The 144,179-nt window shown below is 46.2% G+C and overlaps 3 protein-coding genes across 3 annotated transcripts; 2 read left to right on the top strand and 1 right to left on the bottom strand.

Annotated features, from left to right (window-relative positions):
* The first annotated feature begins 12,626 nt into the window (after nucleotides 1-12,626).
* Nucleotides 12,627-51,966, top strand: LOC120986781 (ly6/PLAUR domain-containing protein 3-like). Its single transcript, XM_040415487.1, has 5 exons — nucleotides 12,627-12,799; nucleotides 46,453-46,590; nucleotides 46,816-46,986; nucleotides 51,149-51,286; nucleotides 51,487-51,966. Exons 1-5 carry the CDS (start codon nucleotides 12,721-12,723, stop codon nucleotides 51,888-51,890), a joined length of 930 nt encoding a protein of 309 aa, XP_040271421.1. The 5' UTR covers nucleotides 12,627-12,720; the 3' UTR covers nucleotides 51,891-51,966.
* Nucleotides 51,967-77,940: 25,974 nt separating this feature from the next.
* On the top strand, nucleotides 77,941-142,342 carry LOC120987313. The gene is made up of 9 exons (XM_040415883.1): nucleotides 77,941-78,022; nucleotides 79,484-79,606; nucleotides 86,005-86,157; nucleotides 86,607-86,732; nucleotides 93,991-94,149; nucleotides 117,855-117,971; nucleotides 125,049-125,195; nucleotides 136,515-136,658; nucleotides 141,710-142,342. The coding sequence occupies exons 1-9, from the start codon at nucleotides 77,974-77,976 to the stop codon at nucleotides 141,910-141,912; spliced, it is 1,221 nt and encodes a 406-aa protein (XP_040271817.1). The 5' UTR covers nucleotides 77,941-77,973; the 3' UTR covers nucleotides 141,913-142,342.
* Nucleotides 95,618-100,887, bottom strand: LOC120991412. Its single transcript, XM_040420233.1, has 2 exons — nucleotides 99,069-100,887; nucleotides 95,618-95,938 (listed from the first exon to the last, which is right to left on the bottom strand). Exons 1-2 carry the CDS (start codon nucleotides 100,453-100,455, stop codon nucleotides 95,934-95,936), a joined length of 1,392 nt encoding a protein of 463 aa, XP_040276167.1. The 5' UTR covers nucleotides 100,456-100,887; the 3' UTR covers nucleotides 95,618-95,933.
* Nucleotides 142,343-144,179: the final 1,837 nt, after the last annotated feature.

Below are 144,179 nucleotides of genomic sequence, written 5' to 3'. Positions count from 1 at the left end.
GTGCTACTACTGCCAGAGCGGGATGCCTTAACCCAGAAGTCCCATGGGAGAGCACTACTCATGCCCAGACGGCCTGGGAATACAAATCAGCCGTGGAAGAATGGGTTAAACAAGTGATAAATGATCCCCAACCAGGAGACCCTAAGTTAACCAGACATACTGGGACTGTGCTCTGGTTCTCAGTTGAGAGAGGAGTGGGATTCCTTCAGGACAGTCATTCTGGTTCAGAAATATTTGTGGGCCACCGCTCTGTAAAGCGTTGTTACTTGCCAGAGGCCCGTCATAATCTACACCCCCATGCGCTCAATCCAAGGCCCATTTGCTGCCGGTGTGACCCTGCTGGCTAAACCTTTAACCCCTGCAGTTACCCCAGAGACCTGGCAGGAAGACCTAGGTTCTGCAGGGAAAGTGAGATGCCTTCAAGAGACTCAGGATGGCAGATTGCGCTTTAAGGAACAACCCCAGCCGGAACCTGAGCCACTCATCCCTGACCTGGCCGCACCACCAACACTACGGGTGGGCCAAATCAATAACTCACATTTAACCCCAAGGTGCAGCCATATGTGTTACCATGAAAGCAGCCCCGGGCACCCTCTGTTTGCCTTCCAGAACCCCCTCAGCACCGGCTAGAGAATTTAAATACCTCCCCTTCTGAGCTTTTGCCTATGGTATGGTACCTCAAGCCTTAGAGCCACATTTAGCTACCCATAGTCACCATAGCGATTGTGCTATAAGCCATATTTTTCAGACTTTGGTGCAGGAAAGGGAATACAGGATAAAGCCACCCTTTCATTTGCGGGCATTCCATTACATAATGGCGGGACTACAGAGTAAAGACACCCCCATGCTTTCTTTGGTGTTTACAGAGCTCAGAACACTACAAAGTTAGTCAGTAATGTTTGCTTAGTGCAGTACTTGGTTCACTGGTTATACCTAGAGAGGGAAACTGTTAATTAAGGACACCCTACTCATGCGGGCAGGAACCTCGGGTAGCCATTATATCTTTGTCTATGTATGTTTTTATATGTAATACATGCAGCACTTCGTACTTATTTGGGTACCCCAGAGCTGGTTCTTCCTCTCCCTCCTAAGCATAAGCCGAGAGAGGCTTAACTCGAAGTAAGGGGGAATGTAACACCCCAGAGTTGTGTTACAAAACTCTTTTACCCCGCTACAACCTGTTAAGGGCATTAACTTTGTCATCTAATGTAATTTCACATAATATTCTCACATATGTGCATTAAAACCCTTGTTACATGCAAATTGCTGTAATTTTCATGTTCACCAGCAGGTGGCAGCAATGTGTTCAGCAAGGACTTAGCCAGTTTAGTGTTTCTGAACTGGAATAGTACATTCCAGTTCAGCTCCCCCTCTATGAGCAGAAGTGGGCTGGCCCATATCCTGCCTCATGGGAGGGAAAGGAAGTTGAGTTAGTGTGCCAGCCAACCCGGCTAGGGGAAGGCTGTGCGAGTAGGAGCTCCCAGATATAGGGATCCAAGCCAGGATCTTGTCTCGGCTGAGACAATTGATCATCATCCCCAGCCTGAGCCTTGCAGCCTCAGCGGGTAGAAGCAAGCAGCCATCTCCAGTATTCCAGGAAGAAGCATACCCTGTGAGCACAACTGTGAGTACCGTCCAGAGACCAGGGGAAGCCAAATTCCTCCTCAGCAAGTCAGTTCCGTAGACAGCAGATGATAAATAATGCAGAAGACAAATTCCTGCCATATTACAGAGCTACTAAGCATACGTCCTTTTCCTGCAAAAGCTCCAGGCACATGATAGAGCAGAAGATATATATTCCTGCCACACATTGCCAATACCTTCATGGGACCAAAGACTAATGTTATATCTAACTTGGATGAAAGCTGCATCTAGTAAGGACAAGTTTGAACTTTATTCTAAGTCTGGATCTCAATTATTGCTGCAAATCCCTCAATTACTCCTACTATCAACACACTCATTTTATTGCAAGTGAGCCAGGATCCAGGAGTCCAGCCGTACCCAGGTAGGAGACACCGTTGACACTATTGCCATTACCACACAGAGACATTACACCACTCTGGCATTCCTAACCTGGTACGTGAATTACAACACCTTAAAGGGCCCTGTGTTAGTACCCTGCGCACGCTGCAATTGGCGTCACGAACAAAACTATTAACTATCACTTACACCTGACCCAGCCATTGCTTATTATTGGCGTCAGAGTGCATACCCCAATCCGGCTCACCGCACATGTCATACGGACTCACAGTATCATTTCACTACCACAGACTCCCTATGTGTGTTAATGCAAGGCACAGTGTTCTACACCGCTATACAGGCACAGTGTTCTACACCGCTATACAGGCACAGTGTTCTACACCGCTATACAGGCACAGTGTTCTACACCCCTATACAGGCACAGTGTTCTACACCACTATACAGGCACAGTGTTCTACACCGCTATACAGGCACAGTGTTCTACACCGCTATACAGGCACAGTGTTCTACACCGCTATACAGGCACAGTGTTCTACACCGCTATACAGGCATAGTGTTCTACACCGCTATACAGGCACAGTGTTCTACACCGCTATACAGGCACAGTGTTCTACACCGCTATACAGGCACAGTGTTCTACACCGCTATACAGGCACAGTGTTCTACACCGCTATACAGGCACAGTGTTCTACACCGCTATACAGGCACAGTGTTCTACACCGCTATACAGGCACAGTGTTCTACACCGCTATACAGGCACAGTGTTCTACACCGCTATACAGGCACAGTGTTCTACACCGCTATACAGGCACAGTCTTCTACACCACTATACAGGCACAGTGTTCTACACCGCTATACAGGCACAGTGTTCTACACCGCTATACAGGCACAGTGTTCTACACCGCTATACAGGCACAGTGTTCTACACCGCTATACAGGCACAGTGTTCTACACCGCTATACAGGCACAGTGTTCTACACCACTATACAGGAACAGTGTTCTACACCACTATACAGGCACAGTGTTCTACACCGCTATACAGGCACAGTGTTCTACACCACTATACAGGCACAGTGTTCTACACCGCTATACAGGCACAGTGTTCTACACCACTATACAGGAACAGTGTTCTACACCACTATACAGGCACAGTGTTCTACACCGCTATACAGGCACAGTGTTCTACACCGCTATACAGGCACAGTGTTCTACACCACTATACAGGCACAGTGTTCTACACCGCTATACAGGCACAGTGTTCTACACCGCTATACAGGCACAGTGTTCTACACCGCTATACAGGCACAGTGTTCTACACCACTATACAGGCACAGTGTTCTACACCCCTATACAGGCACAGTGTTCTACACCACTATACAGGCACAGTGTTCTACACCGCTATACAGGCACAGCGTTCTACACCGCTATACAGGCACAGTGTTCTACACCGCTATACAGGCACAGTGTTCTACACCACTATACAGGCACAGTGTTCTACACCACTATACAGGCACAGTGTTCTACACCACTATACAGGCACAGTGTTCTACACCACTATACAGGCACAGTGTTCTACACCACTATACAGGCACATTGTTCTACACCGCTATACAGGCACAGTGTTCTACACCGCTATACAGGCACAGTGTTCTACACCTCTATACAGGCACAGTGTTCTACACCACTATACAGGCACAGTGTTCTACACCGCTATACAGGCACAGTGTTCTACACCACTATACAGGCACAGTGTTCTACACCACTATACAGGCACAGTGTTCTACACCACTATACAGGCACAGTGTTCTACACCACTATACAGGCTCTCTGCAGCCAGGAAATAGCCATTTTTTTTAACGCAATTCACTGCGAATTTAATCGGATCGAACCAAATTTTTCACGAAAATTTCGGCGAAGCGGCGAATCCAATTTTTTTTACATTCGCTCATTTCTACCTATAACAATATTGCCCCACAGAAGATTGCAAACACATTCCAAACCTTCCTGTGTGCACTGTGCCTTTATTCCATGTCCAGAAAAGGTTCTTTTATTCTGCTGGAAAACAGCTCCTAAGTGCCCAAAGCAAACCAGGGGTCGTGTCACTTCAGGGATGCAGTTAATACAAGGCACTTACTGATGGATTGTGATTCTCCATATTGTCTCCTTTTCTGTCTGGACTCATTTTTCCATTGCTCTTTTCCATGGTTACGACCACCCTGCAATCCATCCGCGGTGGTCGTGCTTGCACACAATAAGAAAAAATGCCAGCCTCTCTGGTGGCCGAGACCGTGGGAGCCTCACATAGGCTGGTGCTTTCTTCTATAGTGTGCAAGCACCACTACCGCTGATGGATTGCAGCAGTGGCATACGTAGAGAAGTCAGGGCCCCATAGCAAGGATCAAACCAGGGCCCCCACACAGGACAGAAGGGTTTCTGCCTAAACTCTTTTCAATGACCCTTGAGACACTTTTTGCACTGCCTCATCTGCTAAAAGTTGTTCCTTTAGAGCAGGCATGCTCAACCTGCGGCCCTCCAGCTGTTGCAAAACTACAACTCCCAGCATTCCTGAACAGTCTACAGCTATCAGCCTACAGCAGGGCATTGTGGGAGTTGTAGTTTTACAACAGCTGGAGGGCCGCAGGTTGAGCATGCCTGCTTTAGAGGGTAGAGTCCTGACCAAGTTTTCACCTCCAGTAGAAGAGGAATTGATCCCAACTAAGACTGGACCCCCTCGTGCCCTGGGCCCCATAGCAGTGGCATGGTCTGCCACTATGGTAGTTAAGCCCCTGGACTGCAGGGTGGTAGTTACCAAGGAAATTTTCTCTACATAATAAATGCCATTTGCTGAAGTGGCAAAACCCCTTAAAGTCGGGCGCTGGTGCAGACTTCAGCTATAGTTTACACCTCAGCCGTCCCACAAAGCCCACGTGCTTCATAATGGGCAACTTTTTTTATGCCACAATAGAGGCGTAAGGTGCTTAGTAAAAGTCCCTCAGAGTCTGTTCAACCCTCTGTGAGAGACGCTAACCATAAGGTGGTTGCCTCTTGTGAAACTGGTGTAACCACCAAGCAGAAACAGTAAGAGCCATTGTTCTTCTTCCTTTCGTGTCTGTGTGTGTTGCTTCCATCATATTTGAGTGGATGATCAAATCAATTCTTGCCAAACGATTTGTTCATCATAAATTATTTACCTGCAAGGGGCTGTCCCTGCTGCCGATGAAGTTGCCCCCTGACACTTAAGGGTAGGACATTTTGCCTGCCCCTGACAATCTCAGGCCTCTGAGTTACGGCGCAGGCGCAGAGGCCCAGAGCAGCAACTGTGCATGTACCGCTACACTTCAGCAGCACATTAAGAGTTGCTGCTCCGGAAGTGGAGATTTGTCAAGACCAGACGGGATGTCCAATTAAGCGGCAGAGGGGAGCTTTCAGCAGCGAGGCCTGCCCCTTGCAGGTGAGGAATTCGTACAAATCGATTCGCTCATCTCTAGTGGGGAGCTAGGTCGACCACTCATTGGAGAAAAATAAATCTTTAGCGTGTGACCCCCTTAAATGCTAATGGGGGAGAGATGGCAGTAGGTATGGGCGGTATATAGGGTACGCCAATATCATTGACAAGCCTATAATTGTGGGATATGCTAATGGTTTAGATGCTGCCTTGGGCTGTTTTTAAAGAGGGTTCTTGAGAAAGTGAACTCATAGCAGAAGTGATGCTTCCCTCTCCTCTTCTCCCACGTGTCTCAGGCAGATTACCCCCCCCCCCGCCTCCATAGTATATATTCTCCTACCCTCCCCATCATCGCCCCTTGGCCACCCAGCGGTTATTGAAGACACTCACCTGGCGTGCCAACATGTTCACAGATGACCCCATTATGGTGGCTCTCCTGGCGAGAATCCAGTCGGAGGGGGGTGGCTGGCTGTGCTCGCTTATGAAGGTGCCTGCCGTCCCTCCTCCACAATCAGCTCTATTTCCTCTCCCTCCTCCTGCACCGCATGGCCGTACGGTCCAGCTTCCTGCAGTGGGGGGCTGGCCTTCTCGGTTGTCTCAACCCACACGGCAAGATCCGGTTCCAGCTGCAGGAAAAATGTCAGCCTGCTTCTTCTCAGCCTCCCCCTCCTCCGTCTACTAAGAATCTGCCCCCGGTTCAGGCGAGCATTCGTAAGGATCCTTTCTTTTGTGGTGTCAGCCCGCTGGGGGTCCATTTGGAGGAGGAGGTTAAGGAAAAAATATGGACGAACCAATATGTAGATATTTGGTTTTTAGTTACCGTTGACCAGCATACAGTAGATAAAGATGCCCGTCTGGCAGATAAGCCATATGAACGACGTCCTTGAGTCGCTAAGACAATGAATAATTGGCTCCAAGCTTTTACTGCATTGGGAGGCGTTATGGGCCAGCATCATCCAGAACGCTGTTCAGAGCTCTTTGTATACCAAGACACTATATACAGTTGTAACACCCCAGAGTGGTGTTACCACTTCTGCACTCGGCTGCTGTCCTTAATGGTCTAACCTCATGTCATCTTGTGTATTTATTCCAGGTCCACCACAATGTGCATTCCTATTTTGTTCTGCAACTGTTATGTTCAAATATAATGTGCCTGGTTCACCAGCAGGTGGCAGCAAACACGGCAGGGCTATAATTAGATAGAATGAAACTTACCATTCCATTCTAACCCCTCCTCTGTGGAGAAGTGGGCGAGTCCCACTTCCTGCAGGAAGGGTGGGGACCAGTTCTAGTTAGTCTAGCTTATCCCCTGCTGGGGGACAGGTGTGCAGGGGGCAGGTCTCTGCTGGATGTGCCCAAGCCAGCCAGGGCACCCTCAGCTCTGCAGGCCATGGAGGGCCAACTCAGGAGCCAGGAGGAAAGTTCCCTGGCCTAATCTAGAGACAGACAATACAAAGAGAAGTCCAGCATACAAGAAGAGCAAAGTCATACAGTCAGTCTGTCAGTACAGCAGAGCCAGAGAGAAACAGATGTAGCAGAGTCAACTTTGCCTGCAAGTTTTAATGCTAAAGCCTGCTGGGACCAAGACAAAGCCTGTAAACCGTTTTGGAGAACGTTTATCCAAAGTAAAGCTGCTATTCAACTTCATACAAGGTCTGCACTTTTTCTTCAAATCCCTTAAAATTTCCCCCTATTTAGTGCTTCGGAGCCAAAGCCTGGGGTCCAGCCGTATCCAGGTAGGAGCACCGTGACACATATAAAGGGACATTTGAGGCCGCACTATACCACTCGGCATTCCTACACCTGGAAAGCTTTTTATCTATATAGAGGGCCCCAGGGGGAGGCGCCCATTGCACAGTGCCTACAAAGCCCATGGTGGCTCCGCTTGGTGGAAATATGATGAGGAAATTCCGTTGGCGGCTGTCCCTCTATCCAGATATTGGATAGGGGGTTAAGGCTACCGACGTGTGGTTGCAGATGATGGCGTCACAAATACCTCCCTTTCCAAGTGCGCCCACTGGTTCCGGTGTCTTTTCACCCCAGGGACCGGTGGGCATGCGATGCCCCGGGTGCATGTCCTGCGGATTCACTGGACTGTGCAAGTGCAAACTACTACTTGCAGAGGACCACACGCTGCCACTCGGTGTTTACGTCCCCAAGGCAAAACCCCTAAGTCCCCTCCCATGGTGACCCTAAGGACGCCTGTGACCGTAGCTGGGATGGCGCCTTTGGCTAGATCTGTACTCCAATAAACCCGCTTCTGCCCAATTGCGGTTTGGTTTTACGTTTGGTTTCTTTATTCCTTTTATCCTGAGTAGAGATCCCGTTAAGGATCACCCGGAGGTCCTCAGGGAGAAGCTGTTTAAAGAAGTGTTCATGGGTAGGATGGAGGGCCCCTTTGTTTCCCAGCCATTCTGCAATGGACTACTGTTAAGGGGCGTCTGGGGTATCCCTTTCCCCTTAGGAGGTTTCTATGAAATGTGTCCCTCCTATAGAGCAAGTAATCGTGACACCAGTTGCAGTTAAGCAATGAGGACATGGAGTACCCTTTGTAGATGGTAGTGTTGGTACCCAGGGTAGGATTGCCAGAGTTGTGTAGAGTGGCCTATAGTCTCTGTAGATGTTGTATACACGTGTCACGGTATTTATACCTGGATATCTTTGGATCCCAGACGTGGTGTAGTCTGGAGCATGCAAAAAGGGTAGTTGAACTTGGATGATAAATAAGTAGAATAAATAGAGTCCAGACTTGTAGTAACATTGAACACAGCTTTACTTGACATAAACGGTAATCCCAACAGTTTTCAAATGGTATCTTGGTCATCAGCAGGTATTGGCTTAATCTGGCAGGCAAACAGTTCTGCAACAATCTCAGTTCTGCTATGCAGTAGCTCTCTCAGCTCTGCTATGCTTGGCTGGCTTAAATAGGAAACTCTTCCTCTTCTGCTGGAACTTAGCTTAGCTGTCTGTAGTCTGTCTCTTACTTTAATCCTAGGAACTTCTTGTCCAGGCGTTGGAGTACATCAAACTCTAGCTTCAGCTTGGATAAAGTAAATGCATACCCAGGAGGGGACAAGCAACCATGTAGACTTCAGAGGCAGGGCCTCTGGGCCTAGCATTGCAGGCAGTGCTCTGCTAGCCAGCACACAACCTCTCCCTGAGGAGGGTGGACTAGACTGACCCCTTGCAGGCTCGTCCAGGAGGGACGAGAGTCTGCTGCTTCCCCATACAGGGGCTACTCTGAACTGACTAACTAAACTCCTCCTCCTCTAAAGAGGGCTGGGAGGAACTAGAAGGTTCATCTCCGGGGAAACTATCTCTGCTCAGATTTGCTGCCACCTGCTGGCGTACCAGGCACATTACATATTAACATAACATTTGCAAGGAAACGAATACACACATTGCAGGAAATTACATTAAATATGAATATATATAGTACAGACCAAAAGTTTGAAACAACTTGAAATATGTCATATTCTAGGTTCTTCAAAGTAGCCACCTTTTGCTTTGATTACTGCTTTGCACACTCTTGGCATTCTCTTGGCAGTTTTACTTTCTGTATCATCTGAGAAAAATTAAAGCTGTGACCGATCACCACCCAAACAAAGGTAGTCGTGTGTTGATTTCTCTATGAGTTCAGGGAAACCTTTTTTTTTGGGGGGGGGGGCATAGCTGGCTTCTGGGCTCGGGTTGGGTTTCCCAGCAGTCCTGTGTAATTAGGTCAGGGAGGGTGAGAGGTTTCACATTGGCTTTGTCACATTGTGAGAGCCCAGCTTGTCAGATCTTGTCAGGTTCTATGTAAATTAGAGCAGCCCGGAAAAACAAGAAAAACAGAGGAACTGTACGGGACAAATACATGTTCCACCTCCAAATACAGCAAGCGGGAAGTTACGAAAGAATGGGTATTTTTGCAGTTTATTAGTAATAACTAGTTAAAGCCAGACAAGATATTTTTATATTTCATGTCTTTCTGGAAATAGTTTACCAATCTACAGTCGTGGCCAAAAGTTTTGAGAATGACACAAATATTAGTTTTCACAAAGTTTGCTGCTAAACTGCTTTTAGATCTTTGTTTCAGTTGTTTCTGTGATGTAGTGAAATAGAATTACACGCACTTCATATGTTTCAAAGGCTTTTATCGACAATTACATGACATTTATGCAAAGAGTCAGTATTTGCAGTGTTGGCCCTTCTTTTTCAGGACCTCTGCAATCCGACTGGGCATGCTCTCAATCAACTTCTGGGCCAATTCCTGACTGATAGCAACCCATTCTTTCATCATCACTTCTTGGAGTTTGTCAGATTTAGTGGGGTTTTGTTTGTCCACCCGCCTCTTGAGGAATGACCACAGGTTCTCAATGGGATTAAGATCTGGGGAGTTTCCAGGCCATGGACCCAAAATGTCAACGTTTTGGTCCCCGAGCCACTTAGTTATCACTTTTGCCTTATGGCACGGTGCTCCATCGTGCTGGAAAATGCATTGTTCTTCACCAAACTGTTGTTGGATTGTTGGAAGAAGTTGCTGTTGGAGGGTGTTTTGGTGCCATTCTTTATTCATGGCTGTGTTTTTGGGCAAAATTGTGAGTGAGCCCACTCCCTTGGATGAGAAGCAACCCCACACATGAATGGTCTCAGGATGCTTTACTGTTGGCATGACACAGGACTGATGGTAGCGCTCACCTTTTCTTCTCCGGACAAGCCTTTTTCCAGATGCCCCAAACAATCGGAAAGAGGCTTCATCGGAGAATATGACTTTGCCCCAGTCCTCAGCAGTCCATTCACCATACTTTCTGCAGAAGATCAATCTGTCCCTGATGCTTTTTTTGGAGAGAAGTGGCTTCTTTGCTGCCCTTCTTGACACCAGGCCATCTTCCAAAAGTCTTCGTCTCACTGTGCGTGCAGATGCGTTCACACCTGCCTGCTGACATTCCTGAGCAAGCTCTGCACTGGTGGCACTCCGATCCCGCAGCTGAATCCTCTTTAGGAGATGATCCTGGCGCTTGCTGGACTTTCTTGGACGCCCTGAGCCTTCGTAACAAGAATTGAACCTCTTTCCTTGAAGTTCTTGATGATCCTATAAATTGTTGATTGAGGTGCAATCTTAGTAGCCACAATATCCTTGCCTGTGAAGCCATTTTTATGCAATGCAATGATGGCTGCACGTGTTTCTTTGCAGGTCACCATGGTTAACAATGGAAGAACAATGATTTCAAGCATCACCCTCCTTTTAACTTGTCAAGTCTGCCATTTTAACCTAATCAGCCTGACATAATGATCTCCAGCCTTGTGCTCATCAACATTCTCACCTGAGTTAACAAGACGATTACTGAAATGATCTCAGCAGGTCCTTTAATGACTGCAATGAAATGCAGTGGAAAGGTTTTTTTGGAATTAAGTTAATTTTCATGGCAAAGAAGGACTATGCTATTCATCTGATCACTCTTCATAACATTCTGGAGTATATGCAAATTGCTATTATAAAAACTTAAGCAGCAAGTTTTCCAATTTCCAATATTTATGTAATTCTCAAAACTTTTGGCCACGAATGTATAAGTAAAGAAGCCCTTTAAATAGGCAGCCTGGTGGTCATCTATGGTTTTATTTGTGAGCGATACCCGATACATATTTAGGGTCACTTGTCAATTTCAGCAGGATCAACTCTCTCGCAACAATAAATGTCAGGGAAAGCAAGGACTGGGCACATTGGATTTTAACACACCCAAACTTCTACTATGGAAGATCAGAGGGGGTTGGCAGCCGCTTATGCCCCACGCTTATGCCCCATGGCCCACGCATGAACAGTTTCTTAATGTCAGACACCTTAAGTTCATCTATGAAAATCATTTAAGGCTGAGAACAGATGCCAATGAGATCTGTAATCCCGAGGCATTATAGATTGGCATATGGCCCCACCATAATTAGATCACACACCAACATGACAATGTCTTCAGTACAGGGGAATTCTTGACTCCCTAATTCCCAAAATTCATCTCACCAATCAACATAGCTGTAATTTCTGACACTGAAATTTATTCAATGGAGGATATTGACACTTTGGCCAATTTTTCAGGTGAAATGTTTTGATTTATTTTTCTGGCACACAGGTGGTGGATACTTCAGGAAACTGGTTGACCATGACTGCTGATTATTGGCTGTTCTTGGGTTTACTGATGTGGAATGAATGATCATTAATTAAATTATCCTAATTGTAAGACGTTCCTCATTGAAATGATGAAGACCGATGCAGTTCAACAAAGATTCGTTGATGTTCTTCAGAACAATGGCATGAAAAACTCAGAGTGATCCTTTCATCAGGAACCTCATAGTAACCGCGGTTCGATCAGAGTTGGGTGTAGTCCATCATGCTGTGGTGTTGCTGGCCTCTAGGAGACTAGTCCCTGCCACAGTGTGCTCAGCCAATACGCCATGTGTTGGGTCCACCCGTCATTTAATATGGAAGTTGCTCTGCTCTCTGTGGATGTTCATGGTCTTTCATGGATGCTACAGTATATCACCCACAACCTCTAGTGTTTGATGTGCACAGTCTTTCAATCTCTTTAACAGATAATCTCCTTCTATCCACAGTTGGGCGTTCCTCTCTGCAACCCTCAGCACCACAAAGCTTGCTAGCTCAACATTCCTGGGCCCTGCGTTTGCCTGTAATGATGCATGCACCTCCTTTTTTTGCAGGTGGCAGCTGGGAAACCATGCTTTCTGGTGGCCAGCGTTACTGACAGAGCTCAGTGGCATCACCACGCACAGTGACCCACCAGCATTTTATAACATAAGGGCCAAAAAACATGGGACAACTTTTGAATTTAAGAAGAGAATATGAGCATTATCTCCTTAAATGTGCACATTGGGGGACGCTATTCTTACCTGACAGCATAAGCCTCAAGACTGTTGGTCACTTTTGCAATGGCAGACTCTATGGCCAGTCCACCTCTAGAAGTCTATATTTCTAATGAAAAAGATTAATTGTTACATAATTAACACTGTACAAAGCTCATAGACAGGCTTTACAGCCTCTGCTGTACGGCAGGATCAAGTAAAGTGACTGAGCGTGTAATCCTATTGACTGGAATAGCAATAGATGCTCCGGGAACGTTTGGCTTGTAACGTAGAGCAGATGATTACGTGTGGATGGGAGGATCACACCTATGACTTATGGAACGGATCCAAACACGGCTAATAAACAACAAGACACAACTGAAAGGCGGACAACATTTATTATAGCTGGCTGGCTGGAACCAGAATAACTTTCTCAATAACCACGAGGAGCAGAATCACAGAAGATGGAGAGGATATCTGCTCTGTCATGGAGAGAGTCAGCTCTCATGGTCCTCTGCTTGGTCTCCACACTTGGTCTGAAAGGTAAGTTGTCTCCCGATAACACAAGCTGGACACACTGTATCCATTACTGAAATTATGTCTCTAGAGGGAAAATCAAGTCAACTGGGTCTTCTGATAGGTCGTAGAAACATGAGAAACAATCTCCTTGGACCACCAAGGTTCAAATCTATATCACAAGACAATATATTGATTATACTATGATCAACGCAGGCGCCGTTAGTGTCATATGATGGATCCGGCAGTTCTGTCATTTTTGTTGTTCTTCTCCTATGACGGAAAAGAGCAGTACAGATGTGAACAAGCCTTTATGTGTTTTCCAAGTTCTTCCACCTGATAAGTTTTATATTGAAATATTCCCTTGTCACTCCCTCGAAACATGAGGATTCTTGACGGTAATAATTCTCTGGATTACGAAATTATCTTGTCAAGTAGCAAAATGAATACTTCTGCACACAGTAATGCGCATAATTTGCTGTGTGTAGAAAGTTGTGGGCTCCATCAGTATCTTGATGAAGTTTATGAGTGGCAAACTGGCCACTGAGTGGGTGACACCCAACACCCCCACCCACCTATGATGTCCATATGCCCGAATAGTCTTCATAGAAATCCCCTTTAACATACAGGCAAACTAGGGAGTTACCCAGGATGGCAGCATTACTAATGAGCATATTGTGTCATGCTGGTTCAAAATAGCACATGTTTATAGAAACCAGTTACCTGTGATGGTGAGAAGCTGTCTGATAACCTGTCACTTTCCATACAGGGCTTGCTGGGAAATTAAGTTTCAGGGCATGCTGGGTGTTATAGCTACGGGAATTGTTGGGAATTGCCATTTCAGGCCATGCTGGTGCAGTGACCCACTGGTTCACCGCTCTAAGATAATCCTTTAATAGTCCCACCAGGTGGAAATTCAAAGCATTACAGCAGCACAGAAAGTACAATATCTCCAACATAAGGGCATTACAGTGACAGTAGATGAAAGATTTTAAAAAATGTAAAAAACCAAGTGATATAGATATCGCAGCTCATAGAATTCAGTCTCTGGTTCTAATGATCTCCGCGGGAACCCGTGGGCGATGAGTGCAGTAATTAAAAGGATTAATGTCATGTTACACTATGATTACATAGTTACATAGTTACATAGTTACGTAGTTACGTAGTTAATACGGTTGAAAAAAGACAAATGTCCATCAAGTTCAACCAAGGGATCGGTGGGGACGCGAATCCCAGAATCTACACATTTTCAAAAGCATTAATGTTGTTTACTTTTAAGAATTCATCTAAACCCTTTTTAAACCTGTCCACTGTTCCTGCTGTGACCACGTCCTCAGGAGTCTATTCCACAGATTCACGGTTCTTACAGTAAAGAAGCTTTGACGCTTCTGGAGACTGAACGTTTTCTTCCCCAGTCGGAGGCAGCGCCCCCTTGTCTTTTGAGGGTATTTTACATGGAACAGTTTTTCACAGTATTTTTTTGTATGGTCCATTTATATATTTGTATAGGTTAATCATGTCCCCCCCCGCCCCCCTTAGACGTCTCTTCTCAAGACTAAATAAATTCAATTCTTTCTTCATAACTAAGACCCTCCATGCCCCTTATAAGTTTAGTCACTCTCCTCTGTACTCTCTCCAGCTCCAGGGCATCCTTTCTATGGACTGGTGCCCAGAACTGAACTGCAGATTTCAGATGAGGCCGCACCAGCACTTTGTAAAGTGGTAAAATTACATCCCTGCCCCGCGAGTCCATGCCTCGTTTAATGCATGACAATATCCTGGTGGCCTTAGAAGCAGCTGATTGACATTGTGTTGTTATTCAATCTATGTTTTACAAGACACCCAGATCCTTCTCTACAAGTGACCCCCCCAGTGTTACATCCCCAAGTGTTACATGCCAAGTTGATGCCCAATCACTCAGAGTGTTCAAGTCAGCTTGAAGTTTATGGACGTCTTCCATAGACTGTACAGTACTACACAGCTTAGTGTCTTCATTACGAAAGTTGGTAAAATGTTTACTGTGATGTTAACTATGTACCTTCAGTAGTACAAATGGTTAAAGTGGCTTATCTGTTGAATATGTATCTCAAAAGGCTGTATATGGGAAGGAAATAGTTAACTGTTAGTCCTCAGTAATAGTCGCCGGGTGTGAGCTGGCCCCACTTCTGCTGCCTAGAGAGATGTTAGCAAGAAGGCTGAGAGAAAAGACATGTTGGAGGGTTCCTGGTAAGCAGACCAAGAGAGAGGGCCTGTTTAGTGTGTGCTGCTGAAAAGTAGGCCAAGACAGAAGCTTGAGAGTAGCTGAAGAAGAATTTGTCCAGGGAGACACCATCCCTGTGTGATTTCATACATCCAGAAAAGCAACTATGCTAAAAAAACAAGCTTCTTAGCGAGAGAGGCAAACAGACTTTTTACAGAAGGTTGAGGACCAATTAAAAAGGACAGTGTTTGGACAAAGACAGTAAGGCCTGGTTCACACGAACGTATGGCTTTTTCAGTGTTTTGCGGTCCGTTTTTCACGGATCCGTTGTTCTGTTTTTGAGTTCTGTTGTGTTTCCGCTTCCTTTCCGTTTTTCCGTTCTGTTTTTCCGTATGGCATATACAGTATACAGTAATTACATAGAAAAAATTGGGCTGGGCATAACATTTTCAATAGATGGTTCAGCAAAAGCGGAACAGATACGGAAGACATACAGATGCATTTCCGTATGTGTTCCGTTTTTTTGCGGACCCATTGACTTTAATGGAGCCACGGAACGTTATTTGCGGCCAAATATAGGACATGTTCTATCTTTCAACGGAACGGAAAAACGGAAATATGGAAACGGAAGGCATACGAAGCACCTTCCGTTTTTTTTTTGCGGATTCATTGAAATGAATGGTTCCGTATACGGACTGTATACGGAACACAAAAAAACGGCTTTTACACTCGTGTGAACTAGGCCTAAGGATAACGCACGCATCTGGGTGTAGACTTTAGTTAAATTGTCATCTGATCTAGGACTGCAGCCTGTAGTTGGACATGCCTTTGGTCATATGGGAAGTTTATTTGCATCTATAGAGACTCAGGAAGGACCATCCACACAGCCATCCCCTATACATAGCCTTTGGGAAAAAAGCCTACTCTTTGATAGGCAAAATAAAGTGAAAAAGACGATTCCGGCACTTATTGCTCTTCCCATAAGATCGTCCTCTTTATTGTATCAGTATCACAAACAAGCAGTTGTTTATGCGTTTCGGAGACCTTCTACTTAGTCGTAACAATGTGGTCTGAGAGTTTAGAGAAATCTAAAGACCCATTTACCCTCCCCCAACTAGTGGGTGGTGGTAACATGACGTCATGAATCAATCAACCCACAGACTCACACCCGGAGTATCATTCTCAGTAAACATTAGTTAAAATGGCCCCACACGATGCTCTTCTCGCATCCCTGCGCTTGGACTATGCACGCCACGGCTGGAGGCTTTCGCATATCAAGAACAAACACAAGCGCAGCGTGTGAGGAGACGCATCGTGTGAACAGGGCCGTACAAAATATCAAATACAAATAAAATGTAAACCTCTAGAAAACTCTACATAAAGATGGATTACATATGGCCGCAATCTTCACATTGTTGTGATATAATATAATATAATATAAATAGACGTGTTGGAATAAACCATGATAGACGTACATAGTATGGCATATAGTATGATAAGTGTAGGCAACGCAGTTGCCGTATTTGTGGGAGGGGAGGCTCCCGCACATTCTATTTAAAGCACTCCCCCCTGTCAGCTACCTCCGATTCTCGTCCACAGCAGCGGTGTGTGCAGGCGATGCTTCACTTCCGGGTCACGAGTAGGGTCAGCGTCCTCTGCGCTCCAGCATTCGGCCGGCGTAGTTCCCACATCGTCGCTCGGTGCGGGTCTCCGGTTCGGGTAAGGGTAAGTCTGGCACTCGCGTGCTCCTCTTCAACTCGTCATGCCCACGTCTGGGCAGCGCTTGATTTTCCGGCATTCAGCTCGGCATGTTCAGCGGCATTCCGACGGCGGACTCAGCTGTTCCTCACTATTTAAGCATCGCCATTTACTGACCATACATGCATGTCCCTACATATTATGTACACATATCTGTGCCCATAGGTTAGAACTACCACACTTGGCGTTCACCATAGCCGCACGTCAGTGGCCTCACACAGCGAGTCAATAGCCACATAGTTTGTCACTACAGTCCCGCATACACCGTGCACAGATAGGTGGCTTGTTCTAGTTGGTGAAATTCTTGTATATAAATTCTCTGCATCAAAACCTGTTCTCTCTCCATGACGTACAGTTTAACCTGTGTACCGTGTTATATGGCTCATGTGTTTTACATCTTCTCCCTCCTCTCTCAAGGTTCACATATTTAAGTTCCAATCAGTTGTTGTAACTACAGGTGATGGCAAACGTGGATCAATGGTCCAAAAAAATAAAATAAAAAATAAGCTGAGATTCACGGTAGGATCGGACTTGGTTACACGGTCCGTGACTTGTAGCGCTCTGGGGCGAAGGGGGTTGGGCGCTAATGGTCAGATGATCGTGGTTAGGATTGTTACCTTGAAAGCTAGGTCCGTGTCTGCATTTACAGTTTGTCCTATACGCCATTCACTACTAAGAGCTGCGTTCATACGTCCGCTGTTGCATTACATTTATACTCTGCTCACTTTTAGATTGCATTCATACGGCTGCTTTATACCATGCTCCCCATACTCAGAGCTGTGCCCATACCATGTTTTTAGACACCACTCACATCCAGAGCTGCATTCACCCACTTGTTCTTACATCATGTGTTATACTCTGCTTCCACTTAAAGCTGCATTTCTTTTCATTGCTACATTGTGGTTACTCAGTATTCTTACTAGGGCCATCAGCACACCGCTCTGATACTGCTCTTCCGATAAATATAGCGGCTTTCTTTTTCAGGCTACTTTCTTCAGTGGTTTGGCACATTCGTTAGGCCTACCTTTTTCTCTTCACGGGGGGGGAGGGGAAAACTAAAACAAAATAAAATTAAAATGGTGTTCTTTAGTCCAGGTTTGCATTCACTCAGACTGGTCCCCTTTACTTCTGGTTCGCATTCACCCAGATTGGTCTCCCACCCACTTAACCAAATAGCTCCCTACCGATAAGTGGGCCAATAGGAGTAAGTTCCTACTATGTTTTCACAGTTGTTCTTTCGTTTGTCACGTCAAGGGTCTTCTCTTAGCGAACTGCAATGCCTCTGGCTCTTGTTTTTCTCCCATCTGTTTCAAATTTCACGGTTGGTTTAATGTTTTGTTTATGCACGTGGTTCGGATCACTAATGTCTATGCATTTCCATTAGGTCTGGCTCACGTTTTAATTGCTTATCGTCACTGTAAGGTCATCCAGGTCAGTCTCTTGATTTCGGGGGGCCTCATGGCTTCGGGGGCCCGATGACCGTTCTTCACGTTGTTCGTTAGGGGTACAATATGCTTGTGGGCTGGTCAGCGTCCCATGGTTTATTGTCGGAGAGGGTCATGGTATGCGAGTCCCCAAGTCATACTGGTGCTGCAAAAAAATTAAAAATAATGAGAGAACTCTGCGCATGGCTTCTCTGGTTTAGTGTTACACATATGACTCCGCCATTAGAGTCTCTCACGCATGGCTCCGCCATTAGAGTCTCTCACACATGACTTCTCCGTTTAGATTTACACATATGACTCCGCCATTAGAGTCTCTCACGCATGACTTCTCCGTTTTTAGTTTTACACATATGTATCCGCCATTAGTCTCTCTCGCATAGCTCCGCCATCAGAGTCTCTCTCGCATGGCTTCTCTGTTTTTAGGTTTACTCATATGACTCCGCCATTAGTCTCTCACGCATGGCTTCTCCCCTTTCAGTGTTACACACATGGCTCCGCTGATAGTCTCTCACGCATGGCTTCTCCCCTTTCAGTGTTACACACATGGCTCCGCTGATAGTCTCTCTCGCATGGCTTCTCTGGTTAGTGTTACACATATGACTCCGCCATTAGAGTCCCTCACATATGGTTTCTCCGTTTTAGTGTTACACATATGACCCAGCATTTAGTCTCTCATGCATGGATTCGTTTTAGTTTTACACACATGACTCCGCCATTAGTCTCTCACGCATGGCTGCTCTGGTTTAGTGTTACACACATGACTCCGCTATTAGAGTCTCTCTCTCGCATGGCTTATCCGTTTTTAGGTTACACATATGACTCCATCATTAGTCTCTCACGCATGGCTTCTCTGGTTAGTGTTACACATATGACTCCGCCATTAGTCTCTCATGCATGGCTTCTCCGTTTTAGTGTTACACACATGACTCCGCTATTAGAGTCTCTCTCTCGCATGGCTTATCCGTTTTTAGGTTACACATATGACTCCATCATTAGTCTCTCACGCATGGCTTCTCTGGTTAGTGTTACACATATGACTCCGCCATTAGTCTCTCATGCATGGCTTCTCCGTTTTAGTGTTACACTCGTGACTCCGCCATTAGTCTCTCATGCATGGCTTTGTTTTAGTTTTACACACATGACTCCGCCAGTAGTCTCTCACCCATGGCTTCTCCGTTTTAGTGTTACACTCGTGACTCCGCCATTAGTCTCTCACGCTTGGCTTCTCCGTTTAAATTTTACACACATAACTCCGCCATTCGAGGCCAGCTGCGTGGTCCCAGCACAAGTAGGTTTCATGTATTTTTCTGCCTTCAGACCTGCTCCCATGGCTCGGTCATCTGTGACTCGCAATTCAATTTTCTTATGGTGGCTCGCACGGGTGGCTTGCGCCATTAGAGTCTCACTCACGTTATTGTTTTCCCTGACTTTTATTTTAGGTCGTTGGGTCTTCATAAGCAGTCATCCCAAGCCTGCCTTTGCGGACCTCATCTTCTCCCAGGCATGCTTACTTCATATACAAACTTGGGCCGAGGGTGTTGGGGTCCGGCCTAAGTCCTGGGCATCGGTCCATCTTCCAGTAAGAGGTACAGTAATAAGGTGCACCCGGATACAGCCAGGGTTCTCATGCAGAAGTTATTATCCAAGAACACGGCGAGGACGTACTAGACGGCTTGGTCTCATTTTACTAGGTTTCAGCGGTCTTGCCCGCAACAGGGTGTGGATTACATCACATACCTACTCGCGTTCATAGCTTTTTGCCACTCAGACCTTAAAACTTTCTCACGGTACTAATAAATTATATTTAGCCGGTATACGACACTATTGGCACATTCCCTATCCAGACAGGTCTTCTTTATTTTCAGCGCACCCAATTAAGGCGATCCTTAGAGGTATACACAATTCTTCAGCCGTCAGTAAAATTTCCAGGAGACCCTTCTCAGGTGAAATGTTCAAATCTGTTTTGATGTTCTTAAGTACAAGCCCCTGTGCTTTGAAGACAAGTGCCTTGTTCAAAACAGCGCTGTATTTGTGTTTTACGGTTTCCTATGACCCGGGGAATTCACGTGCCCTGTGTCTAACAGCACCTTCGTACAGGAACAACATTTACTATGCTTAGGTTCCCACTACGTCCTCACTCTTGTTCATACTTAAACTACCGGACCTAGCGAAGCCACGAAGGTCAGATATTTCCCTACGGGTAACGAGTGGTGTCCAGTGGCAGTCTTTGACGAATGGGCGGCTCTTAGTAAACGCACTCCTTCTAACTCCCCTCTTTTAGTTCACGACTCCGGCCCGCTTAGCATACAAACATTGCTGAAATACATACGCTTTGCTGCCGAAACAAGATGTTGAACCATCAAGCATTACCGGCCATTCATGTAGAATAGGAGTAGCCTCATCCGCCTCTAAGAATAATGTACTGGTTCACATCATAAAGAAACTAGGTCATTGGAAGTCGCTGTGTTACACTCGTTACATTCCCAACCCTAAACGAGAGATGTCATTTGCTTTCGGTATTTGCTGTTATAATGTGTTTTCAATACAGTCCATTGGTTTCCTTCAGTTTAGATGTTCAATTTTCTATTTTTGAACTTACGTACGGTGCTGCCGACATACCTCAGATCACACTCCACACACTCTATGACATAGATCACCCCGTGCTGTTGCAGTTGATGTATGTTTTTATAGGGAAAGTTGTTGAGTGATCAGCATTATGGAAACTTTTTTGAACTGATACATATTTGCATGTTTTACAAGGATGGCTACCGCACTTTGTGAAGCCTTTGTAATTAATCCACGTATTCTGTGTTTTTTATTTTTTATTGGCCACGAACAGGGAAGGGGAAAGGGGACCTGCCATGGTTCATGCTTTTCTAGGTACTACTGTATCTTGCAGCCATTTTTCAAAGCATTGTACAGAATGTTATCATCAAACAGACTAGGCAGACACTTCTGCACAATGCTTCGTATTTTGTTGAACTGCCGGCTGTATGTCAGAACCAGGGTGGGTCTTTTTCTGCTGTCTCCCGTTTATTTTTATCTTTAATTTGTGTATGATCAATATTCATAACTTCCTTATTGGTTTCATTTACTGCACTGACCTTTTGATCTACAATTTTTTTAATTTTTTTACGGGTATTTTTAGTTCCAAATAATAAATCATATCTGGATTTATTTGACACTATATTAAGCCCTCTTTCTAACATCCATGTTGGATATCCTCTCATTTTTAATCTCGTTTTGATGCATTCACATTCTTTATGAAAAGCCACTTCTGTATTGCAATTTCTGCGTCTGCGCATAAGTTCCCCCACAAGTATGGCCCTTATGACATTCACATGCAGTATGGAATTGCCTGCTGTAGTTTTCCTATGGGTCTCTGTATAAATTACTGCATCTGGGACACCTGTTCGTCTCAAGTCTAGAAAAACGATGGACTCAACCTCCACAGCACACGTGAAATGCAAATTATACGTGTTGTCATTCAGATAGTGCTTGAAATCCGATACGGCAGACACATCGCCGTCCCACACAATGAGCAGGTCGTCAATGTATCTGCCGTACCACGCCAAGCACTGTCTGAAAGGGCAATCAACATTGTATATATACATCTCTCCTCCCAGTATGCCATAATGAGGTTTGCCAAGGAGGGCGAGAATTTCGCCCCCATTGACACCCCTCGTATCTGCAGATAATACGTGTTATTGAACATGCAGTAGTTATGCGTGAGTAGAAAAGATGTGACCTTACAGACGTAGTCGATGAAAACATTCGAATGACCAGTATACCTGTGGAGGTGGAATTCTAGAGCCATAAGAGCCACTCCGTGGGGGATCGATGGAGACAAAGTTCCACATCGGCAGTGACCCACTGAATTGCGGGTGCCAGACAAAATCATACATAGCACGCAACACGTCTCCTGTATCCATGAGATACCCCGGTATTCGCCTTACCAAAGGCTGTAATATATTGTCTAGACAGTTTCCCATGTGTTCTATTAGGGACCCAATGCCCGAAATAATGGGACGCAATGGAGGGGGAACCAGCCCTTTGTGTACCCTTGGTAAGGCGTGCATGATGGGGGTTATGGGTGCGTTCACACAGAGAAAGCGGTATTGTGAGTCATTGAAAAAACCTAAGGTTAATCCTTTCTGAATAAGTGAGTTATACTCACATGTATATTCCACAAGTGGGTTTTTGTCAAGCTTTCTATATGTGGACGCATCACATAAAATTTCTTCTACCTGTTTTTCATAGCTGTTTTTATCAAGAACCACGATGGATTCACCTTTGTCGGCCATCTTGATGACCACTTCTGTCATGGATTCCAGTTCTACCAGGGCCTGTTTTAAAGAGCTGGAGAGATTATTGGGTCGTACCTCTAACATGGTATTGTTGTATAGCCCTGGTAACTCTTTTTCAAGTAGGTCCTGAAAGGTGTCCATACCATTGGTTCTGGAAATTAAAGGGACTCTGTCACCACTTTCTAACCCCCCCTTTTCAAAGTATTGTTATCTGCATGGCGCCCCTGTGATTATAAATGTGTTGTTAGAAGTTAAATTCGCCGTCTCCTTTTGATAAAAAGAGCTTTTATCTAACCTGTCAATCTTCTTGATAAGGTGCCCAGGGCGTTTCTTTTCGTCTCAATCTGCCGCCCGCCGCCGCCACCGTTGGTGCCCAGCTCCTCCCCTCATGCTTTCAGCGCCGCCTGAATGTAATCAAATACGCCTCCGGCTCTCTCTCAGTGCCCCCTCCTCCTTTTCAAAGATCCCGCGCGTGCGCACAGGGCTGTGCCTGATGCGCCCGTGCGGACATTTACAATCAGCCTCATTGAGCGAAGTGCGCATGCGCGCACTTCGCTCAACCTCCTCATCAGACGAGCACTGCAGCCAGCCGGAGGCGTATTTCATTACATTCAGGCGGCGCTGAAAGCATCAGGGGAGGAGCTGGGCACCAACGGCCAACAGAACGCCCTGGGCACCTTATCAAGAAGATTGACAGGTTAGATAAAAGCTCTTTTTATCAAAAGGAGACGGCGAATTTAACTTCTAACAACACATTTATAATCACAGGGGCGCCATGCAGATAACAATACTTTGAAAAGGGGGGGTTAGAAAGTGGTGACAGAGTCCCTTTAAGGGGTAGAAATGTGGATTATGTGTGTTGAATCCCTTTCCTAGCTCTATTGGTTCCACCCCACCTGATTCTGCATGGAGGTCTGAGGGACAGCTGTTCATTATATGAAAGACCTGTATATATATTATCATTTACTTTACTTTCCATATTAAATGTATCAACTGTTACATCAGGTATATCATAGAAGTGTCTCACTACTGGGAGGTTTCTGATAAACTTATTAACGTCCAAGATGGTGCTGAATAAATCAAAGTCAGCTGACGGTGCGTAATTCAGGCCTAGGGATAGCACTTGTGTTTGTTTTTCTGTCAGATTGACTTCAGACAGATTCAGAACATCCAAGTCCTTATTATACGGCTCACTACTTTTTATTTTTTTCTGTGTACGGGTTGGCATTGCATATATTTTTCTTGTGCTTTCGTCCTGCACGTTTTCTTCGTTTTTTGATGACTTGCCGTCAATTGATTTCTCATTATTTTTGTCTCTCTTATAGTAAGACGGCTTGACTATGACGTTGTCACCGGCAGGGAAGCTGGTGTCATGCTGAGAGGCTTGCGAGACATCCGTATATTCTGTAGAGTCCAATTCAGACCAGAAGCTGACTCTGGCGGTTCTCTGCGTCTTTCGTTGATATTTGTTATGGTGCTTTAATATGGACTTAGGGGTGGAGCAGAGGTTCTCCCTCCTGCCCCAGTCATACACCTGGTTCTGTGCATAGTCGTGGAGATCTCGCTGGAGTTTTGAGTGTTTGGTGCTCATGATTTTATCTTCCAGTTGTCTAACTGAGGTGATAATTTTTTGTTCTATCTCGATATAGTCAGCTTCTCCCACATATGGGTTCGACCATCTTTGCATTCCTGAATTTCAGATTGTAATGATTGTAGCTTTTCATTTTCACAATCAGTGATAAGCGCCATTAATTCTAATGAGCAATGTGACAGAACGCTATTCCACTTGGTGACAAAAGTATCGGAGAATATAGTACCAGGTATTTTTTGATTCTTAATCCCCGTGGGATCATATGTTTCTCCGTATATTTAACAAGTGTCGTATAGTCCCACCATACACGGGTTTCTTGTGACATTAGTCTCTCTAGATCAGTCATTTTGGTTTTCAAATTCCAGTCACGTCTTGCGGATAAGTCTTCCGTGGAAAAAACAGTGTCCGCCTTTAATCGGTGGTCATATGCGGCCATAAAAGCCATTTTGCAACAGGTATGCGAGTAATGCGAACAGTCCGCAATATTCAAAGTAATGATTGAGGAGTTTTCAGGGTATATTGCAGCGGGAAACCGACAGTATAGCAAAGGAACAGTCTTGAAACGGCATATAGGAAACGTTTGTCCTTGTCGGCATGTGGTATCCCGTGTGCCCGGAGTCAAGCCGGCAAGTTCCTGGACGTATAGGCAAAATAAAGTGAAAGAGACGATTCCGGCACTTATTGTTCTTCCCATAAGATCTTCCTCTTTATTGTATCACATCATATGCGGGACAGTCTGCAATTGAGAAAGTAACGGTACCCGCCAGGGGAGGGGATCACCAGAAGAAAATACTTTTGAGAGAGGCCTTTTGGATTTTCCTGTTAAACACAAGGTGCCAACAGGTCTCAACCAGAAGAAAGAACTGATGTACATTTACCAATAACCTTCTATACTGGCAGCTAGTATTCAACCTTCTTCCAGTTGCCTTCAGATGTCATCTGTTATTTGTTATGTATCATATCATATGTTATTTATCATACTATATGCCATACTATGTACGTCTATCATGGTTTATTCCAACACGTCTATTTATATTATATTATATTATATTATATTAGATCACAACAATGTGAAGATTGCGGCCATATGTAATCCATCTTTATCCATCTTTATGTAGAGTTTTCTAGAGGTTTACATTTTATTTGTATTTGATATTTTGTACGGCCCTGTTCACACGATGCGTCTCCTCACACGCTGCGCTTGTGTTTGTTCTTGATATGCGAAAGCCTCCAGCCGTGGCGTGCATAGTCCAAGCACAGGGATGCGAGAAGAGCATCGTGTGGGGCCATTTTAACTAATGTTTACTGAGAATGATACTCCGGGTGTGAGTCTGTGGGTTGATTGATTCATGACGTCATGTTACCACCACCCACTAGTTGGGGGAGGGTAAATGGGTCTTTAAATTTCTCAAAACTCTCAGACCACATTGTTACGACTAAGTAGAAGGTCTCCGAAATGCATAAACAACTGCTTGTTTGTGATACTGTTCCGCATATGATGTGATACAATAAAGAGGGCGATCTTATGGGAAGAACAATAAGTGCCGGAATCGTCTTTTTCACTTTATTTTGCCTATACGTCCAGGAACTTGCCGGCTTGAATCCGGGCACACGGGATACAATATGCCGACTAGGTGAGCTGGACAAACGTTTCCTATATACCAGGCCAGGTGTAGGTGAGGTGCCCTGGGTGCTGGAAGTTTAATGTGCCGGTGGAAAGATCCCTTATAGTTCGTGACGCCAGTGCCGGTAACGGTGGCACACCGATTTGTTGTAGGAATAATTGAGGTACACAAAGTTGCAGTGAACCAGAACTTCTTTTTACTGAAAAGTTCAACTATTTACAGGTTTCAGTTAGTTTCACATGTACAATGTTGGTCACAGGCAGGCTTAACATAAGTGGCAGGCAAAGTCTTTGCAAGATACTCAGAGGGAATAACACTTACAGATCAGGCTGTATTTTCCTCACATCCTGTCTGGCTTTCTCCAACGCCCGTATGCCCTATAGCTGGCTTTATCCTTGGGTAGGGAAACCTTCCTCTGGTGTAAATCCTCTTGCTGTAAATATCCTTCTGCCCTTCAGCTTTCTACTTAGCTGGATAAAAGTGGCTCTGCTCTGTACTTTTCAAGGTGCTAGATATCTTCAGGAGGCAACTTCTTCTCCTGGAAGCAAGCTAGGAGCCTGGGCTATCTAGCTGCATGTCAGAAGCTGCTCATCAGCTAACCTCTGGCTAAAGTGCGCACTGGCTTCTGACCACACTCCCTCTCTCTGGACTGGACCTGACTATATATACTGGGGGTTCCCTAGCTCCCTCTACTGCCTAGGAGGAGGAACTACACCCCTAATAGGCCTGGTACACAGGAGATAACATAAAATTATACATTACAATGCAATATAAAATACCATAACCATGTTCCACAGGAGGTGGCGAACAACGTGACCCAATTGACCCTTGAGTAGTGCCCACCCTTACGTAGTGGGACACTACACTGAGAACTGTGGCTACTACCTGTTTGCACTGTGACTCCTAGACCCAAGCCTAACCACTTCACTGAAGTCCCCAGGGGATAGGCACAGTCGGAGGGGAGTCACTAGGCAAATTATCATGCGTTTTCTGGATTATAATAATAAGCAAGATATCCTTTGCATCTTCCGGGGTTGAAAAATCCCTCTCGAGTTCAGAGGAGCAAAGGTACTCTTGTTTGACGACTTTTCAGTGGATGTGGCGCAAAAAAGGCCCAAGTTTAGCTTGTGTACTACTTTAAGCCGAAATAAGATCCGGTTCCAGCTGGTCTACCCGGCGAAACTTAGGATGTTTCCTCCAGATGGCAGTGTCCAAACCTTCACCTCGCCGGAGGCGGTTGTGCAGACTCTCCAACGCTACTTACCCGATCCTATTCTCCGGCACCAGGGGCCTCTGCAATCTCCCCAATCAAGCCTGGCAGTCCAAGAGGGCCTCAGACATCATCAGCAGGCACCTTACCAAAGGCTCAAAGACCAGCTGAGAAGAGTCACCTCAACTCTGAACTGACAGTATAGTAATTGCTGACTCTAACCTTCATAAGAGCTTTGGAGGTGGGGGAGTCACTCTACTCTTTTCCTCAGAAAAAAGAGAAGTCATATTGCCAGCTTGGTTAGGCAATTGGTATAATTTATCCATACGCCACACCATGGTATTGAGGTTCATGTTCCACAACCCTGGGGTAGGAGAGTGTATTGGCTTTTGTTGATTGTTTTTTGGTTTGTTTTTTACCTGACATGTGTGGAGCTTCCTATCAGCGGTGCCAGAGAGTTTCCTGGAATGTCAAAGGTCTGGGATCGTCTGACAAAAGATCTATGGTACTTAGACACCTCAGGAGGCTTCGCCCAAACGTGGCACTTCTACAGGAGACTCATCTGTCCGAAGAGGACTTCCCCCGCCTGGGCAGGCAATGGGTTGGACGTGTATTTGGGGCATCTTCTCTAAACCATAAAGGAGGAACTATTATAAAAACATCTCCCCTGACCCTGAGGAGGGATGGTGAACACGTATACGGTTTCAGCATAAAGGAGAAAAGTGGAGCATCTATAATATATACGGCCCTAATGGAGAAAACGCTGCCTTTTTTCGCTCCTTGGAAGCTTGACTCCTTAGAGATGATGTGCAGCACAAGATAGTGGGGGGGGGGGGGCCCGATATGAACTTAATTATGTCCCCGGCGGAAGACAGGAATAACCCATCTAATGCACACATGCCAGTCAGATCCAGGGATAAATGCTTACCCTCATTTATCGACTCCTCTCAACTGCAGGACGCTTGGCGCATGTCTCACCTGAGTGACAGGGAAGACACGCACTTCTCACACACGCACTGTAGCTGGTCACGCATCAATTATCTCCTCATACATGCTACACTAGCCAATAGGGTTCTAGAAATGTCTATACACGACCTGGCTGTATCGGACCATGCCCCAATCTCCATTAACATACTGGATTCTACCTCCAAGGGCACAGATATTCGATGGCGCTTCCCAGCATACTTGGAAGAGGACAAGACATTCCGGGATCTCCTGAGAGGGTGGTGGCAGGAGTTTGAAGCAGACAACGCACTTCACAAGGAAGACCTATCCCTTTTTAGGGCTACGGCCAAGGTGGTAATATGGGGGAAATTGATTTCTTACATTTCCTCTATAAAACACACAGCTCACCAAAAATATGAGGCAGCAAATGGTGAATTGCGACAGGCTTACCTCTGCTTCCTCCAAGACCCTACACCAGAGAAAAAGGATAGATGGGTGGCAGCCAAGCATATTTTCGATCTTTGGTTGGAAAGGAGAGAGCGTGTCCATCAGTCCCCCATGAAGGAGAAAATGCTCTGCTTTGGCAATGTCAGGTAAACTGGTATAAAATATATGATGGTTGTGCACACCTCATTAGGAAGACTTCAACACTTACGAGCGTAGGTTCCTGTAGTCTTAGGAAATGTATTCACGTAGGTATGAATGTTTGGGGTAGAAGTACATGAGGTGGATAAATAGTTCTCCAGAAAGTATCAGATTTCAACGACAGGGACCAGAAAATATGATTGGATCCCTATAGTGGATATCCCAGATATTCTTTGTGGAACACTTGATCAGTACCGTTTGGGGTATATGTATCAATCTGTATATGATACAATTCATCAAACAGTTATTACAGGATTACATAAAAACTCTAAAATTACTCCTATATATATATTATTAATACTTGACATTGACGTCCATAAACACTAAACATTGTGCAAAAATGTGCAGAAGATTTATGCAAAAAAAATAATTAATTAAAGTTCATCCCACAGATAGTGCAGCAACTACGGACCACAATAGGTGTAAAAATAAAATAAAATATGGGAAAAAGACTAGTGAAAAAAATATATAAACTATAATCCATCCAATAAACAATTCATCCGTATTAGAACATCCACGGTAAAAGTCGTATCTAATAATAACTGTAATAAATTGTAAGGATAAAAAGAAAAATTGGGATACATCCAACGGAATAGTCTATCCACAGCAGGACCGTGACATCTATTGGTAGAGATAGCTGCAATATATCTCCAATTGTGCAACAATGTATCACTTTCAGGTGGAGTACCAATTGTGCAACAATGTATCACTTTCAGGTGGAGTAATATGTTGCAATAGTAAGTGGCAGTAATGAACAATATATAGAGCGGTCCTTTAGTTGGCTTGTTTAATATAATGTAGTAGATCCAGATTACTCACAAGTTTATACAAGAATTGGGATGTATCCAGTAAATGGTTAATCCACAGTAAGACTACTGCAACTCTTCATAGAAATAGCTGTATATGTTTCCAATGTTGCAACAACGTAACAGCATGTCGCTTTCCAGATGAAATAATATGTTGCAGTAGTAGCAGTATGTAGGACAATATATAGAAGAAGGCTTATGGCCGACTAGATCAATGTAGTGGCCGATCTAGGTTACTCACGATTAGATGTTTCAGATTAGTGGGGAAGTTTATCTTATAAAGTCACAGGAGGTATTTTTCTCTCTTTACAATGGATGTATGCCTCAGGTTCACAATATGGGCATCGCTATGCTTGAGGCGACCTGCTGATAAACTTCACTCTGTTATGTATAACAGGCTGATCATGTCGGTGTCTGTAGCCGCGGCGTCCCACGTGCTTGCAGAGGTCACGGACAAAGCGCTTTGTCCGTGAGTAACCGAGATCGACCACTACATTGATCTAGTCTGCCATAAGCCTTCTTCTATATATTGTCCTACATACTGCTACTACTGCAACATATTATTTCATCTGGAAAGCGACATGCTGTTACGTTGTTGCAACATTGGAAACATATATAGCTATTTCTATGAAGAGTTGCAATAGTCTTACTGTGGATTAACCATTTACTGGATACATTCCAATTCTTGTATAAACTTGTGAGTAATCTGGATCTACTACATTATATTAAACAAGCCAACTAAAGGACCGCTCTATATATTATTCATTACTGCCACTTACTATTGCAACATATTACTCCACCTGAAAGTGATACATTGTTGCACAATTGGTACTCCACCTGAAAGTGATACATTGTTGCACAATTGGAGATATATTGCAGCTATCTCTACCAATAGATGTCACGGTCCTGCTGTGGATAGACTATTCCGTTGGATGTATCCCAATTTTTCCTTTTATCCTTACAGTTTATTACAGTTTTTATTGGATACGACTTTTACCGTGGATGTTCTAATACGGATGAATTGTTTATTGGATGGATTATAGTTTATTTATATTTTTTCACTAGTCTTTTTCCCATATTTTTTTTTTATTTTTACACCTATTGTGGTCCGTAATTGCTGCACTATCTGTGGGATGAGCTTTAATTAATTATATTTTTGCATAAATCTTCTGCACATTTTTTCACAATATTTAGTGTTTATGGACGTCAATGTCAAGTATTAATAATATATAGGAGTCATTTTAGAGTTTTTATGTAATCCTGTAATAACTGTTGGATGAATTGTATCATATACAGATTGATACATATACCCCAAACGGTACTGATCAAGTGTTCCACAAAGAATATCTGGGATATCCACTATAGGGATCCAATCATATTTTCTGGTCCCTGTCGTTGAAATCTGATACTTTCTGGACAACTATTTATCCACCTCATGTACTTCTACCCCATACATTCATACCTACGTGAATACATTTCCTAAGACTACAGGAACCTACGCTCGTAAGTGTTGAATTCTTCCTAATGAGGTGTGCACAACCATCATATATTTTATCTTATAGACTGGGTGAGTCTATATTGGTTGGGGCACCCACTCCATATACAACTACCAGGTGAGCCATCACAAACCATAACAGTTTTTTCTAGCGAGACTGGCCAAGGGAAGGGGCCCCCTTACACATATCCAAACACTTCGATCAACTGAAGGTACCCTGACATCTGACCCTCGTGAGATTAATGATATTTTCCAGAGGTTCTATGCCACTTTGTATTCAACCAACACGTCCTCGCAGGGTGGCACAGCTCTTCTCAATGAAATACCCTTGCCATCAGTCTCTCAGGAAGATTTACTGAGCTGAATAAGCCAATTACCGAAGCAGAAATCAACAGCCGTACGTAATCTACACAACTCAAAGGCTCCTGGCCCTGATGGCTACTCTGGGGAATTCTACAAGATTCTGGTGGACTCCATCACGCCAACACTGGGAGAATATTTTAAGGCTGTTTTGACCACTGGGAAAATATCGGATGCCTCAAAAATAGCTTACATCAAACTGCTCCCTAAGCCGGGCAAAGATGCACTTGATCCCCAGTCTTATAGATCCATCTCCCTGATAGATCAAGATGTAAAGCTGATCTCTAATATAATGGTGGATCGCCTAGCAATGTTTATTCCCACTTTAATAGGCTTAGCTCAGGTGGGGTTAGTTAAAAAGCGAGCGGCTGTCACTTATAACAGAAAGGTACTTCCACTCCTGGTCAGAACCCATCTAGCCCCTCAACCAGGAGAGCACCCCACAATAGTGGCCCTGGACGCCAAAAAGGCATTTGACAACATCAAATAGCCCTAGTTGGGGGAGGTGATGGACAGGATGGGAATCGTGGGAACTTTTAGATCATTCTTGACAGCTCTATATACTTCCCTGATGGCTCGTGTTCACACACCGGATTTTAACCCGTTTCCCACTAACCAAAGGCACCCAACAGGGTTGCCCCGTTTCACCCCTATTATTTAGAATACCCATAGAGCCCCTAGCCCACTATCTAGAGGCCTCGTCTCTATATAAGGGAATAAAGGTGGGTTCCTAGGAAGTCAAGGCCACCTTATTTGCAGATGATGTCCTATTATCTTTTGGTGACCCTCAAAGAGATCTTCTGAGGACTTTACAGTTCATCTCTGAATTTGAACTTCCCTCAGGGTACCGCATTAACCCTGGAAAAAAGTGACATTTTAGAACTAGGGAAGCAGATACGGCCTGGTTTTTGGGAAATTCTGGGTACCGGTTTGAAACATGCAAAATCCCATATTACATATTTAGGTATAAAGATAGGAAAAACTCCCACTAGTATCTATGCTAGAGATAAGTGAATTTCTAAAAAATTGGATTCGGCCGGTTCGCCGAATTTTCCGAAAAGGTTCAATTTGAATCGAGAGCCTTTATAGTGGTGTAGAACACTGTGCCTGTATAGCGGTGTAGAACACTGTGCTTGTATAGCGGTGTAGAACCCTGTGCCTGTATAGCGGTGTAGAACACTGTGCCTGTATAGCGGTGTAGAACACTGTGCCTGTATAGCGGTGTAGAACACTGTGCCTGTATAGTGGTGTAGAACACTGTGCCTGTATACTGGTGTAGGACACTGTGCCTGTATAGCGGTGTAGAACACTGTGCCTTTATAGCGGTGTAGAACACTGTGCCTGTATAGTGGTGTAGAACACTGTGCCTGTATAGGGGTGTAGAACACTGGGCCTGTATAGCGGTGTAGAACACTGTGCCTGTATAGCGGTGTAGAACACTGTGCCTGTATAGCGGTGTAGAACACTGTGCCTGTATAGCGGTGTAGAACACTGTGCCTGTATAGTGGTGTAGAACACTGTGCCTGTATACTGGTGTAGGACACTGTGCCTGTATAGCGGTGTAGAACACTGTGCCTGTATAGTGCTGTAGAACACTGTGCCTGTATAGCGGTGTAGAACACTGTGCCTGTATAGCGGTGTAGAACACTGTGCCTGTATAGTGGTGTAGAACACTGTGCTTGTATAGCGGTGTAGAACACTGTGCCTGTATAGCGGTGTAGAACACTGTGCCTGTATAGCGGTGTAGAACACTGTGCCTGTATAGTGCTGTAGAACACTGTGCCTGTATGGCGGTGTAGAACACTGTGCCTGTATAGCGGTGTAGAACACTGTGCCTGTATAGTGGTGTAGAACACTGTGCCTGTATAGCGGTGTAGAACACTGTGCCTGTATAGTGCTGTAGAACACTGTGCCTGTATGGCGGTGTAGAACACTGTGCCTGTATAGCGGTGTAGAACACTGTGCCTGTATATCGGTGTAGAACACTGTGCCTGTATAGCGGTGTAGAACACTGTGCCTGTATAGCGGTGTAGAACACTGTGCCTGTATAGCGGTGTAGAACACTGTGCTTGTATAGTGGTGTAGAACACTGTGCCTGTATAGCGGTGTAGAACACTGTGCTTGTATAGCTGTGTAGAACACTGTGCCTGTATAGCGGTGTAGAACACTGTGCCTCTATAGCGGTGTAGAACACTGTGCCTGTATAGTGGTGTAGAACACTGTGCCTGTATAGTGGTGTAGAGCACTGTGCCTGTATAGTGGTGTAGAGCACTGTGCCTGTATAGCGGTGTAGAACACTGTGCCTGTATAGCGGTGTAGAACACTGTGCCTGTATAGCGGTGTAGAACACTGTGCCTGTATAGTGGTGTAGAACACTGTGCCTGTATAGCGGTGTAGAACACTGTGCCTGTATAGCGGTGTAGAACACTGTGCCTGTATAGCTGTGTAGAACACTGTGCCTGTATAGCGGTGTAGAACACTGTGCCTGTATAGCGGTGTAGAACACTGTGCCTGTATAGTGGTGTAGAGCACTGTGCCTGTATAGCGGTGTAGAACACTGTGCCTGTATAGTGGTGTAGAACACTGTGCCTGTATACTGGTGTAGAACACTGTGCCTGTATAGTGGTGTAGAACACTGTGCCTGTATAGTGGTGTAGAACACTGTGCCTGAATAGCGGTGTAGAACACTGTGCCTGTATAGTGGTGTAGAGCACTGTGCCTGAATAGCGGTGTAGAACACTGTGCCTGTATAGCGGTGTAGAACACTGTGCCTGTATAGCGGTGTAGAACACTGTGCCTGAATAGCGGTGTAGAACACTGTGCCTGTATAGCGGTGTAGAACACTGTGCCTGTATAGCGGTGTAGAACACTGTGCCTGTATAGCGGTGTAGAACACTGTGCCTGTATAGCGGTGTAGAACACTGTGCCTGTATAGTGGTGTAGAATACTGTGCCTGTATAGTGGTGTAGAGCACTGTGCCTGTATAGTGGTGTAGAACACTGTGCCTGTATAGCGGTGTAGAACACTGTGCCTGTATAGCGGTGTAGAACACTGTGCCTGTATAGTGGTGTAGAACACTGTGCCTGTATAGTGGTGTAGAACACTGTGCCTGTATAGCGGTGTAGAACACTGTGCCTGTATAGCGGTGTAGAACACTGTGCCTGTATAGCGGTGTAGAACACTGTGCCTGTATAGCGGTGTAGAACACTGTGCCTGTATAGTGGTGTAGAACACTGTGCCTGTATAGTGGTGTAGAACACTGTGCCTGTATAGCGGTGTAGAACACTGTGCCTGTATAGCGGTGTAGAACACTGTGCCTGTATAGTGGTGTAGAACACTGTGCCTGTATAGCGGTGTAGAACACTGTGCCTGTATAGCGGTGTAGAACACTGTGCCTGTATAGCGGTGTAGAACACTGTGCCTTTATAGTGGTGTAGAACACTGTGCCTGTATACTGGTGTAGAACACTGTGCCTGTATAGTGGTGTAGAATACTGTGCCTTTATAGTGGTGTAGAACACTGTGCCTATATAGCGGTGTAGAACACTGTGCCTGTATAGCGGTGTAGAACACTGTGCCTGTATAGTGGTGTAGAATACTGTGCCTTTATAGTGGTGTAGAACACTGTGCCTGTATACTGGTGTAGAACACTGTGCCTGTATAGCGGTGTAGAACACTGTGCCTGTATAGCGGTGTAGAACACTGTGCCTGTATAGTGGTGTAGAACACTGTGCCTATATAGTGGTGTAGAACACTGTGCCTGTATAGTGGTGTAGAACATTGTGCCTGTATAGTGGTGTAGAACACTGTGCCTGTATAGTGGTGTAGAACACTGTGCCTGTATAGTGGTGTAGAGCACTGTGCCTGTATATCGGTGTAGAACACTGTGCCTGTATAGTGGTGTAGAACACTGTGCCTGTATAGTGGTGTAGAATACTGTGCCTGTATAGTGGTGTAGAATACTGTGCCTGTATAGTGGTGTAGAACACTGTGCCTGTATACTGGTGTAGAACACTGTGCCTGTATAGTGGTGTAGAATACTGTGCCTTTATAGTGGTGTAGAACACTGTGCCTGTATAGTGGTGTAGAACACTGTGCCTATATAGTGGTGTAGAACACTGTGCCTGTATAGTGGTGTAGAACACTATGCCTGTATAGTGGTGTAGAACACTGTGCCTGTATAGTGGTGTAGAACACTATGCCTGTATAGTGGTGTAGAACACTGTGCCTGTATAGCGGTGTAGAAAACTGTGCCTGTATACTGGTGTAGAACATTGTGCCTGTATAGTGGTGTAGAATACTGTGCCTTTATAGTGGTGTAGAACACTGTGCCTGTATAGCGGTGTAGAACACTGTGCCTGTATAGTGGTGTAGAACACTGTGCCTGTATAGCGGTGTAGAACACTGTGCCTGTATAGTGGTGTAGAACACTGTGCCTGTATAGTGGTGTAGAACACTGTGCCTGTATAGTGGTGTAGAACACCGAGCCTGTATAGTGGTGTAGAACACCGTGCCTGTATAGTGGTGTAGAACACTGTGCCTGTATAGTGGTGTAGAGCACTGTGCCTGTATAGCGGTGTAGAACACTGTGCCTGTATAGCGGTGTAGAACACTGTGCCTGTATAGCGGTGTAGAACACTGTGCCTGTATAGTGGTGTAGAACACTGTGCCTGTATAGTGGTGTAGAACACCGAGCCTGTATAGTGGTGTAGAACACTGTGCCCGTATAGCGGTGTAGAACACTGAGCCTGTATAGTGGTGTAGAACACCGTGCCTGTATAGTGGTGTAGAACACTGTGCCTGTATAGTGGTGTAGAGCACTGTGCCTGTATAGCGGTGTAGAACACTGTGCCTGTATAGCGGTGTAGAACACTGTGCCTGTATAGCGGTGTAGAACACTGTGCCTGTATAGCGGTGTAGAACACTGTGCCTGTATAGTGGTGTAGAACACTGTGCCTGTATAGTGGTGTAGAACACTGTGCCTGTATAGTGGTGTAGAACACTGTGCCTGTATAGCGGTGTAGAACACTGTGCCTGTATATCGGTGTAGAACACTGTGCCTGTATAGCGGTGTAGAATACTGTGCCTTTATAGTGGTGTAGAACACTGTGCCTGTATATCGGTGTAGAACACTGTGCCTGTATAGCGGTGTAGAACACTGTGCCTGTATAGTGGTGTAGAACACTGTGCCTGTATAGCGGTGTAGAACACTGTGCCTGTATAGCGGTGTAGAACACTGTGCCTGTATAGCGGTGTAGAACACTGTGCCTGTATAGCGGTGTAGAACACTGTGCCTGTATAGCGGTGTAGAACACTGTGCCTGTATAGTGGTGTAGAACACTGTGCCTGTATAGTGGTGTAGAACACTGTGCCTGTATAGCGGTGTAGAACACTGTGCCTGTATAGCGGTGTAGAACACTGTGCCTGTATAGTGGTGTAGAACACTGTGCCTGTATAGTGTTGTAGAACACTGTGCCTGTATAGCGGTGTAGAACACTGTGCCTTGCAGTAACACACATAGGGAGTCTGCTGTGGTAGTGACATAATACTGTGAGTCCGTATGACATGCAGATGACAGGCGTCGCTCTTAGAATCACCGCACACTTCATTAGGGCAGTCACGGGGCCAAAACTGACCAAATAACTCCAGTGTGAACTCAGCCTTACAGGTCGGTGTTAGCGCCAAGAAGAAGCGCGCTCCTGTTACACCGTCGTCAGCTGATTCCACATAGATGCCTACAGAACCTGTTCTATTAACCCCTTATACAAGTAGAGCCCCCGACAGAGTGGAGAGGGGGTCAGCAGTAAGTTTGTGTTGACGTCACTGATTATTTGCTTTTCCTCTGATCCGTCAGAACAATAACCCCCAAAAAACGGATCCTGTCTGTGGAGCGTCCGCCGTCACTCGGTCAGCATTTGGTCAGTAATCCATCAGTATTGGTGAAAAAAAAAACAGGAGTGGATCCAAAACAGAGATGACACGTGAATGGAATATGTCCATGTCTTCTGTGTTTTGTACCCACTCCTGCTTTTTGGCTACGAAATTACAAGCCAATTCTGATGGGACCATACAGGCCTTACAGCTGCTACACAGACAGGATCCGTTGTGCGTCTCATTTTTCCTTCCTTCTGACAGATCAGATGAAAGGTAAAATAAATTATGTCAACCAGGCCAAAAAAGGCAAAATAATGGCCAAGCTATGGAGTGGGGAGGGTGGGAGAACAGCTTGAGAAGTCCACAGAGTGGCCCTGTGACATAGTGTTGATTTAGCAGCAGCATGAGGAGGCCACAGAGTGACCCGGTGACAGAGTGGGGCAGTGGGTGGCAATACCAGTACCAGCTGAAGATGGTGGGTGAAAGAAGGAGCACTTGGCATCAGCTGTGTGGCATCAGGTGGGTGGCAGCATCAGAATAGTAGCTGAGGCAGGTAGCCGGAAGAAACCGGTCTTTTTTGTCAAAGTGTTGGTGTGGCACCATGGATGATCTAGTCTGATGCATCAGGCATTTGTTGGTGGAAATCCTGGCTGATCCACGCCTGATTCATCTTGACAAAGGTAAGTCTCTCCACATTTTGGGTGGACAGGCAAGTTCTCCTTGGGGTAACTATGGCCCCCGCAGCACTAAACACCCGCTCTGATGCCACACTACTGGCCGGGCAGGACAGCTTTTTCAGGGCAAACTCGGCCAGTTGCAGCCACAAATCCAGTTTGAATGCCCAGTAGTCCAGTGGATCTTCAATGTGTGGTGGCACTGTGGCAGGGTGCTGTCTGATTATGCCACCACCTGCTGGTCCAGGTCAGGCCAGATTCCCTCTCATGTATTGATGCAGTTCCCAAGACTTCTCAATAATCCCGGTAGTTTCTCCTTTTGGTACAGAACCTGTTGGTGCACATAAACATGAGCTTAATCCCAGCAAATACTACTATTATAATCAACAGTACTTGCATCATTGAACAAAATGAAGGCCAGACGAAGCGCAAATTTGCGCAAAACAGCCGTCGCCGCTCTCATGTCCGTGTACTTGCAGATTCGCTCCTGCCTAACGCTTTTATATGAAGGATAAAGGATTTCACTTCCGCAGTGGTGAGTGCCGTCCTTATTTTTGTTTTTCTTCTTCATTTTGTTCATACCATGGGAGTCATATTTTAGGGCAGAGCACCACGTTCACTGGCTGTATATATTGACAGAGTCGCCGTGGACCCTGAGCACACCCACGCTACATACAGCAGTGCCGCCCCGCTCTCACCTATCTTTTTTGCACACTACTTTCATCATTGTTTGTCTTGCCACCAGGGAGTCTCCTAGGGTTGCCACCCGTACGGGAATGACCCGGACAGTCCGGGTTTGCAATCCTGTGTCCGGGTACAAGCCTTTCTCAGACCCGGGCACAGGATCAGCTGTGAACGATGGAGGCAGCGGCTGGGCACAGGGAGATGAGCGCTTCCATTGTGGAAGCGCTCATCTCCATAGTCATCTGTATCGCCGTCCTCAGGACAGCGATACAGATGGCTGTGCTGCGGCGGGGGAGGGAGAGGCGTCTCGCTCCCCTGTTCCTCTGATAGGCTGCGGCCTTGTGCCTGCAGCCTATCAGAGGCCGGAGCAGGCGGCGCGATGACGTCATCACGCCGCCTGATCCGTACAGCGCAGGACACAGGCCGGAAGAGGCCTGCATCGCATCGTTGGAGGTAAGTAAAAAATTTTTTGTTTTTTGTTTTTAGAGAAGAGAGGCAACTAAAATTGGCACATATGGGGGGAGGGGTGGAAAGAGGCACCTTATACTGGCACATATTGGGGGGGAGAAATGAGGCACTTGATACTGGCACATATAAGGAAAGGGGGGGGGAAGAGGCACCTTATACTGGCACATATTGGGGGGGAGAGAAATGAGGCACTTGATACTGGCACATATAAGGGAAGGGGGGGAGAGGCACCTTATACTGGCACATATAAGGGAAGGGGGGAGGGAGGCACCTTGTACTGGCACATATTGGGGGGGGAGAAAAGAGGCACTTCTTACTGACACATGGGGGGGCATCTATGGGGGGCACTTCTTACTGGCACATTATTTGGGGGCTTCTACGGAGGCCACAAAGAAGGGGTATTTTATATGGGGGGCTCTGTGTGGTACTAGTATTATCAGGGGATTTATCTGTTTCTGCAGTATAGTATTGAGGAGCGGCACAGTATTGGGGGTAGTAGGATGATTTGTCCAGAAGATGGGAGGATGATGGAAAAGTAGTAAACTAAGATTTTTTTTTTTGTTGTTGTCAAACTGCAGAGACGAAAAATGGCGACAAAATGGCGTCTGGTCTGAAGGTCTGAAAGGAGAAGATGAGGACAGAGAACATCTACATCAAAGGAGACGTCACTGGATGTAATAGGTATGAGGCGCTGTATTTCTGTAGTGACGGGATCAGGGGCGTAACGATCGTGGTGCGACAGCGACCAGGGGTGGAGGCGGGACATGGGCGTGGCTGGAGGTGGGACATGGGTGGGGCCTGGAAGGGGGCCCTCCCTCCCTTCTGTTCGGGTTTGGCTTGAAGAACAGGTGGCAACCCTAGAGTCTATGGGGAGAGGGACTGCAGTGGGTTATACTTTTGATCATCAGGCCCTGGTCTTATACTGTCAGTGTCAATTATCCTTCAGCTGTTGGTACAGTGCTGTTGTTCCCAGGATTAGGGCGGCCATCAGCAGGAGGATTCTTGCAGTGAGAAGCCTGTATCCAGTTAGGCTTTCCTTCAGCCTTTACTGCTGTATGAGTAGTCAACAGGACTTGGAAAGGACCATCAAATCTGGGATCCAGGCCTTTCCTCACATGTCTCCTGGTTGCAGACTGTGTGTTCCTTCTACTAAATCTGGAAGGGAAGCAAACACTTGTTTATGGCTGTGCTCAAGCCTCTCTGTGAGGTCTGCATGTAGCTTGTTAGGCGATCATAGTTTATTTGCAATTGTTGTGGAAAATACAATCCTAATCTGGGGGCGCTTCCAAACAGTATCTCAAATGGGGATAATCCTGTCTTTCTGTTTGGACTGAGTTTCCTGCATGGCTTTCTGAATTGTCAATTTGAGCGTGCCATTTAGGTGCTCGACGCAGCCGCTGTTTAGGGGATGGTACGCTGTATGGAAATCTTGTGTGACCCTTAAAGCCTGCATCACTTCGCTCATTACTTCTCTTGTGAAATGGGAACCATGTTTGATTCAATAACTTCAGGGACACCATACCTGCACACCAGCTCACTGACCAGCTTCTTTGCTGTGTTCTTTGCATTTGCCTTTGCTACTGGGAAGGCTTCCGGCCACCCTGAAAGGAGATCAACACACACAAGGACAAATTCCTATACTCCTACCTTAGGCAGTTGTATATAGTCTATCTGCAGTCTCTGGAACGGGTAAAGTGGTCCGGGGGTGTGCTTGCTTGGAGTCTTCACTACTTGACCGGGATTGTTCAATGCACAGACCATACATCCTTGTGCAAACCTAGCGGCTACTGTAGTAAATCCTGGAGCAATCCACCCTGCATTAACCACACTTACCATGGCACCTTTTGACAGGTGAGTGGGCCCGTGGGCCTCCTGAGCCATATCTGGGTATAGAGGGCACGGTAGACAAATTTTGTCCTTGTTTCTCCAAATTCCATGTTCATCAGGTTTAGCCCCTTGTTTTTGCGCAAAGTTGTTTTTCCTCAGGAGAGGCTTGTTCGAGGATTCTTTGAAATGTTCTTACAGAAATGCCCTCAGGTCTCGAGGCTCTCACCGGGGTGGCGTCAGCAATTAATGGCTGGAGTGCAGCTTGTTTGGCTGCCTTGTCTGCTCGATCATTGATTTTGCTTCCACCGTGGTACATCTTGTATGAGCCTTTACCTTAATGATAGCAACCTCCTCTGGTAATAACAGAGAGTCCATAAGTTCAATTACAGAGTCTTTATCTTTAATTGCCCGGCGCACTGATGTTAGAAAGTCTCTAGCCCGCCATATGGGTCCATAGTCAAGTGCAATATGCAATACCAAAAGCATACCTTGAGCGTGTATAGATGTTCACCTTCTTCCCCTTGGCCAATTTCCACGCCTCAGTGAGTGCCTTCAACTGCGCCTCTTGCGCTGACATGTGAGGTGGCCGTGGTTCAGCTATCCCTACCTCATGCTGTGTGACCACTGCATATCCAGTGTGGAACCGGCCGTCCTCTCTCATCAACCTGCTTCCATCTACAAATTACTCAAAATCAAGGTTATCAAGGGGGTTTTCATGGACATGATTAAATCCTGACGTTTCTTGTTCCATTAATTGTACACAGTCATGGGGGCCATATTCCATCATGTCATTTAGGAGGCTGCCTGTACCTCTTATGCCTCCTTCCTCCATTTCTGAATCTGTGATTTGTAACAAAGTAGCAGGATTCAGAGTAGTACACGTTGTGAAAAAAATGTTAGCGGCATGAGGAGTGCACATTGGAGTCTGAGTTGCCTGGCCATAGAAATATTACTGAGGTAGAACCTGTGTTAATATGCCCTGTATGTCATGAGATGTTTGTACAGTCACCGGGTAGTCTAAAACAATTTCAGAGGCTTTTTCTATCATTGCCTGCCCTTCCGCTACCGCCCTGACACCAGAGGGGGCGCCTCTGACGACAGGATCTAATCTGGCTGAAAAGTACGCCACTAGCCGCTGGTGGTCACCATGTTTCTGAGTCAGCACAGCCGTGCTGTGACCCTGCATTTGTGAGCAGAACAACTCAGGGCTGAGGCTGAGGTTATGCACAGCTTCAATGAATGGAAATTATTCACTGCCTCTTCTGTCAGGTGAAATGGGTCAGATGACAGACAATCATACAGAGGCTGCATTAACATGGAGGCATGTCTAATCCAGGGGTGACAGTATGACACCGGCCCCAAAAACACCCTTAGGTTTTGTGCTCCTTTGGGCATGATCCATGATCCTTTATCCAACCACAATGTGTCCTACTGAATCTTTCCCAGGCTAGCTTCCTCGGAGCTTACTCCATAAATCAGGGTGCCACCATACTAGTACTCCTAGGGTTAAGATTCCCATACTTCATCCCTGCCTTCTCCAACACTCTGTCCACATTCTTCAGACCCTCTTTACCTCCTCTTTCCTTCACCAATGTTTTGGCTGTCTTATAACCTTCAGGTATACTAAAATTATTCCCCATTGCTCTTCAACTGTAGTAGAACAACTGTAGAAAGTAACAAAATTCAGATGTCTGTTTCCCCTCAGTTTCCTCAGAGCTTCCCCACTATATCACCTAGTGTACTCTGTTACTGAGATTTCCCTTTCTATAATGTTCTGCAATTTTCCAAACACAGTAAAGAACAAACAAGACGTATACTGTGACTCCTAAAGCTAGACCAAAAACATCCCACTCAAAGTTACTCATGATCAGAAACTAAACCCAACAATCATAGGTATTTTCAACTTTCAACGTTCTTTATCAATATGGACTCGACTGTAAAAGGACTTTATACGTACGTTCCTTCAACAATCCCTCAAACCAGACAACCGGTCAGGGAGGCACAGATACAATGTAAGATAAAGTCTCTTACCTTGCAGCGCTGTCTTTTATATCTGTCCGTCCAGGTCCAGATTAGCCAAGTTGTCTGGAGATCAATGAAGTGTTTTTTAGTCGAGCCCCGCGTGAGGCGCCACCTCTATGATTGTCGGGGTCCTAATTGAAGTTTTCTTTATGAGCGCTCGGAGATCTGACACAGACACACTTGCTGAATCAAATTCTCTCTAATTTATTCCACATAAGCATACATTTTTAAAACACTGCAGATAATCACAGACAAATCTAGCACACCACCAAAGGGGTGGAAAGCAAAACTAATGATTTGATTGGTTATTCATAAAATTCACAAAGTCATCCCTCTGCCAAATGTTGACTACCCAAGCAAGTGAGCATGCATCAGGCCATTTGCGCAAGTGATTTGGAGGGACTTCCTGCCTCCATCTCCACTGCATACTGCCACGGTGTGTCTGGGTCCTCTGCCTCGTCTTCCTCATCGCCCTCTTGTTCCTCCGGCTGCTCCTGCTCCTCCTGCTCCTCCTCTCCTGTGTAGAAAAACCACCCATTTCTCTACACATTGCTTGTGCTCCAATGTCCTCCTCTTCCTCCAGTTCAGCCCCCACAGGGCTCATGTGGCCGTGAGATCTAGACCCCACGTCTTCAGTCCCCTTACAGCCAGCTATACCAGCATCTGTTCCAGGACGTGAAGCAGTGGAATGACGTTGTTCATTCCGTAGTCCTGGCGACTGACAAATAACGCGGCCTCCTCAAAGGGCCTGAGCACGCGGCACGTGTCACGCATGAGCTGCCACTGGCTGACATCGAAGTTACACAGAGGAGTACTCCTGTCTGCTTGGATCATCAAGAAATCGTTTATGGCCTTTCTCTGTTCGTATAGTCGGTCCAACATATGGAGGGTAGAATTCCAATGGGAGGAAACATCGCATATCAGCCTATGTTAGGGGATGCCGTTCTGCCGCTACAGATCAAGGAGGGTATGCTTTGTGGTGTACGAGTGGCTGAAGTGCATGCAAAATTTCCTGGCCATTTTTAGGATGTCTTGGAGATGGGTGGGAGACTTCAAAAACCGCTTGACAACCATATTGAACACGTGCGCCCTGCAGGGCGCATTGCTCAGCCCTCCTTGATGCAGCGCCGACACAATGTTCTTCCCGTTGTCGGTCACCATGGTTCCAATTTTGAGTTGTCGCGGAGTTTCTCCCGTGTGTGACTCAGTTCGCCCAGGAAAATGAGGTGCAGAACAGCGTGACACCGCCGTGCCCTGCACATGTGGTATGCTGGAGGGGCACTGGGCATTATACCTGCAGTGGAGGCTGAGGACACGGTGGAGGATGAGGCGGCATAGACGGACATTGTCACAGGACCAGCGGCGTGAGAACGTGGAGGCGGAAGTGGCGTCACCTGGCCAAGTTGCTGGTGTGGCTGTGCAGGAACCAAATTCACCCAGTGGGCCGTAAAGGACATGTATGGTCCCTGCCCGTAGTTTCATCTCGACAGGTCGGCGCTGCCGTGGCAGACACTGACAGACTCAAGGACTGGCCCACCTTCTGTTCTACATGTGTGTGCAGGGCTGGTACTGCCTTTTTGGCAAAGAAATGATGGCTTGGGACTCTCCATCTCGGCTCGGAACAAGCCATCAGTTCTCTAAAAGGTGCAGAGTCCACCACTTGGAAAGGGAGGGAGTGCAGCACCAGCAACTTGGACAGGAGCATGTTCAGCATCTGCGCCGTTGGATGAATGCACCCATACTGTTGTCTCTTGGCAATCGCTTCAGTGATCGATTGCTGACGGAATGACTGATGAGGAGTAAGAGGAGGAGCAGGAGCATCGGGACCAGCAGATGATTGGAAGGACAGACAGCTGATGTGGTGGAGCCTTGACTGCCTGAAATAGGGTGCGTGCCACTGGGTGATGCAGTGGTTGCTGCGGCAGGCTGGACCACCACATCGGAGCCACGGTTCTCCCAGGCGGCTTTATGGAGACGCTGCATAAGTTGACGCAGGGCCGTGGTGCCAATATTGGCACCCTGGCCACGCTTCACCTTCTGCCCACAGATTCGGCAAATGGCTGTGTTCACCTCCTCTGGCGGCTTAACAAAAAACTGCCACACCGCCGAGTAGGTGATTTTACCCCCAACAATACGCACTGACTGACTGCTACCGGCGCTGCCTCCGTGAACCCGTGCACCGCTACTTTCCGGGCAGGGAGGCTCCTGCGAAGAGGAGGGTTTACCCCAGGCACGTTTAGCTCCCGACCTCCCACTGCTGCCACCCTGCTGACTCCCGGCCACGCTAGCGACTTGATGGCTTTGCCGCTGCCTCCCTCTTCTCCCGATGATGATGAAGCCCCTTCATCATCTTTGGGAGAAGAGGATGGAAGCTTGCGTGTGAGGCAGCGGTGGATCCATCAAGTTGGTAGCGTGGCCGGGAGTCAGCAGGGTGGTATCTTTACTTCACACTAAGAGATCTTGCTTGCTCAGGTCGGTGAAACTCTTAGTGATATTGCGGGAAACTATTGCTACCTGGAAGGAAATTAGAAAGCGTTTCCAACTTTTTTGATCTCCAAGTACATGCCCTTCTGAGGTCATCCATTCCCCCCCCCCCCCCCACACACACACTCTCCGCTCATACCGCCCAACCCCCCAGCCCCCCACTTCACTTTTCCAGCAATGCCTTCATGTCAAGATCGCCTGACAGCCTGCCCCAAATGTCAGACACCATCTACAGACATGCAGCATGGCTTCTGGACCTGTCCGCATATAGGCCTGTTCTGGAAACAGATATTGTTTGTAAAAACCCTTTGGGGGGTTACACAGGAACAAGACCCTTTAATATTATTATTTCCAATCTATAACCACAAATAACTTAAAACCCCCAGGGTTGTGTCGAAAGATACCCAGATGTATCCTGAAGGAAAGGCTCTCCCCTGCGACTCCCTCCGCGGCTTCTTTATTTGCTCAGCTACATCATTCGCTAAGCCTTGACCGCCTAACCACCATACGGTCCAAGGAAGTTCTTCATAGCCCTTCATAGTAGAGGTATTAACAGCGGGGGGGATCCAGTCCCTGATGGAACCCTTTCCATGTACTGAATGGTACCTGACAGAGCACCTGAAGGGGAATCTGCTCCCCTTAGCCCACCAGGTAGGACACCCCACAACTGAAGGATAGATGTGATTCTCTATGAGATGGACCTCCTCCACACATGTCGAGATTGGAGATTTGGGATTTGTATTTTGTATCAATACTTTTTTTTATCCTTACTGTCATTAATTTGACACTTAATTGCTTTTGGGTACAAATGTCTTTCTGTGAGAAAAAAATATAAAACTTGACAAAAAGTAAAACAGTCCCTCATATGGGTATGTGAATAAAAAAGTTTAAAAAAAAATAGGCTCTTGGAAATCAGGAAGAAAAAAAAAAGTTAAAACTTTGCCATGAAAGGGTTAATGCTATGTGAAAGCTTCCTACAGAACGCATGTTATATTGAGTTACCTCTAAATAGGCGTCCTCTAGTGGGCCTTTGTGGTACTGCAGTGTTTAGCATTTAACCCTTTCTATCTGCAGTGTTTATGGCTGCTGAATTTTTGGTGATTTTATTTGTAGATACTCAGTGACGATCAATGAGGTCCGACTCTCATCTTGCATTGTGCCTGTGACAATCTGCTCTACTGTATGATGTGTCCAGTATGTCTACCGATGTCCGAATATGTCCACCCACTCATCATTCCCTCCTCTTCCATTTACTCTACAGATGTGACGTCTCAATCCCTTGAGTGTTACTCTTGCACGGACCGGGGTGACGGGGGCTGCCTCCCCGAAAATGCTGTCAGCGTCACCTGCTCCTCGGGTTATAATGTTTGCCTTGAGGCCATCAGCGCCATAAGAACAAGTAGGTATAATCCCCGATTCAGCACCAGAGGGTGAAGGACCTAACATCAAAGACAAAAATGTGGCTCCTTTCAGAGGCTGCTTGACACCAATTCGCTCCTGTCCCACTTTCCTCCGCCTGAAAGGGCTAAGAAGCCCAATTTTTCTAGCCCCCAGTTCCAGTGGGACCTTTGACCCCTCTCTTTTTAACCCCCGTATTCATAGTTATTTTTGTCTTGTTCCATAGGCCATGATGACCACATTGTTCTGAAGAAAGGCTGCAGTTATGGCGACACCGAGACACTGGACAAAACCATCTCCTTCTACGGGATCACCATAGTTATTCATTTGAATCAGTGCAACAGCAGCTTGTGCAACAGTGAGGTGGACCTGAAAGACTATCAGCTGGCCACAGACGGTAAGTACCATGATCATCAGGTATGTGTGGTTCTAGAGCCATGTCAGACCTGCATGAGAGCCCTGCCTCCATCATGTCTCTAGAATGTCACAACTCCTTGGTGCTGTGGATGGACAAAAAGAAACGTAGGGCCTTATGCCCTATATTTTATTCCATTTTGCGTATATAATACCGTCATACAGTGCCCAAATAATATGTTATATTAAAATTATAGTCCCATAAGCGCCGGCATCATACAGCCATATAGTGTCAAATTATACTACCAGACAGTGCTACCATCATATAGCGCCAATAATATGCAGCATACAAAGTATAGTCCCATAAGTGTCCGCAGAGAACCAATGGGCTGCTATCATATGGTGTCCAAATTATAGCGCCATGAGCACCCACATTTTAAAGCCATATAGTGCTAAAATACTACTGTCATACAGTGCTCAAATACACAATCCTGTCCCAGATACATGTCTCAGGACAATATGTGATCATCACAGGTGAGGTCTAGTTAGATACCTGGTCTTGCCACAAGAGGGCGTAAAAGTGCTTCCCTATTAAAAATGCTCTCAGAGGCTACTTTTGGGTAGTGTACCTCTTGGTGAGAGATTGCAGACCGATAGACATGCCTCTATAATGCACTCGAAGATATTTTGCCCAGTTGACAGACCTCGAGAGAAGGTGCATCATTGGAGAGAAGCAGGATGGTCGTTTCGATGAATTGCCCGCCATCTAGGCCATTCTGATCTCACTGTTGGAAGATGTTGGGAGCAGTAGTTACGTGAGGACACACAGTGAATAGTCTACAGACAGACACCAGTAGAGAGGATCGTTTGATCTTCCGACAAGCACGAGCCGCTCCCACAGTTTCGTTGTCCACCATCCAGACACAGATGACCCCTTCATTATACCCCTGTCTCTCCCCGAAACACTTCCAGGAGCTTAGCAGAAGGAAATTTGGTCATGGCGCCCATTCCGTGCGCTGCTATTAATAGAGAAGCCTGGAATTTTGTATTGGTGCCCCCCACCTCCAGACTCTCCCAGGGGTTGAACACTGAGATGATAAGGTCAAGATGGTCTCCACATCACCATTTACTTGCAGTGGATGTAACCTAAGTATCCATCTCATAACCATGACTGGAAATGCACAATGAAGGTTACTAATGATTGACAGGAAGCAGAGGTCTTGAAACTTGAAAATGTAAGACCTGTGCCATTTTTCATTTGCCAAAACCAGAAAGCTGGAGATCTTCTACATGGATTTTTAAGGTGGAAAATCAGTAGTGTATGAATGTACCAGCAAGTCACCTTTTACCAAACCTTCTGCAAATACTGCATAAAAAAAATAAAAGGCTGCGGCACGGAATCCATGCAGAGATTGACCTAAAGTGTGGATTCTTAATCTGCAGCAGGCAAGTTTCGCATTTTACCATGGATTTCACCCCTAGCAGTACATAGGGTATCCTCAATTAAATCTGAATTAAACACACAGATTTTGCAGAGACTTCACCACAAATTGTATAGTCTCCTCCAGTTTCCAATACTTCCTTGGCTGCTCAGTCACCAGATTTACCACCAGTCCACCATTTATGGAACCAGCTGGGACGCCGGCTTCAGCAACCTACGAGTGTGCAGGATCTTCAGGCCCAGCTGTAATATCTGTGGGCAAATGTGTCACAGGATACCATACAGAACCTGTATGCCTCCATGCCCAACCGTCTCTCATCTTGTATCCAAGCTAGAGGCCATATCTCATCTTGTCTCCAGGCTGGAGGCCGTATTTCATGTTTTCTCCCAGCTGGAGGCTGTATCTCATCTGGTATCCAAGCTAGAGTCCGTATCTAATCTTGTATCCATGCTTGAGGCCATATCTCATCTTATATCCAAGCTGGAGGCCGTATCTCACCTTGCATCCAGGCTAGAGGCCGTATCTCATCTTGTATCTAGGCTAGAGGCTGTATCTCATCTTGGATTCAGACTAGAGGCCGTATGTAATCTTATATCTAGGCTAGAGTCTGTATCTCATCTTGTATCCAGGCTAGAGGCCATTTCTCACCTTGTATCCAGGCTGGAGGCAGTAGCCCATCTTGTATCCAAGCTAGAGTCTGTATCTCATCTTGTATTCAAGCTAGAGGATGTATCTCATCTTGTATTCAAGCTAGAGGATGTATCTAATCTTGTATCCAGGCTAGAGGCCATATCTCACCTTGTATCCAGGCTGGAGGCCGTGGCCCATCTAGTATCCAGGCTAGAGTCTGTATCTCATCTTGTATCCAAGCTAGAGGCTATATCTCATCTTGTATCCAGGCTAGAGGCCGTATCTCATCTTGTAATCAGACTAGGGGCTGTATCTAATCTTGTATCCAGGCTAGAGGCCATATCTCATCTTGTATCCAGGCTGGAGGCCGTAGCCCATCTTGTATCCAGGCTAGAGTCTGTATCTCATCTTGTATCCAAGCTAGAGGCTGTATCTCATCTTGTATGCAGGCTAGAGGCCATATCTCACCTTGTATCCAGGCTAGAGGCTGTATCTCATCTTGTATGCAGGCTAGAGGCCGTATCTCATCTGGTATCCAGGCTAGAGTCTGTATATCATTTTATATCCAAGCTAGAGTCCGTATCTCATCTTTTATCCAGGTTAGAGGCCATATCTTATCTTATATCCAGGCTAGAGGCCGTATCCAATCTTGTAACCAGGTTAGAGGCCATATCTTATCTTATATCCAGGCTACAGGCTGTGTCTCATCTTGTATCCAGGCTAGAAGCCGTATCTCATCTCCTATACAGGCTAGAAGCTGTATCTCATCTAGTATCCAGGCTAGAGGTTGTATCTCATCTAGTATCGCATCTTGTATCCAAGATAGAGGCCATATGCCATCTTGTATACAGGCTAGAGGCTGTATCTCATCTTGTATGCAGGCTAGAGGCCGTATCTCATCTGGTATCCAGGCTAGAGGCCGTATATCACCTTGTATCCAAGCTAGAGTCCGTATCTCATCTTGTATCCAAGCTAGAGGTGCCCAACAGGGTCCTATTGTAACACCCCAGAGTTGCGTTACTACACGCCTCTACCCCGCTACTATCTTCTAAGAGCCTTTATATTGTCATCTGATATAATTTTGCTCATGTCTTCACAAATGTGCATCTAGAACCATGTTAAACACAACTGTTCATGTAATTTACCTGGTTACCAGTAGGTGGCAGCAACACGTTGGCAAGGTACAAGTCCCAGTTTAGTGTATCTGAGCTGGAATGGTTTATTCCAGCTTGGCTCCCCCTCTGTGGAGAGATTGGGCTGTTCCCACTTCCTGCAGCATGGGTGGAGAAGGAAGTTAGATTTAGTGTAGCCCAACCCCTGCTAGGGGTAGGGTGTGTGTGTGTGAGGAGTTCCCCTGAATAGGGAAGACGGCAAGGACCTTGTCTCGGCTGGACTTGGTTATATTCCCAGTCTGAGCACCTTTAGCCTCAGCTGGATGAAGAAAGCAGAAACTACGACCTCCGGAGTTCCAGGAAGAAAGCCTCCCCTGAGAAACCATCTGAGAGATAAGTCCAGAGACCTAGGAGAAGCCATTCCTCCTCAGCTAGTCTGTCCCCATACAGCAGAAGTTACAGAAAAGTGCAGAAGATTCATTCCTGCCACAATTACAGAGCTACCAAGCAGACGACTCATCCTGCAAGCTCCCCACATTTAAAGCAGAAGTATTTATTCCTGCCAACCATTGCCAAAACCTGCTGGGACCAGAGACCAAAGCTGTATACTGCTTGGATACAAGTTATCTTCAGTAAAGAAACCTTCACCTAAAGGTCTGGACATCATTCCTTATGCAAAATTCCTCTATTACTCCTACTATCACTACCCTCAAACTCATTGCAAGTGAGCCAGGAGTCCAGCCGTACCCAGGTAGGAGACACCGTTGACACAATTATCACCACCCTATACTGTAGAGACATTATAGGCCATTACACCACTCTGGCATTCCTAATCTGGGACGTGCGTTATAACACCTTGGAAGGGCCCTGGGGGTAGTACCCTGCGCACGCTGCAATTGGCGTAACGACAAATACAGAATATTATCCACCCGTACCTGGCCGCTGCACTACGGCCTCCTTCCATTTGTACAGTTTTGGCCCATCGTGCATTATACTGATATTATGTGTTTGTCCTCTACAGGTAACGTAACTCATGTTCCTAATGAAGAGCAATGCTACAGCTGTATCGGAAAGGATGAATGCTCCCTAAATGCTCCTGTCATCTCCTGCTACGACACCTACAGTCACTGCTTCGATGGGAATGTCACAATATCCATCGGTAAATACCTGTGCACCATGTAATAAGTATAACCGTATCATCTGGGACACTGTAGTTCTATAGAGAGAGAGATCCCCGGTGGGGGGGGGGGGGGGGGGGGGCTGACAACTTGTTGCCAATGTTTTTGAAGTCAGTTTCACAGGTTAGGTTGACCTTACATGTATTACCTAACAAAAAATTCTGGCTCTCATCTCATCCAGATAATGACACAACCCTCATTCCAGTCAAGAGCTGCACCCTGAGATACCGTTGTGCGGTGCAAACGCTGACCCACGGCAGTGCATCATTTGAGATAAAAGGAGCCTGCTGCTCAGGACAGCTCTGCAACCGAGACCTCTCTAACAAAACCCAGCTTGGAGACATACCTTTTCTAATATTCCTTAATGAAAATAATGAAGAACCAACCATCACTGATCTACCTAATCCATGGTTAAACCCTATAGATATGCTGCCAACCACACAGGGTACCATCCCGAGAGATGCTCCAAACAGCACTGCCGCTGCTCGTTCCAGTAATCATCCACAAGAGAGCCAAACGAACAACACGGCCTATGGACTGGTCTTCTCGCCTTGGCTTATTTTTATCCTAAGTTGTCTTTCGTGATCATTTGGTTCCATCTTCTATTTTGGACTTTTGTACATTCTGCACTTTTACTTATTGGACAATGCACTGGAAAATTAAAAATGTAGCCTTCTTGTCTTAACTTCTAAGATCTCTTGACACTTTGATGTCCCTTGTACCATCACCCTCTGATCCTTCTGTTATCAGTACTCAGGGGAATGTACTGGTGCCCATCAAGGAGACTGACTTTCAGGCAATGCACAATGGGAAAAAAGTGCACAAAATGAGCTCATCAGCCAAAACAGAGACTCCATAAGACTCCCATAGGGAGAAGTTACAGATGTTTCTGGATCCTTGCCTTTTGTCAGTGCAGAGAAGTGTACTTGGTGGCTTGAGATGCCTTAGAACCACTATTCCCTCATCCCCCATAAGCTGCGCCTACGACACCTCATCCAGAGCGAATAACGGCAAAACAGATGTCTACAGATCGCTCTGGTTTGGTTGACACACGCTTAGGCCTCTTTCACACTTGCGTTGTTGGGATCCGGCATGCACTTCCGTTGCCGGAGGTGCCTGCCGGATCCGGAAAAACGCAAGTGAACTGAAAGCATTTGAAGACGGAACCGTCTTCCAAATGCTTTCAGTGTTACTATGGCACCCAGGACGCTATTAAAGTCCTGGTTGCCATAGTAGTAGTGGGGAGCGGGGGAGCGGTATACTTACAGTCCGTGCGGCTCCCGGGGCGCTCCAGAATGACGTCAGAGCGCCCCATGCGCATGGATGACGTGATCCATGCGATCACGTGATCCATGCGCTTGGGGCGCCCTGACGTCACTCTGGAGCGCCCCGGGAGCCGCACGGACGGTAAGTACACTGCTCCCCCGCTCCCCGCTACACTTACCATGGCTGTCAGGACTTTAGCGTCCCGGCAGCCATGGTAACCACTCTGAAAAAGCTAAATGTCGGCTCCGGCAATGCGCCGAAACAACGTTTAGCTTAAGGCCGGATCCGGATCAATGCCTTTCAATGGGCATTAATTCCGGATCCGGCCTTGCGGCAAGTGTTCCGGATTTTTGGCCGGAGCAAAAAGCGCAGCATGCTGCGGTATTTTCTCCGGCCAACAAACGTTCCGTACCGGAACTGAAGACATCCTGATGCATCCTGAACGGATTACTCTCCATTCAGAATGCATTAGGATAATCCTGATCAGGATTCTTCCGGCATAGAGCCCCGACGACGGAACTCTATGCCGGAAGACAATAACGCAGGTGTGAAAGAGCCCTAATTTACATACTTATTGTACTAAAATACATGTAATATTCTAATGACTGTCTATGAGCAAATGGCCCTTAAGTCATCATAGATAGTCCTCATAGATAGTCCTCATAGATAGTCATCATAGATAGTCATCATAGATAGTCATCATAGATAGTCCTCATAGATAGTCATCATAGATAGTCCTCATAGATAGTCCTCATAGATAGTCCTCATAGATAGTCCTCAGAGATAGAAAAATAACAACCAATCCACCTTGAGATTTACCAGTTTGTATGAGTCTTGCCTATAAGGTAACACCGCTGGTTCCATCAACCTAAAGTGATACCAAATTGCCCAAAAAGTGGGCCAGACAGTTGAATTTTAGACATTTTTCTTTCTGAACCTATAGTTTCTTCAAAAATATGAAGTGCTCGTATTCAGCCCTGACATGGGCACAGCGCAGCTCCTCCCACAGCCTTCTCGTGGTCTTACTCGCCGTGGTCTTAACGGAGGTGGCTGAAGACACAGGAGCCATAGGTGGTAATTGACTCCCTGGGCCTCTGCAGTCCCCAGCCTTCCTCACTGAGGTCGTCCTCACCCCCGTGCACACTTAGCTTTTCTTCGGTGGTCCCGGAAGGACCACTGGCACTCACGGCACCTTGCTTGGTATCCACAGTCGAAGTTTTGCAGCTTCTCCGTGTCTCCACAGACCGGGGGGAGTAGGAGCCGCATTGCTGTGACTCCTGGTGTTATGTCTCACCCCAAGGTCCTCCAGCGTACAGGTCGGTTGCTGGCTTCTTCTGTCCCCCGCCAGCCTGGTCCGAGAACAGGGGCGGACTGAGAACCCTCAGGGCCCCCAGGCAAAATAAATCAAGGGCCCCCTTACAGGCCCCACCCATGTTCTGCTGCAAGCCCCACCCTTGTCCCGCCTCCATGCCCCGCCTCCAGACACACCCTACACAATCTTTAATAAGATTTCAAAGTTAAAGTGACACAAAAGGCACCCAGACAACGTCAGCTCATTGATGTGGTCTGGGTACAGTGTCCCTTTTGCAAATCGAGCTGCAATGTTCTAGAGAAGCTGCATTGTTTACGTCCCAGCAATAAGTCGGCCTCTAGTCGCTGGCAGCCACCTGAGGGCTTCCTGGAGTAAAACAGACCTGTGGTCCGGTATCTGACGCTGGACGTCCTCACACCCTGCATGATGACCTCCAGGGTCAGATTTTTCCCCATAGGAAAGCATTGATTCAATGCTTTCATATGGGGTGATCTAATCTCAGCGTCCATTAGTGAGCCTCTGTTAGAAGCAGTGTGGGCATAACTACTGTGAAGGGGGCACATATCTGGGCATAACTACTGTTAAGGGGGCACATATCTGGGCATAACTACTGTGAAAGGGGGGGAGGCCCTTCACAGTAGTTATAAATCCCTTTCAGCAGTCCCCCCTTCAGTGAATGGGGGACTGCTGAAAGGGGTTAATAACTACTGTGAAGGGCCTAGCCGTCTGGGCAACCCCACAGATCATCCCCCCACCCACCTTGTACTTGTTCCACTGATCCGCTACTTGCGGGCTACATGGGCATGAGTTCAGTCACTTCGGTGGGCAATCCCATCCTGTGGCGCGTGATCCCGCGAGACCTGTGACCTACAGCGGCAGGTCTTGCGGGATCACGCGCTGCAGGACGGGATTGCCCACCGAAGTGACTCAACTCATTCCCGCGCAGCCCACAAGTAGCGGAACAATTACAAGAGGGGTGGGGAATAGCCAAATAAAAAAATATTTTGAACCAAAAGGTGTTATGGGGGCTCTGTGGATGACACTGTTATGGGGGCTCTGTAGATGACACACTGTTATGGGGGATCTGTGGATGACACACTGTTATGGGGGCTCTGTGGATGACACACTGTTATGGGGGCTCTGTGGATGACACACTGTTATGGGGGCTCTGTGGATGACACACTGTTATGGGGGCTCTGTGGATGACACACTGTTATGGGGGCTCTGTGGATGACACACTGTTATGGGGGCTCTGTGGATGGCACACTGTTATGGGGGCTCTGTGGATGACACACTGTTATGGGGGCTCTGTGGATGACACACTGTTATGGGGGCTCTGTGGATGACACACTGTTATGGGGGCTCTGTGGATGACACACTGTTATGGGGGCTCTGTGGATGACACACTGTTATGGGGGCTCTGTGGATGACACACTGTTATGGGGGCTCTGTGGATGACACACTGTTATGGGGGCTCTGTGGATGACACACTGTTATGGGGGCTCTGTGGATGGCACACTGTTATGGGGGCTCTGTAGATGGCACACTGTTATGGGGGCTCTGTGGATGACACACTGTTATGGGGGCTCTGTGGATGACACACTGTTATGGGGGCTCTGTGGATGACACACTGTTATGGGGGCTCTGTGGATGACACACTGTTATGGGGGCTCTGTGGATGACACACTGTTATGGGGGCTCTGTGGATGACACACTGTTATGGGGGCTCTGTGGATGACACACTGTTATGGGGGCTCTGTGGATGGCACACTGTTATGGGGGCTCTGTGGATGGCACACTGTTATGGGGGCTCTGTGGATGACACACTGTTATGGGGGATCTGTGGATGACACACTGTTATGGGGGCTCTGTGGGTGACACACTGTTATGGGGGCTCTGTGGATGACACACTGTTATGGGGGATCTGTGGATGACACACTGTTATGGGGGCTCTGTGGATGACACACTGTTATGGGGGCTCTGTGGATGACACACTGTTATGGGGGGCTCTGTGGATGACACACTGTTATGGGGGATCTGTGGATGACACACTGTTATGGGGGCTCTGTGGGTGACACACTGTTATGGGGGATCTGTGGATGACACACTGTTATGGGGCTCTGTGGGTGACACACTGTTATGGGGGCTCTGTGGATGACACACTGTTATGGGGGATCTGTGGATGACACACTGTTATGGGGGCTCTGTGGATGACACACTGTTATGGGGGCTCTGTGGATGACACACTGTTATGGGGGCTCTGTGGATGACACACTGTTATGGGGGCTCTGTGAATGACACACTGTTATGGGGGATCTGTGGATGACACACTGTTATGGGGGCTCTGTGGATGACACACTGTTATGGGGGCTCTGTGGATGACACACTGTTATGGGGGCTCTGTGAATGACACACTGTTATGGGGCTCTGTGGATGACACACTGTTATGGGGGGCTCTGTGGATGACACACTGTTATGGGGGCTCTGTGGATGACACACTGTTGTGGGGGGATCTGTGGATGACACATATATAGCAGCATATACAGTGTCATCCACAGATCCCCCCATAACAGTGTGCCTGTGAGTGAATGATCCCCAATACACTGCACATGCGCGAAAAAGACGACTTGGCGCAGGCGCAGTAGAGGTTAACAAAATGCAAACAAAAATAAAGGTTAACAAAATGCAAATATCTCGACCTCTTCAGCACCTCTGTGACGTTTAATTGACAGTATTATGTCTATATCGTGGAAAATAGTTTTAAGGAAATGAAATAAAGATTTAAAATGTTATATTAGTCAGCAGTTAAGCTAGACGTAATGCAAAACTATCTCCCACGATATAGACATAGTACTGTCAAGTAAACGGAACACCGGCATCTGGTGTTGTAATGGCAGCGGGGCCCGGTGCACTCACTGTATTCTATTACACCGGGCCCCGCTCACTGTAATACTAATATTCATATGTGAACAAGAGAAATCCTCTGCGATCCTCTCCCTCTCTGTACTCACAACCTCAGCAGCAGCCGGGCGGCAGCGCAACTCACTGACGTCACGCGCCTGCTCCTCCCACTGTATGAATGAAGCAGGCGGAGCAGGCACGTGACGTCAGTGAGTTGCGCTGCCGCCCGGCCTGCTACTGAGTTTTAGAGATGGGAAGTTCGGATCTTTTTCATGAATCGGATCTTCGGTTCACTTTCTGAGCCGGCAGAAGCAAGTGAACTGAAGATCAATGCGCATGCTCAGCTCATCGGATCTTCGGTTCACTTGCTGAGTCGGCTCTCAAGTAAACCGAAGGTCTGGAGGGACTCGCTCCTGGCAAACACAGCTCTGCTGCAGTGGAGCAGACTGATGTAATTATACTGTATAGTTATTGCAGGGATTTAGATAATTGTCTAAGAGTTTATTAGTTAAAAGAATCAAATGAGTCAGAGACGTGTCGCCGAGTCCCTGCCAGGCTTCCTGCTCTGCTACATTGCTGCAAGCACCCTGTACACACACAGCTCTGCTACATTGCTGCAAGCACCCTGTACACAAACAGCTCTGCTACATTGCTGCAAGCACCCTGTACACACACAGCTCTGCTACATTGCTGCAAGCACCCTATACACACACAGCTCTGCTACATTGCTGCAAGCACCCTGTACACACACAGCTCTGCTACATGCAACACTTCCCCCCTAGAGAGGAGAGAGCAGTCCCTGGGTGGAGAGATAGTTTCCTCCAAACGATCAGAAGCCCTTCCACACACAGCCACAGTCGACCACACCCAGAAGTAACTGCAGCTCAGGAACAGCTAGTCCAGAGCTGCACTCACTATTCTGCTGGTGCAGTCACTGTGTACATACATTACTTATCCTGTACTGATCCTGAGTTACATCCTGTATTATACTCCAGAGCTGCACTCACTATTCTGCTGGTGCAGTCACTGTGTACATACATTACTTATCCTGTACTGATCCTGAGTTACATCCTGTATTATACTCCAGAGCTGCACTCACTATTCTGCTGGTGCAGTCACTGTGTACATACATTACTTATCCTGTACTGATCCTGAGTTACATCCTGTATTATACTCCAGAGCTGCACTCACTATTCTGCTGGTGCAGTCACTGTGTACATACATTACTTATCCTGTACTGATCCTGAGTTACATCCTGTATTATACTCCAGAGCTGCACTCACTATTCTGCTGGTGCAGTCACTGTGTACATACATTACTTATCCTGTACTGATCCTGAGTTACATCCTGTATTATACTCCAGAGCGGCACTCACTATTCTGCTGGTGCAGTCACTGTGTACATACATTACTTATCCTGTACTGATCCTGAGTTACATCCTGTATTATACTCCAGAGCTGCACTCACTATTCTGCTGGTGGAGTCACTGTGTACATACATACATTACTTATCCTGTACTGATCCTGAGTTATATCCTGTATTATACTCCAGAGCTGCACTCACTATTCTGCTGGTGCAGTCACTGTGTACATACATTACTTATCCTATACTGTTCCTGAGTTACATCCTGTATTATACTCCAGAGCTGCATTCACTATTCTACTGGTGCAGTCACTGTGTACATACATTACTTATCCTGTACTGATCCTGAGTTACATCCTGTATTAGACTCCAGAGCTGCACTCACTATTCTGCTGGTGCAGTCACTGTGTACATACATTACTTATCCTGTACTGATCCTGATTTACATCCTGTATTATACTCCAGAGCTGCACTCACTATTCTGCTGGTGCAGTCACTGTGTACATACATTACTTATCCTGTACTGATCCTGAGTTACATCCTGTATTATACTCCAGAGCTGTACTCACTATTCTGCTGGTGCATACATTACTTATCCTGTATTGATCCTGAGTTACATCCTGTATTATACTCCAGAGCTGCACTCACTATTCTGCTGGTGGAGTCACTGTGTACATACATACATTACTTATCCTGTACTGATCCTGAGTTATATTCTGTATTATACTCCAGAGCTGCACTCACTATTCTGCTGGTGCAGTCACTGTGTACATACATTACTTATCCTGTACTGATCCTGAGTTACATCCTGTATTATACTCCACAGCTGCACTCACTATTCTGCTGGTGCAGTCACTGTGTACATGCATTACTTATCCTGTACTGATCCTGAGTTATATCCTGTATTATACTCCAGAGCTGCACTCACTATTCTGCTGGTGCAGTCACTGTGTGCATACATTACTTATCCTGTATTGATCCTGAGTTACATCCTGTATTATACTCCAGAGCTGCACTCACTATTCTGCTGGTGGAGTCACTGTGTACATACATACATTACTTATCCTGTACTGATCCTGAGTTATATCCTGTATTATACTCCAGAGCTGCACTCACTATTCTGCTGGTGTAGTCACTGTGTACATACATTACTTATCCTGTACTGATCCTGAGTTACATCCTGTATTATACTCCAGAGCTGTACTCACTATTCTGCTGGTGCAGTCACTGTGTACATACATTACTTATCCTGTATTGATCCTGAGTTACATCCTGTATTATACTCCAGAGCTGCACTTACTATTCTGCTGGTGCAGTCACTGTGTACATACATTACTTATCCTGTACTGATCCTGAGTTACATCCTGTATTATACTCCAGAGCTGCACTCACTATTCTGCTGGTGCAGTCACTGTGTACATACATTACTTATCCTGTACTGATCCTGAGTTACATCCTGTATTATACTCTAGAGCTGCACTCACTATTCTGCTGGTGCAGTCACTGTCTACATACATTACTTATCCTGTACTGATCCTGAGTTACATCCTGTATTATACTCCCGAGCTGCACTCACTATTCTGCTGGTGCATTCACTGCATACATTACATTACTTATCCTGTACTGATCCTGAGTTACATCATGTATTATACTCCAGAGCTGCACTCACTATTCTGCTGGTGCAGTCACTGTGTACATACATTACTTATCCTGTACTGATCCTGAGTTACATCCTGTATTATACTCCAGAGCTGCACTCACTATTCTGCTCATTGTCTCTATATCTGGAAAAAATGTCAAAACCAGAGACTGACAGTTCCTCTTCCGGTGCAAACAGAACTGCAAGCCCAGGGAGAGCAGACTGGGTCCGCTGTGTGACCAGGACACCAGGGAGGATAAGGCCCACCTCCTGCTATGATCCTCAGTGGTTAGGGCTCTGACTTCAGGAGACTGTCTGGATTCTCTCTGGCTTCTGGTTCATGGAGGAGGAAGAGAAACTCTGCACACGCTTATGTAACAAGCAGCAGAATTATGAATGCAGCCGTGGATGATATTGTGTCCAATGGCTCAGGAAACGTGGCAAATTATAATATCTCCCATGTAGGATCACACAGAAGATGATGCACAGGGCAGATACTAAAAATTATGTAGGAACGTTTCTTTAAAAACAATCCCCATCCCCCTCCACCGAGCACAGCGCCAGTAATGTACCGCATGTCACGAGCAGGTGCTGCTGGAAAGTGTGATGCAACCCAGTGTAAGAATTTACTGGGAATCTGACCTTCGTTTTGATTCCTCATTTTTAACCCCTTTAGGACTGGGCCAATTTGTGCTTTTGCATTTTTGTTTTAAATGTGTTTTAACCTGATGAATTTGGTATATATAAGGTATATGTGTTTGTCACGTGCTGATTACTGTTTATACGTCCATTTGACCTTCAGTAATGACGGGATTTTAACTCTGAAACGTTTTGTTCATTGAACCCTTAGCAAATGGTTCGCTGTATTGAATAAAGATGGATGTCCCTTTACCCTCATTGGAACGCATGGTGTGTTGTTTGGGAAGCTCACCATCCTTGGACCACAATTATTTTCTTTAGTTTTTCTTCGTGTCTCAAAGGAGAGAAATGGAGAACCTATAGAGTCTGCATGGCCGAGCACTGGAGTCATTAGGGTAACCTGCTACCAAAAGATGCTAAGACTTTACTGCAGTGAGGGGAGTACTGTTAAGACACCTTTCACACCTGGACTTGACCTAGCCAGTCGTATCTCTAAAACCCTGTGTCCCTCAGTAAACATTAAAGTGCTCACTGAAAGAATATGACTGCCCGCCAAATGAGACAGATAGAGAGCGAAGTGGGCCATAACTCCCATCCTTGCCTGAATCCATACACTGTGTACAGGTTGAACAGTGTTTTGGTATCATTGGATGTACTGCAACTCCTATTTTGCACTACAGTAGAGAGAGACATTTATTCTGTTAAATCTGGCTTTGTTACTGACTCCTGCCCCATATGCCAGCCATTGCAGTCTAAATGCCCTGCCTTGCGCCCATACAAACACTTATCATCACGGGCACCCCACCTACCATCAGGCAGAAGCCCCAGAATGGTGTGCCTTGAGGGAAGAAAGGCCAGAGCCCTAGGAAGCAACATTCTAAGGGAAGCCACTGTGATTGACTGTGACAGCCAGAGCCACTACTACTGCCATCATCCTCTCCAGATCGTCCTGGGCTCGCTGCACAGACAGCGTCCAAATGGAACCCTACAGTATTCAGATAGAGCCATACAGTGCCCAGATAGTGCCATACAGTGCCCAGATAGTGCCATACAGTGCTCAGATAGACCCATACATTGCCCATATAGAGCCACACAGTGCCCGTATAGAGCCATACAGTGCTCAGATAGAGCCATACATTGCCCAGATAGAGCCATACAGTGCCCGTATAGAGCCATACAGTGCCCATATAGAGCCATACATTGCCCAGACAGAGCCATACAGTGCCCATATAGAGCCATACATTGCCCAGATAGAGCATTACATTGCCCATATAGAGTCAAAAAGTGCCCAGATAGAGCCACACAGTGCTCAGATAGAGCCATACAGTGCCCAGATAGAGCCACACAGTGCTCAGATAGAGCCATACAGTGCCCAGATAGAGCCATAAAGTGCCCAGATAGAGCCATACATTGATCATATAGAGCCAAAAAGTGTCCAGATAGAGCCATACATTGCCCATATAGAGCCATACATTGCCCAGATAGAGCCATACAGTGCCCAGATAAAGCCATAAAGTGCCCAGATAGAGCCATACATTGACCATATAGAGTCAAAAAGTGCCCAGATAGAGCCACACAGTGCTCATATAGAGCCATACATTGCCCAGATAGAGCCATACAGTGCCCAGATAGAGCCATAAAGTGCCCAGATAGAGCCATACAGTGCCCAGATAGAGCCGAAAAGTGCCCAGATAGAGCCAAAAAGTGCCCATATAGAGCCATAAAGTGCCCAGATAGAGCCACACATTGCCCATATAGAGCCATAAAGTGCCCAGATAGAGCCATACATTGCCCATATAGAGCCAAAAAGTGCCCATATAGAGCCATACATTGCCCAGATAGTCATACATTGCCCAGATAGAGCCATAAAGTGCCCAGATAGAGCCACACATTGCCCATATAGAGCCATAAAGTGCCCAGATAGAGCCATACATTGCCCATATAGAGCCATACATTGCCCAGATAGAGCCACACAGTGCCCAGATAGAGCCATAAAGTGCCCAGATAGAGCCATACAGTGCCCAGATAGAGCCGAAAAGTGCCCAGAGAGAGCCAAAAAGTGCCCATATAGAGCCATAAAGTTCCCAGATAGAGCCATACATTGCCCATATAGAGCCAAAAAGTGCCCAAAGAGAGCCATACATTGCCCAGATAGAGTCATACATTGCCCATATAGAGCCATAAAGTGCCCAGACAGAGCCATACAGTGCCCAGATAGAGCCATACATTGCCCAGATAGAGCCACACATTGCCCATATAGAGCCATAAAATGCCCAGATAGAGCCATACAGTGCCCAGATAGAGCCATACATTGCCCAGATAGAGCCACACAGTGCCCCTACAGAGCCATACATTGCCCAGATAGTCATACATTGCCCAGATAGAGCCATAAAGTGCCCAGATAGAGCTATACATTGCCCAGATAGAGCCATACATTGCCCATATAGAGCGATACACTGCCCAGATAGAGCCATAAAGTGCCCAGATAGAGCCATAAAGTGCCGAGATAGAGCCACACAGTGCCCAGATAGAGCCAAAAAGTGCTCATATAGAGGCATAAAGTGCCCAGATAGAGCCACACATTGCCCATATAGAGCCATAAAGTGCCCAGATAGAGCCATACATTGCCCATATTGAGCCATACATTGCCCAGATAGAGCCACACATTGCCCATATAGAGCCATAAAGTGCCCAGATAGAGCCATACAGTGCCCAGATAGAGCCATACATTGCCCAGATAGAGCCACACAGTGCCCCTACAGAGCCATACATTGCCCAAATAGTCATACATTGCCCAGATAGAGCCATACAGTGCCCAGATAGAGCTATAAATTGCCAAGATAGAGCCATACATTGCCCATATAGAGCCATACAGTGCCCAGATAGAGCCATACAGTGCCCAGATAGAGCCATAAAGTGCCCAGATAGAGCCATAAAGGGCCGAGATAGAGCCACACAGTGCCCAGATAGAGCCAAAAAGTGCTCATATAGAGCCATAAAGTGCCCAGATAGACCCACACATTGCCCATATAGAGCCATAAAGTGCCCAGATAGAGCCATACAGTGCCCAGATAGAGCCATGAAGTGCCCAGATAGAGCCATGAAGTGCCCAGATAGAGCCATACAGTGCCCAGATAGAGCCGAAAAGTGCCCAGAGAGAGCCAAAAAGTGCCCATATAGAGCCATAAAGTGCCCAGATAGAGCCACACATTGCCCATATAGAGCCATAAAGTGCCCAGATAGAGCCATACATTGCCCATATAGAGCCAAAAAGTGCCCAGAGAGAGCCATACATTGCCCAGATAGAGCCATACATTGCCCAGATAGAGCCATGAAGTGCCCAGATAGAGCTATACATTACCCAGATAGAGCCATACATTGCCCATATAGAGCCATAAAGTGCCCAGACAGAGCCATACAGTGCCCAGATAGAGCCATACATTGCCCAGATAGAGCCACACATTGCCCATATAGAGCCATAAAATGCCCAGATAGAGCCATACAGTGCCCAGATAGAGCCATACATTGCCCATATAGAGCGATACACTGCCCAGATAGAGCCATAAAGTGCCCAGATAGAGCCATAAAGTGCCGAGATAGAGCCACACAGTGCCCAGATAGAGCCAAAAAGTGCTCATATAGAGGCATAAAGTGCCCAGATAGAGCCACACATTGCCCATATAGAGCCATAAAGTGCCCAGATAGAGCCATACATTGCCCATATTGAGCCATACATTGCCCAGATAGAGCCACACATTGCCCATATAGAGCCATAAAGTGCCCAGATAGAGCCATACAGTGCCCAGATAGAGCCATACATTGCCCAGATAGAGCCACACAGTGCCCCTACAGAGCCATACATTGCCCAAATAGTCATACATTGCCCAGATAGAGCCATAAAGTGCCCAGATAGAGCTATAAATTGCCAAGATAGAGCCATACATTGCCCATATAGAGCCATACAGTGCCCAGATAGAGCCATACAGTGCCCAGATAGAGCCATAAAGTGCCCAGATAGAGCCATAAAGTGCCGAGATAGAGCCACACAGTGCCCAGATAGAGCCAAAAAGTGCTCATATAGAGCCATAAAGTGCCCAGATAGAGCCACACATTGCCCATATAGAGCCATAAAGTGCCCAGATAGAGCCATACAGTGCCCAGATAGAGCCATGAAGTGCCCAGATAGAGCCATGAAGTGCCCAGATAGAGCCATACAGTGCCCAGATAGAGCCGAAAAGTGCCCAGAGAGAGCCAAAAAGTGCCCATATAGAGCCATAAAGTGCCCAGATAGAGCCACACATTGCCCATATAGAGCCATAAAGTGTCCAGATAGAGCCATACATTGCCCATATAGAGCCAAAAAGTGCCCAGAGAGAGCCATACATTGCCCAGATAGAGTCATACATTGCCCAGATAGAGCCATGAAGTGCCCAGATAGAGCTATACATTACCCAGATAGAGCCATACATTGCCCATATAGAGCCATAAAGTGCCCAGACAGAGCCATACAGTGCCCAGATAGAGCCATACATTGCCCAGATAGAGCCACACATTGCCCATATAGAGCCATAAAATGCCCAGAAAGAGCCATACAGTGCCCAGATAGAGCCATACATTGCCCAGATAGAGCCACACAGTGCCCCTACAGAGCCATACATTGCCCAGATAGTCATACATTGCCCAGATAGAGCCATAAAGTGCCCAGATAGAGCTATACATTGCCCAGATAGAGCCATACATTGCCCATATAGAGCCATACAGTGTCCAGATAGAGCCATACAGTGCCCAGATAGAGCCATAAAGTGCCCAGATAGAGCCATAAAGTGCCGAGATAGAGCCACACAGTGCCCAGATAGAGCCAAAAAGTGCTCATATAGAGCCATAAAGTGCCCAGATAGAGCCACACATTGCCCATATAGAGCCACACAGTGCCCAGATAGAGCCAAAAAGTGCTCATATAGAGCCATAAAGTGCCCAGATAGAGCCACACATTGCCCATATAGAGCCATAAAGTGCCCAGATAGAGCCATACATTGCCCATATTGAGCCATACATTGCCCAGATAGAGCCAGACATTGCCCATATAGAGCCATAAAGTGCCCAGATAGAGCCATACAGTGCCCAGATAGAGCCATACATTGCCCAGATAGAGCCACACAGTGCCCCTACAGAACCATACATTGCCCAGATAGTCATACATTGCCCAGATAGAGCCATAAAGTGCCCAGATAGAGCTATACATTGCCCAGATAGAGCCATACATTGCCCATATAGAGCCATACAGTGCCCAGATAGAGCCATACAGTGCCCAGATAGAGCCATAAAGTGCCCAGATAGAGCCATAAAGTGCCGAGATAGAGCCACACAGTGCCCAGATAGAGCCAAAAAGTGCTCATATAGAGCCATAAAGTGCCCAGATAGAGCCACACATTGCCCATATAGAACCATAAAGTGCCCAGATAGAGCCATACATTGCCCATATTGAGCCAAAAAGTGCCCGTACAGAGCCATACATTGCCCAGATAGTCATACATTGCCCAGATAGAGCCATAAAGTGCCCAGATAGAGCTATACATTGCCCAGATAGAGCCATACATTGCCCATATAGAGCCATACAGTGCCCAGATAGAGCCATACAGTGCCCAGATAGAGCCATAAAGTGCCCAGATAGAGCCATAAAGTGCAGAGATAAAGCCACACAGTGCCCAGATAGAGCCAAAAAGTGCTCATATAGAGCCATAAAGTGCCAAGATAGAGCCATACAGTGCCCAGATAGAGCCATGAAGTGCCCAGATAGAGCCGAAAAGTGCCCAGAGAGAGCCAAAAAGTGCCCATATAGAGCCATAAAGTGCCCAGATAGAGCCACACATTGCCCATTTAGAGCCATAAAGTGCCCAGATAGAGCCATACATTGCCCATATAGAGCCAAAAAGTGCCCAGAGAGAGCCATACATTGCCCAGATAGAGTCAAACATTGCCCAGATAGAGCCATGAAGTGCCCAGATAGAGCTATACATTACCCAGATAGAGCCATACATTGCCCATATAGAGCCATAAAGTGCCCAGACAGAGCCATACAGTGCCCAGATAGAGCCATACATTGCCCAGATAGAGCCACACATTGCCCATATAGAGCCATAAAATGCCAAGATAGAGCCATACAGTGCCCAGATAGAGCCATACATTGCCCAGATAGAGCCACACAGTGCCCCTACAGAGCCATACATTGCCCAGATAGTCATACATTGCCCAGATAGAGCCATAAAGTGCCCAGATAGAGCTATACATTGCCCAGATAGAGCCATACATTGCCCATATAGAGCCATACATTGCCCATATAGAGCCATACAGTGCCCAGATAGAGCCATAAAGTGCCCAGATAGAGCCATAAAGTGCCGAGATAGAGCCACACAGTGCCCAGATAGAGCCAAAAAGTGCTCATATAGAGCCATAAAGTGCCCAGATAGAGCCATAAAGTGCCCAGATAGAGCCACACAGTGCCCAGATAGAGCCAAAAAGTGCTCATATACAGCCATAAAGTGCCCAGATAGAGCCACACATTGCCCATATAGAGCCATAAAGTGCCCAGATAGAGCCATACATTGCCCATATTGAGCCAAAAAGTGCCCATATAGAGCCATACATTGCCCAGATAGTCATACATTGCCCAGATAGAGCCATGAAGTGCCCAGATAGAGCTATACATTACCCAGATAGAGCCATACATTGCCCATATAGAGCCATAAAGTGCCCAGACAGAGCCATACAGTGCCCAGATAGAGCCATACATTGCCCAGATAGAGCCACACAGTGCCCGTACAGAGCCATACATTGCCCAGATAGTCATACATTGCCCAGATAGAGCCATACAGTGCCCAGATAGAGCCATAAAGTGCCCAGATAGAGCCATAAAGTGCCCAGATAGAGCCACACAGTGCCCAGATAGAGCCAAAAAGTGCTCATATAGAGCCATAAAGTGCCCAGATAGAGCCATACATTGCCCATATTGAGCCAAAAAGTGCCCATATAGAGCCATACATTGCCCAGATAGTCATACATTGCCCAGATAGAGCCATGAAGTGCCCAGATAGAGCTATACATTACCCAGATAGAGCCATAAATTGCCCATATAGAGCCATAAAGTGCCCAGACAGAGCCATACAGTGCCCAGATAGAGCCATACATTGCCCAGATAGAGCCACACATTGCCCATATAGAGCCATAAAGTGCCCAGATAGAGCCATACAGTGCCCAGATAGAACAATACATTGCCCAGATAGAGCCACACAGTGCCCGTACAGAGCCATAAATTGCCCAGATAGTCATATATTGCCCAGATAGAGCCATAAAGTGCCCAGATAGAGCTATACATTGCCAAGATAGAGCCATACATTGCCCATATAGAGCCATACAGTGCCCAGATAGAGCCATACAGTGCCCAGATAGAGCCATACATTGCCCAGATAGAGCCACACAGTGCCCGTACAGATCCATACATTGCCCATATAGAGCCAAAATGTGCCCGTATAGAGCCATGCAGTGCCCAGATAGAGCCATACAGTGCTCAGATAGAGCCATACAGTGCCAAGATAGAGATATACATTGCCCATATAGAGCCAAAATGTGCCCAGATAGAGCCATACATTGCCCAGATAGAGCCTTACAGTGCCCAGATAGAGCCATACATTGCCCAGATAGAGCCATACAGTGCCCAGATAGAGCCATACATTGCCCAGATAGATCCACACAGTGCCCAGATAGAGCCATACATTGCCCATTTAGAGCCATACAGTGCCAAGATAGAGCCATACATTGCCCAGATAGAGCCATACAGTGCCCAGATAGAGCCATACATTGACCATATAGAGCCACACAGTGCCCAGATAGAGCCATACAGTGCTCAGATAGAGCCATACAGTGCCCAGATAGAGCCATACATTGCCCAGATAGAGCCATACAGTGCTCAGATAGAGCCATACAGTGCACAGATAGAGCCATACATTGCCCATATAGAGCCAAAAAGTGCCGAGATAGAGCCACACTGTGCTCAGATAGAGCCATACATTGCCCATATAGAGCTATAAAGTGCTCAGATAGAGTCATACATTGCCCAGATAGAGCCATAACGTGCCCAGATAGTCATACAGTGCCCAGATAGAGAAATACATTGCCCAGATAGAGCCATACAGTGCTCAGATAGAGACATACAGTGCCCAGATAGAGCCATACATTGCCCATATAGAGCCATAAAGTGCCCAGATAGAGATATACATTGCTCAGATAAATCCACACAGTGCTCAGATAGAGCCACACAGAGCTCAGATAGAGCCACACATTGACCATATAGAGCCATACATTGCCCAGATAGTGCCATACATTGCCCAGATAGATCCACACAGTGCCCAGATAGAGCCATACATTGCCCAGATAGAGCCATACAGTGCCCAGATAGAGCCATACATTGACCATATAGAGCCACACAGTGCCCAGATAGAGCCACACAGTGCCCAGATAGAGCCATACAGTGCCCAGATAGAACCAGCCATTGGCCAGATAGAGCCATACAGTGCCCAGATAGAACCAGACAGTGCTCAGATAGAGCCATACATTGCTCAGATAGAGCCATACATTGCTCAGATAGAGCCATCCAGTGCCCAGATAGAGCCACACAGTGCCCAGATAGAGCCATCCAGTGTCCAGATAGAGCCACCCAGTGCCCAGATAGAGCCACACAGTGCCCAGATAGAGCCATCCAGTGCCCAGATAGAGCCACACAGTGCCCAGATAGAGCCATACATTGCCCAGATAAAGCCATACATTGCCCAGATAGAGCCATACATTGCCCAGATAGAGCCATACAGTGCCCAGATAGAGCCATACATTGCCCAGATAGAGCCATACAGTGCCCAGATAGAGCCATACATTGACCATATAGAGCCACACAGTGCCCAGATAGAGCCATACATTGACCATATAGAGCCACACAGTGCCCAGATAGAGCCATACATTGCCCAGATAGAGCCATACAGTGCCCAGATAGAGCCATACATTGCCCATATAGAGCCATACAGTGCCCAGATAGAGCCATACATTGCCCAGATAGAGCCATAAAGTGCCCAGATAGAGCCATACATTGACCATATAGAGCCACACAGTGCCCAGATAGAGCCATACAGTGCTCAGATAGAGCCATACAGTGCCCAGATAGAGCCATACATTGCCCAGATAGAGCCATACAGTGCTCAGATAGAGCCATACAGTGCACAGATAGAGCCATACATTGCCCATATAGAGCCAAAAAGTGCCCAGATAGAGCCACACTGTGCTCAGATAGAGCCATACATTGCCCATATAGAGCCATAAAGTGCTCAGATAGAGTCATACATTGCCCAGATAGAGCCATAACGTGCCCAGATAGAGTCATACAGTGCCCAGATAGAGAAATACATTGCCCAGATAGAGCCATACAGTGCTCAGATAGAGACATACAGTGCCCAGATAGAGCCATACATTGCCCATATAGAGCCATAAAGTGCCCAGATAGAGATATACATTGCTCAGATAAATCCACACAGTGCTCAGATAGAGCCACACAGAGCTCAGATAGAGCCACACATTGACCATATAGAGCCATACATTGCCCAGATAGAGCCATACATTGCCCAGATAGATCCACACAGTGCCCAGATAGAGCCATACATTGCCCAGATAGAGCCATACAGTGCCCAGATAGAGCCATACATTGACCATATAGAGCCACACAGTGCCCAGATAGAGCCACACTGTGCCCAGATAGAGCCATACAGTGCCCAGATAGAACCAGACATTGGCCAGATAGAGCCATACAGGGCCCAGATAGAACCAGACAGTGCTCAGATAGAGCCATACATTGCTCAGATAGAGCCATACATTGCTCAGATAGAGCCATCCAGTGCCCAGATAGAGCCACACAGTGCCCAGATAGAGCCATCCAGTGCCCAGATAGAGCCACACAGTGCCCAGATAGAGCCATACATTGCCCAGATAAAGCCATACATTGCCCAGATAGAGCCATACATTGCCCAGATAGAGCCATACATTGCCCAGATAGATCCACACAGTGCCCAGATAGAGCCATACATTGCCCAGATAGAGCCATACAGTGCCCAGATAGAGCCATACATTGACCATATAGAGCCACACAGTGCCCAGATAGAGCCATACATTGACCATATAGAGCCACACAGTGCCCAGATAGAGCCATACATTGCCCAGATAGAGCCATACAGTGCCCAGATAGAGCCATACATTGACCAATATAGAGCCACACAGTGCCCAGATAGAGCCACACAGTACCCAGATAGAGCCATACAGTGCCCAGATAGAGCCATACAGTGCCCAGATAGAGCCATATATTGCCCAAATAGATCCACACAGTGCCCAGATAGAGCCATACATTGCCCATATAGAGGCATACAGTGCCCAGATAGAGCCATACATTGACCATATAGAGCCACACAGTGCCCAGATAGAGCCATACATTGCCCAGATAGAGCCATACAGTGCCCAGATAGAGCCATACATTGACCATATAGAGCCACACAGTGCCCAGATAGAGCCATACAGTGCTCAGATAGAGCCATACAGTGCCCAGATAGAGCCATACATTGCCCAGAAAGAGCCATACAGTGCTCAGATAGAGCCATACAGTGCCCATATAGAGCAATACATTGCCCATATAGAGCCAAAAAGTGCCCAGATAGAGCCACACTGTGCTCAGATAGAGCCATACATTGCCCATATAAAGCCATAAAGTGCTCAGATAGTCAGACATTGCCCAGATAGAGCCAAAACGTGCCCAGATAGTCATACATTGCCCAGATAGAGCCATAAAGTGCCCAGATAGAGATATACATTGCTCAGATAAATCCACACAGTGCTCAGATAGAGCCACACAGAGCTCAGATAGAGCCACACATTGACCATATAGAGCCATACATTGCCCAGATAGAGCTATACATTGCCCAGATAGATCCACACAGTGCCCAGATAGCCATACATTGCCCAGATAGAGCCATACAGTGCCCAGATAGAGCCATACATTGACCATATAGAGCCACACAGTGCCCAGATAGAGCCATACATTGCCCAGATAGAGCCATACAGTGCCCAGATATAGCCATACATTGACCATATAGAGCCACAAAGTGCCCAGATAGAGCCACACAGTGCCCAGATAGAGCCATACAGTGCCCAGATAGAACCATACATTGGCCAGATAGAGCCATACAGTGCCCAGATAGAACCAGACAGTGCTCAGTTAGAGCCATACATTGCTCAGATAGAGCCATACATTGCTCAAATAGAGACATCCAGTGCCCAGATAGAGCCACACAGTGCCCAGATAGAGCCATCCAGTGCCCAGATAGAGCCATCCATTGCCCAGATAGAGCCACACAGTGCCCAGATAGAGCCATCCAGTGCCCAGATAGAGCCGCACAGTGCCCAGATAGAGCCATACATTGCCCAGATAAAGCCATACATTGCCCAGATAGATCCACACAGTGCCCAGATAGAGCCATACATTGCCCAGATAGAGCCATACAGTGCCCAGATAGAGCCATACATTGACCATATAGAGCCACACAGTGCCCAGATAGAGCCATACATTGACCATATAGAGCCACACAGTGCCCAGATAGAGCCATACATTGCCCAGATAGAGCCATACAGTGCCCAGATAGAGCCATACATTGACCATATAGAGCCTTACAGTGCCAAGATAGAGCCATACATTTCCCAGATAGAGCCATACAGTGCCCAGATAGAGCCATACATTGACCATATAGAGCCACACAGTGCCCAGATAGAGCCACACAGTGCCCAGATAGAGCCATACAGTGCCCAGATAGATCCACACAGTGCCCAGATAGAGCCATACATTGCCCAGATACAGCCATACAGTGCCCAGATAGAGCCATACATTGACCATATAGAGCCACACAGTGCCCAGATAGAACCAGACAGTGCCCAGATAGAGCCATACATTGCTCAGATAGAGCCATACATTGCTCAGATAGAGCCATCCAGTGCCCAGATAGAGCCACACAGTGCCCAGATAGAGCCATACAGTGCCCAGATAGATCCACACAGTGCCCAGATAGAGCCATACATTGCCCAGATAGAGCCATACAGTGCCCAGATATTACCAGACATTGGCCAGATAGAGCCATACAGTGCCCAGATAGAACCAGACAGTGCCCAGATAGAGCCATACATTGCTCAGATAGAGCCATACATTGCTCAGATAGAGCCATCCAGTGCCCAGATAGAGCCACACAGTGCCCAGATAGAGCCATCCAGTGCCCAGATAGAGCCATCCAGTGCCCAGATAGAGCTCACAGTGCCCAGATAGAGCCATCCAGTGCCCAGATAGAGCCACACAGTGCCCAGATAGAGCTATACATTGCGCAGATAAAGCCATACATTGCCCAGATAGAGCCATACAGTGCCCAGATAGATCCTCACAGTGCCCAGATAGAGCCATCCAGTGCCCAGACAGAGCCACACAGTGCCCAGATAGAGCCATACATTGCCCAGATAAAGCCATACATTGCCTAGATAGAGCCATACATTGCCCAGATAGAGCCATACATTGCCCAGATAGATCCACACAGTGCCCAGATAGAGCCATACATTGCCCAGATAGAGCCACACAGTGCCCAGATAGAGCCATACAGTGCCCAGATAGAACCAGACATTGGCCAGATAGAGCCATACAGTGCCCAGATAGAGCCATACATTGCTCAGATAGAGCCATACATTGCTCAGATAGAGCCATCCAGTGCCCAGATAGAGCCACACAGTGCCCAGATAGAGCCACCCAGTGCCCAGATAGAGCCATACAGTGCCCAGATAGAGCCATCCAGTGCCCAGATAGAGCCACACAGTGCCCAGATAGAGCCATCCAGTGCCCAGATAGAGCCACACAGTGCCCAGATAGAGCCATACATTGCCCAGATAAAGCCATACATTGCCCAGATAGAGCCATACATTGCCCAGATAGAGCCATACATTGCCCAGATAGATCCACACAGTGCCCAGATAGAGCCATACATTGCCCAGATAGAGCCATACAGTGCCCAGATAGAGCCATACATTGACCATATAGAGCCACACAGTGCCCAGATAGAGCCATACATTGACCATATAGAGCCACACAGTGCCCAGACAGAGCCATACATTGCCCAGATAGAGCCATACAGTGCCCAGATAGAGCCATACATTGACCATATAGAGCCACACAGTGCCCAGATAGAGCCACACAGTGCCCAGATAGAGCCACACAGTGCCCAGATAGAGCCATACAGTGCCCAGATAGAACCAGACATTGCCCAGATAGAGCCATCCAGTGCCCAGATAGAACCAGACAGTGCCCAGATAGAGCCATCCAGTGCCCAGATAGAGCCACACAGTGCCCAGATAGAGCCATACATTACCCAGATAGAGCCATACTGTGCCCAGATAGAGCCATACATTGACCATATAGAGCCACACAGTACCCAGATAGAGCCACACAGTGCCCAGATAGAGCCATACAGTGCCCATATAGAACCAGACTTTGCCCAGATAGAGCCATACAGTGCCCAGATAGAGCCACACAGTGCCCAGATAGAGCCACACAGTGCCCAGATAGAGCCATAGAGTGCCCAGATAGAGCCATACAGTGCCCAGATAGAACCATACATTGCCCAGATAGAGCCATACAGTGCCCAGATAGAGCCATACATTGCCTAGATAGATCAGCACAGTGCCCAGATAGAACCATACATTGCCCAAATAGAGCTATACAGTGCCCAGATAGAGCCATACAGTGCCCATATAGAGCCACACAGTGCCCATATAGAGCCATACAGTGCCCAGATAGAGCCACACAGTGCCCAGATAGAGCCATACATTGACCATATAGAGCCACACAGTGCCTAGATAGAACCAGACATTGCCCATATAGAGCCATACAGTGCCCAGATAGAGCCATACAGTGCCCGGATAGAGCCACACAGTGCCCAGATAGAGCCATACAGTGCCCAGATAGAACCAGACATTACCCATATAGAGCCATACAGTGTCCAGATAGAGCCACACAGTGCCCAGATAGCGCCACACAGTGCCCAGATAGAGCCACACAGTGCCCAGATAGAGCCACACAGTGCCCAGATAGAGCCATAGAGTGCCCAGATAGAGCCATACAGTGCCCAGATAGAACCATACATTGCCCAGATAGAGCCATACAGTGCCCAGATAGAGCCATACATTGCCTAGATAGATCAGCACAGTGCCCAGATAGAACCATACATTGCCCAGATAGAGCTATACAGTGCCCAGATAGAGCCATACAGTGCCCATATAGAGCCACACAGTGCCCATATAGAGCCATACAGTGCCCAGATAGAGCCACACAGTGCCCAGATAGAGCCATACATTGACCATATAGAGCCACACAGTGCCCAGATAGAACCACACAGTGCCCAGATAGAGCCATCCAGTGCCCAGACAGAGCCACACAGTGCCCAGATAGAGCCATACATTGCCCAGATAAAGCCATACATTGCCTAGATAGAGCCATACATTGCCCAGATAGAGCCATACATTGCCCAGATAGATCCACACAGTGCCCAGATAGAGCCATACATTGCCCAGATAGAGCCACACAGTGCCCAGATAGAGCCATACAGTGCCCAGATAGAACCAGACATTGGCCAGATAGAGCCATACAGTGCCCAGATAGAGCCATACATTGCTCAGATAGAGCCATACATTGCTCAGATAGAGCCATCCAGTGCCCAGATAGAGCCACACAGTGCCCAGATAGAGCCACCCAGTGCCCAGATAGAGCCATACAGTGCCCAGATAGAGCCATCCAGTGCCCAGATAGAGCCACACAGTGCCCAGATAGAGCCATCCAGTGCCCAGATAGAGCCACACAGTGCCCAGATAGAGCCATACATTGCCCAGATAGAGCCATACATTGCCCAGATAGAGCCATACATTGCCCAGATAGAGCCATACATTGCCCAGATAGATCCACACAGTGCCCAGATAGAGCCATACATTGCCCAGATAGAGCCATACAGTGCCCAGATAGAGCCATACATTGACCATATAGAGCCACACAGTGCCCAGATAGAGCCATACATTGACCATATAGAGCCACACAGTGCCCAGACAGAGCCATACATTGCCCAGATAGAGCCATACAGTGCCCAGATAGAGCCATACATTGACCATATAGAGCCACACAGTGCCCAGATAGAGCCACACAGTGCCCAGATAGAGCCACACAGTGCCCAGATAGAGCCATACAGTGCCCAGATAGAACCAGACATTGCCCAGATAGAGCCATCCAGTGCCCAGATAGAACCAGACAGTGCCCAGATAGAGCCATCCAGTGCCCAGATAGAGCCACACAGTGCCCAGATAGAGCCATACATTACCCAGATAGAGCCATACTGTGCCCAGATAGAGCCATACATTGACCATATAGAGCCACACAGTACCCAGATAGAGCCACACAGTGCCCAGATAGAGCCATACAGTGCCCATATAGAACCAGACTTTGCCCAGATAGAGCCATACAGTGCCCAGATAGAGCCACACAGTGCCCAGATAGAGCCACACAGTGCCCAGATAGAGCCATACAGTGCCCAGATAGAGCCATACAGTGCCCAGATAGAACCATACATTGCCCAGATAGAGCCATACAGTGCCCAGATAGAGCCATACATTGCCTAGATAGATCAGCACAGTGCCCAGATAGAACCATACATTGCCCAGATAGAGCTATACAGTGCCCAGATAGAGCCATACAGTGCCCATATAGAGCCACACAGTGCCCATATAGAGCCATACAGTGCCCAGATAGAGCCACACAGTGCCCAGATAGAGCCATACATTGACCATATAGAGCCACACAGTGCCTAGATAGAACCAGACATTGCCCATATAGAGCCATACAGTGCCCAGATAGAGCCATACAGTGCCCGGATAGAGCCACACAGTGCCCAGATAGAGCCATACAGTGCCCAGATAGAACCAGACATTACCCATATAGAGCCATACAGTGTCCAGATAGAGCCACACAGTGCCCAGATAGCGCCACACAGTGCCCAGATAGAGCCACACAGTGCCCAGATAGAGCCACACAGTGCCCAGATAGAGCCATAGAGTGCCCAGATAGAGCCATACAGTGCCCAGATAGAACCATACATTGCCCAGATAGAGCCATACAGTGCCCAGATAGAGCCATACATTGCCTAGATAGATCAGCACAGTGCCCAGATAGAACCATACATTGCCCAGATAGAGCTATACAGTGCCCAGATAGAGCCATACAGTGCCCATATAGAGCCACACAGTGCCCATATAGAGCCATACAGTGCCCAGATAGAGCCACACAGTGCCCAGATAGAGCCATACATTGACCATATAGAGCCACACAGTGCCCAGATAGAACCAGACATTGCCCATATAGAGCCATACAGTGCCCAGATAGAGCCATACAGTGCCCGGATAGAGCCACACAGTGCCCAGATAGAGCCATACAGTGCCCAGATAGAACCAGACATTACCCATATAGAGCCATACAGTGTCCAGATAGAGCCACACAGTGCCCAGATAGCGCCACACAGTGCCCAGATAGAGCCATACATTGCCCGGATAGAGCCATACAGTGCCCAGATAGATCCACACAGTGCCCAGATAGAGTCATACAATGCCCAGATAGAGCCACACAGTGCCCAGATAGAGCCATACAGTGCCCAGATAGAGTCATACAGTGCCCAGATAGAGCCACACTGTGCCCAGATCGAGCCATGGAGTGCCCAGATAGAGCCATACAGTGCCCAGATAGAACCATACATTGCCCAGATAGAGCCATACAGTGCCCAGATAGAGCCATACATTGCCCAGATAGAGCCATAAAGTGCCTAGATAGAACCATACAGTGCCCAGATAGAGCCACACAGTGCCCAGATAGTTCAACACAGTGCCCAGATAGAACCATACATTGCCCAGATAGAGCCATACAGTGCCCAGATAGAGCCATACAGTGCCCAGATAGAGCCATACAGTGCCCGGATAGAGCCACACAGTGCACAGATAGAGCCATACAGTGCCCAGATAGAGCCATACAGTACCCGGATAGAGCCACACAGTGCACAGATAGAGCCATACAGTGCCCAGATAGAGCCATACAGTGCCCGGATAGAGCCACACAGTGCCCAGATAGAGCCACACAGTACCCAGATAGAGCCACACAGTGCCCAGATAGAATCCTACACTTTGGCTCGTTGTGAGCAGTATATGGCGCAATCCTTGTAAACAGTATCCACCTTCACTGTACATGACGAGCCCTGCCTACTGAGATTTCACGGATTTTCCTCCTCAGACCTGACCCTTGTCTGTCTCCTTCTGACACCTGTGTCCCGGCGCTGCCTCCCCAAGGTTTTCCGCCTGGAGTTTGTAACTGCGGAGCACAGGTGAGAAGGTGACACTCCTCCTAGCCGGCCACCATGAGACGGACGCTGCTCCTCTGCATTCAGGCCGCCCTCCTGGCTTCAGGTAAATTGTCATTTTCCTTATTCTTCAGGGGTAGAGGCAGGCGGAGCGTTATATGTGTATGTATATATATATCAGAGCAGCCGAGCTGAGCTCATCGCTCGCTACATTTCATGGTGATTCATAGAATGTGTTTTCTTCAGTTCTCCTACCCCAAGAAGCTATTGCATGGAGCAAACTCAGCACTGCTACATCTATATACATTACCTTTATGATGTAGCGGTGGTACTGTAGTACTTTGATGCTTCATCTTGACGTTCATGTCAGTGAGGCGGACATTATACCACACACTGCGCATCATCTGTAGGAAATATTTATTAAATATAAACTATTAATTGATCTTCTCGGAGGGATTTCCTCCTGTTGTCATTGTCACCATCTGCTGATTAATGATGGCTATGAGCCGCCAAGATGAGTGGCAGAAGGGACGTGACACCCAGTAGACGCACATTTATGTCTCTGACATCCCCTGATTCACATGACAGTATTTTGCGTTCAGTATACTGTCCGTTTTTTTAGTTCAGTATGCGGTCCGTATACGGAACCATTAATTTCAATGGTTCAGCAAAAAAAACTGAAGTGTCTCCGTGGGCATTCCGTCTCAGTATTTCAGTATTTCCATACCGTGAAAAGATAGAACATGTCCTATTCTTGTTCGCAAATCACGGTGCTTGGCTCCATTGAAGTCAATGGGTCCGCCAAAAAAACGGAAATGCATCCGTATGTCTTCCGTATCCGTTCCGTTTTTGATGAACCATCTATTGAAAATGTTATGCCCAGCCCAATTTTTTCTATGTAATTACTGTATACTGTACATGGCATACGGAAAAACGGAACAACGGATCCGTAAAAAATACTGAAAAAGCCATACGGTCGTTTGCATGAGCCCTTATAAAGGGGTTTTCCAGGAGGGGGTATAATTAATAAGCGTTGACTACACCCATAGACAATAATCAACCGGCAGCTTGAAATATTCGGCAGTGCTCCCTGAGCTTAAAGGTCATGTGTGAAATATACGGACACGTCAGGTCCAGTAGAACAAAGCCTCGAGTGAAAGACTGAGGTCCAGAAGGGGGTGACCTTCTCTATTATATTCATGTACCCTAATAGGGCATTATAGGAAAGGACAACCGTTTTAGGCGTTTACATAGGTCTGCCGGCACAGAGTACTGTTAACTCAACTGATGAATGACAAACTTAACTCTGCTACCAGTATAGCTGAGCTGTTTCATGTAGCTCACTGAGCCGCTTTATTTATGCACTATAAGGTTTTCTGGCAGCCCTATGTAAAAGCACTAATGCATTGTGACTTCTCCTTGTGCCCAGTGACAAAGTCAACATTGCTACAACGCTACATTGTTTAAGAGCCTAATTTCATAGGGCTGATAAGTATAGATCTGTATAAAGACCTGAAATCACCTTTCATGTGACTTTTAACAACGAATCTGACTCTGCTACATCAAGGTTCTTGTCTTCAATGTGAGACATGTCACACGACTTCTGAAGTATCAGACGATTGCTTTGGAGACAAGATGCAGTGCAATGTGAACGAAATGTGCCTCGTCCTGCATCTCAGCATACAACACCGTAAGTATTATGAAAGCAATCCTGTAGATTTTCTGGGTACGGCCGCCTTCTTCACTATTCTCTTATTTGCTTCAATGTATCAAAGCTATAAAATGAAACAATGTGTATATGCAGGTAGTCTGATAGAGAACCTCCGGTCCTTTTGTGTATTCAGCCCCCATGCAGTCCTATGTACATCAGGTTTATCGTCTATTATATGTGTGGGGTCATTGGTGGTCCTGCAGGGACACTGCAGTTATACCGTATATTATACCGTAGACATGAGTCTAAGAGGGGAATGAAGAGAGAGGGTAGTAAGCTGCGCAGGGAAAGCTCCACATGCTTCCAGAGCACATCCATGAGGCTCCTGTCTGAGAAGAGACCCATAGCAGTAAATATGCCGTGTGCTGGAGGGGAGAGTGATGACATCAGCAGCACACAGCGCATATAATCCTATAGGTCCATTGTAAGTCCTAGGCCTGTCGCTCAAATGCTATAGTGATCTCAGCTAAGCATGTGAAATAAAAATCACTTGTAGGTGCAACGGGCGCCTCTCTATAACGCACCCCAGGTGTAGGAATGCCGAGTGGTATGTTTCGGCCTAAATGTCTCAATGTGTGTCACGGTGCTCCTACTTGGATACCGCTGGACCCCAGGCTTTGGCTCCAAAGCAATAAGTAGGGAGAATAATTGAGGGATTGGAAAGAATAACTTGAGTCCAGACCTTGAGATCAAGTTCAATGGCAGCTTTACTTTGAATATGCATTTCTTCAAACAGTTTACAGGCTTTGTCTTGGTTCCAGCAGGCTATAGCATTAAACTGGCAGGCAAACTCAACTCTGCTGTATCTTTCTCTCACTCTGCTGTACTGACAAGCTGACTGGATAACTTGGCTTCTTTTTTATGCTGCACTTCACTTTTTAGTCAGACTTATCTTTAGCCGAGGAATAGGTTAGAATCACGGCAGCTCCAACATGGAGTCTCTATCAGCACAAACGAGAACTGCCCCACCTCCTTCCGGTAGCAAGCAGGACTGGCTCACTTCTGACCAAAGGGGGGGAGAATGGAATGATGAGTTCCATTCTATCTAACTATAGCTCTGCCGTGTTTGCTGCCACCTGCCGGTGAACCAGGCAAATTAGATGAACAGTTACACAACATTATTAGGAATGCTGTTTTGAGAGACCTGAAAATAAATATGCAAGATGACATGATATTAGACCATTAAAGACAGTAGCAGGGTGCCGGAATGGTAACTCCACTCTGGGGTGTTACATAGGCACTATACGGAGGAAGTACAGAACTACCTGTGCCTACATCACTTATAGGAAGAAACAGAGACTGTGCTATCTCTATCTGTAAAATGTATAGGCATAGAGAGGTAGACTGCACTATCTGTGCCATCAGCCTGTAGAGAAATAGAAAGGAAGAGGGCATTATCTGTACCTATGTAATTTACAATCAGAGGCAGGGAGGAAGTACAGTACCACTTGTGCCTACATCATTTATAGGAAGAAACAGAGACTGCGCTATCTCTATCTGTAAAATGTATAGGCATAGAGAGGTAGACTGCACTATCTGTGCCTTCAGCCTATAGAGAAAGAGAGAGAAAGTTGGCATTATCCGTGCCTGTGTTTTTAAAATCAGAGGCAGGGAGAAAGTACAGCACTACCTATGCCTACATCATTTATAGCAAAAGGCAGAAAGACAGCACTATGAGCACCTATATCATTTACAGGAAGAGTACACTGTCTGTACCTACATCATGTAGAACAAGAGAAAGTAGGATTTCATTATTTGTAGCTATGTTATTTACAGTGAGAGGCAGGGAGGAAGTACAGTGCTACCTGTGCCTTAATGTAGCGAAACAGAAAGGAAGAAAAGGGCATTATCTGTACTTTTGTTATTTAGGTACAGATGTTATTTAATCAGGACAGGAAGGAAGTACATTACTATCATTTACAGGAAGAGAGGAAGGGTACGCTATCTGTACCTACATCATGTAAAGGAAGAGAAAAGAAGACTACATTATTCGTAGCTACGTTATTTACAGTTCGAGGCAGGGAGGAAGTACAGTACTACCGGTGCCTGTATAATTTATAGTAAGAGGTGAAAGGCTGCAACTATCTGAGCCATATAATGTGTTACATATAATACACAAGTATTCTGTGCACTGAAGAGCTCAGTTATTTGGAGAGGAGAAACAATGGGTGCAGGGGGTGACACAGTGGGTGCAGAGATTGGAGGTAACCACAGCTCTGGGTCCGGAAGAGGGATACCATGTACACGCAGGACATGCAGCTGAAATCCGGGAATAAAACAGGAAATCCAGATTTGCCAATATCTCCAGACTAGGTTGGCATGGGTACACAGGACACCTAACCTGGCGTGGGGCTGTATAGTGTAGCTAAAGAAATGCAGGATCCTGATGATGGGAGTCACTGCACACTGGTTAAGTTAGAATTCTCTCAAGAGAAAAGTTGCCATAAGTGCACTGGGTGCCTGATTCGGTGCAACTGTTCCAGACAGTATGGAGATGCTAAAGTCAGGCATCACTGCAAACTGACTAGGTTCACACTGACTCAAAGGGCAGAAATGCTCTGCGGGAATTATGCAGTATCAGTGACAGTGAGGATGAGGCGAGTATAAGGCATAAGGACGCTGCAGGTAACCGGGCAATGGCCAATTAGAAAATCTGAACCATGGTCAGGTGCGGATAATCGCTTTGGCTTATTGCTGGGTGTACAGATCCCCCAGAGGGCACAGAACTGTTTGGAGACACTAAAAAGGAGGGAAATCTACTGAAATCCAAACACAATAAGGGAGATCTACTAAAACTGGTGTAAAGGAAAGCCGGCTTAGATGCCCACACAGCAACCAATCAGATTCCACCTTTCTTTTTTAAAAACACCAGTTTTTATAAATCTCCTGAATGTCACCATCATGCCCCAGTGTGGCACTGGAAAATGTGTTTGACTGATCCAGAACTGGTGCAGAGAGAGGAGTAATCATTTCATTCCTCTGCGCACAGCTCTCCGTTTGTCCTTCACTGTTTCCATGTCTGCTGTTTGTTTATACAATACACTGCAACATTGTTACTGTATGTGACATCTCTATCTCTTTACACGGGGACTGGCCATAGACCCAAAAGGGACATTTCCCAGTAGGCCGATTGCTGCCCGAGCCCTCGTCACAGCCGCTCGATGGATACATAAGGATCTGGTGCTCTCAGCATTAATACACTGCTCAAAAAAATAAAGGGAACACAAAAATAACACATCCTAGATCTGAATTAATTAAATATTTTGAAATACTTTGTTCTTTACATAGTTGAATGTGCTGACAACAAAATCACACAAAAATAAAGAAATTTTTCAACCCACGGAGGTCTGGATTTGGAGTCACACTCAAAATTAAAGTGGAAAAACACACTACAGGCTGATCCAACTTTGATGTAATGTCCTTAAAACAAGTCAAAATGAGGCTCAGTAGTGTGTGTGGCCTCCACGTGACTTTATGACCTCCCTACAACGCCTGTGCATGCTCCTGATGAGGTGGCGGACGGTCTCCTGAGGGATCTCCTCCCAGACCTGGACTAAAGCATCTGCCAACTCCTGGACAGTCTGTGGTGCAACGTGACGGTGGATAGAGCGAGACATGATGTCCCAGATGTGCTCAATTGGATTCAGGTCTGGGGAACGGGCGGGCCAGTCCATAGCATCAATGCCTTCGTCTTGCAGGAACTGCTGACACACTCCAGCCACATGAGGTCTAGCATTGTCTTGCATTAGGAGGAACCCAGGGCCAACCGCACCAGCATATGGTCTCACAAGGGGTCTGAGGATCTCATCTCGGTACCTAATGGCAGTCAGGCTACCTCTGGCGAGCACATGGAGGGCTGTGCGGCCCTCCAAAGAAATGCCACCCCACACCATTACTGACCCAATGCCAAACCGGTCATGCTGGAGGATGTTGCAGGCAGCAGAACGTTCTCCACGGCGTCTCCAGACTCTGTCACATCTGTCACGTGCTCAGTGTGAACCTGCTTTCATCTGTGAAGAGCACAGGGCACCAATGGCGAATTTGCCAATCTTGTTGTTCTCTGGCAAATGCCAAACGTCCTGCACGGTGTTGGGCTGTAAGCACAACCCCCACCTGTGGACGTCGGGCCCTCATATCACCCTCATGGAGTCTGTTTCTGACCGTTTGAGCAGACACATGCACATTTGTGGCCTGCTGGAGGTCATTTTGCAGGGCTCTGGCAGTGCTCCTCCTGTTCCTCCTTGCACAAAGGCGGAGGTAGCGGTCCTGCTGCTGGGTTGTTGCCCTCCTACGGCCTCCTCCACGTCTCCTGATGTACTGGCCTGTCTCCTGGTAGCGCCTCCATGCTCTGGACACTACGCTGACAGACACAGCAAACCTTCTTGCCACAGCTCGCATTGATGTGCCATCCTGGATAAGCTGCACTACCTGAGCCACTTGTGTGGGTTGTAGACTCAGTCTCATGCTACCACTAGAGTGAAAGCACCGGCAGCATTCAAAAGTGACCAAAACATCAGCCAGGAAGCATAGGAACTGAGAAGTGGTCTGTGGTCACCACCTGCAGAACCACTCCTTTATTGGGGGTGTCTTGCTAATTGCCTATAATTTCCACCTGTTGTCTATCCCATTTGCACAACAGCATGTGAGATTGATTGTCACTCAGTGTTGCTTCCTAAGTGGACAGTTTGATTTCACAGAAGTGTGATTGACTTGGAGTTACATTGTGTTGTTTAAGTGTTTCCTTTATTTTTTTGAGCAGTGTACAATTAATACAATACACTGCAGCATTGTTACTCCTGTATGTGACATCTTTAACCCTTTATCCGCTCGATTTTGCAGTCAGCTTCTGTCCCTTTGCACGTTCTGTGTATCGATTGCTTGTGTGATGATGCAGTCATATTGTATCCCTCTTTCTCTGTCCGTAGATTCCGGTCCCATACGTTAACCTTTGACGTCTCATTTGTACCATCTGTCCTCTTATCATTATAGCGTCCACCATATTAATTCCACCCAGCCTCGCACATCCAGCACTATGCCACCGCCCTGGGCAGAGACACATTATTACAGTGACTCAGTCCGATGCTACTCTCTAACTAGCGATTCTCTGGAATTAGCGCAGGTGGTCTTAGCTGAGTGCCCCCCACCAGTCTGATTCTTCTCTCTAACTAGCGATTCTCTGGAATTAGCACAGGCGGTCTCGGTCTCAGCTGAGCGCCCCCCCAGTCTGATTCTTCTCTCTAACTAGCAATTCTCTGGCATTAGGAGGCGGTCTCAGCTGAGCGCCCCTCGTGCCCACAACAAATCAGCTCTTAGTCGCCTTTTTAGCCCCGATTTAATCACATCTTCACATGAAATAAGTACTCCTTGGTTCTCCCGCTGTATATCCAGCAATAAGCCAACCCATCCACAGCTAACCATGGCTCAGATATGCCACTCTGCCACCATCGTTGTCGCTGTCCGGTTACCTGGAGCGTCCTTGTGCCTTGGACTTGACATTGCTTAAAGGGGTTATCCCATGATGACTAATGTAAAATGTGAAAATCAGCCATCATATAGTACACGACAACCTCCTTCTAACAAATCTAGAACCAGCCCTGTACCTCACATGGATCCAGAGATCTCCACGTTCATTACTCTGCTACATTTATATCAAGGTGGCAGCTCAGGGGCAGTGTCTCCTCTGCTGCAGCTCAGGGGCGTGTCCTTTCTCCTGCAGCTCGGGGGCGTGTCTCAGCTCCTCATATCACAACCCAGGAGGCAGAAGGATTAAACTGAGCATGTGCGGCCTTCTCAGCCAGCAGGACAAAGAATTAGGGGAAAAAACAAACAGCAGGTGGCGCTATACAGAGACATTTTATTGTATAACTCAGTGGCTAGTGCTACATTTTTAAATTACCTGCAATTATAAAAGTATTCAGATCCAGGGGCTGATTTGAAAACTGTAGAATTTTTTTTTTTTCGTGGGAGAAACCCTTTAATACCCAGACTGAATTCCTATCCATCAAGTCAGTTCTGGCCTGATCAGTTTGCAGTGATGCCCGACTATATCGTCTCACATCCCTCTAGCAATGTAATACAGCTTTACTAACTGCCACTGTCCCGGGAGTAAATCCACTGAAGGGGGTGGACCCGAGTGGTGGGGAGCTGGTAAGTATGCTTCCCCCACTGGTCTGGAAAGGACGGGGAGAGACTGCCCCAAAAGGGTTTGGAAGCTGGATGTGCAGCTGGTGCTAGAGTATATTATATAGGGCAACTCTTACCCGTGCACCATGTGAGTGATACCCTGGACTGTCATTGCCATCAGCTGATGTGTCTATGAAATATTGTAGGAGAGATACTGACTGTCCACGTGCTTTCCTTCTCTTCCTATGTCTCAGCTGAGCAGTACCTTGCCACACGGGCCGTCAAGAGGCAATGCTGGAATTATAATTATTGCTACCAGAGTGGGGTAATATCAACGGGAAGGGGAAGAATACAGTTCACAACAGCTTGTTGTTCTATAGACAACTGCAGAATGCCCCTCCCGGACTGTAAGTATCACGGGGGTCTAGTCTGGTAAGGGTAAACCTCAGCTGAAACTCCAGATTGATAGTGTATTCGGGTATGGCTTTCTTGGTCTCTTATGAAGTGGGGGAGAGCTCCTGCTTCATCCAGTTGCCTCACAGCCAGACAGAGGTTCATGTGAATTAGGGAAATGGTTCAATTTCTGGAATGAAATATATATATTATGCCTAATATATATGGGGGGACCCCGAATCTTACCCAATAGCAAATGTTGGCATGCAGGTTTGCTGTTGCTGTCATGGAAATAAGGCGCCACCAGAGGTATCCAACATTTGGCTGCGGTATGGCGGGGGTGGGGGCAAATAGCTATTGGTCATCAGCCATCGAAATAGACAATGCGGGAGGGGGGGGGGGGTGCTACTAAGTGATAGTGATGTCACCTCCTTTAACTAAACCTCTAAACTTGTTATTTTAGTGCCACCAGAAAAGAATACGCACAATGGACTCGTCTGCCCGTTCTGTTCTTCCAGTTTAAATACATGTGTTCCAGAAACCGCCATGAAATGCACTGGAGAAGAGAATTATTGTTTTACATTCACAGGTAAACCATATTCCTGACAATCTGTTTCCTGATCACTTAAAGGGGCGCACTAGAGATGACCGAATCTGTTGAAATTTGGTTCAGTTCATGTTCGCAGAATTTTTTTAAAAGTTTGGTTCTAATTGGCCTGGAAATTGGTATATAACACCCTCCAGCTTCCTAGTGCTGCCCGTACGACACGCACAAGTGTTAATTGTCCGAAGAAAAAGTCAGAAGTAGCAGCAGTGCAGTGTGGATGTGGAAAGAGAAGGTGGGAGTAGTAGTAGTGGGAGGAGTAGTAGTGGTAGTAGTGGTGAAATCCTCTCCGATATCACACTGGAGGCTGGACAAAAAAGAAGAGAGTGTCCGTGGAGGAGGAAGATAAGTGCCTGTTGTGGGAGCCATCCCTATTAAATTGTGGGTAAGAGAGTGTATTGTAATGGAATTTTACATACTAAAGTACTGACTGGTTCTGCCCCCTTTAATTATTATATCACCCTCTATATTCCTTGTAATGTAGTGAGTTAGGGATAGTTGGAGAACATACACAAACCCCCCATTATGCTGAGAAGGCCACATTCCTGAGTGATTATCTCAGAGACCTGGACCTCCTTAGGAGGAAAGGCTGAAAGGTATAAACCTGGTGCACACAGACAGTTGATGGGAACTTGTCGCGCCCATGTGCATGGTCGTGACTCCTTGGGAGCCGCATGCAGTTGCCCGCGGTCTGGGTATTTTGTCAACCGCAGCTGGGGGCTGTTAGTAGTTTGCCTCAACTGCGGTTGCCACGGACAACAGGTGTTTGTTGGCAATGTAGCAGCCTGAGCTGGTTGCTAGGCGTCTCACTGTTGATGCGTGCGGTTGCCTATGGCTATGTGTGTGTGTGTGTATGTGTGCACTTTCTCTGTCTGGTGTGCACGAGGTTTATGTATGTGTGCACTGTGACACTTCCCTTCACTTGTGGCTGCCCGTGGCAACGTGTGGTGTTGTGTACATGTGGTGGCAGTGTCTCGGCCTTCTGGCTATTTCCCAGGACATGGTTGCCACGCATGTCGTTGCCTGCGGTAACAGCTGCAGTGTGATAGTTGATTGTACACTTCCCCTTTAAGTGGCCTTCTTCCCTTGCCTGGTGTAGGAAGGGTTAACTCCCTTCTTAGTGTGTGAACACTAGGTGTGTCTGTGTGTGGGTGTGTCTGTGTGTGGGTGTGGCCACTTGGGGCTATTTAGCTTCCGCTGGATGCCAGACTCTGAGGGTACTTCAGCCATGGTTAGCTGGAGTCATCCTCCTGGTTACATACCATCTGCCAGTGAGGGCCACCCTTGTGGTCATAAGTTTGTTACATGATGTTATTTTATGTTTATGTGGTGTTTGTTATTATTGCACCTATGGATCTGGGTTCCTGTGTGTTTATGTGTGTGTGCTGTGTCCATTTGTGTTGGGTGTGGACATCAGCAGTTGAGGACGGGATCCAGTCAGTGTGTCTGTGGCAGGTAGGGGTGGAAGTCTTTCGCTCTCCTGCCATATCCATAGGCTGTTGATGTTTCTCTTCCTTTGCAGCTTGGCCAGTTTAGACTCCTGTCCGTCCGTATCCAGGAGGAACAGGTTGTCTTACCCAGCTCCTAGCTCAGAGATCTGTCCAGGGCTAGTAGGGAAGCGAGGTTCCTGAGTATGAGCCCTCCCACCATCAAGGTCGGCTCATACAGCTAGGAGTCAGGGTCAGATTAGGGATGCGCTAGGAGGTGACCTACTCCCTAATTCTGTTGTCCTGGTCAAGCAGCTTCCACTTATGTTAACATCACACGGATTAGAGTTACCCCCACTCTAATCCGTGACAGAACTCCACTGAACATCATCCAGGTAGGATGCTGTCTGTCATGTATCACCATGGGACATGGCGACAGAAGTCCCCCACATATTTTATTGAGCAGGACATGTGACTTATAATTATTTATTCTGTATGTGATTTGTCTGTTTAGTGCCCACTGCCCCAAGTGTGGGACGTTGCTTCATCAGTTTAGCGTTCCTCCCAACCCTAAAGGGGGTATTGTGTATTACCCCACCATTTGATATCATTATGTTTACTTTTATTTTCCCCTGATGAGCATTCTTTATTGCGAAACATGTGTGTAGGGAACTCATAATAGGGCAATCTAGGGCTTTCTAGTGAAGGGGCAGGTTCTGGATGGGGCCGTCCTTATCAGGGCGGGTGCTCCATATTTAGGCCAATTTAGCGCCAGCATAGCACTCCCTGTATAGGGCATAATAGGGTCAGGATAGTTTCCCTAATCTGCCCACCATCTTTGACACCTGTTATGGATGTCCCTTCATCATCTTGGAGAGGGATCAGATTAACCGATGGACTATCACCAATCCTAACGACCTGGAAGTGGTAGGACAAGCGGGTTACATTTATTTGGTCCCTAATAGGTGCCGCCGAGCACCATTGTACTGCTGTGTGTATTATCTTATATTACTGTTTTTCAAACGGGAGTCTCTATTTTTGTTTGTTTCTATATTTCTTTTTTTCAGATATTTACAATAAACGTTATGTTTTAATTGATCCACTATACATATTGGCTGTTACCTTTTGAGATTTTTGCTTGAGATTTGTCTGTTTTACCTAATCTTTAATCACACCTAGTAAATGTTTTTATCACTTAGCCAGCTCACACACAAGTCGTTATCAGTAATCATAGTATTGGTAGTAGTGGTAAAATCCTCTCCAAGATCACACTGGAGGCTGGGCAAGAAAGAAGAGAGTGCTGGTGTTACGATCAGTGTGGGGGGGAAACTCCACACTGAACACAGGAGGGAAGAAGAACAGTAACTGGGCTTGGAAACTAGGGAATAAACAGGTCACCTCCTAGACAATCCTAATCCGGGCCCTGACTACCTATCAATATGAATAGAACTTGAAGGTAGGAATATTCATAAGCAGGATACCTAGGCCCTGATTTCCCTATAAGGCCCTGGAATAAGTATAGGACCAGAGACAACCCATTCCTCCCCAGATGGCCGAATGGAAGTCTCTGTCGCAGGCCCAGATACAACAACAGGGAATATAACAAATACAAACAAATGCGACACTTAACTTCTGTAGAGATGGAAGAACAGGAACACCAGAGAGGATCTCACATCAGCTCAGCCAAACACAAATGAAGCTATCAACTGCATAGTCGGAAGGGTGGGGTGAGACTATAAAGGGTAGAAGTGATGACCACTGAGCTACAGCTGAGGAAAGGGAAGTGGTCATTAACCCTATCAACACTGAATCAAGAGAAATTAAGGAGGCTGTTAGATTCCTCCACGCTCAGCCAATCTACTTGATTTCCTAACATCAGTCACCTGAGGGACCGTGACAGTTAGTGAAGGAGGCAGATAAGTCCCAGCTGTAATAGCCATCCTGATGAAATTGTAGATAAGAGAATGTATTGAGTTTTAAAATATGCAGATTTAGAAAAAAAAATCATTCACGGATGTTATCCTCCATTACCCTTCATATTGTAAGACTTAGGCTACTTTCACACCAGCGTTTGTGCTGAATCCGGCAGCTGCAGGGCTCAGCAAAGACGCTTCCGTTACTGATAATACAACCATCTGCATCCGTCATGAATGGATCCGGTTGTATTATCTTTAACATTGCCAAGACGGATCCGTCATGAACTCCATTGAAAGTTTTCTATTGTGTCCAAGTTAAACGGATCTGTCCCCATTGATATACACTGCTCAAAAAAATAAAGGGAACACAAAAATAACACATCCTAGATCTGAGTTAATTAAATATTCTTCTGAAATACTTTGTTCTTTACATAGTTGAATGTGCTGACAACAAAATCAGACAAAAATGTAAAAATGGAAATCAAATTTTTCAACCCATGGAGGTTTTTTATTTGGAGTCACACTCAAAATTAAAGTGGAAAAACACACTACAGGCTGATCCAACTTTGATGTAATGTCCTTAAAACAAGTCAAAATGAGGCTCAGTAGTGTGTGTGGCCTCCACGTGCCTGTATGACCTCCCTACAACGCCTGTGCATGCTCCTGATGAGGTGGCGGACGGTCTCCTGAGGGATCTCCTCCCAGACCTGGACTAAAGCATCTGCCAACTCCTGGACAGTCTGTGGTGCAACGTGACGTTGGTGGATAGAGCGAGACATGATGTCCCAGATGTGCTCAATTGGATTCAGGTCTGGGGAACGGGCGGGCCAGTCCATAGCATCAATGCCTTCGTCTTGCAGGAACTGCTGACACACTCCAGCCACATGAGGTCTAGCATTGTCTTGCATTAGGAGGAACCCAGGGCCAACCGCACCAGCCTATGGTCTCACAAGGGGTCTGAGGATCTCATCTCGGTACCTAATAGCAGTCAGGCTACCTCTGGCGAGCACATGGAGGGCTGTGCGGCCCTCCAAAGAAATGCCACCCCACACCATTACTGACCCAATGCCAAACCGGTCATGCTGGAGGATGTTGCAGGCAGCAGAACGTTCTCCACGGCGTCTCCAGACTCTGTCACGTCTGTCACATGTGCTCAGTGTGAACCAGCTTTCATCTCTGAAGAGCACAGGGCGCCAGCGGCGAATTTGCCAATCTTGGTGTTCTCTGGAAAATGCCAAACGTCCTGCACGGTGTTGGGCTGTAAGCCCAACCCCCACCTGTGGACGTCGGGCCCTCATATCACCCTCATGGAGTCTGTTTCTGACCGTTTGAGCAGACACATGCACATTTGTGGCCTGCTGGAGGTCATTTTGCAGGGCTCTGGTAGTGCTCCTCCTGTTCCTCCTTGCACAAAGGCGGAGGTAGCGGTCCTGCTGCTGGGTTGTTGCCCTCCTACGGCCTCCTCCACGTCTCCTGATGTACTGGCCTGTCTCCTGGTAGCACCTCCATGCTCTAGACACTACGCTGACAGACACAGCAAACCTTCTTGCCACAGCTCGCATTGATGTGCCATTCTGGATAAGCTGCACTACCTGAGCCACTTGTGTGGGTTGTAGACTCCGTCTCATGCTACCACTAGAGTGAAAGCACCGCCAGCATTCAAAAGTGACCAAAACATCAGCCAGGAAGCATAGGAACTGAGAAGTGGTCTGTGGTCACCACCTGCAGAACCACTCCTTTATTGGGGGTGTCTTGCTAATTGCCTATAATTTCCACCTGTTGTCTATCCCATTTGCACAACAGCATGTGAAATTGATTGTCACTCAGTGTTGCTTCCTAAGTGGACAGTTTGATTTCACAGAAGTGTGATTGACTTGGAGTTACATTGTGTTGTTTAAGTGTTCCCTTTATTTTTTTGAGCAGTGTACATTCTAGGTCATCACGGATCTGTCTTGCTCCACATCCGTTCTGTTCAGTTACGTTTTTTCCACATTGACAATAAATGGGGACAAAAAGGAAGCGTTTTTTTCCGGTATTGAGACGCTATGACGGAAAAAATAGAAACTCTAGAGTGAAAGTAGCATTACATAAATTTAAGCCAAAACAAAAAACTCTTTGAGATGCCCTGACACGAAGTTCGGACTAGTATTCCAGGTGCTGAGATTTCAAATGCTACATCTATCCTCTGGATGGTAGAACACGTGTTGCACAGTTTTGCGCTTATTACACACCCCACCACTTATCCTTGCACGTAGCTGCTTCTCAGGTTTGCAGCAGCTGCAGTTGTCCACACGCGGCCCCAGCTCCTCACTTCTCACTCCCTGGCTGACAGCTTTCCCTGCCTGTCCTTATTCAACACACACAATTCTTTTTCTTTGTAATTCTAGCCTTTCCCTTCACTCTCCCCGGCAGTAAAATACAAGCTTGAGTGTGACTTTTTACTGTCCCTGACTCCCTTGTTTTCCCTCATTCCCAGCCCAACACAGAATGGCCTTCTGCTCATTCTGCTCGGGCACCTCCCTGCCTGCTGCAGCTCTGATTGACTCATTCAGACTGGAAGCCAATCAGGGCAAACCCTCCCCCACTTCCTCTTTCGGTCATGTGAGTATCCTTCCCTCCTAGCGTTTTTTTCCTGACGACATGTGCACTAAAATGGTACTAGATGCGGTTTTATTGGATTTGACCGAAATTATCCTGAAAAGTTTCGGGTTCATCTGCCAGACTAAATTTTGCAAAGGTGAGCTAGTTTTCTCATCTCTATGGTATACCCATCCTATAATCTTGTGGTATACCCAGGATATGCCATAACATCATTATTAGTGGGGCCCAACCTCTAGGACCCCTGCCAATCACGAGAAGTAAGGAAGCAATATCCTCTAACTAGCACAGTGACTCCTTTATTCTGAGGATGATGCATATCCTAGAGATACGATATCACTTCTAATGGAGGACAATCCCTTTATCATGTCTTTTCCGGAATATTATGTGCTGTTCTAGATGATCTGACGCTCTGGTTGGTCACTCCATAACTTGAACACCAGAAACAGAGAGACAGCAAAATCATCATGCGGCGTCTGCATTCTGTGCCAGCAGTGTGCCGCAGGATGGTGTTGTGCTGAGATAATGCAGCACCATCTAGTGGATGCAACAAGAAAGACAAACAGAAACATATTTCTCTGTTACCATCCAGTTACCATTACCATCAAGGATACACCAGTATCAAAGGATGCTAGGTAGGTGGGGACCCTAGTACAGAACTGAAGGCTCCTGTTATAGATGTTGCACTGGAGCTCAGGGGCTTCAAGTTTATGCCTCTGACCATACTAGGGCTACTTTCACACGTCGCCGGATCCGGCAAAACGTATGCCAACTGATGGCATTAGTAAGACTGATCGGGATCCTGATCAGTCTTAAAAATGCCTGATCAGTCAAAAAAATGCATTGAAATGCCAGATCCGTCTTTCCAGTGTCATCCGGCAAAAAGGATCCGGCATTTACTTTTTTCACCGGAAGGACGGATTCGGCATTCCGGTATTTTGAATGCTGGATCTGGCACTAATACATTCCTATGGAAAAAAATCCAGCATTCAGGCAAGTCTTCTGTTTTTTTCGCCGGAGCCGCATGCTACGGTTTTATCTTTTGTCTGATCAGTCAAAATGACTGAACTGAAGACATCCTGAACTGATTACTTTCCATTCAGAATGCATGAGGATATACCTGATCAGTTTTTTTTCCAGTATAGAGCCCCTGTGACGGAACTCTATGCCGGAAAAGAAAAACGCTAGTGTGAAAGTACCCTAAATGATCTGACGCTCAGGTCTGGATGATCTCAGCTGTCACCGCTGCTCTTCTTCAGGTCAGATCTCCTGATCCTTTACTGTAGTTCTCTTGTTTTCCAGCAAATAAACCTTCCCTGTCGATGTTTTCTGGCTGCTCATCTTCTGCGTACTGTAATTTGTACCCTCTAATTGGTGAAATATTTCGAAATAACAATATGAAGCTACGACCTGTAAATGTCACCTGCACAAAGGCGACCAAGAAAAGTCCTCTGCCTGTAGGTGAGTGCATTGTTTCTACGGTATTGTACTTCCCATAATTCCTTGTATCTAAGGAGCAGGAGCAGTTTTAAGATCTATTAATTAGTCATCACATTCTTATTCCTTCGAGTCCAGAAGCTGTGACTTCTACCAATCCTGAAGAAGAGCTTGTCCAGGTTCCAACCCTAAAAGGAAAAAGGAACAAGTGCTCTTTGGGGGGTAATCAGCGTAGTAATCAGAAATGTATTCTCTACCATTTGGATTTCAATATAAAAATGATGGCTGTATAACGCTGAGTTCACACTTATAACGTAACATGAATTCAAAAGATACTCTAAAACTGGATGTCACTGGCACTATACATCCTAATTTAGCAACAATACTATCTCAGCGGTACCACAAAAGTACCAAGGTAGCAGGGTAAACCATACCCCTGAAATAAGCTGTATGCATGCGCGAGTGTCTCTACAGAACGACACCTTTATAAGGGGGGAGAATGTATCGCGCGGGACCTGACATATAATATGAATTCAAAAGATTTGAGAATGAATAAGCTTACGCAGCTAAGTGAATAAATATATTTACTAAATGATTAAATATACGATTACACAAATCACATACAGAATAATACAAATTTAATAATCATCACTAGCCTAAATGTGGGGTAGGGTTCCGGTCAGCCATGCTATAACCCATGGCTGTCTACCACGTTATAACGCATAACCGACACCCCAAGGTGTACAAGAGATAGGGCAAATCAATACTTACCTACTACCGAGGATGAAGTGCCTGGTCGAATCCCAATTAATTGTTAGTGCAGACCACAATTATTCTCATCAGCCCTATCTCCAGTGTGCAGCACACAACTCTGAAATCACTCAGAAATGTCGGATCCGTGCTGCCGCTAGTGCACGTGTGCCCCCGGACTACCGCTCTGGCCCCATTGACCATAATGGGGGCAGGGCGGAGTTCCGGCGCAGCAAGGCAGCGCATGCAGAGAGGCGGCCGGAATAAAAGTACTACATGTAGAGTTTCCTCTAGTGGTGGTTGTATAATCTGTATACAGAAAGCTCCCCCTTGTGGTGGCTGTATAATCTGTATGTAGTGAGCCCCCCCTCCCTAGTGGTGGATATTTAATCTGTATGTAGTGAGCTCCCTCTAGTGGTGGCTTTATCATCTGTATATATTCTGCCCCCTGTATTAATCTGTATGTAGTAAGTTCCCTCTAGTGGTGGCTGTATAAACTGTATGTAGAGAGCTCCCCCCTGTGGTGGCTATATATTCTATACGTAGAGAGCTCCCTCTAGTAGTAACTGTATAATCTGTATGTAGTGAGCTCCCTCTAGTGGTAACTGTATAATCTGTATGTAGTTAGCTCCCCCTAGTGGTGGCTGTATAATCAGGTGATTTTCCTATTTCATGACGTAAAGTCATGATTTTATTAAAGACACGGAGGCGAGTATTGCTATTCTCCTTCTTTACTCTGACCAATAGCAGCAAAGAACAAATAAAAATATTGAAACATGTCATCAGCCCCTCCCCATAGTCTCTCTATAACAGGCCACACCGCCTGCAAATCCTCCTCTTTCTTTGTAAATTCGAACCGAACAGCCCAATCGAACCGCCAACCAGGAACCGGAACAGCCTGGGAACAAAAGCGCCATCCATCCGGAAGCGAACAGGAACACCAGGAACGACCTAGAAGAATCTCCTGAAGCTGTCCACGTCACATGACCGGCTGGAACCGAACTGCCGACCCTCCGAACCAGGACGTAGAACAAAGGACACCACGGAACTGACCGATCTCAACCTGAAAAAAGGCGAAAACAGAGCCATGATAGAAGCAAATTGGTGCATCGTATTCACAAACAAATGGTTGCGACAAACCTACTCAGGAAAAACTCATAGAGTTAAATCAATATGCAAATGACACACAATCAAAATCATTCCAATTTTAAAACTCACATAGGGAGGGAAAACATAGGGTGGGCAATACTCGCCTCCGTGTCTTTAATAAAATCATGACTTTACGTCATGAAATAGGAAAATCACCTGATTTTATTACAAGACCCGGAGGCTCATATTGCAAGTTCAAAGTTAAGACAAATTCTCAATAATTGACGAAAAAACGTGAGGACCTGGACGGAAGTAAAATTCCCTGAACGTGGAGACTCTGGACCAGTCCGCCAGTTTCAAAATGTCCTCCAGTCTGGCGCCAGAAACCGCCAAAGAGGTAGCAGACGCCCCCCTAGCAGAATGCGCCGAAAAAACAGAAGTATCTACGCCCGCAAGCTCCATGATCCACTTCATTCACCTAGCCAGCGTGGGAGTGGTCACTGGGGCAAAAGGACGAATGGTCGAAAGGAAAAGATGCGGGAACTCACGTGACCGATGCGGAGAAGTGCGAGCCTCATACTCCCTGAGGCAGGCCACTGGGCAAAGTGAAGGTGAAGCCGGGAAAGCAGGATAAGCCACCGAACGGATGTGAGTCTTAGTCCTCCTAGAGATGTCAAAAGAGACCCCCTCCGGGGTGTACGAGCGTGCATCAAAGTCCAAAGCCCGGACATCTTAAACCCGCTTGCAGGAGATCAGGCAAAAGAGAGTGACGAGCTTAGCCGACAGCTGCCGAAGGGAAAGGTCCGTATTCTGAGGCCAAGAAGACAAAAAAGAAAGGACGCAAGACACATCCCACGTGGCAGAAAATCTAGGTCTTGGAGGACGAGACATCCGAGAACCGCGCAGGAGGCGACATACTAAAGGATGTTGTCCCGCAGGGGTACCATCAAAACCTTGGTGAGAGGCAGAAATAGCCGATCTGAACAGGCTGATTGTGCGGTAAGCCTTGCCCTGGTCAAATAAAGAAGAAAGGAAATGCAAGACCTCCGTCACAGGTGCCGATACGGGATCCAAGTCCCTAGCCACGCACCAGCGAGCCCAAGATCCCCAGGCCGATCTGTAAGATCGTCTGGTGCCAGGGGCCCACGCATTTTCCAAGAGGACTCTAGCTGTTCCCGAAACTCCTGGGACCTCCCAGGGTCCCCTGAAATCCGACATGCCAGCAGGCGCAGAGATCCGTCTAGGAGAAGAGGATGTAGTTGGTGATTCGGACCTCGGAGGAGAGTCTGAGACGTCGGGAGCAGGTACGGGATCTCTATCATCATCTCCAGAAGGTGCGGAAACCACGACTGGGAGTTCCAAAATGGGACCAGTAGCACCAGATCCGCTGAATAACGTCGCACCTGAATCAGGGTCCTGGGGATCAGCTGAAATGGAGGAAACGCGTAAAGCAGATCTCTGGACCAATCCTGCAGAAAAGCGTCCACCGCTTCGGCTTCCGGGTCCGGGCGCCAACTGTAAAAACGTCGTATTTGCGAGTTGAGACGGGAAGCAAATAGGTCGATGCAGCAAGGACCCCAAATTGACATTAAGGAACGGAACACCGCGGGATCCAACTGCCAGTCGCTGGAATCGGAAAGATACCGAGAGCTCCAATCCGCATGAATGTTCTGGACGCCAGGGAGATATTCCGCCAAAACAACCAACTCCTTGTCTAGACAGTAGTCCCAGAAATCCTTCGCCAGACGAGACAAGATGGTGGAGCGGGTTCCGCCCATGCCGTTGATGTACCTCACCGCTGACACGTTGTCCATGCGAAGTTGGATGCAGGATCTGGCCGTGTCCTTCGTGAAGCTCTTGATCGCAAATGATCCAGCCAACAGTTCCAGCGCATTGATATGGAATCCCGCCTCGGCCTCTGACCAACCGCCTCCGGTCGTGATCCCCTCGCAGTGAGCTCCCCAGCCCGACAGGCTGGCATCCGAATCTACCACGAAATCCGGACGATGGCCGAAGATCGCCTTGCCGTTCCAAGCACGAAGATTGTGGATCCACCAGGATAGTTCCTCCTTGGTCTCCTCGTCCAGCGAGATCCAATCCGCATAGGAAGCCCCCGCCCGAAGGTGGGAGATCTTCAGGCGCTGTAGAGCCCGGTAGTGAAGCGGGGCTGGGAAAACCGCCTGGATAGATGAGGCCAGCAGACCTATGATCCTGGCTAGATGGCGTAGAGGGATCTGGGAAGACGACCTGGCTTTGCACAACTCCTTCCGTATGGACCGAACCTTGGCCGGAGGCAGGCTGAGCGTCCCTGCCGTGGCATCCACCAGAAACCCCAAGAACTCCATCACGTGAGACGGGGTGAGGCAAGACTTCTCCTGATTGAGGAGGAAACCCAGATCTGACAGAAGATCCATGGTCCAGCGAAGATGATCCAATAATACTGACCGATTCTGGGCCATGATCAGAATGTCGTCCAGATATACGATGAGACGAACTCCACGACTGCGCAGCCACGCCATAGCCGGACGCATCAGCTTGGTGAAACACCAGGGAGCTGAAGATAGGCCGAACGGGAGGCACGTGAATCGCCAAATCCTGTCCTGCCAAGAGAAACAGAGAAGGTTCCTGGACGCGTCCTCTACTGGGACAGTAAGATAAGCGTCCTTCAAGTCCAGCTTGACCATCCAATCGCCCATCTGAAGGAGGTCCCGAAGGAGATGGATGCCCTCCATTTTGAAATGGCGGTATCTGACGAACGCGTTGAGGGCGCGTAAATTGATAACAGGCCGAAGTTGGCCCCCCTTTTTTGCCACTAGAAAAATATTGCTGATTATCAGGCCCGGGGACATCGGAGCCGGTTCTATGGCTCCTTTGCGGACCAGGTCCGACAGTTCTGAGTCGACCAGCATGCGGTTCTCCGCTGAGAGTATCGCCGGGTGTGGGGGTGGGAGGGATAGTGGAGAGGACGTCAGCTCGATATGGAAACCCCTGACCGTGGAAAGGACCCAACGGTCCGAGGTGATGTGGGACCAAGCTGGGGAAAAAAGACGTAGTCTGCCCCCTACACAAGCCTTTAAAGAATTGAAATGAGTTGGTAGACTCACCGTAGGGACGTCTAGAAGACGGATTTCCTCGATATCCTCTTGGACGCCAGGAGCTTCCTCGTGAAGGGAAGAACGAAGACTGTTCTCGTCTGTGCTCCTGGAATGAAGACCTCTGGGAGTAGGAGCCTCGGCCCGAACCACGGGACTGAAATTGGGCACGGCCGGACAGGCGGCCCCTGAAGCTGCCGGCCCTGGTAGAGACCCTACCGTGAAAAACTCGCTTCATGGAGGACTGGGCCTTGTCTAAGGCCGTGAAAGCCCCCACAAACCTCCCTAGGTCCTTAATGAATGGTTCACCAAATAAAAGGCCGTGGGCCTCCTTTCCAGCCTCCGTCAGAGCTAGGTTTGACAGCTTTGGCTCAATTTTGAAGAGGATGGCCTTTCGCCTCTCTATAGCCAAGGACGTATTCACGTTCCCTGCTATGCAAATGGCCCTCTGTACCCATTCGCGCAATTCCAGCGGGTCAACTTGCTTGTCCTCGGCTTTAGCTGTCTCTGCCAGGTCGAAAAGCTTAGCTAGCGGGCCAAATATGTCCAGGAGTTTGTCCTGGCAGGATCGTAGCGCCGACTCCAGACCCCTACGCGGGTTCCAACCAGATTTGGCGAGGAACTGCGTCATTTTGGGGTCGACCGCTGGAGTCTCGCACACCCTGTTAGGGATGACGGGTCTGGGGCACTCCGCCCTAAGCTTATTGCGAGCCTCTTTGGAAAGAGGACATCGCACTCTAGCCTCCAAATATTTGGAGACGTGCTCCAATGGTAACCACTCAGCCGAGCGGGGGTGGTGGAGCGAATCTGGGTCGAACAATGGTTCCCCAGAGGGATCCGTCAAAGGTGCAGGCATAGCGTCTGCAGCAGACAATAGGGAGCTACACCCAGGTAGGGGGTTATCCTCCATGACCCCTGATGGGTCCTCCTCTGCCTCCTCAAAGGCGTCATCTAAAGCCTCCTCCTCGGATCCGATATCAGAGTCGGAATCCATCTCCTGCAGTGCTCTAGCACTTTTCCAGTTGCGCGTGCGTTCTGCCCGACGCGTACGGGCTCTCTTGCGCGGACCAGGCGCGCCAACATTGGTGGGAACATCATCACCTTTCTGAATTCTTTTTCTGGAGGCAGACGGCCCTGGCCCGGTGGGTGAGGACACCATGACGGGCTGCGGGGACTGAGAGGTAGTCGGATGGGCAGCTAGGGCCTGAGCGATAGTCTGGGAAATGACCGAGGTCATTGAACCCATGGCTGCAGCAATGGCGCTGGACAGCGACGCTTGAAAATCAATGGTCTGATCCCCAGGGATCGGGATATGGCCATCCTCCCCCGAAGGGGTTAATTCCACCAGAGGGACGTCCTCTGCTGCAGGGCCCTGGCCAGTATGCACATTCTTAGGCATGATGGCCTGTGCAAGTGTGTACTGATAATGGTACTGCCTTAGTATAATATAATAGGCGATCTAGCCAGTTATGGTATGAGGGAAGACAGGGTTAAAAAACCCAGTCTCAACCACACAGAAAGAAAAACGCTAACAATGGCCGCTCAATAGAACAAGCGGCAGCCACAGGAGCGTCTGGGGAGAAGGAAACTGGTGAAGGGGATTTGCCCCAGGCCAGTAACAGGGGATCGCTGTAAGAGAAAAAACCTAACCGGACACCCAGGGACGGACCGAGGCAGCCGAGCTCCAGGCCGAGAAGACGCACAAAGCGGAAGTGCCCGAGATCTCGCGAGATCTCGGGCGCGCCTGCCGGGAAGAAAGAGAGCGCAGCCGCGGCCGCACTGAGGTAAGCGGCGGCGGGAAAAAGAGCCGCCCGATAAGAGGGGGGGAACAGAAGAGGGCACAGCGACAGAGAACCAGAGGGAGAACAAGATGTCCGTCCTGGGAACCGAACCACCATTAGGAGACCCCAAAATAGACCATAAGATAGGGGGAAAAGTAAAAACTTAACAGGCACAGTAGAATATCACCTATATGCACCCCCAAATAGCCCCACAAGGGGCAAAACAAATCAAGACAAATTTCCCAAAGAATATAAAATCATCAGTAAGACATAATGAGAAAAACAGTAACAAAGCACTACTTATCTCTGCGGTCAGCAGCAAAGAAAGAGGAGGATTTGCAGGCGGTGTGGCCTGTTATAGAGAGACTATGGGGAGGGGCTGATGACATGTTTCAATATTTTTATTTGTTCTTTGCTGCTATTGGTCAGAGTAAAGAAGGAGAATAGCAATATGAGCCTCCGGGTCTTGTAATAAAATCTGTATGTAATGAGCTCCCTCTAGTGGTGGCTGTATAATCTGTATGTAGTGAGCTCCCCCTTGTGGTGGCTGTATAATCTGTATGTAGTGAGCTCCCTCGAGTGGTGGCTGTATAATCTGTATGTAGTGAGCTTCCTCTAGTGGTATCTGTACAATCTGTATGTAGTGAGCTCCCTCTAGTAGTGGCTGTATAATCTGTACGTAGTAAACTCCCTCTAGTGGTGTCTGTATAATCTGTATGTAGTGACCTCCCTCTAGTGGTGGCTGTATAATCTGTATGTAATGAGCTCCCCCTAGTGATGTTTGTAATCTGCATATAGTGAGTTTCCTCTAGTGGTGGCTGTATAATCTGTATGTAGTGAGCTCCCTCTAGTGGTGGCTGTATAATCTGTTTGTAGTGAGCTCCCTCGAGTGGTGGCTGTATGATCTGTATACAGAAAGCTCCCCCTTGTGGTGGCTGTATAATCTGTATGTAGTGAGCCCCCACTAGTGGTGGATATTTAATCTGTATGTAATGAGCTCCCTCTAGTGGTGGCTTTATCATCTGTATATATTCTGCCCCCTGTATTAATCTGTATGTAGTGAGTTCCCTCTAGTGGTGGCTGTATAAACTGTATGTAGAGAGCTCCCCCTTGTGGTGGCTATATAATCTATACGTAGAGAGCTCCCTCTAGTAGTAAGTGTATAATCTGTATGTAGTGAGCTCCCGCAAGTGGTAACTGTATAATCTGTATGTAGTGAGCTCCCCCTAGTGGTGGCTGTGTAATCTGTATGTAATGAGCTCCCTCTAATGGTGGCTGTACAATCATGATGTAGTGAGGTCTCCCTAGTGGTGGCTGTATAATCTGTATGCAATGAGCTCCCTCTAGTGGTGGCTGTATAATCTGTATGTAGTGAGCTCCCTCTAGTGGTGGCTGTATAATCTGTTTGTAGTGAGCTCCCTCGAGTGGTGGCTGTATGATCTGTATGTATGAGCTCCCTCTAGTGGTGGCTGTACAATCTTTATGTAGTGAGGTCCCCCTAGTGATGGCTGTATAATCTGTATGTAGTGAGCTCCCTCTAGTGGTGTTTGTAATCTGTATATAGTAAGCTTCCTCTAGTGGTGGCTGTACAATCTGTATGTAGTGAGCTCCCTCTAGTAGTAGCTATATAATATGTATGTAGTGAGCTCCCTCTAGTGGTGTTTGTAATCTGTATATAGTAAGCTTCCTCTAGTGGTGGCTGTATAATCTGTATGTAATGAGCTCTCTCTAGTGGAGGCTATATAATATGTATGTAGTAAGCTCCCTTTAGTGGTGGCTGTATAATCTGTATGTAGTGAGCTCCCTCTAGTGGTGGCTGTATAATCTGTATGTAGTGAGCTCCCTCTAGTGGTGTCTGTATAATCTGTATGTAGTGAGCTCCCTCTAGTGGTGTCTGTATAATCTGTATGTAGTGAGCTCCCTCTAGTGGTGTCTGTATAATCTGTATGCAGTGAGCTCCCTTTAGTGGTGGCTGTATAATCTGTATGTAGTGAGCTCCTCCTAGTGGTGTTTGTAATCTGCATATAGTGAGTTTCCTCTAGTGGTGGCTGTATAATCTGTATGTAGTGAGCTCCCTCTAGTGGTGGCTATATAATCTGTATGTAGTGAGGTCCCCCTAGTGCCACCTGTAGGCAGCCTGAGTTTTGTCATCTTAATGTGTATGTTGAAGCAGGGGACATGAAGTTCTGTATGAGAAAACATCTGAACTCTGTAGCTCTCATACACATTATATTAATGCTGGCTGAACCTGTTCATTGGGGGAAGAGGATACTGAACTATCTATTATGGGTGTTTCTAGACTTTCCCCATGCAAATTTCAGTCTTTCATCAAACCCTGTTCCTCTGTCTCAAGGCATTAAGCCTCAGCAGAGATGTCTGATAGCGGCTTACTACTCTCTCCATTTAGTGCATATGTGTTCTCAGATGACCCAAGTGTGTGTGTCTATCCTGCCGGAGCTCTCATGCGCTAATGTGAGGCTAGCTGGAGGACAGCAATGAAACCAATTAAATACATGCAACGGGTCGCCTTCCCCCCAGGGCTCTCTATATCGCGTCCCAGGTGTAGGAATGCCGAGTGGTGTAGTGCGGCCTAAATGTCTCTTTATGTGTGTCATAGTGCTCCTACCTGGATACCGCTGGACCCCAGGCTTTGGCTCCGAAGCAAAAAAAGAGGGAAAAATTGAGGGATTTGAAAGAATAACTTGAGTCCAGACCTTGAGCTGAAGTTCAATGGCAGCTTTACTTGAATAAATGTTTCTTCAAAACAGTTTTCAGGCGTTGTCTTGGTTCCAGCAGGCTTTAGCATGAACTGGCAGGCAAACTCAACTCTGCTTTATCTCTTTCTATCTGGTGTACTGACAAGCTAGCTTAGTAACTTTGATTCCTTCTTTATGCTGCACCTTTCTCCTTAGTCAGACTTTGGTTCTGCCAGAGGACTATGCTCTTGGCTTCTACGGCTTCAAATTTCTGCCTCCATGGCCAGCAGAGCCTAGGGTGCTCTGGCTGGCATGGGCACGTCCAGCACGTCCTTGCTGGGGGTAAACTAGAAACTAAACCTAACTGGTCCCCACCCTTCCTTCAGGAAGTAGGACTAGCCCACTTCTCTCCAGAGGAGGGGGGGGATAGAATAGAATGGCAAGTTCCATTTTCTCTAACTATAGCTCTGCCGTGTTTGCTGCCACCTGCTTGTGAATCAGGCACATTAGATATGAACATTTGCATAACATTAATATAGATGCGCATTGTGGTGAACCTGGACAATAATACATAGGATGGCATTGTGTTAGCCTATTGGAGACAGTAGCAGGTGCCGGAGTGGTAACGAAACTTTGGGGTGTTACATACACTATCTCAAAATGGTAGAAAAATCCTTGACAGGCTGCAATTCACTGCACATAAAGTTATATACAACAGACATCTCATGACACAATATCCCAAAATTATATAATTTAATAATTATATAATTTTTGAGCCAAAAAAGGTAAGGAAGGGACGCTGTCTTATCTACCATTAAACCTTAAAGGATCCGCAAAACACTACGGACGTGTGAATGGACCCTAATAGTAATAATTATGGCGCCCTTCAGCCCCTCCAGCATACATTCCCATGTAAAATACATCACTCCCTGCCTTCAGCCCCTCCAACATACAGTCCCATGTAAAATACAAAACTCCCCCTGCCTTTAGCCCTTCCAGCATACAGTCCCATGTAAATAAAATCACCCTTCCTCTCTTCGCCGCCTGCCGTCAGCCCCTCCAACATACAGTCTCATGTAAAATACATCACTCCCCGCCTTCAGCCCCTCCAACCTACAGTCCCATGTAAAATACAAAACTCCCCCTGCATTTAGCCCTTCCAGCATACAGTCCCCATGTAAAATAATATCACCCCTCCTGCCTTCAGTCCCTCCAGCATACAGTCCCATGTAAAATACATCACTCTCTCTGCCTTCAGCCCCTTCAGCATACAGTCCCATGTAAATAAAATCACCCTTTCTCTCTTTGCCGCCTGCCTTCAGCCCCTCCAGCATACAGTCTCATGTAAAATACATCACTCCCCGCCTTCAGCCCCTCCAACCTACAGTCCCATGTAAAATACAAAACTCCCCCTGCCTTTAGCCCTTCCAGCATACAGCCCCATGTAAAATACATCACTCTCTCTGCCTTCAGCCCCTCCAGCATACAGTCCCATGTAAATAATATCAACCTCCCCTCTCTTCAGACCCCTCTAACAGTCTCCAGTACAAGGATTATTCCTCCTCCCTTCAGCCCCTGCAAAAAGCCCCCCAAGTAGACATAACAGTCAGTCTTCTCCTCCACACACTGACCTGCAGCTTCAGAAAAAATGAATGCCGCCAGCAAAGGAGGCAATATGGAGAATCACCGTACATTAGTACCGCATAGACGATTGCCTTTAGATGATACGAGATGTGCAGCACCTGAAACTACGGATACTGGAAGCCTGTGCTAGCATTTCTCCTGCGGTGTTGCTATCAGTGTGTGAAGAGTGGGAGAAGAGGGTTGCATTGACAATCCAACACAATGGGCAGCACATTGAACACATTTTATAAGTGGTCAGAAACTTGTAAATAACTCATGAAAGAATAAAGTTACGTTAAAACCAAGCACACCATTGTTTTTCTTGTGAAATTCCCAATAGGTTTGATGTGTCAAATGACCCTCTTCCTATTGAAAAAACAAAAGTTGGATTCAAAATGGCCGACTTCAAAATGGCCGCCATGGTCACCACCCATCTTGAAAAGTTTCCCCCCTCACATATACTAATGTGCCACAAACAGGAAGTTAATATCACCAACCATTCCCATTTTATTAAGGTGTATCCATATAAATGGCCCACCCTGTACTTCAGGTTAGTGGTAAATTTGAGTCAATAAGTTTTACCTTTATTTATAAAAATAAAAAAAACATTTACAGAAAATTTAGAAGATGGATTGTGACACCTCATAAAATAGCTATTACTTTTTTTTTTAAAATGGCCCCCGATAATAACTAAAGCCAAGAGGTATTAGTATCATGAGAGATATACTGTGTATACCACTCATATTGTGGGAGGAGCAGCTGCAAAGTGAAAGTAAAAATCCCAGCATGCATCACTGCAAGCCTCGACAGAGGAGCGGTCACATGACATCCCTGGCCGACTGTGATGCCATAGTGACAGCAGCACCTCAGGCGTCATTTCCTCGCAGGTAGAGAAGTGATTTTGACGTCCAGGATATGGTCAAAAGGACATTAGTCTGGTTTATACATTACCAATATATATCGACATAATATCAGGAGCAATATCATCTCAACTATTATCCGGATATATTCCTCCGAAACACTGGACTACCAAACTGGCAACCACATAAGTGACTTTCACTTTTTTCCCCCAATTTTTTTTTTACCGTTTCTATTTTAATCCTTATTTTTAGTTTTTACCCTTATTTTTATATTCTATTTTTGAAGTTGATCAAATACAGCAAACAATGCCTCTGTGATATATTGTCTCTCTATATAGTGGATGTCTGATTGGATTAACCCTAATGTTTCAGGGAGATTAGTCTCACGTCCACATATTTGTATGTGCACTTTATGTTTATAATAAATCTGTATATATTTCTATTCCAGCCGACTATTGATTATACAGCTGAGTGCCCCCCAACCAATCCTTTATCTTTACATATATATGGTATATATACACACACATATATGCATCTCCTCCTCCATGACGGGTACATAGTTCTCCATGGCTTCCCTGGAAAAGGCTTGTACGATGACCTTCTTCATGTTCTTGTGCTGGCTGTCATCCAGAGCCAGTCGGCCCCCAGGATGGTACGGACACCAGCTTGTGCTCCCCCAGGAGGATCTGCCGCACATTTTCAGCGCCCATGATGCGCACGGTCCGGGTTCCAAACAGATGCGTCTTGTAGATGTGTCCGTACTTTCTGCGCTTCACTTGCAGGAGTTTACGTCTCTGTAGCACCTTGGTATGGAGGGGAGCCACTGTCACTTAGCCACTATCTTGGAGCTGTACTCCCTGGTCACCAGTGCCCTGTGCACCATAGTGCTGCCAGTCCTACTGCTGTGGGAGTGGTACTGTTATAGCTGCAGAGACCCCCGCTGCCAGTACCCGCTGCCCCCTGGCACTATGGGCTGCCTTTCTTTGGAGAAACCTTGTGATTGCGCTACAGATACATAAATTCCTGCAACTGAAGCTGAAAGTACGGACACATCTACAAGACGCATTTGTTTGGAACCCCGACCGTGCGCATCATGGGCGCTGAAAATGTGCGGCAGATCCTCCTGGGGGAGCACAAGCTGGTGTCCGTGCACTGGCCGGAATCAGTCTGTACCATCTTGGGGGCTGACTGCCTCTCCAATCTGCATGACAAGCACATGAAGGAACACATGCAGTGGCAAAACTAGAGGTCTATGGGCCCCATGGCAAACTTTGATATGAGCCCCCCCCCCACCAAGCCCATATATATTCCCACTTTGACCTCTCTTTATATATCTTCAATTTCCCCCCTCTGTATATATATCCATTTTGCCCCCTTTTTATATATATTCCATTTTGCCCCCTCTGTGTATATGGACGGCTGCCCTCTATAAGGACGCTATAGAGGGCAGCCAAATCCATGAACCCTATAGAGGGCAGCTGAATCCATGGACCCTATAAATGGAAGCTGAATTCAAGGACCCTATATAGGCTATCTATATCCATGGACCCTATATAGGGTAGCTATATCCATGGACCCTATATAGGGTAGCTATATCCATGGACCCTATGAATGACCTCTGATTCCATGGATCCTACAGAGGACAGCAAAATCCATGGCTATTTTATTTGGGGAGCTAAATCCATGGACCAGTTCAAGCTATGGACCCTATAGAGAGCAGCGGAATTCATTGACCCTATGGATGACCACTGATTCCATGGACCCTACAAAGGGCAACTAATGATACCAACCCTACAGAGGGCACCTGTGTAAATGGACTACTGTAAAAACTGTACTGAGGCCAGCTGAATCCAGGGAGCCTATGGAGGGCAAGAAACGTACAGACATCCATGGAACCTACAGTGAGCTGTACTCACTCGGTTCCTTCCCTGAATGGCCTTGCACAGGGTCGCGGGCTTGTGCTGGATCTGCGGGGAGCATCGCTCTGTGCGGGGCAGGCGGCGGATGCTGATGCGCCGGGGTGAGCCGGGCTCTCGGTTGTTGCAGGGGAAGTTTTTAGGAGTTTTGTAAAAGGTTTTTAACCCCTTCATGACACAGCCATTTTTTCCATTTACCACTTTATGTGGTAATAACTTTAAAATGCTTTTACTTATCCAAGCCATTCTGAGATTCTTTTCTCGTCACATATTGTACTTCAAGACAGTGGTAAATTTGAGTCAAAATATTTCATTTTTATTTATAAAAAAAAAAAAAATCTACAAAAAATTTGCAATTTTCAAAATGTCAATTTATCTGCTTTTAAAATACCGTAGATAGTGATACCTCATATAATAGTTATTACTTTACATTTCCCATATGTCTACTTCATGTTTGGATCATTTTGTAAATTACATTTTCTTTTTTTGGGACGTTAGAAGGCTTAGAAGTTTAGAAGCAATTCTTAAAAATTTTTTGAGAATTTCCAAAACCCAATTTTTAAGGACCAGTTCTGGTCTGAAGTCACTTTGTGAGGCTTACATAATAGAAACCACCCATATATGGCCCCACTTTAGAGACTACACCCCTCAAGGTATTCAAAACTGATTTTACATACTTTGTTAACCCTTTTTCTGCTAACAAAGCAAGGGTTAACAGCCAAACAAAACTCAATATTTATTACCCTAAGGCCTCATGCACACGACCGTTGTTTTGGTCCGCATCCGTGCCGCAGTTTTTGCGGCTTGGATGTGGACCCATTCACTTTAATGGGGCCGCAAAAGATGCGGACAGCACTCCGTGTGCTTTCCGCATCCGTTGCACTGTTCCGTGCCCCCGCAAAAAAAATATAACATGTCCTATTCTTGTCCGTTTTGCGGACAAGAATAGGCATTTCTACAATGGGCTTCCGTTTTTTGCGGACCGCATGAGGCTTAATTCTGTAGTTTACAGAAACACCCCATATGTGGTCAGAAACTGCTGTACGAGCACATGGCAGGGCGCAGAAGGAAAGGAACGCCATATGGTTTTTGGAGGGCAGATTTCACTGGGACAATTTTAAGTTGCCATATCACATTTGATGACCCCCTGATCCACCCCTAGAGTAAAAACTCCAAAAGAAGACCCCATTTTGGAATCTACAGGATAAGTTGGCAGTTTTGTTGGTACTATTTTAGGGTACATATGATTTTTGGTTGCTCTATATTGCACTCTTTGTGAGGCAAGGAAACAAAAAATAGCTGTTTTGGCACCGTTTTTATTTTTTGTTATTTACGATGTTCATCTGACAGGTTAGATCATGTGGTATTTTTATAGAGCAGGTTGTTACGGATGCGACAATACCAAATCTGACATTTTTTGGTTGTTTGTTTCAGTTTTACATAATAAAGCATTTTTGAAAAAAAATAAATTTTTTGTTTCTCCTTGTTCTGAAAGCCATAGTTTTATTTTTATTTTTTGGGCGACTTATGTAGGGGCTTATTTTTTTTGTATGAGATGGCGGTTTGATTGGTACTATTTTGGGGGGGAAATGCCTTTTTGATTGCTTGGTAGTATACTTTTTGTGATGTAAGGTGACAAAAAATTGCTTTTTTTACACCGTTTTTATATATTTTTTTACAGTGTTCACCTGAGGGGTTTAGGTCATGAGATATTTTCATAGAGCTGGTTCTTACGGACGCGGCGATACCTAATATGTATACTTTTTTTTTAATTTATTTTACTTTAACAAAATGATAGCATTATTGAGAGCCATATATTTTATGAGAGCCATATATTTTTTTACTTTTTTAAACTTTTTTTTTACCCAGACCCACTTGGTTCATGAAGATCCAGTGGGTCTGATGCCTATATAATACACTACAGTACATTATATAGTGTACTGTAGTGTATTTTGACTTTACACACAGGCTGGGCTACACCATGGCAAGCGGGAGGCTGTGAAGGCGTCCAGTTGCCATGGTAACCATCAGCCGCTGCCACAACAGAGCAGAGGCTGATGGGGGAGGGAGCGCCCTCCTCCCTCTGTAATCCCGTCAAGTATCGGGTGGCTGTGTTCTGCCAGATTCCAATACCTTGGCAGAACGCTATACCGGAAGTGACGCGGCCGCACAGGAACCAGCTGGAGGAGGGTGTGTGTGGCACTGCGCAAGCGCACATCTACTGGATTAGCCGAAAATCATTGCAGCGCCGCGGGAGAAGGACTTTATGCGCATACGCGAAACCGTACACCGCGCGTGCGAACTTAGGGGTAGGTAGATTTTCCAGCGCAAAATGTTCCTTCAGATCTCCCTACCCCTGAGTGTGCACGCGCTCACAAATCATCAGGAACAGTTCATCCTTACCGCAGAGCTGAGTGCAGAATATCGAGGTCACCACATAGCAGAGCTGAGTGCGGGATATTGGGGGACACTGCAGAGCTGAGTGCTGGATATTGGGGTCACCACACAGAGGAGCTGAGTGCTGGACTCAGCTCTGCGGTAAGGATGAACTGCTCCTGATGATTTGTGTGCGCGTGCGCACTCAGGGGTAGGGAGATCTGATGGAACATTTTGCGCTGGAAAATCTACCTACCCCTAAGTGCGCACGCGTGGTGTACGGTTTCGCGCATGAAGTCCTTCTCCCGCTTGCGCAGCACTGCACACACCCTCCTCTAGCTGGTTCCTGTGCGGCTGCGTCACTTCCGGTGTGGCCACGTCACATCCTGAAAATTAGAGAGGGGAGGGGGAGAGGGTGTCGGGGGATCGCGCACCCGTCTACCCGCTTGCTCAGTGGGGCCAGCAATAAAATGAGGGGGCACATTGAGGGCTGCAGGGGGGGGTATTATATCTACATCTTAGAAGGTTCTGATCTCCACAGTCACGAACTGTGGAGATCAGAACCTTTCAGACGGCATTAGAAGACACGGCTGCACTTCCTCACAACAGGGGAGAAGAGGCGGCGTGAAGGGGACACATGCCCGGCATCCATCTGGCGGACTGCTGGAAAGTTTATGAGTTGTCCGCCGCACTGTATTTGTCATGTGACAGGAGAGCGGGGCCGTTCCTCCGTGCACTCTATAGATATACTACCAGTACAGCGGCAGTGACGGGCACCATGAAGCCGGGCACACGTACCATCAGGTGCTTCTGTAGACAACACAGGAGGGCACTGGCGCTGGATACATGTCACTTCATGGTGGCGGGCTTGTGCTGGATCTGCGGGCGGCGGATGCTGATGCGCTGGGCTTTCGGGTGCGCTGTGGCTCTGCGGCGGAGGCTAGGACCCTGGACACAGTACAAGCGCCGGATGGGGGGGTGGGGGCATAGGGTTATGTGAGGCTGGGGCAGAGGCAGACTGGGCATGCGCTGCGATGGTGAGGAAAAGCAGCGCATGCGCATTTACTCTGCAGGCATGGACGAACTGGCTGCACGGCAGAGCGGGGCTCAGGGGGCGTGGCTTCAGGTTGTATTAAAAACAGGCAAATCTACTTAAAGAGATATATTAGGAAATATACCTTTTCCTTGCCTCCCACACAGTAGTAGAAAATACACGGAGAGTGGCCAACCCCTTTAACTTTCATCATATGTATACCTTATGTTGGCATCATTTTGTAAATGTCATTTTTTTTTTTTTTGAAAGCTTAGAATTTTAGAAGCAATTTTTTACATTTTCAAGAAAATTTAAAAAACCCACGTTTTAAAGGACCAATTCAGTTATGAAGTGACTTTGAGGGACTTGAATAATTGAGACCACCCATAAATGACCTCAATTTAGAAACTGCACTCCTCAAACTGATTTTACAAACTTTGTTAACCCTTTAGTTGTCCCACAAGAATAAAAGGAATATGGAGGTGAAATTATAAAATTTCCCCTTTTTTTGCAGATTTACCATTTTAATCAACATTTCCTGTAACACAGCAAGGGTAAACAGCCAAACAAACCTCCCTATGTTTTACCCTGATTCTACAGTTTACAGAAACACCACATATGTGGTCATAAACTGCTGTATGGGTACAAGGCAGGGCTCGAAAGGCAAGGAGCACCATATGGTTGTTGAAGGGCAGATTTAGCTGGAATATTTTTTGGGTGCTATGATGCATTTGAAGATACCATGCTGTACCTCTACAGTTGAAACCTCCCAAAAGTGAACCCACTTTGGAACTTACACCCTTAAGGAATTTTTCAAGGGGTGCAGTGAGCACTTGGGCCCAACAGGCTTTTCATAGAACTTAGAAACACTTGGCCGTGAAAATGAAAAATTACATGTTTTACAAGAAAATGCAGTTTTAGCCCCAAATGGCTTCATAAACTGCTGTATGGGTGCACAGCAGGGCACAGAAAGGAAGGAGCGCCATGTGCATTTCAGGCCTAGTTTGATGATTTATACAGCATTTACTGACAACTGCAGAGGCTCTGAGGTGAAATATAAAAAAAGACACCTCCAAGAAGTGACCCCATTATAGAAACCACACCCCTCAGAGAATTTGAGTAGTGAGCATTTTGACCCCACTAGTGTTTGCCAAAAATTCCCAGCAGATGGTGCAAAGTTAAAATTGCAATTTTTACACAGGTGTGCTATTCCTAATATCTTGTGCCCAGTATATGCCAGTGTGAAAAGTGAGTCCTCTTATTATTATATGGTGCCTCCTAGTTTTAGAAGCACCCTACTTGTGGCCTGGACATACAGGAGGGCTCAGGTGTAAAAGAGCACCATGCACATTTGAGGCCCAATCTGGTGATTTACGCATTTTGTGCTGACAGCTGTAGAGGTTCTGGGGAGAAATAAATGGACCCCGAGAAGTGACCCTATGTCAAAAACTGCACCCCTCAAGATATTTATTAACCCCTTAGGGACCCATGACATATCGGTACGGCATGGTTCCCGAGTCCTTAAGGTCCCATGACTTACCGGTGCGTCATGTGTTGTTCCGATCACTGCCGCTCGGCTAAATGCGCGGGGGGCAGTGTCGGAGATCGCCGCAAACCGCAGGTCAATTCAGACCTGCGGTTTGCGGCTTTCACCTGGTGCGACGGCGGTGGTCGGCGGTGCCATCGGGCTGTGGGGTGGAACCAGTGGCATGGAAGGCAGCGCGATGCCTAAGGAAGGCATCGCGCTGCCTTCCGGTGAAGAGCCTGTGAGATCCAGCCCCTTGGATCTCACAGGCCGGAAGCTGTATGCGTAATGCACACTGTATTACTCATACAGCCAATGCATTCCAATACAGAAGTATTGGAATGCATTGTAAAGGATTAGACACCCAAAAGTTCAAGTCCCAAAGTGGAACAAAAAATAAAGTGAAAAAAAAAGTTGAAAAAGAAAGTTTTCCCCCCAAAAAATTAAAAGTTTCAAGTGAAAATAAACAAAAACGTCATTTTCTCCAAATAAAGTAAAAAAAAATTGGTAAAAAATAGGGAGGAAAAAAAAAGTATACATATTAGGTATCGCCGTGTCCGTATCGACGGACTCTATAAACCTATCACATGAACTAACCCCTCAGATGAACACCGTAAAAAATAAAAACTGTGCTAAATAAACCATTTTTTGGCACCTTACATCACAAAAAGTGCAACAGCAAGCGATGAAAAAAGGCGTTTGCCCACCAAAATAGTACCAATCTAACCGTCACCGCATCCCGCAAAAAATGAGCCCCTACCTGAGACAATCGCCCAAAAAATAAAAAAAACTATGGCTCAGAATATGGAGACACTAAAACATCATTTTTTTTGTTTTAAAAAAGCTGTTATTGTGTAAAACTTACATAAATAAAAAAAAAGTATACATATTTGATGTCGCCGCGTTCGTATCGACCGGCTCTATAAAAATATCACATGACCTAACCCCTCCTATGCACACTGTCAAAAATAAAAAATAAAAACTGTGCTAAATAAACCATTTTTTGTCACCTTACATCACAAAAAGTGTAATAGCAAGCGATCAAAAAGTCACACGCACCCCAAAATAGTGCCAATCAAACCGTCATCTCATCCCGTAAAAATAAGACCCTACCTAAGATACTCGCCCAAAAACTGAAAAAAATATGGCTCTCAGAATATGGAGACACTAAAACATGATTTTTTTTTTTGTTTCAAAAATGATATTATTGTGTAAAACTTACTTAAATAAAAAGAAGTATACATATTAGGTATCGCCGCGTCCGTATCGACCAGCTCTATAAAAATATCACATGACCTAACCCCTCAGATGAATACCGTAAAAAATTTAAAATAAAAACTGTGCTAAATAAACCATTTTTTGTCACCTTACATTACAAAAAGTGTAATAGCAAGCGATCAAAAAGTCACACGCAACCCAAAATAGTGCCAATAAAACCGTCATCTCATCCCGCAAAAATCATACCCTACCCAAGGTAATCGCCCAAAAACTGAAAAAATTATGGCTCTCAGACTATGAAAACACTAAAACATGATTTTTTTGAGCTTCAAAAAAAGAAATCATTGTGTAAAACTTACATAAATAAAAAAAAGTATACATATTAGGTATCGCCGCATCCGTGACAACCTGGTCTATAAAAATACCACATGATCTAACCTGTCAGATGAATGTTGTAAATAACAAAAAATAAAAACGGTGCCAAAACAGCTATTTCTTGGTATCTTGCCTCACAAAAAGTATAATATAGAGCAACCAAAAATCATATGCACCCTAAACTAGTACCAACAATACTGCCACCCTATCCCGTAGTTTCTAAAATGGAGCCACTTTTTTGGAGTTTGTACTCTAGGGGTGCATCAGGGGGGCTTCAAATGGGACATGGTGTCAAAAAAACCAGTCCAGCAAAATCTGCCTTCCAAAAACCGTATGGCATTCCTTTCCCTCTACGCCCTACCGTGTGCCCGTACAGCTGTTTACGACCACATATGGGGTGTTTCTGTAAACTACAGAATCAGGGCCATAAATATTGAGTTTTGTTTGGCTGTTAACCCTTGCTTTGTTACTGGGAAAAATGGATTAAAATGGAAAATTTGCCCAAAAATTGAAATTCTGAAATTTCATCTCCATTTGCCAATAACTCTTGTGGAACACCTAAAGGGTTAACAACGTTTGTAAAATCTGTTTTGAATACCTTGAGGGGTGTAGTTTCTTAGATGGGGTCACTTTTATGGAGTTTCTACTCTAGGGGTGCATCAGGGGGGCTTCAAATGGGACATGGTGTCAAAAAAAACAGTCCAGCAAAACCTGCCTTCCAAAAACCGTACGGCATTCCTTTCCTTCTGCGCCCTGCCGTGTGCCCGTACAGCGGTTTACGACCACATATGGGGTGTTTATGTAAACTACTGAATCAGGGCCATAAATATTGAGTTTGGTTTGGCTGTTAACCCTTGCTTTGTAACTGGAAAAAAATTATTAAAATGGAAAATCTGCCAAAAAAGTGAAATTTTGAAATTGTATCTCTATTTTCCATTAATTCTTGTGGAACACCGAAAGGGTTAACAACGTTTGTAAAATCAGTTTTTAATACCTTGAGGGGTTTAGTTTATAGAATGGGGTCATTTTTGGGTGGTTTCTATTATGTAAGCCTCGCAAAGTGACTTCAGACCTGAACTGGTCCCTAAAAATTGCGTTTTTGAAAATTTCAGACAAATTTCAAGATTTGCTTCTAAACTTCTAAGCCTTGTAACATCCCCAAAAAATAAAATATCATTCCCAAAATGATCCAAACATGAAGTAGACAAATGGGGAATGTAAAATAATAACTATTTTTGGAGGTATTACTATGTTTTATAGAAGTAGAGAAATAAAAACTTGGAAATTTGCCATTTCTTTAAAATTTTTTGTAAATTTGGTATTTTTTTATAAATAAAATGAATTTTTTTTACTTCATTTTTCCAGTGTCATGAAGTACAATATGTGACGAAAAAACGATCTCAGAACGGCCTGGTTAAGTCAAAGCGTTTTAAAGTTATCAGCACTTAAAGTGACACTGGTCAGATTTGCAAAAAATGGCCTGGTCCTTAAGGTGAAATAGGAGCAACACTAGGAGATGTCACGCTCATCCACAGGAAGCCAGGAGCCCGGACCTCGCCCTGAACCTTAGGCGCACAACGGATCCCAATAAAAAGAAAGACGGTCCAGCTACACTGAAAAATACTTGAGGCTTTATTTAATCCCGTGCAGATAAAAACCAACATACAGCAATGCAGAAAATCGACCGGTTTCGGATCACTGTAGATGTGGATCCTTAGTCATGATGTGCACATCATGACTAAGGATCCACATCTACAGTGATCCGAAACCGGTCGATTTTCTGCATTGCTGTATGTTGGTTTTTATCTGCACGGGATTAAATAAAGCCTCAAGTATTTTTCAGTGTAGCTGGACCGTCTTTCTTTTTATTAAGGTGAAATAGGGCTGAGTCCTTAAGGGGATAAGAGTGGAGTACGGAGTACAAAAATGCCATAAATGTGGGTGGAAACTGCGGTTTGGGTACGCTGCAGGGTTCAGAAGGGAAAGACCACCTTTTGCAGCACTGATTTGATGGATTGGACTACGGGTCTCTCAACGCAGCTGAGTGAGGACTTTTGCAGGATGAGTTGCCATTGTCTTTGGTTCTATTTTGGGGTACTTTTTGTTTACTTTTTATTTAAATTTTTGGGAAGCAGGATAAACTGCTTTTTGGGTTTTGTTATTATGGCGTGCACTGTGCGGGAAAAATGGCAGGTTATCTTTATTCTGCTGGTCAGTAAGATTACATGTTTTTTTCACAGTGTTGAACTGACAAGGAAGGTCATGTGATATTTTTTATAGAGCAGGTTGTTGCAGATGCGGCAATAGCTAATATGTCTACTTTTTTGTTTTTGTTTTACACAATGAAAGCATTTTTGAAAAGAAAATGTTTTTGTGTCGCCATTTTCTGAGAGCCATATTTTTTATTTTTTCAGCCGATTGTCTTGTGTAAGAGCTCATTTTTTGTGGCATGAGATGAACTTTTTATTGGTACAATTTAGGGGTACATAGTACTGTATGATTGCTTGATATTACACGTTTTGTGAGGCAAGGTGACCAAAAAATGGCTGTCCTGCCACAGTTTTTATTTTATTAATTTTTTATGGGAGTAGTTCATGTGATATTTTCTATAGATCCAGTCGTTATGGACACGGTGATAGCTATTATATATTTTCCTTTTTTTCTATTTTTTTTACAATTTAAAATTACTTGATTATGAGAAAGGGCACTTTTTTATTTTTTTTGCTTTAAACTTTTCTTTTATTATTTTGTTAAATCCTTTTTTTTTTTTTACTTAGTTTTTTTACTTTATATTTTTGTCCCACTATGGGACTTCAACTTTTGAGGGGATCTGATCCCCTCTACAATGCATCAATGCATTACAATACATCGTGCATTGTAATGCACTGAACTGTCAGTTTTACACCGACAGTGTGCCTGAGGGGGGGCCTTATAGGCCTCCGTAGCTGGCAGGCCTTGAGGCCTGTGTAAGGCATCGGGCTGCCTTAGCAGTCATCGGGCATAGAAAGGGTTAATATGCCGGCATCCAGCAGCGGATACAGCAGAGGCTCGGCAGTCAGTAACAGCTCTTGCACCGGCCGATCAGTACGCCATAAATGTATGGCGCTGGCACTTAAGTTACCATCCGAATAATAGGTGCTATTCTCTATAAGGCCCTAGATCCCCCAGGAATATTATAAATTAACCCATAGACCACCATGGATGATGCCTATTACCATTTACCCTTTCATCACCCTAGACCACCAGAAATATTAGCCAATAATACATTTTCTTTGAGAACCCCTTTTAAAAGAATCAGATCTTAATCAAATTAAAGGAACAGTTTAATATCTTGTTTGTGCCCCTCCCCCATGTTCTTCCTATATACTTACTGTATGCATTTACTTATTTCACAGTGAACTTTTTGTTTTGTCTGACTTGTAACGGATTAGTTGGATGCAGTTGTGAAAATACCGCTATCTGCTCCCCAGAACATGACGCCTGTTTGACTATAATTCTAAGTTTCAACCATGGTATGTATATACGGAGGACACGTGCTACATCTGTTTTGAGTTGTTGTTTTTTTTTTATAGTCGCTTGTGAAAATCAGTTCCGGCGTTCCTGAGAAAAAAGACCTATGCAGGGGCGTAACCAGGAAAAGATAAACTTTTAATCCAATCCCCTTTCCCCCAACCAACTTACCTGCAACCCTCCCCCAGCAGGCAGTCAAGACCACCCACTTTGCACCCACCAGTCATGTAAAGGAGGAGTCAAAAGTTAACTTTACAGTGTACCTCCCAGACTCTATATGCCCTCGTGTGGGAGCACTAAGGGGGCATAACTACTGTATGGGGCAGTAAGGGGCCATAACTACTGTATGGGGGCACTTAGGGGTCATAACTACTGTATGGGGGCACCAAGGGGCCATAACTACTGTATGGGGGCACTAAGGGGCCATAACTACTGTATGCGAGCACTAAGGGGTCATAACTACTGTATGGGGGCACTAAGGGGCCATAACTACTGTATGGGGGCACTAAGGGGCCATAACTACTGTATGCGAGCACTAAGGGGTCAAAACTACTGTATGGGGGCATTAAGGGGCCATAACTACTGTATGGGGGCACTAAGGGGTCATAACTACTGTATGGGGGCACTAAGGGGCCATAACTACTGTATGGGGGCACTAAGGGGCCATAACTACTGTATGGGGGCACTAAGGGGCCATAACTACTGTATGCGAGCACTAAGGGGTCATAACTACTGTATGGGGACACTAAGGGGCCATAACTACTGTATGGGGGCACTAAGGGGCCATAACTACTGTATGGGGGCACTAATGGGCCATAACTACTGTATGCGAGCACTAAGGGGTCATAACTACTGTATGGGGGCACTAAGGGGCCATAACTACTGTATGGGGGCACTAAGGGGCCATAACTACTGTATGGGAGCACTAAGGGGCCATAACTACTGTATGGGGGCACTAAGGGGCCATAACTACTGTATGGGAGCACTAAGGGGCCATAACTACTGTATGGGGGCACTAAGGGGCCATAACTACTGTATGCGAGCACTAAGGGGTCATAACTACTGTATGGGGGCACTAAGGGGCCATAACTACTGTATGGGGGCACTAAGGGGCCATAACTACTGTATGCGAGCACTAAGGGGTCATAACTACTGTATGGGGGCACTAAGGGGCCATAGCTACTGTATGGGGGCACTAAGGGGTCATAACTACTGTATGGGGGCACTAAGGGGCCATAACTACTGTATGGGGGCACTAAGGGGCCATAACTACTGTATGGGGGCACTAAGGGGCCATAACTACTGTATGCGAGCACTAAGGGGTCAAAACTACTGTATGGGGGCATTAAGGGGCCATAACTACTGTATGGGGGCACTAAGGGGCCATAACTACTGTATGGGGGCACTAAGGGGCCATAACTACTGTATGCGAGCACTAAGGGGTCATAACTACTGTATGGGGGCACTAAGGGGCCATAACTACTGTATGGGGGCACTAAGGGGCCATAACTACTGTATGGGGGCACTAATGGGCCATAACTACTGTATGCGAGCACTAAGGGGTCATAACTACTGTATGGGGGCACTAAGGGGCCATAACTACTATATGGGGGCACTAAGGGGCCATAACTACTGTATGGGAGCACTAAGGGGCCATAACTACTGTATGGGGGCACTAAGGGGCCATAACTACTGTATGCGAGCACTAAGGGGCATACAGTGAGGAACAGGAGTATTTGAACACCCTGCGATTTTGCAAGTTCTCCCACTTAGAAATCATGGAGGGGTCTGAAATGCACATTGTAGGTGCATTCCTGCTCTGAGAGACAAAATAATAAAATAAAAAAATACAGGAAATCACATTGTATGATTTTTAAAGAATTTCTTTCTCTTGCACTGCTGAACATAAGTATTTGAACACCTGAGAAACAGCAAGAATTCTGTCTCTCAAAGACCTGTTACTGTGCCTTTAAAAAGTCCACCTCTACTCCACTCATTAATCTAACTTAGTGGCACCTGTCTGAGCTCTGTAAAGACCCCCTGTCCACCCCACAGTCAGTCAGACGCCAACTACTACCATGGGCAAGACCAAAGAGCTGTCAAAAGACACCAGAGACAAAATTGTGGACCTCCACAAGGCTGGAAAGGGCTACGGGGCAATTGCCAAGCAGCTTGGTGAAAATAGATCAACTGTTGGAGCAATTGTTAGAAAATGGAAGAGGCTAAAGACGACTGTCAGTCTCCTTCGGACTGGGGCTCCATGCAAGATCTCACCTCGTGGGGTATCACTGATGATAAGAAAGGTGAGGAATCAGCCCAGAACTACAGGGAGGAGATGGTCAATGACATGAAGAGAGCGGGGACCACAGCTTCAGAGGTCACTGTCGGTAGAACACTACGCCATCATGGTTTCAAATCATGCATTGCACAGAAGGTTCTTCTGCTCAAGTCATCACATGTCCAAGCCCGTCTGAAGTTTGCCAATGACCATCTGGATGATCCAGAGGAGGCCTGGGAGAAAGTCATGTGGTCAGTGGAGACCAAAGTATAACTTTTTGGTCTAAACTTCACTCGTCGTGTTTGGAGGAAAAAGAAGATGAGTTGCATCCCAAGAACACCATCCCTACTGTGAAGCATGGGGGGGTAACATCATGCTTTGGGGGGGGGGGCTTTTCTGCGAAGGGCACAGGACGGCTGCACTGCATTAAGGAGAGGATGAATGGGGCCATTTATTGTGAGATTTTGAGCCACAACCCCCTTCCTTCAGTCAGAGCATTGAAGATGGGTCATGGCTGGGTCTTCCAACATGACAACGACCCGAAGCACACAGCCAGGATGACCAAGGAGCGGCTCCGTAAGAAGCATATCAAGGTTCTGGAGTGGCCTAGCCAGTCTCCAGAACTAAATACAATAGAACATCTTTGGAGGGAGCTGAAACTCTGTGTTGCTCAGCGACAGCCCCGAAACCTGGCAGATCTAGAGGAGATCTGTGTGGAGGAGTGGGACACAATCCCTGTGTGTGCAAACCTGGTCAGGAACTGCAGGAAACGTCCGACCTATGGAACTGCAAACAAAGGCATCTGTACCAAATATTAACCCTGATTTTCTCAGGTGTTCAAACACTTATGTTCAGCAGTGCAAGACAAATACATTCTCTAAAAATCATACAATGTGATTTAAAAAAAAAAAAATCTGTCTCTCAGAGTGGGAATGCACCTACAATGTGAATTTCGGACCCCTCCATGATTTCTAAGTGGGAGAACTTGTAAAATCGCAGGGTGTTCAAATACTTCTGTTCCTCACTGTAACTACTGTGTGGGGCACTAAGGAGGTATAACTACTGTATAGGGCACTAAGGAGGTATAACTACTATGTGGGAGCACCAAGAGGGCATAACTACTGTATGGGGCACAGGGGCCTAACTACTACATGGAGGCACTAAAGGGCACTAAAGGGGCATAAGTACTGTGTGGGGCACTAAGGGGGCACAACTACTGATTTGTGTGGGGCACTAAAGAACATAACTACTATGTGGGGCAGTAAGAGGGCATAACTACTTTGTTGGGGCACAAAGGGGGAATACTATAAAATTAACTCTTGACATATGTTTTACATGACTACATTTTACATTACATGTTCTTGACTAGCCGTGGGAGGAGGGGCTGCAGGGAAGTCACTCTCGGGTGTGGAGGGCACATTCATAAATCTGCTATGAGGCCGAGCGTTTTCTAGTTATGCCCCTGCTTTTTCTGCTTTATGCAAATTCATGGCCACCAGTGGAAAGCTGAAAAGCTGAGGTGCAGAGTGTCTGGGCCCCGTCTCCCGGTGCACTGAAGCCAGAATTTGCATACATACCATCATTTTAATTAGCAGAAACAACCCTAGCAGGGATTATGATTGTTTTAATAGGGTTGATCCTGTGACAATAGCCTTCAAACTCCAGCCTGATTATGATATAGCCATTTTGCTAACTTCAACATCTCACTCATTTTTACAAATAAAGATTCGGGGTTAATGATAATGCTCCTGTAATAGCCCTGGCAGTCTAGAGGGGTCGAGGAGTCAATACCTGGAGCTGCCACTAGATGGAGCTCCCCTGGAACACAATGACCCAGCGCGCAGTGAGCTCCCCCTGGTGGTCACAGATTTTTTTTCCATCTACCTTCATGTTTTCTCCTTAAAGGAAGGTTTCTGGGTACAAGGAAATCCTTTGCTCCAGCGATGCAGGAATCTCATGACACATGAACCATCAGAGGACATCCAGGGATAGTACAGAGGCACAGCAGCCCGCCCTGCTGACAGTATACCGCTCCATGCTCTGTGGGCAGTATTTCCCATAATGCAGTTTTCCCAGGTCACCATCACCCTTTTCCACGATGTGACCTAATAGCAAAAAATATAGTATTTTCCCTGACGCTGAGCGGCTTAATGTGTACAGTGACCGAGAGAGGAGAAAGAGCCGTAAGACTGAAGGATTCACACAGGTTATAATGTGGCGCCTTCTGCTGGCTACAATATAAGACTGTGATAATGCTACATTGTTACTATGTTACCTGTTAGGCCGCCATGATTAATCAATTCCTCACGATCCAGACGCTGCAGAACTACTGTGTCACAGGGAGGATGGAGGGGATGTGGCAACTAGACCTAACTTTCGACATTTGCTTCCCTGGAGATTTTATTTTTGGGAAGCTCCACCTTCAAATACCCCAGAATAATTGCTCAGGTGCGCCCACCGACAGCCCCAGAGAGCCCCTATACTGTGCCCTTATACATATTGCTCATGTGCTCCTATAAATAGTGCTGTAGTGCTATAATTATCAGTACCAGAGTGCCGCCATAACAGTGCTTTCCATAGTGCTCCTACAAATAATGCTGCTAAGAGACACTCCATGTGAACAGTGCCATGTAGACAGTGGCCCTATAGCCAGTTCCATACAGAGAGGGCCTCCATAACCAGTGCCATGTAGACAATGATCCTATAACCAGTGCCATGTAGACAATGATCCTATAACCAGTGCCATGTAGACAGTGACCTATAACCAGTGCCATGCAGACAGTGACCTATAACCAGTGCCATGTAGACAATGATCCTATGACCAGTGCCATGTAGACAGTGACCTATAACCAGTGCCATGTAGACAGTGATCTATAACCAGTGCCATGTAGACAGTGACCTATAACCAGTGCCATGTAGACAGTGACCTATAACCAGTGCCATGTAGACAGTGACCTATAACCAGTGCCATGTAGACAGTGACCTATAACCAGTGCCATGTAGACAGTGACCCTATAACCAGTGCCATAACAGTGACCTATAACCAGTGCCTTGTAGACAGTGACCTATAACCAGTGCCATGTAGACAGTGATCTATAACCAGTGCCATGTAGACAGTGACCTATAACCAGTGCCATGTAGACAGTGACCTATAACCAGTGCCATGTAGACAGTGACCTATAACCAGAGCCATGTAGACAGTGACCTATAACCAGTGCCATGTAGACAGTGACCCTATAACCAGTGCCATAACAGTGACCTATAACCAGTGCCTTGTAGACAGTGACCTATAACCAGTGCCATGCAGACAGTGACCTATAACCAGTGCCATGTAGACAATGATCCTATAACCAGTGCCATGTAGACAGTGACCTATAACCAGTGCCATGTATACAGTGACCTATAACCAGTGCCATGTAGACAATGATCCTATAACCAGTGCCATGTAGACAGTTACCTATAACCAGTGCCATGTAGACAATGATCCTATAACCAGTGCCATGTAGACAATGATCCTATAACCAGTGCCATGTAGACAATGATCCTATAACCAGTGCCATGTAGACAATGATCCTATAACCAGTGCCATGTAGACAGTTACCTATAACCAGTGCCATGTAGACAATGATCCTATAACCAGTGACATGTAGACAATGATCCTATAACCAGTGCCATGTAGACAATGATCCTATAACCAGTGCCATGTAGACAGTGACCTATAACCAGTGCCATGTAGACAATGATCCTATAACCAGTGCCATGTAGACAGTTACCTATAACCAGTGCCATGTAGACAATGATCCTATAACCAGTGCCATGTAGACAGTGACCTGTAACCAGTGCCATGTAGACAATGATCCTATAACCAGTGCCATGTAGACAATGATCCTATAACCAGTGCCATGCAGACAGTGACCTATAACCAGTGCCATGTAGACAATGATCCTATAACCAGTGCCATGTAGACAGTGACCCTATAACCAGTACCATAACAGTGACCTATAACCAGTGCCATGTAGACAATGATCCTATAACCAGTGCCATGTAGACAGTTACCTATAACCAGTGCCATGTAGACAATGATCCTATAACCAGTGCCATGTAGACAGTTACCTATAACCAGTGCCATGTAGACAGTGACCTATAACCAGTGCCATGTAGACAGTGACCTATAACCAGTGCCATGTAGACAGTGACCTATAACCAGTGCCATGTAGACAGTGGACCTATAACCAGTGCCATGTAGACAGTGATTTATAACCAGTGCCATGTAGACAGTGACCTATAACCAGTGCCATGTAGACAGTGACCCTATAACCAGTGCCATGTAGACAGTGACCTATAACCAGTGCCATGTAGACAGTGACCTATAACCAGTGCCATGTAGACAGTTACCTATAACCAGTGCCATGTAGACAATGATCCTATAACCAGTGCCATGTAGACAGTGACCTATAACCAGTGCCATGTAGACAGTGACCTATAACCAGTGCCATGTAGACAGTGACCTATAACCAGTGTCATGTAGACAGTGACCTATAACCAGTGCCATGTAGACAGTGACCCTATAACCAGTGCCATGTAGACAGTGACCCTATAACCAGTGCCATAACAGTGACATTTACTTGTCACTTTCTTCCCTGACGCTGATCTCCAGAAACAGAGATCAGCGGCAGGGAAGTATTCTGCTGGAAAGATCTGTAAGTGACCGAACGAGACAGAGATCAGGAAAGATCAAGAATTGCACCAAAAACTGCATGACACCGCTGCAGACAAGTGTGAATGAGCCTTTATGTTTCAGGCAGCAAACAGTATACACAGCAGATAAAGAGATGCGGACTGTCATCAGAGTGCGGCAGTGCGGGGACCATCACCACCGGCCACAAGAACATCTCCAAAAATACCACCTGCTGCTACACTACCAACTGTGGGGCTCCAATACCAACCTGTAAGTACTTACCTGTTATACACTGCTTCTATAGTAGTCTAAGATTCAGTTTATCAGGGATGCCCAACCCGCAGCCCTCCAGCTGTTGCAAAACTAAAACTCCCAACATGCTCTGATAGCTGTAGGTTGTCTCGGCATGCTGGGAGTTGTAGTTTTGCACCATCTGGAGGGCTGCATGATAGATGATAGATAGATAGATAGATAGATAGATAGATAGATAGATAGATAGATAGATAGATAGATAATAGATAATAGATAATAGATAATAGATAATAGATAATAGATAGATAGTAGAGGCAGGTAAATAGGTACATAGATATACAGGGAGTGCAGAATTATTAGGCAAGTTGTATTTTTGAGGATTCATTTTATTATTGAACAACAACCATGTTCTCAATGAACCCAAAAAACTCATTAATATCAAAGCTGAATATTTTTGGAAGTAGTTTTTAGTTTGTTTTTAGTTTTAGCTATTTTAGGGGGATATCTGTGTGTGCAGGTGACTATTACTGTGCATAATTATTAGGCAACTTAAAAAAAACAAATATATACCCATTTCAATAATTTATTTTTACCAGTGAACATCTCAACATTCACAAATATACATTTCTGACATTCAAAAACAAAACAAAAACAAATCAGTGACCAATATAGCCACCTTTCTTTGCAAGGACACTCAAAAGCCTGCCATCCATGGATTCTGTCAGTGTTTTGATCTGTTCACCATCAACATTGCGTGCAGCAGCAACCACAGCCTCCCAGACACTGTTCAGAGAGGTGTACTGTTTTCCCTCCTTGTAAATCTCACATTTGATGATGGACCACAGGTTCTCAATGGGGTTCAGATCAGGTGAACAAAGAGGCCATGTCATTAGATTTTCTTCTTTTATACCCTTTCTTGCCAGCCACGCTGTGGAGTACTTGGACGCGTGTGATGGAGCATTGTCCTGCATGAAAATCATGTTTTTCTTGAAGGATGCAGACTTCTTCCTGTACCACTGCTTGAAGAAGGTGTCTTCCAGAAACTGGCAGTAGGACTGGGAGTTGAGCTTGACTCCATCCTCAACCCGAAAAGGCCCCACAAGCTCATCTTTGATGATACTAGCCCAAACCAGTACTCCACCTCCACCTTGCTGGTGTCTGAGTCGGACTGGAGCTCTCTGCCCTTTACCAATCCAGCCACGGGCCCATCCATCTGGCCCATCAAGACTCACTCTCATTTCATCAGTCCATAAAACCTTAGAAAAAATCAGTCTTGAGATATTTCTTGGCCCAGTCTTGACTTTTCAGCTTGTGTGTCTTGTTCAGTGGTGGTCGTCTTTCAGCCTTTCTTACCTTGGCCATGTCTCTGAGTATTGCACACCTTGTGCTTTTGGGCACTCCAGTGATGTTGCAGCTCTGAAATATGGCCAAACTGGTGGCAAGTGGCATCTTGGCAGCTGCACGCTTGACTTTTCTCAGTTCATGGGCAGTTATTTTGCGCCTTGGTTTTTCCACACGCTTCTTGCGACCCTGTTGACTATTTTGAATGAAACGCTTGATTGTTCGATGATCACGCTTCAGAAGCTTTGCAATTTTAAGAGTGCTGCATCCCTCTGCAAGATATCTCACTATTTTTGACTTTTCTGAGCCTGTCAAGTCCTTCTTTTGACCCATTTTGCCAAAGGAAAGGAAGTTGCCTAATAATTATGCACACCTAATATAGGGTGTTGATGTCATTAGACCACACCCCTTCTCATTACAGAGATGCACATCACCTAATATGCTTAATTGGTAGTAGGCTTTCGAGCCTATACAGCTTGGAGTAAGACAACATGCATAAAGAGGATGATGTGGTCAAAATACTCATTTGCCTAATAATTCTGCACGCAGTGTATAGTGTTATATCGGCAGCCTGTGTCTGTTTCTACTACTACTCCCATTTTTGTCACCACCACTCCCTCCTCTCCGTGCTCGCTGGGCTGCCCTCTCACTCCTTGCCTGAGCTCAGGTTCCTAGTTTACTAGTTTAACCAGTGTAGGTGCTATTCTGTCTGCACGTGCACCAAGCTTCTGCCTGTTTACCGACTGTTACTCCACCACCTGCCCTGACTGTAGCCTGTCTACCATACTGACCCTTTTCTGTGCGCCTTGACCTTGGACTACTTTTACGGATTTCCACGAACTCTACCTGCCCTGACCTCTGCCTGTTTATTGACTAGAAGTACTGACTCTTTGGTGCTTCATACCGGTGTCTCTGATCCCAATGGGTCAGCTATCCCCCACACAAGGACTATTTTAAGAGGTAGCGGCCTGGCGGGTCTGCTGCAGTGAAGGCCAGATCCCTGTATAGGAGTTAAAGGGTGAAAACCAGGGGACCACCAGAATAATTAAGAGTAGCTCAAAGTCAATCCAGTAAGTTGGAATAGTGGGTTCACGCCACTGTCCATTACACATTGATAGCTACGTCATGAATCCAAGGACTTACACAACATCATCTCCTGAGTGCCCACCGGATACAGGGAGATCTCTGTCCCCACCCTGAAAAATCACATATTAATCTGTTATAAAGAGGAGCGCCATGAGCAGATCAGACCAGTGAGGAGAGAAGACAGCCACATCTGGGTAAGAACAGGCCACTCCATCCTCACCTCTCGGTCTAAAGTCTACCTCTGTGCAGCATACATGGCTCCACCAGACCAGCCTTTTCTGTCTACCTTGATCTTTTGAACGGTCCAAGATGTCAGTTCCAAATTATATAGAGACCATAAACAGACCAGAGATCAAGGAGATGCTCCACAACTTAATATAGTGTATGAGCTGAACCAAGAAGGAGCAAACCTTCCGGTAAAATACCTCAACTACAGTCAGGTCCATAAATATTGGGACATGGACACAATTCTAACATTTTTGGCTCTATACACCACCACAATGGATTTGAAATGTAACAAACAAGATGTGCTTTACCTGCAGACTGTCAGCTTTAATTAGAGGGAATTTACATCCAAATCAGGTGAACGGTGCAGGAATTACAACAGTTTGCATATGTGCCTCCCACTTGTTAAGGATCCAAAAGTATTGGGACAATTGTCTTCTCAGCTGTTCCATGGCCAGGTGTGTGTTATTCCCTCATTATCCCAATTACACTGAGCAGATAAAAGATCCAGAGGTCATTTCCAGTCTGCTATTTGCATTTGGAATCTGTTGCTGTCAACTCTCAAGATGAGATCCAAAGAGCTGTCACTATCAGTGAAGCCATCATTAGGCTGAAAAAACAACAAACCCATCAGAGAGATAACAAAAACATTAGGCCTGGCCAAAACAACTGTTTGGAACATTCTTAAAAAGAAGGAACGCAGCGGTGAGCTCAGCAACACCAAAAGACCCGGAAGACCACGGAAAACAACTGTGGTGGATGACCAAAGAATTCTTTCCTGGTGAAGAAAACACCCTTCACAACGGTTGGCCAGATCAAGAACACTCTCCAGGAGGTAGGTGTATGTGTGTCAAAGTCAACAATCACGAGAAGACTTCACCAGAGTGAATACAGAGGGTTCACCACAAGATGTAAACCATTGGTGAGCCTCAAAAACAGGAAGGCCAGATTAGAGTTTGCCAAACGACATCTAAAAAAGCCTTCACAGTCCTGGACCAACATCCTATAGACAGATGAGACCAAGACCAACTTGTACCAGAGTGATGGGAAGAGAAGAGTATGGAGAAGGAAAGGAGCTGCTCATGATCCTAAGCATACCACCTCATCAGTGAAGCATGGTGGTGGTAGTGTCATGGCGTGGCATGTATGGCTGCCAATGGAACTGCTTCTCTTGTATTTATTGATGATGTGACTGCTGACAAAAGCAGCAGGATGAATTCTGAAGTGTTTCGGGCAATATTATCTGCTCATATTCAGCCAAATGCTTCAGAACTCATTGGACGGCGCTTCACAGTGCAGATGGACAATGACCCAAAGCATACTGCAAAAGCAACCAAAGAGTTTTTTAAGGGAAAGAAGTGGAATGTTCTGCAATGGCCGAGTCAATCACCGGACCTGAATCCGATTGAGCATTTCACTTGCTGAAGACAAAACTGAAGAGAAAATGCCCCAAGAACAAGCAGGAACTGAAGACAGTTGCAGTAGAGGCCGGGCAGAGCATCACCAGGGATGAGACCAGCGTCTGGTGATGTCTATGCGTTCCAGACTTCAGGCTGTAATTGACTGCAAAGGATTTTCAACCAAGTATTAAAAAGTGAAAGTTTGATTTATGATTATTATTCTGTCCCATTACTTTTGGTTCCTTAACAAGTAGGAGGCACATATGCAGACTGTTGTAATTCCTGCACCGTTCACCTGATTTGGATGTAAATACCCTCAAATTAAAGCTGACAGTCTGCAGGTAAAGCACATCTTGTCCGTTTCATTTCAAATCCATTGTGGTGGTGTATAGAGCCAAAAAATTTTGAATTGTGTCCATGTCCCAATATTTATGGACCTGACTGTATATACTTTACACCATGGCAGAAATGTCCAACCTAAAAAGAGGCAACAATAAGAGGCCAAGAAAACAACATCCCAACTGCTGGTTTGAAGGGAATGTAAAACCATAAGCAAGGCGCTAAGAACGGCCTAAAGTTAAAAAGAATCAAGACCCAAACAACCCCATACAACGGCAATACCATCCTCAGAAAAAAAAGCAAGGCGACCTCTCCACCAAACACCTCCAACTCCAAGAAGCTCTCCAGGACAACTCCTTATGGGAACTATGGAACCACATGGGCACATACTGTAACAACCACCTTCACATCCAAAATGGCAACAACTGACTCCAGTACTTCAAGGACCTGTGCAATGACATCCCAAAGGAGAACCAAAGCCCAGAACAAAAAGATATCGCAAAAACATGAAAGATTTTTTCCTTCATATCTAAGATTTCCAAAAACCCTCTGGATGCATCAGTCACACTCCAAGAGATAACAGAGAGGATATCATTGATCAAGGGTAAAAAATCCAGCAGCTTAGATGGGATCCTCCAAAAAATGATCAAATACAGCCACCGGGTATCCAGGCTGCAAAAGCAAAACTCTTTAATGTCATGCTAAGTGCAGGTCACTTCCACCACAGCTGGAACCATAATGGCCATACACAAGAGCCAGTTACAATTACAGTTACAACCTGGCCAACTACCTACGGATATGTACGAGCAACCAGAGAAACTGCTCAAGAGTTTCCAGTCTGAGGATCCTTAGCTTCTTTAGCCAGAACACTGTCCGCAGCAAAAGCCAAGCAGGCTTCACGCCAAACCACCATGCCACAGACCACATCTTCACCCTGCACACCCTCAAGAAAAGCCACGTCCACACCACTGCACTACGGACCACATTCTACACCCTTCACAGCTTCATCAACAGCCACATTCAGACCACCTCACCACAGACCACATCTACACCCTACAAAGCCTCATCAAGAGTCACATCCAGACCACCTCACCAGTGCTACTGACCACATCTATACCCTGCACAGCCTCATCAAGAGCCACGTCCACACCACTGCACCACGGACCACATCTATAAAGTGTTCCTTTTAGGAAATGGTCAGATATCATAGTCAAGTATCAGAATAATGCTAGTGTGACTCCTGACCCTGACACCTGACACTGACAGATGACCCCGACACATGACCCCCACACCTGACCCTGACTTTTTGACTCTGACATCTGAGTTTGACTTATCATCTTCATAGGTCAGGGTCAAAGTGAGAATGAGCTATAGATATACTATCTCCTTGTATGCTAAATCACACAACCAAAGAAAGTCTATATCTGAGCTTATAGCTCTGTGGCTTAACTGCTATAAGCTGACATATCACAGTATAATATGAGCGCATAGCTCCGTGGTTAGATTGCTGGTTTGTACTCTGGATTTTTTGGGTTCAAGTTCAAACCTTAAAACGACAAGTTAATGTTTTTAAACATTAGATAAGATACAAATTCACATGATGTGTGACCCTGATGTCTGACTCCTCTGACTAGTCAGCGTCGCAATGACTTTTAGGTTCATTGTACTTTTAATATGCTCAATCACATAGATGAAGAAAATCTCTCAGGTTGCCGTCTGAGCCTATAGCTCAGTGGTTTAGACGCTTGCCTGACATGCAGTGTTCTTGGGTTTAAAACCCCTATCAGTCTTTAACAAAAATAACATTTTAATGAGCCCTAGAAAATAGACTTTTAGGTTTACTGTATATTTGTCTTCTGAATCACATAGCTAGAGAAAATCACGACCTAACAATAGGTGGACCTGTAGCTTACTGGTGGGTTGTCTGACTCTCATGCAGTGTCCTAGGGCTTAAAAACCACTAATGGACAAAAAAAGAGCTTGGATTTTTTTTTACATAAAACAGATGACAAAGAGTACTGTAAGTAGTCCTTTTTTATTTTATGAAAGAGTACATGGGCAGCACTATAGTAAGGGGGGCACTAATTTACTGTATCTTCATCTATTTCCAGGTGACTGAAGGCTATTTTGCTTTCTGATGTCTTGAAAGAGTCACTGTACAATACAATAATGTATTCTTATTTCTTAGGAAGGGGTCTAATTATCAGATCTGTAAATCACTTTATCGAAATTATTTTTTCGCATCCACCCAAACATAAGCTGCAAAGATATGACTACTCGGGGTCTCACTAGTCCGCTGTGGTTAGGCATGGTCCAGCTCTCCCAGCAAATACAAGCAGGAGGAAGTGTGGGCCTGTTCTGGAGTAGATGATGCTGTAGGAGACTTGCCAGATTCACTGCCTCTTCACAGATCTGCAAACCAACTTATCTTACTGTCAGTCTGCTCTCCCTCCTCTATCTTACATGGCTTATACATTGATTCACCTCTCTCAAGTGTGTATGCAGTTCCATATTAGCAAGAACCACTATTTTTCTGGGACCCCTGAAAAAGTTGATTAGATATATAATCCAGGACATAGCTCTGTATACAGTGACTACTGAACTTTTTCAGGGGTACCAGAAAAAATGTGATTCCTGCTAATATGGAACTGCATACACACTTGAGAGAGGTGAATCAATGTATAAGCCATGTAAGATAGCGGAGGAGGGAGAGCAGACTTACAGTAAGATGTTGGTTTGCAGATCTGTGAAGAGGCAGTGAATCTGGCAAGTCTCCTACAGCATCATCTACTCCAGAACAGGCCCACACTTCCTCCTGCTTGTATTTGTTTGGAGAGCTGGACCGTGCCTAACCACAGCGGACTAGTGAGACCCTGAGTAGTCATATCTTTGCAGCTTATGTTTGGGTGGATGCCGACAAATAATTTCAATAAAGTGATTTACAGATCTGATAATTAGACCCCTTCCTAATAAATAAGAATACATTATTGTATTGTACAGTGACTCTTTCAAGACATCAGAAAGCAAAATAGCCTTCAGTCACCTGGAAATAGATGAAGATACAGTAAATTAGTGCCCCCCTTACTATAGTGCTGCCCATGTACTCTTTCATAAAATAAAAAAAGGACTACTTACAGTACTCTTTGTCATCTGTCTGAAGACTGTGCCCATTACTTGTACTGTGACACCCAACACCCAAACAAGCCAGCATGGTCATTTGTCTGCATATCCCACTTGGGCCACCAATTCTCTTACCTTGCACCCCATTGCTCATCTAACACCAAGGGCATCCTAGCCACCACCAGACAGGTACCCCTAAATTGAGGGTGTGCCAGGAGGAGGAGAAAAGGTGTGCCCCTCCAACCACTGCAATCCCAGCCTTGGGGAGCAATGGAGAAGGGTTGGTTACTACTCCTAGCCTCCTCATCCCTCATGTCCTTCCCCCAGTGGGCCAGCTTACAGCAATGTCATCAGAAGCTCCAGCTGGTAAATGGGAGGAGAACAGCTTATTTCCAGCAGAGGAGTCATACAGGGCTGTAGCTTCAGTCCAACACTCTTCAATATCTACATCAATGAGCTGGCAGTGGTTCTGGACTCCTCCTCAGCCCCAGGTCTCAACCTTCATGGCAGTGAGGTGAAATTCCTGCTGTGTGTAGATGACCTCCTGTTGCTATCACCAACTGATAAAGGCCTCCAAGAAAATCTGCAAATCGTGGAGAAATTCAGCACCACATGAGCTCTTCCCATCAATCCAAAGAAAACCAACATCATGGTGTTCCAGAAGAGAAACTGGAAACCAGCTGGGCATCCTGCCCCTCTGCTAAACAACTACCCACTTACAGAAACTGACAGGTATACCTACCTAGTCCTAGACATGAAAAACCTTCCATACCATCAGAAGGTGTCTATACCACCAGTGCAAGTAAAATTTTGGATAGCATCATCTCCAATCATCTCCCCAATCCTCCTGTATGGCAGCGAAGTCTGGGGTCCAGATACATACACAGACTGGTCAAAGTGGGACTCTGGGCCAGCAGAAATGTTCCACCTGGAATTCTGAAAGCATCTCAGAGCTGAGCAAATTCCCACTACACCTTGCTGACCTTAAGAGGGCGCTATCATTCAGGGCCAATCTACATAGCAACAGTCCCAGCTCCTACCATCACAAATCCTTGCTGCAACAAGAAGAATCAGGGAAATGAAATACCCCGGAACAAGTCACTCTAACCCAGCCTGATCAAGCCACCAACCTGTACAGCCAGACAAAGGGAGAAATCCAGAGGACGATACACAAGAGCAAAGAGGAGTATATCAGCGTCTGGAGGAACGACATAAGAACATCCCAGAAGCTGACAGTATATCAGAGCCTGCTGAGGGAGTACAAACCCCATATCTGGAGAAACTCCACAACCCCAGAGACCGACAGATACTGAGCCGGTACAGACTGAGCGCCCACAGCCTGCTCATCGAATCCGGGCGTCACCGTCAGAGGTACAAGCCCAGGGAGAGCAGACTGTGCCAGCAGTGCGACCAGGAGGACGTGGAGGAAAAGACCCATTTCCTGCTGTGGTGCCCCAAATACTCAGCAGTGAGGGAGACTGACTGATCTCTGCCCAGACTTCATCTCCATGGAGGAGGAAGAGAGACTCTCCATACTGCTGGGGGAGGAGGAGAACACAGCGGCCACAGCAGCACAATATATTACTGCCTGCCATAGACTGAGAGGAGCCTGATATACCATGGACTCCTATACCCCCACCCTGGACGTGTGCCCATCCCCCAACCCAATTATTTCCTACTTGCTTTGGGAATGCTAATATGTTTTTAGTCCTTGCTAATAAAGCTTGTTTGAATTTGAAATTAGATAGATAAATAATAGATAGATAATAGATAGATAATAGATAGATAGATAATAGATAGATAGATAGATAGATAGATAGATAGATAGATAATAGATAATAGATGATAGATAGATAGATAGATAGATAGATAGATAGATAGATAGATAGATAGATAGATAGATAGATAGATAATAGATAGATAATAGATAGATAATAGATAGATAGATAGATAGATAGATAGATAGATAATAGATAATAGATAGATAATAGATAGATAATAGATAGATAATAGATAGATAATAGATAGATAGATAGATAGATAATAGATAGATAGATAGATAGATAGATAGATAATAGATAGATAATAGATAGATAATAGATAGAGAGATAATAGATAGATAATAGATAGATAATAGATAGATAGATAATAGATAGATAATAGATAGATAATAGATAGATAATAGATAATAGATAGATAGAGAGATAATAGATAGATAATAGATAATAGATAGATAGATAGATAGATAGATAATAGATAGATAATAGATAGATAATAGATAATAGATAGATAGATAGATAATAGATAATAGATAGATAATAGATAGATAATAGATAATAGATAGATAGATAATAGATAATAGATAGATAATAGATATATAGATAGATAATAGATAGATAATAGATAATAGATAGATAGATAGATAATAGATAGATAGATAATAGATAGATAATAGATAGATAGATAATAGATAGATAGATAATAGATAGATAATAGATAGATAATAGATAGATAGATAATAGATAGATAGATAATAGATAGATAATAGATAGATAGATAATAGATAGATAATAGATAATAGATAGATAGATAATAGATAATAGATAGATAATAGATAGATAATAGATAGATAGATAATAGATAGATAATAGATATATAGATAGATAATAGATAGATAATAGATAGATAATAGATAATAGATAGATAGATAGATAATAGATAGATAGATAGATAATAGATAGATAATAGATAGATAATAGATAGATAGATAATAGATAGATAATAGATAGATAATAGATAGATAATAGATAGATAGATAATAGATAGATAGATAATAGATAGATAATAGATAGATAGATAATAGATAGATAATAGATAATAGATAGATAATAGATAATAGATAATAGATAGATAATAGATAGATAATAGATAATAGATAGATAATAGATAGATAATAGATAGATAATAGATAGATAGATAGATAGATAGATAGATAGATAATAGATAGATAGATAGATAGATAGATAGATAGATAGATAATAGATAGATACTAGATAGATAATAGATAGATAATAGATAGATAGATAGATAGATAGATAGATAGATAGATAGATAGATAATAGATAGATACTAGATAGATAATAGATAGATAGATAGATAGATAGATAGATAGATAATAGATAGATACTAGATGTCCTGGGCTGTGAGTTTCCTTCTGAACTCCAAAAATACTGATAAATGAATCGGAGTTCAGACTGGGAGCAGTAGTACAGACGGATGTGAGTGATGAGCTCTGTACAGCACTGTGGAGTATACTGGCAGGGACGTAGCTATAGGGGAAGCACCTGTTTTGGGGCCCAAACTCTGAAGGGGCCCACCCAGGAGGAGAACTAAAATATTTTATTGTCAGGGTCCCCTTAACAGTATTATGAAATGACATTATATACAGAGACACTGTAGGAGTCGGGGTTGCTGTGGGGAGTCGGGGTTGCTGTGGGGAGTCGGGGTTGCTGTGGGGAGTCGGGGTTGCTGTGGGGCCCAGTGAGCTCTAGTTACTAGTGATGTATAATAATGATCAATAGGGAATTGATAGATTTACAGAGAACTGTGCCCGCTCCTAGATTAATTATATCTGCATTCAAGCCCATGGAAGCAACACTGCCCCAACTCCAAGACCCTTGACTGGTCTAGAGGGCGTCATTTTCATAAAATTCAGGAAATTAAAATCTCCCTTCCCCCATGAGAGAATCCGAGGACTATCCCGGGTCAGTACTGGTCACAGTGATGATGGTTCTTTCTGACTTTGTATATGTGATATTTTCTCCAGTGCCTTCAGAAAACAACGAGACGAACGGCATCCAATGTGAATCGTGTTATTACAAGACATACGGCTTCTGTACGGGCAGTGACTACATCGCTTGTACTGGGAACGCAACGCAGTGTATTAACTACATGGTGGAACAGAAAGACGGTAAAAACAGCAGGGGCGTTACCAGAGGGGGGAGGGCAGAAGCCGCACCTGTTTGCCGCTGTTGTTGACCCTCCTTTGGGCTTTTGAAGATCCGGGAGCTATGCCTGCAGTAATAGCGGATACAGGGTGGGGGGCAGCTGCCGCCCCCGCCAGGCTCCTCCACATCTCCCATATTTCCTGATGGCTCATTCCACAGCAAGATGTTCTGGCGCTGTACGGTACATCAGTCCTGTGCTTTAGGAAATGGCGACTGCGTGGAAGTGGGAGGAGCCTTCTGGTGGCGACAGCTGCCGAGGGGTGTCAATCAAAGCTGGCGGGGAGGGTTTTGGCACCAGACAGCATGACTCTTCCAGGCAGTGTAAACGGCCACTTGACTCCTCCTGTGTCATTCGTTTAAAATATGTATTTTATCCCTTTTGCTGCATTTAAGGGCTCATGCACACAAACATACTTTCTTTCTGTGTCTGTTCCGGGTTTTTTTTATGGACCGTAAGCAGAAGCATTCATTTTAATGGGTCTGCAAAAAAAGCGGAAGTCGCTCCGTGTGCATTCTGTTTCCGTATGTCCATATTTCTGTACTGCAAAAAAATAGAACATGTCCTATTATTGTCAGCATTACGGACAAGGATAGGACTGTTCTATTAGGGGCCAGCTGTTCCGTTCCGCAAAATACAGAATTTTTTGGGGATCTGTTTTTTGCGGACCGTCAAATACATACTGTTGTGAGCATGAGGCCGAAGGGGCATGTCGAGTCATCAGTTATGTTATGGTGGAGGATTAGGGTGGTAAGCTGAAATGTTTTGTTTAAGAACCTAAAGCTGACTAGGCAGATAGAAATCAGCCTGTCCGGGTAGTAGCTAGTCTTCCTGACTTGGGAGGAGAAGAGAATATGTTCCTGCCAGACTCCTCTGTCCTTCTCCAGATTACTCTGTCCTTCTCCAGATCCCTCTGTCCCCTCCAGACTCCTCTGTCCCCTCCAGACTCCTCTGTCCCCTCTGACTCCTCTGTCCTGCTCCAGAGCCCTCTGTCCTCCTCCAGACTCCTCTGTCCTCCTCCAGACTCCTCTGTCCCCCTCCAGACTCCTCTGTCTCCCTCCAGACTCCTCTGTCCTCCTCCAGACTCCTCTGTCCTCCTCCAGACTCCTCTGTCCCCCTCCAGACTCCTCTGTCTCCCTCCAGATCCCTCTATCCTCTACAGTCTCCGTTGTCCCCTCCAGAATAATCTGGCTCCTCCAGACTCTTCTGTCCTCCTCCAAAATCCTCTGTCCTCCTCCAGACTCCTCTGTCCTCCTCCAGACTCCTCTGTCCCCCTCCAGACTACTCTGTGCCCTCCAGACTCCTCTGTCTCCCTCCAGACTCCTCTGTCTCCTCCATTTGCTGTTCTCTGTATTTATTTATAGTTATGATAATATAGGATTGAAATCTAAAATACATGATCCTTATTTCTCCCCAACATCTGCTGTCGGGACAGAGTCAGGACAACCCCCAAGGTTCATTTAGTGTGTACAGCCAGCTTTAATCTCTATATAAATGGGCAAAGGTTATATTTGGGGATTATGGAGTGTGGCTTATGTTGATGAATGGGGTAGGTAAAGCTCATTGGCAGCCCTCACCTCAGCTCCTACTCTGCAGCCCACCAGCTACTCCTCTGTATACCCACCTCAGCTCCTCCTCTGCAGCCCACCAGCTCCTCCTTTGTATCCCCACCTTAGCTCCTCCTCTGCAGCCCACAAGCTCCTCCTTTGTATCCCCACCTCAGCTCCTTTGCTCCCTCCATAATTCTCTTTCCTCCTCCAGACCCCTCTGTCCCCTCCAGACTCCTCTGTCCCCCCAGACTCCTCTGTTATCCTCCAGACTCATCTGTCCCCTCCAGACTCCTCTGTCCCCTCCAGACTCCTCTGTCCCCTCAGACTCCTCTGTCCTCCTCCAGACCCCTTTGTCCCCTCCAGACTCCTCTGTCTCCCTCCAGATCCCTCTATCCCCTACAGTCTCCTTTGTTTCCTCCAGAATAATCTGCCTCCTCCAGACTCCTGTCCTCCTCCAGACTCCTCTGTCCCCTCCAGACTCCTCTGTCTCCCTCCAGATCCCTCTATCCCCTACAGTCTCCTTTGTTTCCTCCAGAATAATCTGCCTCCTCCAGACTCCTGTCCTCCTCCAGACTCCTCTGTCCCCTCCAGACTCCTCTGTCTCCCTCCAGATCCCTCTATCCCCTACAGTCTCCTTTGTCCCCTCCAGAATAATCTGTCTCCTCCAGACTCCTCTGTCCTCCTCCAGACTCCTCTGTCCCCCTCCAGACTCCTCTGTCCCTCCAGACTCCTCTATCCCCTCCAGACTCCTCTGTGCCCTCCAGACTCCTCTGTCCTCCTCCAGACTCCTCTGTCCCCCCCAGGCTCCTCTGTCCCCTCCAGACTCCTCTGTCTCCCTCCAGATTCCTCTATCTCCCTTCAGATCCCTCTATCCCCTACAGTCTCCTTTTTCCCTCCAGAATAATCTGTCTCCTCCAGACTCCTCTGTCCTCCTCCAGACTCCTCTGTCCTTTCCAGACTCTTCTGTCCCCTCCAGACTCCACTATCCCCTCCAGGCTCCTCTGTGCCCTCTAGACTCCTCTGTCCCCTCCAGACTCCTATGTCCCCCTTTTGACTCCTCTGTCCCACCCAGACTCCTCTGTCCCCTCCAGACTCCTCTGTCCCCTCCAGACCCCTCTGTCCTCCTCCATACCCCTCTTTCCCCTCCAGACTCCTCTGTCCCCTCCAGACCCCTCTGTCCCCTCCAGACTCCTCTGTCTCCTCCAGACCATTCTGTTCGTACTAGCGCATTTTAGTGTTTGCTGTTCTCTGTATTAATTTATAGTTATGATAATATAGGATTGAAATCTAAAATACATGATCCTTATTTCTCCCCAACTTCTTCTGTTGGGACAGAGTCAGGACAACCCCCAAGGTTCATTTAGTGTGTACAGCCAGCTTTAATCTCTATATAAATGGGCAAAGGTTATATTTGGGGATTATGGAGTGTTGCTTATGTTGATGAATTGGGTAGGTAAAGCTCATTGGCAGTCCCACCCAGACTCCTCTGTCTCCTCCAGACTCCTCTGTCCTTTCCAGACTCTTCTGTCCCCTCCAGACTCCACTATCCCCTCCAGGCTCCTCTGTGCCCTCTAGACTCCTCTGTCCCCTCCAGACTCCTCTGTCCCCTCCAGACTCCTATGTCCCCCTGTCACTACCAGAGCTTTGGGACGTTCTCACAGCTCTGTTTCTCCACCCCTGTGATGATGTCACTACTAGAGCTGGGAGGAGTTCTCTGTTTCCTTCCTCCCAGCTGTTTCTCCTGCGTTTGATTTCCCTGCCTTTATATTCCCCCTCCTCCTATTGTAGGTGTGGATTATATTTCTCATTTGGGTTGTAGCTCTTGCTTGAGTATCTTCCCTTGTATGCTATCCTTTCACTGGACCTGTGTTCTGCTGCAGCAAGTACTCCGGATTTTGCCAGCCTGTCTTTGGATCCGTCTTTACTGCGGCTGCAGCCCCTTCAGCTAAGTGTGCAGACATTGCTGTGTATCTGTGTGTTTTCTGACTGGATCCGAGGCGACCACGGTTCCCTCCATATACTGAGCAGGGCACCGGTGGCCGTGCCCCTTCCACTATTGTAGGGGTTACAGTGGTCATCAGTCTTAGGTACGCGGGCATGCCTCCTTCCACCATTTGGATCCGGGCATGGGCTTAGCAGCATAGGGAGAGCTTTTGAGGGTCTGACAGGGGTCACCCTTTATCCTCCCTAGTTTGGGTCCGGTCAGTAGCTCTATTTTCTGTGCATGCTCTTGTTGCTCACATACAGCCGTGACACCCCCTTTTGACTCCTCTGTCCCACCCAGACTCCTCTGTCCCCTCCAGACTCCTCTGTCCCCTCCAGACCCCTCTGTCCTCCTCCATACCCCTCTTTCCCCTCCAGACTCCTCTGTCCCCTCTAGACCCCTCTGTCCCCTCCAGACTCCTCTGTCTCCTCCAGACCATTCTGTTCGTACTAGCGCATTTCAGTGTTTGTTGTTCTCTGTATTTATTTATAGTTATGATAATATAGGATTGAAATCTAAAATACATGATCCTTATTTCTCCCCAACTTCTTCTGAGTCAGGACAACCCCCAAGGTTTATTCGGTGTGTACAGCCAGCTTTAATCTCTATATAAATGGGCAAAGGTTATATTTGGGGATTATGGAGTGTTGCTTATGTTGATGAATTGGGTAGGTAAAGCTCATTGGCAGCCCTCACCTCAGCTCCTACTCTGCAGCCCACCAGCTACTCCTCTGTATACCCACCTCAGCTCCTCCTCTGCAGCCCACCAGCTCCTCCTCTGTATCCCCACCTCAGCTCCTCCTCTGTATCCCCACCTCAGCTCCTCCTTTGTATCCCTACATCAGCTCCTCCTCTGTATCCCCCACCTCAGCTCCTCCTCTGCATCCCCACCTCAGCTCCTCCTCTGCATCCCCACCTCAGCTCCTCCTCTGCATCCCCACCTCAGCTCCTCCTCTGTATCCCCACCTCAGCTCCTCCTCTGTATCCCCACCTCAGCTCCTCCTATGTATCCCCCACCTCAGCTCCTCCTCTGTATCCCCACCTCAGCTCCTCCTCTGTATCCCCACCTCAGCTCCTCCTCTGCATCCCCACCTCAGCTCCTCCTCTGTATCCCCACCTCAGCTCCTCCTCTGTATCCCCACCTCAGCTCCTCCTCTGTATCCCCACCTCAGCTCCTCCTCTGTATCCCCCACCTCAGCTCCTCCTCTGCAGCCCCCGCCCCAGTTCCTCCTCTTCTGCTGTATATGTGACCAGTGAGCAAGTCATATAAGAGGATATGTGTGATCTCCCAGCACAGCCACATGCGCCTCTGTCCAGTGACCCACATTAGCAGAGTTCTCCTTTACCGTTGTACACATCTGATGTAGAGGGCCTGGGTGCACAGCATTATGTTTTCTATAATGGCTATTATTTTTATATATAAATATATATATATATATATATATATATTTTTTTTTTATTATTATTATTTTTTATCTCCAGCTTTTTTCACCAGCAGAGAAGTCTTTCGTGGCTGTGCCCATCCTAAGTTGTGTAAAAGTGGAAACAGAACTGTGGTCGATGAGTTTTCATCCTTGAAGGAGACTGTAATCTGCGGCGTTCCATCAAAAGTCGGCGATCGCTTTCCTAACGAGCTTTATATTTACTTCCTTCTTATGATCTATGCTCTGTACATACAATGGTAGACATTGGAGCCTTTTTTTTAATCTGCTGCTCTTTTATTGGACCATGCTCTGGGTTAGGTGTAGTCTCATTACATATATGAATGACAATGCTCGCTACGCTGCTGCTTGCCATGGCTATTATACTATATAAAGACTATGTAGCCCCACAGAAATGGACCCCCTGACCAATGGCTCAATATTCAATTTTCAGTGTTTACCTCATGTTCTCCACCCAATGGTCCACCATTTAACTTAATGGATATAGCAATGGACAAGTCATTCAGGGAAGGGCCCAGATCAGCTCAGGATCTGACACCTTGACCATCGTAGTACTCAGATCTCCGGGTGGGACATTGGTTCCATTAACGTGTCCTGACTCTGTTAGAATGGAGAGAGAGGGCACTGAACTCAGGGTTGGTGGACAAATGGGGGGGTCTCCTGTACATCTAAATTGTCAACGTACCTAGTACTTTACTACCATTGTTCTTCAGGGATTGTAAATAAAGCTGTGCCCCTTCAACACTCCCAAAAAGTTTTTGTCTATTTCTTTCTATGGTTACGTATAGTTTGGGTAATTTTTCTTAGAAGCGTCAGACTGCAGTTGTGGAGTTGGTCAGACGGGACAGGATTCCTGTGCAGCTTGGAAGACAAAGTACAACGACCCCCAGTCTGCCTTTGAAGTGATTGAAATTCATTTAAACAAACGGATGATGAGATCTCAGCACTGCTGGAGGTTTCACTTCACAGGTGTGCCCTGTCAGGTTTAATAAGTGGGATTTCTTGCCTTATAAATGGGGTTGGGACCATCAGTTGCGTTGAGGAGAAGTCAGGTGGATACACAGCTGATAGTCCTACTGAATAGACTGTTAGAATTTGTATTATGGCAAGAAAAAAGCAGCTAAGTAAAGAAAAACGAGTGGCCATCATTACTTTAAGAAATGAAGGTCAGTCAGTCAGCCGAAAAATTGGGAAAACTTTGAAAGTAAGGGCTATTTGACCATGAAGGAGAGTGATGGGGTGCTGCGCCAGATGACCTGGCCTCCACAGTCACCGGACCTGAACCCAATCGAGATGGTTTGGGGTGAGCTGGACCGTAGAGTGAAGGCAAAAGGGCCAACAAGTGCTAAGCATCTCTGGGAACTCCTTCAAGACTGTTGGAAGACCATTTCAGGGGACTACCTCTTGAAGCTCATCAAGAGAATGCCAAGAGAGTGCAAAGCAGTAATCAAAGCAAAAGGTGGCTACTTTGAAGAACCTAGAATATGACATATTTTCAGTTGTTTCACACTTGTTTGTTATGTATATAATTCCACATGTGTTAATTCATAGTTTTGATGCCTTCATAGTCATGAAAATAAAGAAAACTCTTTGAATGAGAAGGTGTGTCCAAACTTTTGGTCTGTACTGTATATATATATATATATTCCAAAAAAAAAATCACAGTATTGACCTTGGTCCTAAGGTCCAAATATATATATACATATTTTTTTTGGGGGGGGGGGGGGGGGTCAGGGTGGCAGTGGATCTTGGATGAGTTCCCACACTTTTTTTTCCCCAGGACTTGACCCCTGCTCATCTCCCCTGAACACTGCAGCAGGGCAAGGGAGAGGCGTCTCCCTTCCGTGTTCCTCTGATAGGCTACTGGCATAAGGCCAGCAGCCTATCAGAGACCGATGCAGGCAGCGCGATGACGTAATCGCGCCGCCTGAGCCGTACAGCGCGGGACACAGGCCGGAAGAGACCTGCATCGCATCGCTGACAGGGTGGAGGTAAGTGTTTTTTTTTGGTTTTTTTTGCTTTTCTGTGGCGAAACTGGGGGCATTGTTTGCACATATGCAACATTATGGGAGTATCTACTGGCTGCATGGCTAACACATGGGGGACACTATGGGGGTATCTACTGGGGGCATTACGGCCATATGGGGGACACTATGGAAGCATCTACTGGGGGCACGGCTGGCACAAAGGGGACACTATGGGGGCATCTACTAGGGGCATTGCTGGCACATGGGGGACACTATGGGGGGCATCTACTGGGGGCATTGCTGGCACATGGGGACACTATGGGGGCATCTATTGGCACATCATTGGGGACACTAGGGGGGCATCTACTGGGGACATTTCTGGCACATGTGGACACTATGGGGGCATCTACTGGGGACATTTCTGGCACATGGGGGCATCTACTGGGGGCATTGCTAGTACATAGGGAACACTATGGGGGCATCTTATACTGGCACATTATGGGAACACTATGGTGTTGGAGGGGAGGAAGAACACTATGGGGG

This window comes from Bufo bufo, chromosome 1 (genome assembly GCF_905171765.1).
Source record: "Bufo bufo chromosome 1, aBufBuf1.1, whole genome shotgun sequence".
NCBI lineage: Eukaryota > Metazoa > Chordata > Amphibia > Anura > Bufonidae > Bufo > Bufo bufo.
The sequence above is the reverse complement of the archived record's forward strand: the minus strand, read 5'-3'. Positions and strand labels throughout refer to the sequence as shown.

Bases quoted from the DNA above. Each gene is read 5' to 3' on its own strand.
- LOC120987313 (XM_040415883.1), top strand. From the start codon at position 77,974: ATGAGACGGACGCTGCTCCTCTGCATTCAGGCCGCCCTCCTGGCTTCA. The intron at 78,023-79,483 runs GTAAATTGTCAT...TGCTACATCAAG, and splicing joins GGCCGCCCTCCTGGCTTCAG to GTTCTTGTCTTCAATGTGAG. The intron at 79,607-86,004 runs GTAAGTATTATG...CCTATGTCTCAG, and splicing joins GCATCTCAGCATACAACACC to CTGAGCAGTACCTTGCCACA.
- LOC120986781 (XM_040415487.1), top strand. From the start codon at position 12,721: ATGGAGAGGATATCTGCTCTGTCATGGAGAGAGTCAGCTCTCATGGTC. The intron at 46,987-51,148 runs GTAAGTACCATG...TGTCCTCTACAG, and splicing joins CTATCAGCTGGCCACAGACG to GTAACGTAACTCATGTTCCT. The intron at 51,287-51,486 runs GTAAATACCTGT...CATCTCATCCAG, and splicing joins GAATGTCACAATATCCATCG to ATAATGACACAACCCTCATT.
- LOC120991412 (XM_040420233.1), bottom strand. From the start codon at position 100,455: ATGCCTAAGAATGTGCATACTGGCCAGGGCCCTGCAGCAGAGGACGTC.